The sequence below is a fragment of the Bos mutus genome, chromosome 22, assembly GCF_027580195.1.
Source record: "Bos mutus isolate GX-2022 chromosome 22, NWIPB_WYAK_1.1, whole genome shotgun sequence".
Classification (NCBI taxonomy): domain Eukaryota; kingdom Metazoa; phylum Chordata; class Mammalia; order Artiodactyla; family Bovidae; genus Bos; species Bos mutus.
This window is the reverse complement of record NC_091638.1, coordinates 58,263,333-58,404,954: the sequence shown is the minus strand read 5'-3', so window position 1 is coordinate 58,404,954 and position 141,622 is coordinate 58,263,333. Positions and strand designations below refer to the sequence as shown.

At 55.0% G+C, this 141,622-nt stretch overlaps 1 protein-coding gene, 1 long non-coding RNA gene and 1 other non-coding gene across 3 annotated transcripts; 2 read left to right on the top strand and 1 right to left on the bottom strand.

Annotated features, from left to right (window-relative positions):
• Positions 1-36,522: 36,522 nt before the first annotated feature.
• On the top strand, positions 36,523-39,264 carry LOC138984736 (uncharacterized). The gene is made up of 3 exons (XR_011462020.1): positions 36,523-36,864; positions 38,330-38,445; positions 38,962-39,264. It is a non-coding gene; the product is annotated as an uncharacterized lncRNA (long non-coding RNA).
• A 14,526-nt stretch (positions 39,265-53,790) lies between these two features.
• WNT7A (Wnt family member 7A) lies at positions 53,791-119,384 on the bottom strand. The gene is made up of 4 exons (XM_005898797.2): positions 119,056-119,384; positions 114,206-114,432; positions 97,515-97,786; positions 53,791-56,140 (listed from the first exon to the last, which is right to left on the bottom strand). Exons 1-4 carry the CDS (start codon positions 119,124-119,126, stop codon positions 55,661-55,663), a joined length of 1,050 nt encoding a protein of 349 aa, XP_005898859.2. The 5' UTR covers positions 119,127-119,384; the 3' UTR covers positions 53,791-55,660.
• Positions 119,385-126,170: 6,786 nt separating this feature from the next.
• Positions 126,171-126,242, top strand: TRNAC-ACA (transfer RNA cysteine (anticodon ACA)). The gene has a single exon. It is a non-coding gene; the product is annotated as a tRNA-Cys (tRNA).
• Positions 126,243-141,622: the final 15,380 nt, after the last annotated feature.

Sequence of the window (141,622 nt, the reverse complement as noted above, 5' to 3'; positions counted from 1 at the left end):
TCTCCTGCACCCTGTCCGGGAGAAGAATCCATCTTATCGGTAATTGTAGGGTTGGCGGTTTCTGAATGTCTCTTTCCGCTAGGCCGGGCCTTTCCCGGGGGGGCGCTGGCAGGGCTTTCTGAGTGAGCACTTGCCTGGGCTGGGGTGCAGGAAGGTGGCGGGGAGGGGGCAAGTCCAGAGGAGCCAGCCCGAGAGCTGAAGCGAGGAGCCCGAGAGCTGAAGCGAGGAGCCGGAGGCCGCCACCTGCGTCCTAGCCCCGGCCTCCCCGTGCCCACCCTCCCCCAACCCAGCCTCCACCAGCAGCCAGCAGGCCGCTGCCACTGGGCGTCACAGCCCTGCTGTGCTCTCGTTGTCCCTGGCTCCCGTCCTCACTGGAGGCAGCTGCAGAGCCCTGGGTGGTCTGCAGGCTGGCTTCATCCGGCCCAGCCCTCCCCGTCCCCAGCTGTCTCTGCCCAGGCCGGCTGGGCTGCCCCCTGGGCTCGTGCACACGTGATCTTGCCTCAGGGTCTTTGCACCTGCCATTCCCTCTGCCCACAATGCTTGCCTCCAGAGGCTCCCTCCCTGGCCTCCTGCGGGTCCTGGCTTGGATGCTCCTGTCTCAGGAGCATCTGCTCCCGGGCCTCCAGCAGCTCCTGATTGGTATTCTTTCACCGTCTCCATCTCTCCTCACTCTCCGTTTCCCCCACGAGCCTCTCAGCTCCGGGCAGCCAGGGGTTTTGTCTGGCTGGCTCACTGCTGTGGTCCAAGCGGCTGAAACAATGCCTGTGAGACGGCAGCTGCCCAGTAAGTGGCTCACAGCTGACTGGGCTTGCGTGTCCTCTGCCTCACGTGAAGCTCCTTTCCACAGTGGATCTCACACAGCCGCTGGGGTCTGTACATCCCACTTTGGAACAGAATATGCCATGAATGTGTGATGCCACGTACAAGGGAATGAGTGAATGCCCACGAACCACAGCCTTCAAGAGTCGAGGCTCTGGGGTCAGATTGGTTGCCTTCTCCACTTACTAGCTGTGTGTCCTTGGGCAAGTTGCTTAACCTGTCTGAGCCGTAGTTGTCTAATCTATAAAATGGAGACAGAAGTAGTCTTGGCTTTGCGGGGCTATGGTGAGGACTAAGTGAGACCTGTCTGTATAAAGTGCTTAGAACAGGGCCTGGCTCACTGTTACTTTTGGGAAAATAACTCTTCCTGTAAATAAGATTGAAAAGGCGGTCAGGGCGAGGAAGTCAAAGACTGAGGGCCCTGGAGAGAAAGCTTGTCATCACGTCACCTCTGCTCTCGGTCTACACTGACATGAGCTGGAGTTGAAAGCCCTCTTTGCAGCCAGCGTGGGAGGGGAGAGGGTGCAGACTAGGGGAGACCCAACCCCATTTGTAACTCGTGTGTGGCTGGATCCGGCTCCCATTGGCACAGTGGGGTGGATAGCAGGGTGCCACGGCTGAGGCACTCAGTGGGGAGAATGTACTGGGCTGGAGGGAGATGCACTGGGCTCGGGGAGTGGTCTTTGGCCAAGGATGTTGCTGTCAGGGTCATAACTCATTTACCCTCTGTCCAAACCGGCAGCCTCGGTTCCTGGCTTCAGCCCATGTGTGGACAGACGTGTCCTTGAGTCTCCTGAATTGGCAAGTGGGTTCTTGACCGCTAGTGCCACCAAAATAGTTATGTATAACTGCTATGATACATTAATTGCTGTTCTTAAGGCAGCAGAATTGCCCCCTCCTCTGTCTTCAGTCCCCTCTAAGAGTGTAACATGCTGTGTGTGGGTGCCGTTCCCCACTAACCATTTCATCTTCTTTTTCATTAAGGATATGGCTGTGTCCCTAACAGCTGAAGCTGAAAAAATAATAGAGCAGATTCTTTTTCTTGTTGTTTTTTAATTAATTTATTTTAATTGGAGGCTAATTTCTTTACAATATTGTGGTGGGTTTTGCCACACATTGACATGAATCAGCCATGGGCGCACATGTGTCCCCCACTCCTGAACCCCCCTCCCACCACCCTCCCCATCCCATCCCCCTGGGTTGTCCCAGAGCACCAGCTTTGAGTGCCCTGCTTCATGCATCAATTTGCGCTGGGCATCTATTTCACGTATGTAATATACATGTTTCAAATCATCCCACCCTCGCCTTCTCCCACAGAGTCCAAAAAGTCTATTCTTTACATCTGTGTCTCTTTTACAGCAGATTCTTAAAACACAGACACTTTTTCAACGCAAACAGCATTTAAACATATTCACATTAAAATCTTTTTCTTTAGTTAGTTTAAAAGACAGCGGTGCTAGGGCTTCCCTGTGGTCCCAGGATGAAAGCGCCATGATTCCCGTGCGGGTGAGGGCTGCATCCTCGGCTGGGGAGCTGAGATCTGATATGCTGCACGTCCAGCAACGCTCTGTGGCTCACACGGTGTTGTTAAAAAGCAGTTTAAAAGCCCTCTGCTGAGCATTTAATGAAAACAGATTGACTGAAGGAAGGGTAGCAATGACGCCTTTTGCATTAACAATAATATTTGGAGGCTAGGTAGAGAAAATATCAAAAGAGAGTGTGGACGTTTAAAACTGCTTTTTATCCGGCCTTTCTCTTTTTACTACATCTTGTGTGTATTAGAAGATGTATTCGAGATACTCAGCTTCAGTCATACTTCAAATGCCCAAAGCACTGAGGCATCTTTTGACATCCGCAGAGTCATCAGTTGACACGGATAGGAGGAAGTCTTAGATGTTTAGGTTTTGATTGGCTAGAGTCTCTCAGCTGAGGAATCTGGTCTTGTGAAGCTTTTTATAGTCCTCCCTGGCGTGTTATAAATAATGTTTCGTTAGATAAAAGGGCATCTTACTGTGGGTACCGTGATGGCAATTGTTCATGTTCAAATAGGAGCACACTTAAAAACTGGCACATCTACGTCAGTGTCATTAGAACATGCTAAGCAGACTCCAGGGTGGTTGTGAAGTTTCTCCATGTGAATTTTTAAATGTTTCATGCAAAGCAGTCATTACCTTTGTAATTATCCCGAGAGTTCATTTGAAAATTTTCTTGTGCTTTCAAAACCTAATACAATTGGAATACAATTGTAAATCGAATACTTGGCCCTTGAAATCTTGTTCTGATGACTGCATTTACAAAATCAAGCACTCAGTGAAAAAAATGCCTTGAAAACCTAACCTGAGACCAGGGATTTGGCGTCTGAGCTTTTCCCCTGGTGAATGCATGGAATTAGATGATGCAAGACATTTCTGTGGGCACTTTATCTTGAAGGGTGTTTGCTGGTTTCTATAGAGAAAGAGCTACATTTAATACCAGATAAGATTCAGTGTGATCTCAGCTACCCCAGCTGATCATCAGAGGGCCTAATTTCAAAGAACAACACGGGAAGGATGTCCAGGGAGAATCATTTCATGATTATTTCTGCTACTGCATTTTTTGTTGCTTGTGGACTGGTGGCCATTTATGAAAGATACTGGGAGTCAGAACAGATCTCCACCACCGACTGGAAGAATTATCAGGGTGTGTGATTAACCAGGATTAAATTGAGCCTTTAGCAATGGAGGAACCAACAGATACCACCTCAGTTATGACCTTTTATTAAACCCGAACATCTTTGGGCCCTTTTAAAGTGTCTTGAACATTTAAAAATAGAAATAAATTCTGGCCTTAAAGACTTATAAAAAAACCCCACCAAATTCCTGTGACATCATCAAGCTTATCAAAATTTGACCAAGGGAATTTGGGATGTGGGAAACACAGATTTTAAAAGCTGATTTCCACATCTTTGCGATCCCATGGACTGTAGCCCGCCAGGCTCCTCTGTCCATGGGATTCTCCAGGCAAGAATACTGGCGTGGGTTGCCATTCCCTTCTCCATGGGATCTTCCCAACCCAGGGATTGAACTTGGGTCTCCTTCATTGCAGTCGAATTCTTTACCATCTGAGCCACCAGGGAAGCTCGTGTCTTAGAAGGGCAACACTAGCGTTCTTTCGGCGGCCACAACTTCACCAAGCCTTGTCCATCCCTTTAGCAAAACGTCTGTCGGCTGTCAACATCCGTGGATCATTATGTCATTTCAGTTTTTTAAAAAGGGTTCTAAAACCTTTAGTCCTTCAACACACTGGAGAAAATATGCGTCCTAATTCTTTGCATCTTGAGGAAGTATAGGAAGGTTCTTCTCTTCCTGGATGATCTTCGGAGGAGCTGGAAGCCTGGACTGAGAAGGATGAACTTGACTGGGGGAGCATCCATCGTCATCACCTGCACAGCATGGTCCTGACACTTCACACCCCCGGAGACGCTGGGCGCGGGAGGCCACAGACCCCACTTCGAGAAGCAGCTCTTCACAGCTCCGGTCTGGTTTCCCTTTGCTGCTGGGCGTGCCACTGACAGCATGATTCATCACCTTGTGGGTCACTGGAATGAGAGGCGCACAGACGTCTGTGGAATGTCACCGGCGGTGTTTTCATGGAGGCTCATCACTAATGTGGTATCGCCGGCACCAGATTTCAGTGAAACCCCAGGCATCCCACTCTTGATCGCTGCGGTTCTTAACACATCTGGGTATCTGATAAGGCAGGTCCTCAACCCTCTTCTTCAGGCGTGTCCTGGCCCTTCTTGGGTTCCACGTAATGGGTGTGTGTGCTGTTTGTTCCTTATTTAAATCGATAAATAGTTCACATACAATAAACTCATCATCCTAAAGTGATCAATTCAGGGGCTTTTTTGTTTGTTTTTAGTCTATTCACAGGGTTATTCTCTCATCACCTCTATCTACTTCCAGAATGTACTCAACCTCCAGGTAAACCCTGAGCCCTTTAGCAGTCGCTTCTCATTGCCCCTCCCCCCAGGAAGCCACAAATCCACTTTCTGACCCTATGGATTTGCCTGTCCGGGATCGTTGATCCAAAAGGAATCGCATGGTATGTGGCCTTCATGTCTGACCTCTTTCACTGAGCCTGAAGTTTTCCAGGTTCATTCCTGTGATACCAGGTGCCAAGACTTTGTTCCCTGTTTATGGCTGAATAATGTTCCGTTGTATGGGTAGACAGCGTCTTGTGTATCCATTAATCAGTATGGGTGTTTGGGCTGTCCCCACCATCTGACTGCCGTGAAGAGTGCTGTTATATACATCCACGTGCAAGCTTTTGTGTGCTTCATATGTTTTCCATATATACGCAGGAGTGAAGTTGCTGGGACATATGATGACTTCTGTTTAATTTTGTGAGGCCCCTCCAAACTGCCCACCACAGCAGCGACACCCTGTACCTTCCCACTAGCAGTGCCTCAGGCCTTCAGTTTCTCATCCTCGCCAGCACTCCTGAGTGTCTGTCGTTTCTTTATGAGAACTGGCCCAGTGCGTGTGAAGTGGAATCTTCTTGTGGCTTTGGTTGACTTTGCCTCGTGACTAAGGATGCTGGACACCCTCTCACGTGGGGTGACCCTCTGTACCTCTTCTTTGGAGTGGGTTCAGTGCACTTGTGTCTGGATGTTGAACAAACCTCTCCGCAGCACCGCTTACCCCTTCTCTGCCGAGTCCGTCTTCCCCTGTGAGTTCGTGCCTCTCTGGCGGTCTGCCCCGCCCTGGTGCCGTCCACCCTGGCCCCAACCATGGCAGGTGTCAGTCTGTACGTCACTGCCCCAGCCACAGCGATTGGATCCTGGGTTATCACATGACTGAGTCCTGGCCAATCAGAAATGACCAGACTCGTCTGTGCCTTCTCTTGCCCTCAAGGACCTAAAGCTGGAAGAGGGGTGTTGACGCCTCTGCACCCCTCTCTTCACCCCAACAGGCGACCTGCCTGGGCAAACAGCCTGTGCATGGGTGACCCCACGGAGGAGGTGAGAGAAACGGGCACTTGACCCCTGTAGTAAGCTTCACCTGGAAGCCGATCTACTCTTTGCCTTTTCAGTTAGTGAGGAAAAAAGCCCTATTTGTGCTTAAGACAGCCTGGGATCGGTGCCTGAAAGGATCCTAAACCATCGTCACGCCAAGCCTGTGTGACACGCAAATTCACACGTATTTCTACTTCTGCGTTTAAAAAGAATAGACTCTGCAGATATGAAATACGGTGCAGCCAGTGCTGAAATCACAAGATAACTTGGCCTCCGATGGGCTTGTGAACGCCTTTCTCCACACCTCGCTTCTGAAAACCTCTGGGCTGCCTGCTGCTTAAACACCCTCCACACATCCTGAGCCGCAACCAAGCTGTCTCATGCCAACACTGCCACCCTGTGGCCGAGCAGTGTCACAGCCGGTGTCTTCCTTCACCCTTTTGCTGCGAGGAGTTCCGCCACCCCTCCCCCTTGTATCTGCTTTTATTAAAGATCTGCTGCTACTGCTGCTAAGTCGCTTCAGTCGTGTCCGACTCTGTGCGACCCCATAGACGGCAGCTCACCAGGCTTCCCCGTCCCTGGGCAAGAACACTGGAGTGGGTTGCCATTTCCTTCTCCAATGCAGGAAAGTGAAAAGTGAAAGTGAAGGCGCTCAGTCGTGTCCGACTCTTCGCGACCCCATGGACTGCAGCCTACCAGGCTCCTCCATCCATGGGATTTTCCAGGCGGGAGTCCTGGAGTGGGTGCCACTGCCTTCTCCAGTCAACTTGGCTCAATTCAAGCAGCCCCTTCCTGTGCTTCTCCTTGTCCAGTCACTTCTGGAAATCACGCTCTGGAAACCTGTGACCTTTCCTTCCGTTTCTCTATCCCGTTATGTACTTCTCACCGCAGACACGGTCTGCTCCCCCTCCTGAAGGATCAAGGGGCCTTGAAAATGCTAGTGGTACTGGCAGTGCTGTGGTTTGTTTTAGGAGCTCACCACCCCCCGCCCCCCAGCAAGCCCCAAGCCCCTCCCACACCTGTTCCCTAGACAGGAAGCGCCTGTGTCCTCCTGCCCTCGCTCTCAGAAGGTCTGACACAGAGGAGACCCCAGCAGGGTCTGTCGAGGGAACACCCTGCAAGGCTCTGCCTGAGGTCTGTACTGAGCCTCCCTCTGGGCCAAGGCCCCGTGGCTTAGAGCTGAGACCCACGGCCTTCCCCACCCCACTCACGAATGGCTGCAGTGGCTCCTCTTCTCTTCTGAAATCAGATTCATAGGTAGCATTACCTACGTGCAACCCATAATCTAAGCAACTCAATACAATGCCCCAGTTGTAATATGAAAGGAGAATTACTTGTCACAGAATGACGCGTGTGCCATGACCTGAATGCTCAGGCAGGACTGTATATACCAGGAGAGAGGGTCAAGCTCTCAAGGGATTGTGCCTACTTATTATTATTATTATTTGGATGCGTCAGGGCTTCGTTGCTGCACGCAGGTGTTCTCTGGTTGTGCCCAGCCAGGGCTCCTCTTGCTCACAGCGTGCAGGCTTCTCATCACTGTGGCTTCCCTTGTTGCGGAGCACAGGCCGTAGGGGGCAGGCTCAGTACCGGTGGTGCACGGGCTTAGTTGCCTCGCGGCATGTGGCATCTTAGTGCCCAGGCCAGGGATCGAACATGTGCCCCCTGCACTGGCAAGCAGATTCTTCACCACCGGGCCACTAGGGAAGTCCCCTTGTTTAAAAAAAAATTTTTTTTTTAAATTTATGGCATGTGGGATCTTAGTTCCCGGACCGGGGATTGAACCTGTGTCCCCTGCAGTGGAAGCACTTAACCACTGGGACGCCATGGAAGTCCTTGATGTTACAATGAATGCGTTTGGGTCTGAGAGAAATAAGACTCTTTATAACTGAAAAACGTCAGGGCTAAAACATACATTTCTGCACACGGGCAGAGTGTACTGTGTATACAGCAGCTGCGGGTACAGACTCAGCCAGGTGCGGTTTACGGTGACCGGGGCTGCAGGTGGTGTTATGAAACGGTGAACAACTCTTGGCAAAGTCCGGGCAGACAGAAAGCATTGCCTTCCTTGGTTTACACAGTGTTTCCACCCCTGGCAAGTTCATGTGTATTTAAAAAAGTATAAAATAACCTTGCAAAATATAATAAACCCGCCGTGTGTTTAAATGCAAAATAGAGTGGGATTCTAGACTCTAGAGATCACAAACGGGGTGCCGACAGGCCTGCCTGGCGGGACGGCCCTGCGTGTTGAGATGTCCAGCTTCTGGGATCCTGTCTGCTGGGTGGGAGTAGCCCCGCCCTCCCAGCTACCGGAACGAACATAAACACCCGTAAAAGTCCACATGCCCCTGGGGGATAAAACTCCCTTTGAGAAATCCAAGTTTAGAAAGGAGTCTGGCAGCTGCAGGGGCCAGGCTTGTCTCTGCAGCCTTGGATAAACGGTTCCCTGAACCTCAGTTTTCTCCTCTATTAAATGGGGCTTTTTGCTGTGAGGCAAGGTGGTGCATTCATGCGTGGCAGGCTGCTCTCCCTTCCTCCCCTGCTGTCTTCAGCCAGACCTCAAAGCCCTTACTCTTCCTCCCATTCGAAGAAGCTGGGCTGCCAGCCCTCCTAGCCCTGTGTGCTTCCAGAAGCTTCCGTGGGCTGGCCTTGCGTTGCATCTGTGATCACTCACGTTCCTAAAGCCTCTGCCCTCCAGAAGCCTGACCCTCTCTAGGCCTCTGATTCCTTCACACACTTGTTGCTAGGCTTGCTGTGGGCCTGGGAACACCCGGGGAGGGTGTGAAAGGAGCACAGACTGGGTCGCGGATCTAAGGTGCAGCAGAGAGGGCTTCCTGGAGGAGGGGGTATCTGGGCAAAGCTCAGCAGGTGGGGAGACTTTGGACATGGAGCTCTGAGGACAAGAGCATGGTGAGTAGAGTGGGTTGGGGTCAGCGTCTAGGGGCTGGGATGTGGGAGGTGGTCAGATAGTCACTCTGTTTGTCGGGCCGAGTTCAGGTCCTCTGTGCACTGCCTTGCACACAGCATCTCCGCTCTTAGGTCTCCCGGCCTCCAGCATGCTCCTCCGATCCTTTTGCTGAGAGAAATCTTCTCCAGATTTACTGTTAACCTTGTCCAGCCCTGCTCAGACCCTCCGTGGCTTCCAGCTCCCACAGGACATTCAGGTCTTGACGAGTTGGACTGACCTCTATGCTTGCTCACACCGTCTGGCTTATTAATTTCTTCACTCAGTACATACTGAGCGTGTGCTGTGTACCAGATCCTGCTCTGAGAGCGCTCAGTCGTGTCTGATTCTTTGTGATCCCGTGGACTGTAGCCCACTAGGCTGCTATGTCCGTGGGATTTCCCAGGCAAGGATACTGGAGTGGGTTACCATTTCCTACTCCAGGGGACCATCCCAACTCAGGGATGAAACCCATGTCTCTTGCGTCTCCTGCATTTCAGGCACATTCTTTACCATCTGAGCCACCAGGGAAGCCCAGTTCTGCCCTAGAGGCCAGGCAATTAGTAAAACCAGAGAGGTTCCTGGCCTCATGGGGTTGACAATTTGATGAGGAAACAGACAATAAAGAAAAGACAAAAATGTTAAGATGACAGAGTTAACAGCAGGTTGGGCTTGCCAGGTGGCTCAGTGGTAAAGAATCCGCCTGCCAATGCGGGAGAGGCAGGAGACGCAGGCTCGATCTCTGGGTTGGGAAGATCCCCTGGAGTAGAAGATCCACGGCAACCCACTCCAGGATTCTTGCCTGGAAAATCCCATGGAAGGAGGAGCCTGGTGGGCTACAGTCCCTGGGATCGCTGTGAGTCGGACACGGCTGAAGTGACTTAGCAGCAGCAGCTGAGGATGAATTCTGATCGGACTTGGTTGATCTTCACTGCCCCACTTCCTTTGGCCAGGGGTTCGTTTGGGGATGGGCACGAGTTTATTTTGGCTGATAGTTTTTACAGGAAATTCTGTCAGGGACTTCTGGGAACAATTTTCCTAGAGAGAGATGTGCACAGAGCAAGCCTTTTAGCCATAGCGTCCTGTCATTTTTGAGTGAGCTGCTATCATGAGGGGATGTGACACGAGGGCTGTGGCAGCCGTCTTGTGGCCATGAGGGGAGGTGGCACAGCATGCAAAGAATCACAGAGTGGCAACATAGAAAACCTGGTTACTTCAGTGGCATCACTGAGCCCCTGGACAAGAGCAGGATCCTTACTTTGGGATTTCTTGTGTGGTCAAAAGTGATGTCTCAGGCAACACTTTTTTATCTCTGTGTTACTGGTTGTAGAGTCTTGAGTTACGACTTCCCTAGGGCCTCAGGCAGGTGGAACAGGCTGAGTGGCTGGAGCCCTAGGCTGGCAGCTTCTGACTTCAGCAGCGCTGTCTGTTCCCCAGCAGCTGAACACACCTCTGCACACCCCGGAGGGATGGGGCAAAGGCTGGGAAGCCTTTCTTGAGGTCCGATGAGTCCAGTCCAACTGTTGACAACCAAGCCCATCTCAGGAATCACCCTCTGTTCCAGTCGTTTGGAATTACTCACAGTTCCCCAGACACCCAGGCCCTGTCTAGCTCCATGCTTTTGTACTTGCTGTTCTCTCTGCCTGAATGCCCTTTCTGGCAGACTCCTACTCACCCTTCGAAACCCAGTTTGAGATGAAACGTCGCCTGTGGTGTGAAACGTCTCCAAGCTGCGCTTCAGTGTCCCTTCTGTGCTCCCTCCGCCCCGTCAGTCCCTCCCCTTGCTGGGTGGTCTCTCCTGCCGTGGACTGGGCCTAAGTCCACGGACTCCGTTTCTTTTATACATATGGCCCCGGTTCCTAATTCAAGGACTGGAGGCCTCCACCGAGAAGCTAATGGTTTTTGTTGGCGAGAGAGTGTTCTCAGCTGGCAGAGCGAGGGCAGAGGGTAGCAGCACCTGGGCTGTTCCGAGGTGACTCTGCGCGAAGGCGGCCGGGACGGCCTGCGGCTCTCGGGGCAGGTAGAGGCCTGCCCGCTCCCAGCCCGCCCGCCTCCCTCTAATCTCTGCTCTTCTCTGCGTCTCACTGGGCAGCCTCCCAGGGGCCGGTTCCTCCCTCGCCCTCCCTTAGGCCTCTCTGCCGTCTCTGGGATTCTGGGAACACCCACCCCACACCCCGTCCTTCGCGTGTGCTTGGACATCAGAGCGGGGGACCAGTGATGGTCCTCCCCACTTTGGGGAAAATTAATTAGGCTGGATTCCGCGAACCACTTTGAAGGGAAAAAAAAAAAATAATGCCCGCGGTAGTCGCTTATCGAAACAGTTATTACCTGGAGGCTTGCCTCTCCCCTGTGCTGGGGCAGGCTGTGTCCCCATTCCACTGCATACCTGTTTTTCTAGAAAATCCAACCTCTGAAAGCCAGGCGCTTAGGTGTGCAGAGCGAGGGAGGTGAGTTCGGGTTCCCTCTGGGCGGGGCCCCGGCCACTGAGAACCGGTTCCCAGTTGCCCCAGGGATGCTGGGCTTCAGAGAGGAGGTAGGGCTTCCAGGCCAGTGACCCGGCCGGGCCTCTGCCTCTCAGCACAGCATGGGAGGCGCTTCTGGGTCCCTCAGAACTGGGGCATGACAGGTCCTAAGAGCTCAGAGCGCCCGCCTCTGCTGACTGTCAGGACTGGGCACATGGGGTCCCCACCACCCCCAGGGAGAGGCTGGGTAGGGATCTGGGCTTGCTTCCCCAGGGACCACCCAGCCCGCTGGCCCGCTATGGGGCTCCAGCTCAGAGCCGCAGAGCCAGCTGGCGGCTGCCAGGATGCCGGCTTCGGTTGGAAAGGCCGTGCAGGGCCACAGGCAGGCAGCGCGGTGGACCCTTGGGCGGCCGGAGTTGACCCCCTGAGATGCCTGGCACGTTCCCCTGTCCTGAGCTGGGAGCAGAGGCTCGGAGGGGTCCAGCCCCTGGTTAACGGACCCCCAGCTGGGCGAGGGGAGGGGCTGGCCGCCGGGCAGGCAGGTGAGGCTTGGCAGAGGGAAGCTCTCTGAGCTTTTATGGGGCTTCAGAAGTTTGGCATGGTGCAGCTCAAGGTGGGCAACGCTTCCTTCTCGGGGTGGGGGGAGGACCCCTCCCTGTCTTGGGTCCTGGCGTACCTGCCGGGCAACAGGTGGGCCTCAGAAGCAGCTCATTGATGGCTCCAGGTGGGTGATGTGGGGACCCCCCACTGAGGCCTGCAGGGAGGGACCTCCGGCTCCAGATGAAAGGCCAGAGGTGCCCCCTGTCTCCCCAGCTCCCCACCTGGAGCCCGGGAACCCAGAGCCTTCTGGGAAACCGAAGTGCTTCCCTTTCAGTCTCTGTCCCGCCTGCTGCGTCCTGCCAGCCTTGGAAAGGGCGTCCCAGCTGGGCATGCAGGCACTGCAGGGCCCCGATAGGAGGGAGCTGTTGGTGGGTGTGCTCCCTCGCCTCTCTGAACCTCAGTGTCCCCGTCTATAAAATGGGGGCGAGAACGAACGGCCCCCCACCCCAGCACCCCGAGAGGGTCTCAGAGGAGAATAAACGAGGTGAGGCAAGGCTGAACCCGGGGCTTCCTGGCACTGGCCCAGCTCGCGCAGATGCTGAGGATGGAGAGAGGGAGCCTGGGGACACTGTGTCCTGAAGGTGGGTGGCAGGACAGGCCTTGCTGGTGTCTGCCGGCCGACAGACCCTGAGCCCATGCTTGCCCCCCGAGGAACCCTTGAAAGCGAGCGTCGAGGGAGACTGAAGTCCGGGAGGACACTGGCAATGGGGTGATGGCAGGGACCAGGTATCTCGAGGGCTCGCTGTGTGCCGGCCCCCCGTCTCAAATGCTTTACGTGTCCTGACTCATCGAAGGCCTGCCCGCCCCGTCCAGGAGGCTGGTGTTTTATGGCCGTTCTCAACCCAGGGGTGAGGACCTGAAGCCCAGGGAGGTGGGGTCACGGCCTGTGGACATCGCACGCAGCCACAGAGCACAGCCCGAGGGTCTGAGCCGGCCAAGCTCCGCAGCCACCACTTCTAAGCCCAGGGTCACGCTGCCGTCCAGAGCAGGCACGCTTGGGATCTTCACACCGCACAGAAGCGTGGGATCAACATTGCAAAGCGGGAGAAAGGAACCTGGGAGATGCCCGCTGCCCTTCCCAGACTCAGCCTTCTGCTCACACGCCATCCATGGTTGCCCGGGGCCTGCGGGACCCTATGTGTGCCTCACCCTCCGCTCCATTCACCTGCCCACCCCGCCTGGTCCAGCCTGACCCTCCCGACCCCCTTGCTCCCTGGCACTGTGCCCAGCCCCTCTCCCCTTTTCCCCATGCCCAGCTCAAGGCCACCTTGACTCCCGAGTCACCAATACCACCACCCCCGCTCAGCTGGGGAGTTTCCGGTCCTGCCAGTGAGACACAGTGCTGCGGGAGGCTGACACCTGCTGGGTTTAACAGTGTGACCGTCCAGTAGATGCTGAAGGGTCGTAGAAAGCCTAGAGAATGGGAAAGCAGAGGCAGCGAAAGGTCTTAGCCGGCTCCCTCCCCGGGAGGTAGGTGCTGTTATTATACACAGGCTCTGCGTGGTTTCAGAGCATTTCCTTCAACTTCCACAGAAAGTGGGTAGCCCCACCTTTTCATTTATTTCAGATCTACCCCAGAGGGTCAGTAAGTCCCCCATTAAGCCTAAGCCACTGTCATGGGGTTCACGATAGGTCCTGTCCTCCAAAGCAGTGGACCCCCAAGAAGCTGCCGTCTTGGGTTGCAGAGGTGGGCGAGAAAGAGGGTCTTCACTGGATTCTGGTCAGAAGGGTCAGGGGCTGTGGTCACCCCATAAAGTGAGGGGTGTGTGTGTGTGTGTGTGGATAGCGCTCAGTCACGTCTGACTCTTTGCAACCCCTTGGACTGTAGCCCGTCAGGTTCTTCTGTCCATGGGATTCTCCAGGCAAGAACACTGGAGTTGGTTGCCATTTCCTTCTCCAGGGATCTTCCCAACCCAGGGATTAAACCCACGTCTCTTGCATCTCCTGCATTGGCAGGCGATTCTGTACTGGCACATCAGTTGTGCAAAAAGTGAGGTTTGTGGGTCACTAAGTAACCCCGGCAGCCCAGAGGCCTGGCTCCTCGGAGGCCAGCGCCTCTGCCCGCACCCCATGGGCTGCAGCACCGCTGCTCAGAGCGGGCGTTCCTGCTGGCGAAAGAGAGAGGGAAGAAGCGCCGTGTGCAGAGGCAGGAGGATGGAGCAGACCAGGGAGGGTGGGGCCTCGCCCACCGTCCAGGCTGGAGCCTCGGAGGCTGGGCTGTCCCTCCAGGTCGGAGCCAGGAGAGCCTAGGGCCCAGAGAAATGGCTCCCTGGTGGCCCCCCAGCCAGCACCGTGGAGGAAATGAAAGCTACCAAGTCAGAAGGACTGCCGGGCAGCCTGGCTTCAGAGCCATTCCTCACCAGCAGCAATTCCAAGAATGCGCAGCCAGAGGAGAAGGGAGGGGGCTGGGGGAGGGGGTACGGGGTGGGGGTGTCCCGCCTTTCCCCGGGGAAGCTGAGGACCCAGAGCCTCAGCATCTGGAGAAGACTCTGACCCGCAGAGTAGTGGGGGACGCTGGCTTGTAGGGGATGCCCACTGCCTGCCGGGTGCTGCCGTGACCCCACAGTCACACCGCTGGGGCCCAGCAGGGCCAGGACTCACACCCATGCTCACACGCTGATGGGGAGTGCTCTGCGGGAACCCCTGTGGGCAGGCCTGCTGTCTGTTCAGCTCCCTGCGTGGCTCAGAGGCACCACAAAGGCCCTCAGAGGGGTCACTCCAGCCTCCCGCTCACTCTCTGTAGCTGCAAACACGTGCTGCCTCAGGGCCTTTGCACTTGCTGACCCCGCTGCCTGGGATTGATATTCAGTCACTCAGTCGTGTCTGATTCTTTGTGACCCCATGGACTGCAGCACGCCAGGCCTCCCTGTCCATTACCAACTCCCAGAGCTCGCTCACACTCACGTCCATCGAGTCGGTGATGCCATCCAACTGCCTCATCTTCTGTCGTCCCCTTCTCCTGCCTGGGAGGCTCCTGCTCTATTGCCCGCTTGGCTCACTCCGTCTTTCTCCGGAAAAGCCAGTGACTTGGGCTGGAGGCAGGGGCCAGGGGGACACACGGGTGGACGTGGCCTTGTCCCCACCCTTGAGAGGAGTCTCGAGAATTCCAGTGAAGTGAGGCAGGGGCCAAGGGTGGGCAGAGAGGAGCCGTGGGGTTCCAGAGGTGAGCACGGCCTCGGCCTGGCTCAAGCAGAGGGTTCCTGGGGGAAGTGATGTTTCCTCCTGGCCAGGAGGCTGACTGGGGCCTGAAGGCAGCTGAGCGAAGGCGTGGAGGGAGCCTGGTTGTCAGGGGCCCGGGGGCCCTCGAGGACATCCAGCCTGTTCCAGGGCTCTGTGGCTGTGGAGGCTGCTGCACCGGCTCTGCTTGGAGCCCGACCAGAGGGCATGGCATCCCCGCTGAGAGGGAGCCCGGAAGTCAGCCAGCCAGCGGTTCATCTCGGTACCGGACAAAAGCTTTGTCCTGTCACAGCTGACTCATACCCCTCCAGGGTGGCCCGAAGCTGGGAAAACCGTCTCCTCTCCTCTCTTCTCCTCAGGTATTTTAGGGGGATCTTAGCAGGAGGGGAGAACGCTGAGCTGAGTTGCAACTTCCTAGTGTCTTGGTTTTTGAAGAACCGTTCCAGCCCTGGTGTGTTCAGATGTCTTAGAGCAGCCTTTGTCTCTACCAACCTGGGGCTTATCTTGGGGCTTTTGTCATTGGGTTTATGTTTTAAGAGCATGCCCGTCAATTTCTTTGCTGACTGACCTCCAGCACGAATCTCTTGAAGAAGGTGCGGCGTTATGGGCCAGGATGTCCCAGACGGTGCTTCTCAGGGCGTTTTATCCGGCGTGTTCCGGGGGCCGGGTCACCATCCACCTCTGCTCTGATGTTGCTCAGTTGTGTCCGACTCTCTGTGACCCCATGGACTGTAGCCCGCCCATCTCCCCTGTCCGTGGGGTCTCCCAGGCAGGAACACTGGAGGGGGTTGCCCTTTCCTCCTCCAGGGGAATCTTCCCGACCCGGGGATCGAAGCTGGGTCTCCTGTGTTGGCTTCTTTACCGCTGAGCCACCGGGGAAGCCCCCACTGGGCTGCTGTGCTTCCCTGTCAGCCGTGGCGCACGGATGTGCCCAAAGACGGCCCTGCATCAGGTGCCTCCCTGTGGTTCTGCTGTCTGCACCCCGGAAACCTCTGTTTTAGGGATTCCAGGCTGCTTTCCCATGCAGTCCAGTGACAGGGACCATTCAGACCATGAAGGGTCCGGTGGGAGAAGACGGGCGTTTCCCGGGGCAGGAGGGTGTATCAGACAGCAGCCCCATAGACCCCAGCTGTGCCAGGTTTGAGTGCAGCTGCCTCAGGGCCTGGGGAGGCAGGCTGGGGTCTCCGAGGACTCACTCGGGTCTCTTTCATCCCCCTGCCCCTGAGCCCCTGCCAGCTGCCGTCCAGGAAGCCAGGCCAGTTCTGGGCCTGGAGTGAGGGGACGGTAGCCTGGCGGGGCTGCCAGAGACGCTCCATCTCTCGGGGATGTGGAAGGGTGTGCCGTGGAGAATGGGCACAGCTGTGGAGGTGGTGGGGGAGACTGAGGCGCCCTTTCCCTGCCTGGTGGGGCGATGGGGACTCGGGGGAGTGCCTCGGAGGTGAAGGGAAGCCAGTTCCCAGGAGACAGCTTCAGGCCTGTGTGCCCTGACATCCCAGGTGAGTGATGCTCCTGCAAGATGCCCACATGCAGAGGCTGCAGGTCAGGCATCAGGGAGCCCGCCTCTGGGTACCACGTCTGAAGCTCGCGTTCATCTTCCTCTCCAGCTTCACTGTGGCTCCAACATACCAGGCACCCCAGACACATTATCAGTTCTGCGGTTGCTGTTCAACTATCCGCTCCAGCCAGACAGGGTTTGGGGTATCTGTTTGTTTATCTAATACATTCACTGCCATCACTTCCACCGCTCATGCGCCTAGAAGGTGCTCAGCAAAGACGGACGGAATGAACTCGTGCCGTCCGCTTCGAGTAAGCCTGTGGGAAGCCATGTCTGTCCCTGGGGAGACAGGAGACACAGGCATCAGTGACGGCCATCTGGGACATGGCAGAGCCTCTGACCGAAGCCAGCCCAGGGTTCAGAAGAGCCCAGAGGTCACTTGGTCTGCTGGCTGGCAGGGGCCAGGGCAGTGGAGTCGGGGGAGGAGCACAGCGTGGAAATCTGACATTAATACCGCAGGACCTAATTCATGAAAACATCTAATTACAGGGTGCTGCGTTTAATTGTAATTTTGGTAATGACCTGCAACTGCATACAAATTATAGGGTAATCAACTCAAAACGTGCTTACAGCTGCCGTAAATGCCGTTTAATCTAATGGGGAGTGCCCCGGCCAGGGTCTGCGGGGCACGGACCAGGGCACGGTGCTGGGAACGTCCTCCGTCTGGCTTGTGATGTCCCCGCCAGGGGGGCAAATAGCGTGGAGCTGGACTGTGAAGGCCAACTACCCTGCACCCCCAGCCCCCGGCCATGAAGGGGGACTTGCACACAGGCTCCAATTTAAACTGCAACAGGAGAGGCTGAGGTCAAACCCAGACTGAGCCGGAAGAGATTGGAAGGTGAGCAGGAAGGTCGACCTGCTGGCTGGTCTCGGCAGGTGGGAGCCCCGAGACAAGGGCTTGGCTGTGCCGGCCGCCTTCATACCTGCAGGATAGACCAGTTAGAGGATGGAGTGCCTGCGGGTGTGTTTTTATTTGGGCTGCTTCCCAGGTGGCATTAGTGGTAAAGAACCCGCCTGCCAATGCAGGCAGATGTAAGAGACGCGGGTTCAATACCTGGGTGGGGAAGATCCCCTGGAGGAGGGCATGGTAACCCTCTCCAGTATTCTTGCCTGGAGAATCCCATGGACAGAGGAGCCTGGCGGGGTACAGTCCACGGGGTCGCAAAGAGTCAGATGACTGAGGTGACTTTGCATGCACAGCGCTCTGAAGGGGCAGAGCTGCGCGTCCTGGACCGGGCACCCACGCTCTCGTAAGCGCATCCCCCCTCGGCTCCTGTGGTCGCCCTGCAGTGCCCTGCCTCTCACGCTCACGTGCACCATTACCGTCGATCTCGGCGGTACTGACTTGCCTGCACGTGTCCAGAGGCAGTGCCCCTGCTGAGAGGGAGGTGGGCTTCGGGGCCGGACACCCAAGGACTGAACTCTGCCCGCTGCCCCTTGCCGGCTGAGCGGCCTCGGGCAAGCGGTTATGTGCGTGCGTAAAACGCTCAGCTTGCAGGCTCAGGCAACATGTTCTCCAGCTGCAAGGATGGCCTAGCGTTGCGGTAAGAGTGTGGGCTCTGCAGCCAGCCACCTGGCTTCCCATCCCAGCCCTGGCACCCGTGAGCTTCGTAAACTTGCCTCCCCTTGGACAACCCTTGTTTCTCTGTCTGTAAAAGTGGGGATGGTTGTAAGGACTGCTGCCTAGCTCAGAGAGTCTGTGGAATGAATTCATGAATAGGAAGGGCTTCGATAAAAAGAAATGTCAGCTGTGAGTCTGCGCTGCGTGCTGGGAGTGAGCTGTGGGTAAAGCAGGGGACAGGCTAGCCCGTGTTCCTGCACAGGTGCACAAATCTCTCTCCTGGATAACTTTCCCTTGCTGATCTGCCTGGCGAACTCTTATTCATCCTTCGAAACCCAGCTGGTTTCCCCCTCTTCAGTCCAGTGCTGGCTGCTCTCCTCCTTCTCAGAGGCATCATCCATCGGGTGCCGCCTGTTCCGGTGGCATCACGTTTGCGAGGCCATTGGCTTGTTTCTGTCTCCGAGTGGGAGTGTTTGGGGGCACATTGGTGGCTGGCATCGTAACCGCAGTGGGCACGGCCGCTCAGAAGAACTTCCTAAATGTTGGTTGAACTGATCTGATTGAATTAGCGAGCAAGGAGAGGGGGGGACTCAGGGGACCCTATGCCAAGGTAGATGTTTTTGGATGTTTTGTTTAAAAAACGAAACATTCATAAGGGGAAATATATATATGTGTGTATATATATATAAAGCAGTAAATAATTACATCGAGTAAAAGTAACATTTTCCTTGTCAACCTCTTGATTCCTCTAGAGGCAGCCACTGTTGAGTCTCTGGTTCTCCACTGCACACGTTTTCTGTGCTTCTGCACACAATATGTATTTCTCTCTACACATGGACCCTCGAGACACACTTTTCTGCATCTCCTCTTTTAATCTGCTAGTGAAAATCCTGCCGCTGTGGAGTTCACAGACCACCCCACTGGTTTTCGTGGAACGTGGTGTTCCGAGGTCCGGGTACCTTGTGCTCTATTAAGCCTTCCCCCACCCTCCCCCCACCCCCCGCCGTGTGCAGACAATGGGCAGTTTCTGGTTTTCCCGCCCCTGGGCCAGGCTGCAAGAGCAAGTCTGTACGACCCCCAGCCTGTGTGTCTGCTGCAGCGGTGAGGTCCCTCGACCGGCCGGGCCTGCCCCGCACTGCTGGGCCTTTCCCTTGCTTTCAGTCCTTCGTTCTTTCCGTGGCTCTTTGCTCGGTTGTGCTGCTCTGCTTTAGAGGGTCTAGAAGCCTTACCTATCCCATGGCTCCTGCCCCGCTTCAGGGCTCTGATGGGAAACGCCGTCGAGGGTGAGAAGAGGGACAGATGGGCTTGTCCCTGAAACTTCCACCCCGATCAGCGCCAGCCAGCTGGGGCAACACCGCCCTGTCTAGTTTTAGATGGGTTTCTTTTCCTGCAGATGTGGAGTTTCTCAGCTGCGGAACCATGTCTAAAGGCCCTTCTCTCTCCATGTTCTAGATCCAGGGACCCTGAGGTCCAGGCAGGGGGGCTTGGAGGGCAAGGCCCTGCCTGGAGCAGGGTGTGGGGGGTGGGATGTTTGGGGACAGCAGTTGACACTCCCTTTCCCCAGGGTGGGGGGCCCCCCATCGGGGGCCTGGAGCCCTGTCCCTCAGCCTAATCCCGTTTTCTGCCCAGCTGAACAGCGGAGAAGGCTTAGTTCTCGTCCCATTTTAATGCAAAGGAGGCTGCCAGGCCTGGCTTGTTCTGAGCCCGGTGACAGTGGCCGTGAATGGGGACCCCAGTAACCGGGGCAGAAGTGTGACAGGGCCCTCCATCATGGCATTGTCCGACAGCTGGGACGTTACGGCTGCTCCCAGAGCCTCCGGGGGCGGGCCGGGGGCCTCCGCCGGGTATGCTAAGCAGACAGGGGCCACCCGGCCTGGCCCGGTCAGTGCTTCCATTGTGTCCGGAGCTTGGACCTGAACAATTCAGACGGCCCCCCAGCTGCTGCCCCCCTTCCGCCCTCCTCCTGACACGAGGCCTGGACGTGCGGGTGTGGGTAGAGGGGCTCCCAGACTGCTGCCCTTGGAGCGGCCACTGCGGCTGCTGGGAGCCAGGGCAGGCACCCCTCTCTGGGGCTCGGCAGCAGCACTCGCCCCCAAGAGGAGCGTTTCCGAGTGCTCGCTGGGAGCACCTGCCAGGCAGGCCCTGCCCTGAGCCCCACGGTGACTCCAGGTCTGGTGACCTGGGCCGGACCCGGCACTCCCTCCAGCTTGTGACGGTCACACTGCAGACCAAGTCACCAGGCCTCGGGGGGCCCAGGAGGCGTGGTGGGGGACTGCAGGGGGCAAGGAGGGCAGCGCTGTCCGGCAAAAACGAGGTGCAGGCCAGGCGTCTCATGATGTGTGTGACTTCCACGCAGTCACAGTAAAAGAAAGGAAAGGGAAACAGGTGAAATGAATTTCAGGAGTACAGTTCATGGGACTTGCCCGAAATCTCACCTCAGCACATAACCTCTATTGGAAATACTATTAACGAGACATTGTGTTTATGAAACACACTGGGCCTTTGAAATCTGGTGAGTGTCAGACCCCTGCACCGCACGTCTCAGTCCTCTTGTATCTGCCGAGAGTCCACATGTGGCTGTTGTGCTGGGTGGCTCAGCTCCGCAGGGTGACCCCGGGCAGCCGCAGCTCCTGTCCCGCCCCTCTGGGGGGCTGGGTGGGGGCGCCGGGGTAGTGCAGGTCGGGGTGGGCTAGATGGGGTATCTCCCAAGCCCGGCAGCAGTCCGTTTGCTGGATCTGCCTTCACTGCACCCATTTCACAGATGTGGAAACAGAGGCCCATTCACACAGAGACGCGGAGGGAGGGCGCAGCTGAGCCACTCTCTGACCTGCCCCTCGTCGACATTGAGCTAGGAGAGTCCTCCCCACTCCAGTCTGTTCAAACATCTGCGAAGCTCCTTCACTTACAAAGTGAAAATGCTGTTACTGCCCCCGGAGTGGGGGAAGCTGGGATGAGGGGCAGCTGGGTGGGGCGGCCTCTGGTACATGTGTGCTGACCAGCTGTAGGGAAGTCACTGCCCTCCTCATACAGCGTCTGGCGGGCACGTCCAGGGTCTCTGCACCCACAGCAGGAAGGCGGACACTTGCAAGCTTTGAAGGGCGGTTCCCAGGCCAAGGGTGGGAGGGCAGAGGGGGTGGGTGTGGACACAGCGCCCCTCTCCTTCCCCCTCACCAGACCCCATTGATCACAGGAGGCTCCCATCCTCAGAACCACAGGCTCGCCTGCTCAGCCAGTGCATTTGCGACTGGACACCTTCCAGGGCCGGAGCGGGCACAGCTGGTACCAACCGCAGACTGAGTTATGCAGCCACCAGACACAGGGCGGAGGGGGCGAGCCTGGAGGAGGTGATGGGGGCTGGGACACGCAGGTGTGGGATGCCCCCACCCTCTGCCTCCCTGCCCCTCTTCTCCCCGACGCCCCAGCATCTGAGCCTCCCCCAGCCCCCGAGCCTCCCCCCAGCCCCCATCCGCCACCACTTAGATGGGCCAAGCAGCTCCATTAGGCGGAACTGGAGACTGAGGCCCGGAGGAGGGAAGGGGCTTGTCCAGGGTCACAGAATAAGTGACCTCTAGAGTCTGGGACCCTTTCTCCTGGTCCAGAGGTACCTGGGGACCCTCCTAGCAGCCTGAGTCACACGCTGTCGCCCACGTGCTCCAGCACTTGGGAGGGTCAGCCTCAAAGCTCTCAAATCTGCCCTCTTCCTGGCCTTGGATCTGCTCTGCCTGCCGGAGGCTGCGGGGCACATTGCTTCACCTTTACGTTCTCCATGATGCTAACCCAGTCGCTTCCCGCTGAGTCTGTTTCCTCATCTGTAACGTGGAGAGTGAATTTCACAGCTGGTTTCTGGAGAAGGAAATGGCAACCCCCACTCCAGTGTTCTTGCCTGGGAAATCCAACGGACAGAGGAGCCTGGTGGGCTACAGTCCATGGAGTTGCAAGAGTTGGACACGACTTAGCAGCTAAACCAGCACGGAGCAGTTGGGGGCCACGTGAGAAAGACCATTATAGCCTCAGCCCTCAGGACACACTTGTCTGACCCTCGACCCTGGGCATCCTAGGTCCTGGCCTGAGCGGGAAGAACTGGGGAACAGTGAGGGGTTCCACACTAGCCTCGTCCAGGGAGACCTTCAAGGACAGGACACGCAGGCATGGGTGAGATCACCTGGACACAGACGTGGAGAGAGCAGGGAGGATGGGCTCAAAGCTGGACCGACTTGAACTCGGGTCCCATTAATCAAGGTCTATACCTAGAAGAAGGGAGGTGAAGTTGTGCTTAGGCTGCCCAGCCCCTCCTGGCTCCTGTGCCTGGAGCTGGGTGAGAGGAGCCAACCAGGTTTGGGAGGTGACTGCACACACCACTCAGTGAGTGAGGCTGGGGAGATGCCCAGCTCCGTCTGAGTCTCTGCCGGCTGCCCCCGGTAGGGGAGGAGGTGGGGCTGTGCGCCCAGAGGGCCAGGCGGGGCCCCGGTGGCCAGAGCACAGAGTCGGGCTCCCGCTTGGCTTGGGGGAGCATGTCCTCCCAGGCAGGCTCGGCAGAATGGGGCGGGCTGACGCGTAGAGGGGGAAGCGCCACATTCAAGGAGCCTCACGTGGAGGCTGATAGATGCAAAAGTGGGCTCTGGTGTTGAGTGGGGGGCGGGACTCCGGGGTCCACAGGGCCCCTCCTGCTCAGAGACGCAGGCCTCCAGCGGGGAACAATGTTCCCAGGGAGCAGTGGGAACCACCGCTGATTACAAATTGCTCTGTGATTTTTCTCCCGTTACCAGGGCGACAGCAGGCTGAGCATCTTAAGCAGCAGTGGGATGCAGCCGGATCTTTTAAAGCCGTAGATGGTTCCCCTTCAGGCTCCACACATCCTTGCTCCACCCCCCACCCTCCCTTCCCCTTGCAGCTCCAGTTCTCCTTAACACTGTTCTGTCCCTTCCTTCCTCTTTCCTTCCCCCTCTCTTTCCCTCCCACCAACGCTGCGCTCACACGAGGGGTCGTACCTGCTCCGCTCTCACCTTCACACGCTGAGCCTCGACCCTGCTCCCCTCTCACCTTTACACGCTGAGCCTCCTCCCTGCGGTTCAGGGCTTCTTGCTCCCAGATCCTCTGGGCCTCAGTTTCTGCATCTGTAGAATGGGAAGGGTGCGTGCCTGGGTCATGCCCACCCCATCTTCACAGGGTCACATCCACTCACCCTGCAATTCCCGGGCCAGTGCCCCCTCCTGCAGGAACTCTCTGGAGGGCTCCAGGCTGCAGCAAAACCCTCCTTGACTCATTCATGTTCACACGTGGGTTCTTTAACCTGTGCCGTTTTGTGCAGTACCCACGGGCCCACGTGTGGCTACTGAGTCCTTCACATGTGGCCGGACTGTGTTTTAAGACAATGTTGGGGATATATTGGGTTAAACAACATATATTATTAGAGTGCTCGCATTGCCTTCTTTTCACTTTTAGAAAATTTTAAGCCAGCTGAGTGGTTTGCATTGTGTTTCTGCTGCAAATGGCGTTAACACGGGTAACCACGGAGCAATGGCAATGGTGGCAGCTGCTGTGGACGGAGGTGGGGCTCGTTTCATGCGGACGGAACCCCGTGACGCCGTGTCCATACTGTCGGTCTGATCACCAGGGAGAAGGAGGCGCGGAGGAGGAAGTTGCTGGCCGACGGCCCCCTGCTGGGAGGCTGTGCTAGGACCCCGTCTTGGTGAGCGTGGGGCGGGGTGTGTGTCCTTAAAACAAAGCTCACAGATGCGGGGCTTTAAGGCAGAGAGCGGGTGGCTTCAGAGCCGATGGGGCTGAGCGGGTGCTGCAGGGTGTTCAGGTCGGTAGCAAGGTCAGTGACCGCGTCCGGGGCGTCCGGGCGTGGGAAGTGCTGAGATGGTCCTCCTGGAGCCTGGAGCCCCTCGCCCGCCTCATCGCCCCAACCTCTGGCATCATCACCTTGTCCGAGTGGGCCTAACAGCCGGGTCCCACCTGCTGCCGTGTCCTGAGCCCACACGTGTGCGGCCTCGTAGCGGCTTCTGTGACTCCCTCATCTGTGAGCTTGGTATATTCAGGCGTGTGTGTCTAGCACACATGCACCTGTGGACGGGAGCCCGGCAGGCGCCTCTGTCCATGGATGTGTGTGTGTGTCTGTGTGTGTATGGCTTCCCAGGTAGCTCAGTGGAATTGTCCAGGCCAGAACATGGGAGTGGGTTGCCATTTCCTCCTGCAGTGACTCTTCCTGACCCAGGGATCGAACCCGCGTATCCTGTAGCTTCTGCATTGGCAGGCAGATTCTTTACCCCTGAGCCACCTGGGAAGCCATAGTACACACGCACGTACTGTATCCAGTGTGTGCACACATGCACACGCGTGTACATGTGAGCACACAGCACCTGCACGTGTACACACATCTGTGTGCTTCACACAGTGGCACATAGAGACGTATACACACGTACGCATCTATGTATGTGAACTGGTGTGGTCAGGCATCTTCAGTTTGTAAAAACTGTTAGAAAATGCCAGTTGGATGCCAGGGTGAGGCGGCTTCCAACCGGGAAGCGGGGAGCACTTTCTGTAGCCTCCAGGGCATACGTGGATCACTGTGTGCCCAGCAGGCGTCTAGCACGGTGCCTGCAGCCCCCGGGGCAGGACGACACGTTCCGTAAATGGATGAACGTGCTTGCGAGACAGGGGCCCTGCACCCAGGACTCTGCATCATCTCTGTGGCCAGCGCCTGGCCTGAGCGCCGGACCCGGCTCCTGGCAGCGTGCTCGTGGGCAGGCACGTGTGTGCGGGCAGGTCGTGCGCCCCTTGGACCCCCGGCTTGGCCGTCGCTCGCTCTGTGCAGACAGCTGGGCTGGCCCTTCTACATTGGCCCCTGCAGACCGCCTGGCGGCCCTGCTCCAGGCCCGGGGGGCTGACCCTGGGGCGGCTCCCACAGCCTCCCAGCCGCTGGGCGGAGGGTGAGTGGGGCTCCCTGCCCCTCCCGCAGGCTGGCAGCAGGGCAGGGGGGCACTGAGTCCACCAGGGCCTGTGGCTCCTGCCTGGCCACCCGCTGCTCCCCCGGGCACTGGTTCCAGCTTTTCCGAGCCTCAGGCCTCAGAGGGAACGTCTCCCCGCCTGCACCCCCATATCTTCCTGGCTTCTCTGGCCGGCGCCTCTGAAACGGTGTGAATCACCCACCCACAGGCTGCCCGTTCCCCGCCAGGACCCCGTCCGACACACCAGGCAAGTCCTCCTGCATAGCTAAGTCTCGGTTTCTGTGAAATGGGCGTGCTCACAGGCACCACACCCTGCTGAACAGGTTAAGGCAGAGAATCCCAGTGGCATAGCCAGCCCATCGCCCGCTCCTGGCAGACGGCTCTTGTTTAACTGGGCTGCAGGGAGCAGGCGGAGAGGGCTCCGCCACGGTCAACAGCTTTGACTCTGGAGCTGGACGGTCTGGACTGCGATCACATCTTGGCCGTGTGGCAGCTGTGTGACCTTGGGCCAGTGGCTCAGCCTCTCTGAGCCTCGCCTGTAAATCGGGAGTGGTAGTTACTAGAGCACCTCACACATGAGGACTCTGCACGCTCACCAGCTGGGCTGTCCCTGCCCTTCCCGAGTGGCCACGGATGCCCCCGTGTGCGGGGGAGAAGCTGAGCGCCCGTGGTCTGCAGGGAGCAGCAGGCACCCCCCACCCCCAGCATTTGCAGAGTGGAAGCTGAGACCCCAGCACACAGGGCCTCGTCTGCCTCTCCGGTCACCCACCTCAACTTCCTCTGCCATGTGGCTGGCGGGTGGACGTGGCCAAGCGCTCCTGGAGGCTGCATGTGGGTCCTCTCTTCTCGGACGGAGGGGTGTCAGGTCCTGGGGCTCTGTGGCCTCAGGGTATGCGCCCTTCCTTCTGGGGTGTGTGGGGGGTCACTCCATCTGCCCTTGGGGACACACAGGGCCTTCCACCAGGCCAGCAGCATCACGGCCCCTCTCAGGGCAGGCACCCCCCACCCCACCCAACCCCGGCCGTGTAACCAGAGCTGCAGCGCGGGGAGCCTGGCCCGGGCCGGATCACACAGGTATCAGCTCACCGCCTGGGTCCCGTTTCCCTTCACACGAGGACAGCTAACAATGGCCGACAGTCCCCACGGGGGGCCCGGCTCCCCGCCTAGGGAGAGGCCCCGGTGAGCTATCGGGCCACACGATCTCGCCCCTCAGAGAGGCTGCCCTCCCCTGCCGACAGGGTGCACAAACAGGGCCTTCAGCAGCTGCCAGCGCCCGGGGAGCGGCCGGAACCGGCCCCCCGTGCCAGCCAGGCCGCGCGGCTGCCTCTTCCCCTCCGTGTGAACCTGCCCCCCTACACCTGGGCCTGGGTTTCACCCCATGAAAGCTCTTTGTTCCCGGGCCTGGACGAAACTGGGCCCTGCCGGGCGAGGGGCTGCCCCGCCTCCACCCACAGAGCCCGCTGCCCCCCGAGGGCCCTCAGACCCCGGCGGGCTGAGGCAGCATGTCCAGGAGGCAGGCAGGGTCGGGGGTGGGGGTACTGCTGGGCGAGGGGGGCGAGGCTGCTGTCGCCTCAGGTGGCCTTAATTTTGTCTCTTTCCTGCCCCACTGGACGCCGGACTCCTTTGCTCTAGAAGTTTCTCTGCAGCGGCGCACGGGAGGCCAGGACTCATGGTCCAGGAGGACAGGCCCAGGCCTTCCTGGGGAACCCAGGAGCCTTTCTGACCCCTGTGGAGCCCTCTCGACTCTTCACCTGTGGGTCCAAGCTGATGGCGGCCGCTGGCCCGGTTGCTGCAGGCTGTGGTTCTCCGCAGCACAAGCTGGCGGTGGTGACCTCAGGCCGGGCAGAACTGTAGCCAGGTGTGAGGGGTCCCCACGGGGACATGCAGAGGCCAGGCTCCCCTGAGACCTTCCCAGCCACACCTTTCAGGGGCTAACCCTGAAGACGCCCGGTTGCAGGCTGAGACTCGGGGTTCTTTTTTTTTCAGTATTTGTTTGTCTGCACAGGTCTTCATTGTGGCACGTGGGGTCTTGGGCCTTGGCTGCGTTATCTTCTACGTTGCGGCACGTGAACTCTTAGTGCCGGCATGCGGAATCTAGTTCCCTGAGTGGGGATTGAACCAGGCCCCCCCACCACGTGGGGAGCATGGAATCTTGGCCACTGAGCCACTAGGGAAGTCTGGGACTTGGGGCTCTTGAGGGAATTCAGCCCACGCAGTGGCCTGTCCCCCCCAAAAAAACAGGCTGTAGGTCTGGGTGGGCCAGGTGCTGGGCGAGCCGGACCGTCCATGAAGTAGCCGCTTGCCCTGTGTGGCGACTCACATTTGAGAAAGATGAAATAGTGTCTCCTCCATCGCACTGGCCGCGTCTCACGCGCTCCTGGCCAGGCGTGGCCGTGGCTGCCACACTGCTCCACGTGGAATTGTCTCTGGGCGGCGCGGCCGTCGAGCCCGAGCACAGTGGACTAACACACACTTGCTGGGCACCTGCCGTGTGCCAGGCCCCACCCTGACTGTCTGCAAACCGGCGGGTCGGAGGCGCCCTCTGAGCCTCGCTGCTCACTCTCCCCACGTGCGTGTGTGCGGCATGCACACTGCTGGCGCCAGAGAGAGCAGGGTCCCGGCCAAGCTCACAGCACACGGCAGAGGCACGTGGGGTAACACAGCCCTGAGGGTGATGGTCCCCAAGGGAGGTGCAGGCCGGGTGCTGGGAGCTGGTGTGGAGGAGCCCCCAGCCCTGAACTGGGGCAAGGGATGCTTCTGTTTCTCCACCCCGAAATGTGCAGGCTGGGCTGAGAGTGAGTGCCAGGGTTTCCGGTCTGAGGTGAGCACCCACGACTCCCACCACCAGTGTTCTGTGGACCCAAGATGTGCTCCGTGCATCCAGGGACGGGGCGGCCACTACCTCCTCTTTAGCAAGACGCAGCCCAGCCTGTTCATGGCTGTGGCAGGCGGGATAATGGCCCCCCAAATCACCTGTGTCCTGGTACCTGGAGCCTGAGTGTGTTAACCTCGAGTGGCAGAAGGGCTTTGAATATGTGGATAAATCTAGGGTCTTGAGATGGGGGATGAGCCTCAGTTGCACAGATGGCCCTGATGTGATCATCGTGGCTTCATGAGGAAGGCAGGGGGTGAGGGACTCTGAAGACGGAGGAAGGGGCCAGGAGCCGAGGAGTGCAGGTGGCCGCCAGAAGCTGAGAAAGGTGAAGGCGTGGGTCTTCCTCTCAGAGGCCCCAGAAGTGACCAACCCAGGCGGCACCTGCCTCCAGCCCAGGGAAAGTGACTGCAGACTTCTAACCTCCAGACCTGGAAGTGGGTAAGTCTGCACTCAGTTTGTGGTCATTTGTTACAGCAGCAAGAGGAGTCGAATACACTGCATAGTGGTCAGCATCACGGGTTTCAGCACTTGGTCAGTGTCACGGGTTTCAGCGCTTGGTCAGCATCACGGGTTTCAGCGCCTGACGGAAACAGCTGTGAGTCCCAGCTGCTACCATTTCTAAGTGCGCAATCTCGGGCAAACGGCTCCATTTCTCTGTGCCTCAGTTTACCTTAGCTGGAAAATGGGTCTCATAATGATGCCCACCTAATAGGGTTCAGTGCAAGCAGGTTATTCAGAAAATGCTCCCTGTTGGCATCATCGTCAGAATCTCTTGAAAGGCAGTGTGTGGTTTGTGACGGTGTGGTATCCAGAACAGGACCCTCTGGGCTGTAGAAGTACTTTGTCTTGCCTCAATGAGTTTATCCATAGAATTGCAGTAGTGACGGGATACTGTGAAGATTAAACGAAATGCTCTGCATATCTCACTAGCATAGTGCCCGGCCTCTGGTAAGCATTTTGTCGTTCAGTCTCCAAGCCATGTCCGGCTCTTTGCAACCCCACGGGCTGCAGCACGCCAGACTCCTCTGTCTTCCACCGTCTCCCGGAGTTCTCTCAAACTGATGTCCATTGAGTCGGTGAAACGATCCCCTTCATGGATCACAGCCTTGTCGTGGTGAAGGGGCCATGTAACTCAATGAAGCTAGGAGCCATGCCATGCAGGGCCACCCAAGACGGACGGGTCATAGTGAGGAGTTCTGACACAACGTGGTCTACTGCAGGAGAGTGACCACCCACTCCAGTATCCTTGACTGGAGAAGCCCATGAACCGTAGGAAAAGGCAAACAGATATGACACTGGAAGATGAAGCCCCCACCCCCACCCCAGCCCAGGTCGGCAGGTGTTCAGTGGTAAGCATTTAACCAATGCTAATTATTACTATGGGTTTCCCTTATAGCTCAGTTGGTAAAGAATCTGCCTGCAATGCAGGAGACTCAGGTTCGATTCCTGGGTCAGGAAGATCCCCTGGAAAAGGAAATAATAATAATTATTATTGATGTCATTGGATACCCAGCCCCAGTGCCCCATCCTGGGAGCCCCAAAGGCCTGGCTGAGCATGTAGCCAGGAAGACTGCCCGCGGTGCCCAGCCTGGGGGGCAGGCAGGTCAGGGCCGCGCTGGCTGGCTGGGCCTAGCTCTCTGCATCTCCGATTGCTCTGCACCCACGCCCCTCAAGCTGTCCAAACACAGGCCGGGTGCCCCAAGAGGACCCCCAAGCAGCAGCCCTGAAAAAGGCTGGCGCCCGCAGCGTGCCCTTATTTGCTCTCTCACAGCCCCCGGAGCCCCCTTCCCTCTGCGTGTTTGCTGAGCTTCCCGGCAGCTGTCGGCTGTGCAGGGCTAGCCACCCGGTGGATCAGGGCCCCGGAGCTCAGTCCTCGACCTTAGCTCCCAGACTCACCTCTTGTCCCCCTGGCTGTCAAGAGTCATTGAGGAGCGGCCCAAGCCAGCATTGCTGAGCACCCCTGTGAGCCTGGCCCCCTTCGCCACGGCCCACGGAGGTTGGTTCCTCAAACCTTCCCGGGGACACTTTGAGCTGGTACCTTCTTTCCCCATCGACCAGTCAGGAAACCAAGGCACGGAGCCGCCAGGTAGAGCCCCAAGTTCTCACCACTCCTGGGGGTTAGGTCTGATCTCCAGGAACCTCGGCTGCTCTGTGTGGTCCCCTCTGAAGCTGTCACGTAGAATCAGGGGCTCAGAATCACGTGATGGAGCATTTTAAAGCAGAGTTGGATATAGGAAACCGAAGACAGAAATTCTCAATGGCACTATGAGATCTTAGAGGGAAATCAGAGATCCTTTACTGTCAGGCTCCTTATGTCTCACTGCCAAGAGCCCCTGAATGTCCCGGGGTCCCCCACCTGTTCAGTCCTTCCTAGGAGGCTGGGAAAGACTGAAGGCAAACAGAGAAGGGGGTGGCAGAGCCTGAGACAGTTGGGTGGCATCACTAATGCAATGGACGTGAGTTTGAGCAAGCTCCGGGAGTTGGTGGTGGACAGGGAAGCCCGGCGTGCTGCAGTCCATGGGGTCCCAGAGTCAGACACGACTGAGCCACTGAACAGCAACAGACACGGGTGCACCTCCTTGCCCGGGCCCAGCATGGGGCTCTCTCGCTCCCCTAGCCCGCACATCCTCCGCGAAGCCCCCTTCCCACTTGTCTGCATAAATTAGCACCCCCGCCTCAGAGCATCTGGTGACAACCAGTGCCGTGATTCTGCAAGGCCTGCGGTTTTCCTGTTGATTTCACGGCCATCCCAGGGCGGGGGGCGGAGGAGCATCAACCCCAGGAGGGGGGCGGAGGAGCATCAACCCCAGGCGGCGGCAGCTCTAGTTCCCCAGCAGACAGCCCCCTCCCCACCTTCCCACCATGGCTGTGAAGGGACCTCACGCAGGTCTCATCTTGGGAGGGGAGTGGCTTAAAAGTCCCTTGACTTCCTCCAACAAAGGGAAGCTCACTTCCTCAGGGGCTCTCCAGGGCTGAGCCAGAGTCATCCTGGGGGAAGACCACCCCGCTTCAGTGGTCCCATCAGAATGTAAAACCCACTACTGTTTGACCCAGAACCCCCACTTTTAGGGGGCAGGAAAGCTATGACCAACCTAGACAGTGTGTTAGAAATGCAGAGATATCACTTTGCCGGCAAAAGTCCATCTGGTCAAAGCTGTGTTTTTTCCAGTAGTCACGTGCCGGAATGTGAGAGTTGGACCATAAAGAAGGCTGAGCACCAAAGAACGTATGCTTTGGAACTCTGGTGCTGGAGAAGACTCTAGAGAGTCCCTTGGACTGTAAGGAGATCACTTCTTTTCACAGAGGCTGCCCCCTGCTTCTTGCAACCGAGGCCAACTCCTTGCTTTTCCTGAGTCTGCAGAAGCCTCGTGGTGGGGCAGGCAGGGGCAGCCTCTGTGGGCAGGAACTGGCCCAGAGGGAGCGACAGGCCGAGTCCTCAGGGTGGGGGTGAGCGTGGCAGGTGAAACCAGCCTGGAAGCCCCAGCTTGGGCAGGCTGCAGGCCGGTCAGGAGAGGTGGGCTGCAGCAGAAACCCGGTCCTGGGGCCCCTCTGGCCACGGTAAGGAGTTTGAATTTATTCCAGTTTGATAATAAACCATCACAGTGGCTGAAGGAAGGAGCCAGAGGAGCAGGCAGGGGTGAGAACGCAGTGCGGCCCGTCCCAGCAGGGAGAGCCAAGTGCAGCCAACCACCCGAGTCCAGGCACCCCGCGAACGTGGGGCCCCTGCCTGCTTCCTAAGGAGACGATGCCTTGGAGCAGGGAGGTTGGTCAGGCCGGGGTCTCGGGAGGGTTTTCTCAGGTGGTAGCCACAGTAGAAATAGAGCCATGGGTGTAAGCAAACCATTCACAGCAGAGACGGAAAAGGCCCAGATGGGCAAACTCACTGGTGACCAGGGAAGCCCAGGTCTCGCCTGCATCTAGTAGACTGGGGCCGGTGGGGCTGGGCAGTGCCAGGTGAGGATGTGGGCGTGAGGGCCCCCTGGTGCCCTGCGTGGGAACAGTAGCTGGTGGGGCCGCCTCCGGGGCTCAGCAATTCTGCTCCTGGAACTGGTCCCCAGACTTGCTCACAGGTCCCTGTGAAGCCCCCGTCCTACAGTGCTCTCTGGGGCAGTGAGCTCACAGATGCGTGCACTTGACCTCATGATTGCACTGCAGAAAGAATCTCTCTTGTTATGCCCATTGTACTGCCGAGAAGACTGAGGCTCAGCAGGTCGGATCCCTGGTGCCCAAGGCACTGAGTGTCCGGAGCTAAGGTCTGACCCTGAGGCAGCTGTTGTGTGTCTTCAGTTCCTGACCCAGTTCCCATCACAGGGGCGGCTTCTGCTTGGATGGTGGCTGAGAAACCGGCAGGAGGTGGGCGTTCAGGCTGCACTCTGTCCGTCATCAGGAGAAGGGGGCGGCAGAGGATGAGATGGTTGGGTGGCATCACTGACACAATGGACGTGAGTTTGAGCAAGCTCCGGGAGTTGGTGGTGGACAGGGAAGCCTGGCGTGTTGCAGTCCATGGGGTCACAAAGAGTCGGCCATGACTGAACGAGGGAACAGGATCCTGGCATGAGTCCGGGCTCTGCCACTCAGCAGCTGTACGACTTCAGACCGGCCGCCCCTTTGCTCAGCATCCTCCAGCTTCCCATCTATGAGATGGGCACAGGGCACCCACCTCAGAGGCCTTAGTGAGGTTTCCTGGGCCAACCCCTGACACAACTCTTTCTTCTCTTCCTCCCCACTCCCCAGGCACATGGGAGAACTCTCCCATCACCACTGAAAATTCAGTAAGGAAGGCTTCTCAGAGGGGCGGGACTCATGGAAACTGGTTTGCAGAAGCTGAATCCAGGCCTTCACCCCAGCCGCCATCCCTCCGTTAGGCAGATAGCCCAGCAGGGCTGCTGGGCTCTACCTGAGCAGTGCTGCCTATCGGGGGCCAGGGGCCCTGGGTGCTCTGGATGGAAGAGCCAAGGTAGGGGAAAGGCAGACGCCCCAGGGGGGTGTGGACAAGCCTGCACCCGGGCCTGGGGGCATGTCGAGGGGTTCATAGCAACCAGGAGCCCAGCCCTTTTCTGAGCACCAGAGCCGCACCCACCTGACTGCCTGGGCAAAGACCCTTGAACTTGGCACCCTAGCTCAGCCTGGGCCCAAACCGAGCAGAGAGGCCAGGCGCTGAGCCGCCAGCCTTCCTCAGGGTCAAGCTGGCCGCTGGGCTGGGGTGGCTGGAACCTTCCAACTCTCAGAGGCAGGGACCAGGAACCAGTGGGGCCCAGCTCACAGCCTGCCTACCACCCGGGGCTCCCCGGGCAAGTGTCCCACCCATCTGTGCCGCCAGCAGGGCAGCAGCGGTGCCTGGTCACCGGATTGCTGCGACCGTGCAGTGAGCCAGTCGGGGCATTAGACACACAACGCGGATAAGCCCCTGGCATTGTTATTCCTGCAGATCCTCCGGGGAGCATGAGGGCCATGGAATCCCATTCGTCAGGACCGTCAAGTCAGGAGAGCCCAAGTTTTGCTGCAGTAACAAAAGCCCCAAATCCCCAGTGGCTTTAGTGCAACAAAAGTTTCCTTTTCACCCATTCAACATGCCCCAAATGGGCTAGCTGTGGCTTTGCTGTGTGCCGTCGAGTCAGGCTGACGGGGCAGCCAGCATCGGGAATGCTGCCAGTCGCTGTGGCAGAGAGAAGGAAGCAGGGGCTGCTGCCAGCTCCCAGGGTGTCTGCCTGGACACGAGACGCATGACTTCCCCTGCAAACTGGCCAGTGCGGGTCACACGGCCAGCCGCAAGGCAGGAGCATGGCCCTGGACGCACCTGAGGGGTGGAGAAACAGCTTATGTGTGAGCAGTGCCAGTGACCACCTGCCTGCCCACCCGACCTCCTTTATTATTGTTCAGTGGCTCAGTTGTGTCCAACTCTTTGCAATCCCATGGACTGCAGCACACCAGGCTCCTCTGTCCTCCACTATCTCCTGGAGTTTGTTCAAACTCATGTCCATTGAATCAGTGATGCCATCCAACCATCTCATCCTCTGTCGTCCCCTTCTCCTCCTGCCCTCAATCTTTCCCAGCACCAGGGTCTTTTCCAGTGAGTCAGTTCTTTGCATCAGGTGGCCAAAGTATTGGAGCTTCAGCTTCATCATCAGTCCTTCCAATGAATATTCAGGACTGATTTCCTTTAGGATGGACTGATTGGATCTCCTTGCAGTCCAAGGGACTCTCGAGAGTCTTCTCCAACACCACAGTTCAAAAGCATCCATTCTTCAGTGCTCAGCCTTCTTTATAGTCCAACTCTCACATCTGTACATGACTACTGGAAAAACCATGGCTTTGACTAGATGGACCTTTGTTGGCAAGGGACTGTTGGCTGTAGGACTGGAGTCTTTATAAAAAGAGGAAATATGGACACAGACATGCGTTGAGGGCAGACAGTGTGGAGAGGGTCATATACAAGCTGAGGAGAGAGGCCTGAGCAGACAGTCTGCCACGGCCACAGAAGGAACCTGCCTGCTGATGCCCTGATTTGGGATTTCCAGCCTCCAGAACTGAGAGGTGATAAATCTCTGTTATTTAAGCCACCGAGCCTATGGTACTCATACCAAGGCTGATAAGAGTCCTGTCTCATATGGAGAGAAGTACATTAGAGGTGTGCACAGTGCTTAGAAAAGGGCCTCACTCCATCATTGATGAGGCAGCTGAGGCCCGGGGAGGCTAAGCAACTTGCCCTGGGTCACACAGCTCCGGGGTGCCTGATCTCCTGGTGACCCTGCTGAGCTCCAGTGTGAAGTCCCCTTCCGAGGGCGCTTTGCTGGGTTCCTGCCAGCCTGGGCCTTCTTTGCCCGTAGCTGGGGCTCAACCACGCCAATTGATCATCCTTTCAGAGGTCAAGGGAAAAAAACAGAACAGCAGAGAAGGGGGCCAGGCTGGCGGAGGTAGGCTCTTACTCAAGGAAGTAATTATGTATTAAGTGGAAAAGTCCACCGGTGTGTTTAGTGATTCAGCATCGCCGAGTCCCTGAGGGATGTGCAGCCCTGGCTGCCTTCCACTGGCAGGCAATGTGTCAGCATGCCCACCAGCAGTCGCCTCTCTGCCGCCATCCAGGTGTGCTGGCGGGTAGGGGCCAGAGGCAGGTGGACTGAAGGTCGCTCCAGGCAGAAGACCTTCCCCTGGGGAGAGGGCCTGGCGTTTCAGGATGCAGCGGCCTGGCACCTAATCAAGTACTAAATCACAGGCCCTGAGAGCTAAGCCTCAGTTTCCTTGTCTGTAAAATGGGTATCTCTCTGAAGAGGAAGCTCCAGGACCTGTGGCCTTTCAAGAACCTGTTGCCGGCTGGCCCCTCCCCAGCCACGCCCCATGGGAGGTCAGAGAGGATCAGGGCGAGGCTGCAGAACACACAGTCCTTCCCGGGGCACCCAGGGTGGGGGTAGGGGGTGCATTTTGCAACAGCTCTGGGACGATCCTGCCAAGTAGCCCTGACCAGCTTTGCGGGGGGCGGGGGCGGAGCCAGGGCTGGTGTGTGGGGTGGGTAAGTGGATGCTATGGACTGAATTTTAGGGGAAAGTTTACTAGAATGAAAAGCACCCGCGATCACTACAACTCTGCTCCCAACACCCCTCCATCTTAGCCCTGGGGAGGGGGACCATAAAGCACATCAGAGAGGGGAAGGGGTTGGCCTCAGGGTGCACAGCCAGAAAGCGGCCAGGCCACGCTGTCCGGCGGGGACCCTGAGCACCCAGAGCAGGCCTGGCACAGCTAGAGTCACCAGATTTAGCAAATAAGCATGTAGGACACCAGTTAAATCTGAATTTCAGACAAACGATGAATTAATATAAGTATGTCCCGTGTAATGCTGGGTACACGCTTGTACTAAATGTTTTGCTTATCTGAAATTGAGAGTTACCTGGGCACTTCGTATCTTATTTGGGACAGGGAGAGGTGGGAGATGGTGGGGTTTCGACTTGGGGTCTCTCAGGCCAGAAACTCTGTGTTTCAGTCCTGACTACCACTCACTGGTCCCACAACCCTGTTGGGTTACTCACAGCTCAGCCTGGGTTTCCTCCTCGGCCTTGACATTACCGCCCGCATAAGGCTGGTGTGAGGATTCCCTGAGATGACCTTGTAAAGCCTTCAGCTGGGGGCTGGGCGCAGAAAGGACTCAATACGCACTCCCTGTGTGTGTCCTCCACTGAGTCTGGGTGCACAGAGGAGCTGTAATCAATCATTAGCCACGTGTCTCAGGCAGCAGGTCTCAGACACTGGGGGTCTCAGGGCCCCTTAGCGTTTAAAAAATCATTGCAGGCCCAGAGCTGTTGTGTATGTGTGTATCGACATTTGCAGCGATGGAAATTAAAGCTGAGAAAAAACAGAGGTCTTTATGCATTCGTTGCTTCATGACAACGAACTCACTGTACTCACAGGAATAATGCACTTTTTTTTAATGAAAAATAGCTCTGTCTTAAAACCAGCAAAGCAGCCCAGAGTGGCCTTGTGTTTCACTTTGCAGCTCTCTTGAGCGAGGTTAACACAAGGCCAGCTGGGTTCTCACACCTGCCAGGGCTTTGAAGCTCTCGCGAGATCACGCCTCACGTAGCCTCTGGAAAACTCCGTGGAACGCCTGCCTGCGAGAAAGTGAGAGTGAAAAATGCAAATCTCTTACTATCATCAAGAAAGTAGTTTTGATCGTTTGTTCTCTGGATCCCCTGAGAGGTTCTGGGACCTCGCTTTGAGAATCCCTGTCTAGGACTCCTTTTGGGAAGATGCCCCCTGCCCCGCCGACCCCTGAGCCTCACCTGGCCGCGATGGCGGTGGGGCTGCCCCAGGCCTGGGCGTCGAGGTGGTGGTCCGGGCGCTGCCCACTCCGCGGCGGGCCTTCCCAGCTGCTGTCGGCGCTGAAGGCAACGGGGTGTCCCGCTGGTATCTGCATCCATCCCCCCATCTCTCCAGGTAAGAGGGGCGAGCTGTGGTTGGAGGCCTGCGTCCTGGGCTGAGAGCCGGGGCTTGGTGGGGGGGAGGCGGGGTCACTGCCCTGTGGGAACAGGGCTCGGGCCTCGGAGGTGGTCTCTTTACACACATAGAGACACACGCACACACCGTGCACACACTCGCTGGGGGCCTGCACAGGGCGGGTTCCGGGACCGCGGGTGAACGGTGAGGTCTGATGTGGCCTCCCAGGGGATGCTGGCTGCCTGGTCCGTGTCTGGCCTCTGGGTGGGGGGCCTCCCGTGGGGTCTGTCTGGGTCTGGCCTGGGCGGGTGCGCATGTGCCCTCGCCGTGTGGGTGTCTGGTCTGCCCCTTGGGGTGAGCCCCTCCGGTGTGTGCAGTCCCCCTGGGTGTCTGGCTCCTCCCGCGTGTGGCCGCGGGTCTGTGCGTGCCTGCCCACGAGCACGTGTGTGACACTTCCTTTGCGTCAGAGGCGGCCATCCTGGGGGCGGAGCCGGGGGTGACTGCAGGCTCTCCCCTTGTCTCCAGCACGTTCTTCTGGGGCCAGGAGCGTCGTCGTGGCGACCAGCGGCCACCTTGTCAATGGAGCAGATGGGCCTGTGACCACGTCCAGGGGCTCCAGCTGTCCCTGCCACCCCCCTGAGCAGCCCCCAGGGGAGGCCACCTCTGTCCCCCAGGCCTGGGCCCCAGAAGCCCACCTGAGCCCGCTGCCCCCCAGCCTCGGCCCGGGTAGGGGCCTGGCACGTCTGGGAGTGGATGTGCATCTTCACTCACTCTTTGTTATTGTTGTTTTTATTTTTATTAAAAATGTTTTTTTTCTTGAGACAGAGTTGGTAGACAGTATTATGTAAGTTTCACGTGTACAACATCATGGCTCACGGTGCACAGTTTTTATAGAATACGGGCGGCACTCCCTGCGCTGTGCACGGTGCCTCTGTGGCTCCTTTATTTTATACGCAGCCCCTGTCCTGCCCTCCCCACTCCCCTCTCCCCGCGAGTAGCCGGTGGCTTGTGCTCTGTGCGGGCGAGTCTGTTTCCTTTTGTTATACTCGCTAGCTGTCCTTTTTAGATTCCAGGTATAACTGATATCACACACTATTTGTCTCTGACTCATTTCACTTAGGGTGATGCCCTCCAAGTCCGTCCATGTGGCTCCAAATGACAAACTTTCATTCCTTTTCACGGTTGAGCAGTATTCCTGTGTGTGTGTGTGTGCGTGTGTGTGTGTGCGCGTGCGTGTGCACACATATGTACCATATCTTCTTTATCCGTTCATCTGTTCATGGACGCTTAGGTTGCTCCGTATCTTGGCAACTGTAAATAGTGTTGCTATGAACATTGGGGTGCATGTATCTTTTTTCAATTACTGTTTTCATTTTTGTTAGATGTACACCCAGAAGTGGAGTTGCTAGGTCATATGGTAGTTCTGTTTTTTAGTTTTTTGAGAAACCACCGTATTATTTTGCAGTGTCTGCACCAATTTACATTCTCGCCGAGAGTATACAAGGACTCCGTTTTCCTGCATCCTCACCAACATTTGCTATTTGCAGTCTTTTGGATGATAGCCATTCTGACAGATATGAGGTGATGGCTCATTATGGTTTGAATTTGCATTTCTCTGGTGATTAATGATGTTGAGCATCTTTTCGTGTGCCTGATGGCCATCTGTATATTTTCTTTGGAAAAATGTCTATTCAGGTCTTCTGCCTGTTTTTTGTTTTTTGTTTTTTAATTAGATCAGTTTTTTTGTCTATTTCCAGTATAAGCTGTTTATATACTTTGGATATTAACCCCTTATCAGTCATATTTGCAAATATTTTCTCCCATTCAGTAGATTGTATTTTCATGTTGCTGATGGTTTTCTTTGCCATACAAAAGTTTTTACATTTAATTAGGTCCCATTTGATTCCTTGTTTGTTTTTTGCTTTGGAGACAGATCCAAAAAAAAAGTGTTGCTACCATTTATATCAAACAGTGTTCTGCCTATGTTTTCTTCTAGGAGTTTTATGTGTTTTGGTCTTATATTTAAGCCTTTTAATCCATTTTGAGTTTATTTTTGTATATGGTATGAAAAAATGTGCTCATTTCCTTCTTTTACAGGTAGCTGTCCAGTTTTCCCAGCACCGCTTATTGAAGAGACTGTGTTTCCTCTGTTGTGTGTTCTTGCCCCCTTTGTTGTGGGATAATTGGCCGTAAGTGTGTGGGTTTATTTCCGGGCTGTGTGTTCTGTCGTGTTGATCTGTGCATCTGTTTCTCTGCCAGTCCCAGACAGCGTTGATTACTGTAGCTTTGCAGTATAGTCAGAAGTCAAGAAGCGTGATTCCTCCTGCTCTGTTCTTCTTTCTCAGATTGTTTTGGCCACTTGGGGTCTTCTGCGTTTCTATACAAATATTAAAATTATTTGTCCTCATTCTGTGAAACGTGCCCTTGGTGTTTTGATAGGGATTGCGTTGGATCTGTAGATTGCCTTGAGCAGTGTGGTCACTGTAACAGTCTCTGAATATTTTAAATCCTTTACTTTTATTGGAGGAGAGTCAACTTACAATGTTGTGTTAATGTCAAGTGCACAGCGAATTGATTCTGTTACACATATACGTCTATCTGGGCTTCCTCGGTGGCCGAGCAGTAAAAAGAACCTGCCTGCAATTCAGGAGACTTGCAGGAGAGGCAGGCTTGATCCCTGGGTGGGAAAGATCCCCTGGAGAAGAGAATGGCAACCCGCTCCAGTAGTCTTGGCCTGGAGAACCCCACAGCGCCTGGTGGGCTACAGTCCGTGGAGTCGCAGAGTCGGACTCAACTGAGCAACTGAGCAACACCTCCAAATACATGTCTTCACTATTTTTACGGCTCTTTTCACGTCTCGGCTATCACAGAATGCTGAGGCGCGTTCCTGGCTGGTTTCTCTCTCGTGTGTGGGGTGTGTGCATGTAAATGCCAAGTACCGGGTTTATCCCTCGCCACGCGCTTCCCCTTGGCGAACCGTAAGTTTGTCTTCTATGTCTTTTAGTCCGTCTCTGTTTTATAAACAAGTTCATTGGTATCTCATTTTTAAAAATTATATTCCACATATGAGTGATATCATGTGATGCTTTAACAACATTAATTCCTCCAGCCCAACATGCGCTGTCTTTTCGTCTGTGTCTCCAGTTTCTTCATCAGACTCTCACAGTCTTCTGAGCACCGGCCTTTTGCCTCCGTCGGTAGGCCGATCACCAGGTGCTTTAACCTTTTTGATGCAGTGGTAAATGGGATTGTTTCCTTAAATTCTTCCTACAGTTTGTTGTTAGTGTATAGAAATACAACAGATTCCTGTATATTAATTTTGTATCCTGCAGCTTTACTGAATTCATTGATTAGCTCTAGTAGCTTTCTGGTGGTGTCTTTAGGATTTTTCTATGTATAGTATCATGTTATCTGCAAACAGTGAACATTTTACTCCTTTTCCAGCTTGAAATTCTTTCATTTTTCTTCTCTGAATGCCATGGCTAGGACCCCTAGAACTATGCTGAATAAAAATGGTGAGAGTGGATGGGCATGCTTGTCTTGTCCTGATCTCAGAGGAGACGCCTTTGGGTTTTCAACACCAAGAATGCTGTTTGCTGTGGATTTGTCATATATGGTGCTTATCATGTTGAGGTATGTTCCCTCTATACCCACTTTCTGAAGGGTTTTTTTAAATCATGAACGGATGTTGAACTTTGTCACAAGCTTTTTCTGCATCTAGTCAGATGATCACGTGATTTCAGTTCTTCAATTTGTCAGTGCGATGTGTCACACTGATTGATTTATGGATCCTGAAAAAGCCTTGCGTCCCTGGGATAAATCCTGCTTGATCATGGTGTCTGGCCCTTTGTTGTTGGATTCAGTCTGCCACTCTTTTGTTGAGGGTTTTTGCGTCTATGTTCATCAGTGACGTTGGCCTGTAATTTTCTTTTTGCGAGATCTTTGTCTGGTTTGGGTGTCAGGGTACTGCTGGCTTCCTAAAATAAGTTTGGAAGTGTTCCTACCTCTGTGATTTTTTTTTTTTTTTAATAGTTTGAGAAGGATAGGTGTTCACTCTTCTCTAAGTGTTTGGCAGAATTCACCTCTGCAGCCATCTAGTCCTGGACTTTGGTTTTTTTGGGAGTTTTAAAATTACCGATTCAATTTCATTACTGGTAATTTGTATGTTTATATGTTCTATTTCTTCCTGACTCAGTCTTGGGAGATTGTACACTTTTAGGAATTTGTCCACTTCTCCTAGGTTGTCCATTTTATCATCGTTCTTTCTTGGTTAACAGATATTAACCCTCAGCTATGTGCTGGGCACTGGAGACCCAGTGGCCATAAAGACAGACAAAGCCCTACCCTCGGGAAAGTTAACAGCATGTTAATTAAACCTCGTGCTTCCTCAGTCCGTATGATGCACTAGGCCCTGTGTGTTGCAATTTACATGCATTAGTTCATTCAATCACTGCGATAATTCTGTCACCGCTCCCATTTTATAAATAGAGACAGGCAGGCACAGAGAAGTTATGTCGCTTGCCCTAAACTGCACAGCAGTAAATGGCAGAGGCAGGCTTGAACTCAGGGTGTCTGCTCCAGCATCCCTGCTTTTAACCACCACTATCCTGCACAGCCTCTAGGAAGTGAGAAGTAACGTTTCAGATAGCGGTACACGCCATAAGGAGACAGAAACGGAGGAGGGGTGCTGAAGCCAGGGTGGTTGGTGCTGTGTCCTTGAAGTGTTGGCATTTGAACTGAGTCTTATGAACCCGAAAGAGCCAGCCCCGCAGAAGCCAGAGGGACAAGCATGTGCAAAGGCCCAGAGGCAGAGCAGAGCACGGCATGCTGGGAATGGATTCACCTGGCTGCAGCTGGGAGGCTGGCTTGACGGAGCCTGGGTGGAGGCAGAGAGGCCTGGGAGGAGGCTGTGACTTCCTCGGGGGAGAGACGATGGCAGGTCAGTGAAGAGGGCGGGCAGACAGAGGGGGGGGCCCAGGGAAGCAGGGCCAGAGCATGGTGACCTGTCAGAGGTGGCTAGAGGAAGTTCATGGCACTCTGTGCCTGGCATGGGCGTCCCGACCTGAATCCACTGTCTTCCTTGAGCCTCTGTGGAGCCAGTGGAGGCTCGGGACCCCGTGTGTGGCTGCCGTGGGACAGCCTCGGCCAGAGCCCTTGTCCCTCCTCCTGGTGGGGGGCTTTGAAGCTGTCACTTCTCATTCCCCTGAGACTGTCCTCCCTTGAACCTGGGGATGGGCGACCTCCTAGGGGCTCAGGGAACATGTTGCAGTCTCTTCTGAAGCTGCAGGGCTCGGCTGCAACTCAGGTGGAGAAAAGGACTCCCTGACCCGGGTCTCGCTGAGCGAGTCCCTTGAGTTTGGGGGCAGGGAGTCTGCAAGGATTGGGGTCCCTGGGCCTTCTGCTGGGCACAGCACATCCCTGTGAGGCCTCAGGAAGGCCCAGTTCCCAGCCCGGGGAACTTTGAGCTGGTTTTAAACATAATTGCAGAAGACACGTGAGTGTGTGCACACACACGTGTGCTCACGTATGTACATCTGGACGACATGCGAACTTGATCCTCCCCACCCGCATGCGGATGACTCTGCCGCCTCTGGGGTGCCCTGTGTCGGGAAAGGGCTCCCCCAGGAGGCACGAGTCGTGGCCTTGACGGTCCCTCTGCTGTGCGTGTGGTCTGGGGTAGAGGCCCGCACCTCCCTGGACCTCAGCTTCTCTGTCTTGAAAACAGGAGGTTTGGTGCACACCCTAGGCTGGGTGCTGCGTGCACAAACGCCACGCTCAGCGTGCAGTCAGACTTTGCGCCCTCCTCGCGGTGCTTGTCAACATACAGAAAGAGGAGGAGGCTTTACCCTGAAAACCTGAATACTCAGCCCTTCTTGAAAAACCACACGGTCTGGCCACAGGGCGGCCTACATCCCCACGCGGCCGCCGTGGGCCCGTGCTGAGCTGCTCACCTCCCGCAGTTTTGTTACACACGGACCTTCAACACCAAAGTCCTGGACTTCCTAATTCTTGACTTGGCCTCTTAGGATTTTCACCTATTTAGTCTGTTTTGTTGAAAAGCCACTTTAGAAATAAACCAAAGAGGGAAAAAAATACCTTTGCCCAACACAGAGCCAAATGCTTATTATCGTATGCCGTGTTTGAGGAACCTCATGCTTGTGAGGAGAATGGCAGTAATAGTAGAAGTAGTGGGTTTTTTCAATTTTCACCGGAGTATAGCTGCTTGGCAAGGTCGTGTTGGTTTCTGCTGTTCAGCAAAGTGAATCAGCCATACGTGTATGTGTACCCCGTTTTGGATTTCCTTCCCATTTCGGCCCCCACGGGGCGCTGAGTAGAGTTCTCTGTGCCACACGGTACTTCTCCTAGTGACCTGTTTTATAAGTAGCAGTGCGCATGCGCCAATCCCAGCCTCCACCCCTCCCCCCCCCCCACCGCCCCTTCCTCCCTTGGTGTCCGTGTTTGCTCTCTAGCTCCGTGTCTCTATTTCTGCTTTGCGTGTATGTTCATCTGTACCACTTTTGGAGATGTCATACATATATACGTGTGTGTGTTAATATATGGTATTTCTTTTTCTTTCTGACTTACTTCACTGTGTATGACAGTCTCTAAGTCGATGTATGTCTCTGAAAGTTAACCAGTTTCATTCCTTTTTATGGCTGAGTAATATCCCATTGTGTTAGGTGCCACATCTTCGTTATCCATTCATCTGCTGATGGACATTTAGGTTTCTTCCATGTCCCGGCTATTGTAAAGAGTGCTGCATGAACATTGGGCTACGTGTGTCTTTTTGAATTACGGTTTTCTCAGGGTGTAACCATCGGAGAAGGCACTGGCACCCCACTCCAGGACTCTTGCCTGGAAAATCCCATGGACGGAGGAGCCTGGTGGGCTGCAGTCCCTGGGGTCGCGAAGAGTCAGACACAACTGAGCGACTTCACTTTCACTTTTTCACTTTCATGCATTGGAGAAGGAAATGGCAACCCACTCCAGTGTTCTTGCCTGGAGAATCCCAGGGACGGCGGAGCCTGGTGGGCTGCCGTTTATGGGGTCGCACAGAGTCGGACACGACTGAAGCGACTTAGCAGCAGTGGGATTTCTAAATCAATGGTAGCTTTATTTTTATTTTTTTCTGGAACCTCCACACTGTTGCCTATAGTGGCTATATCAGTTTACATTTCCACCAGCAGTGAAAGAGGGTTCCCTTTTTCTCCAGTAAATCCTCTCCAGCATTTATTGGTCATAAATGTTTGGACGATGGCGTGAGGTGATACCTCATTGTAGTTTGATTTGCACGTCTCTAATAACGAGCATTGTTGAGCATCTTTTCATGTATTTGTTGGCCATCTCCGTGTTTTCTTTAGAGAAATGTCTGTTTAGGTCTTCTGCCCAATTTTTGATTGTGTTTTTTGTTTCTTTGATATTGAGCTGCATGAGCTGTTTGTACATTTTGGAGATTCAGTTCAGTTCAGTCGCTCAGCCATGTCCGAATCTCCGCAACCCTATGAACCGCAGCACGCCAGGTCTCTCTATCTGTCACCAACTCCCAGAGATTAATCTCTGTCAGTTGCTTCATTTGAAAATATTTCCTCGCATTCTGATGGTTGTCTTTTCATTGCTTTTTTAATATAAAATATATTAACTATCTATTGTCTTTTAAAAAATAATTTTATTTAGTTACTTTTGGCTGTGCTGGGTCTTCATCACTGCACATGGGCCTTTTCTAGTTGCAGCGAGCAGGAGCTAGGCTCTAGTGGTGATGCACGGACTTCTCGTTGGGGTGGCTCTGTGAAGCACGGCTCTAGGGCGCACAGGCTTCTAGCTGCGGCTCGCAGGCTCTAGCGCCGCGGGCTTAGTCGTCGTGGCACGTGGGCGTAGTTGCTCTGTGCCATGTGGGATTTTCCCAGACCAGGGAGCGAACCGGCGTCCCCTGTGTTGCAAGGCAGACTCTTAAACCACTGGACCACCAGGGAAGCCCCATTGTCTTTTACAATGTTGTGTTCATTTCCGCTGTACAAAGTCATGAATCAGCTACATGAATACATATGTCCCCTCCCTTGTGAGCCTCCCTCCCACCCCCTCATCTCACCCCTCTAGGTCATCATAGAGCACTGAGATGAACTCCCTGTGTCACACAGCAGTTTCCCACTCAGTTCAGTCGTGTCCAACTCTTTGTGACCCCATGGACTGCAGCACGCCAGGCTTCCCTGTCCATCACCAACTCTCCCGGAGCTTACTCAAACTCATGTCCATTGAGTCAGTGATGCCATCCAACTGTCTCATCCTCTGTCGTCCTCTTCTCCTCCCGTCTTCAGTTTTTCCCAGCATCAGGGTCTTTTCAAATGAGTCAGCTCTTCACATCAGGTGGCCAAAGTATTGGAGTTTCAGCTTTAGTGTCAGTCCTTCCAATGAACACCCAGGACTGATTTCCATTAGGATGGACTGGTTGGATCTCCTTGCAGTCCAAGGGACTCTCAAGAGTCTTCTCCAACACCACAGTTCAAAAGCATCAATTCTTCAGTGCTCAGCTTTGTTTATAGTGCAAAGTCTCACATTCATACATGACTACTGAAAAAACCATAGCTTTGACTAGATGGACCTTTGTTGGCAAAGTAATGTCTCTGCTTTTTAATATGCTGTCTAGGTTGGTCGTAGCTTTTCTTCCAAGGAACAAGCGTCTTTTAATTTCATGGCTGCCGTCACCATCTGCAGTGATTTTGGAGCCCAAGGAAATAAAATCTGTCACTGCTTCCACTTCTCCCCCTTCTGTTTGCCATGAAGTGATGGGACTGGATGCCATGATCTTAGTTTTCTGAATGTTGAGTTCAGAGTGTGAACTCAAAAAGCCAGCTTTTTCACTCTCCTCTTTCACTTTCATCAAGAGGCTCTTTAGTTCTTCTTCACTTTCTGCCGTAAGGGTGGTGTCATTGCATATCTGAGGTTATTGATATTTCTCTCAGCAATCTTGATTCCAGCTTGTACTTTATCCCCCCTGGCATTTCTCATGATGTACTCTGCGTGTAAGTTTAATAAGCAGGGTGACAGTATACAGCCTTGACGTACTTCTTTCCTAGTCTGCTGGCAATGCAAGAGGCCTGGGTTTGATCCCTGGGTCAGGAAGATCCCCTGGAGGAGGAAACGGCAATCCCTCATAGTGCATTCACGCACAGGCACACTGCAGTGTGGTGTAGAACACCAAGTGCTTTCCCACCAGCTGGTTCCCCACCGGCTATCTATTGTACACGTGTTAGTGTGTGGGCCTAGAAAGACGGTGCTGCTGAACCTATTTGCAGGGCAGGAATAGACACAGATGTGGACGATGGACTTGAGGACCAGCGGGGAAGGAGAGGGTGGCATGAATCGAGAGACTGGCACTGGCACGCACGCACTGACGTGTGTGAGACAGGCGGCTAGTGAGACGCTGTTGCACGCACAGGGCGTTCATCCCAGCGCTCCACGATGACCACGAATGACCCAGTTTGTGCCTTCCTCTGGCTGCGTATATGCTCCACTGTGTGTGCACCACCTCTTCTTTGCCCGTTCATCTGTTGATGGACATCCAGGCTGCTTCCGTGTCCTGGCTGCTGTAACTGGCGCTGCAGGGAGCCTTGGGCTACACGTGTCTTCCTCAGGGTATGTGCCTAGGAGTGGGATTGCTGGCTCATGCGGCGGTTTTATTTTTAGTTTTCTCAGGAACCTCCCTACTGTTCTCCGCACTGCTTGTATCACTTTACATTTCCACCAGCAGTGAAAGACGGTGCTCTTTTTCTCCAGTAAATCCTCTCCAGCTTGTACTGTTTGTAGATTTTCAGATGATGGCCGTTCTGACCAGTGTGAGGTAATATGCCTCACTGTGGTTTTGATTTGTGTTTCTCTGATAATTAGGGGTGTTGAGCGTCTTTTCATACAGCCATCTGCAGTCTTCTTTAGAGAAGAAGTTTAGGCCTTCCGCCCATTTTTCGACTGGGTTGTTGGTTTTGTTTTTGATATTGAGCCGCATGAACTGTTTGTATATTTTGGAGATTAATTCCTGTCTGTTGCTTCGTTTGCAATATTTTCTCCTGTTCAGAGGAGAATATGATCTTCCATCTTTACAGCTTTCTCTGCTGTGAAATAGCTTTTAAGTCCCATTTGTTTATTTTGTTTTTATTTTAATTACTGTAGGAGGTGGGTCAGGAAGGCTTTCCTGTGATTTATGTCAAAAAGTGTTCTGCCTATGTTTTCCTCTAAGTCTTATAGTGAACAGTCTTACATTTAGGTCTTTAATCCATTTTCGTGTATGGTGTTAGTAGGTTCTTATTTCAGTCTTTGACATGTAGCTGTCCAGTTTTCCCAGCACCACTTACTGAAGAGACTATCTTTTGTCCATTGTATATTCCAGCCTCCTTTGTCAGATGAGGTGATTAGACGTATGTGGGTTTATCTCTGGGCTTTCTGTCCTGTTGGATTGACCTGTGTGTGAGTTTCTATGTCAGTACCAGACACTTTTGATGACTGTAGCTTTGTAGTATTGTCTGAAGTCAGGGAGCCTGACTCCTCCAGCTCTGTTTTTCTCTCTCAAGATCACTTTGACTATTTGGCATCTTTTGTGTTTCCATACAAAGTTTAAGTTTTTTTAATCTAATTCTGTGAAAAATGCCATTAGTAATTTGATAGGGATTACAATGAATCTATAGATTGCTTTGGGTAGTATGGTCATTTTCACAATATTGATTCTTCCAATCCAGCAACATGGTATTTCTTGCCATCTGTTTGCATCTTCATCAGTATCTTATAGTTTTCCGAGTATAGGTCTTTTGCCTCCTTAGGTAGGTTTATTCCTAGGTATTTTTTTTTTTTGCAATAGTAAATGGAATTGTTTCCTTAATTCCTGTTTCTGATCTTTCATTGTTAGTATATAGGAAAGCAAGAGATTTCTGTGCATTAATTCTGTATCCTGCGACTTTACCAGATTCATTGATTACATTGGTAGTTTTCTGGTGGCATTTTTAGAGTTTTCTATGTAAAGTATTATGTCGTCTGCAAACAGTGAGTCTTCTTTTCCAATTTGGATTTCCTTTATTTCTTTTTCTTCTCTGATTGCCATGGCTGGACTTCCAAAGTGATAGTGAATAATAGCGGTGAGAGTGGACATCCTTGTCTTGTTCCTGATCTTAGAGGAAATGCTTTCAGTTTTTCACCATTGAGAATGATGTTTGCTGTGAGTTTGTTGTATTTGGCCTTTATTATGTTGAGGTACAGGAAACAGGGATCAAGATCATCCCCAAGAAAAAGAAATGCAAAAAAAGCAAAATGGCTATCTGAGGAGGCCTTAAAAATAGATGTGAAAAGAGGAGAAGTGAAAGCAAAAAAGAAAAGGAAAGATATACCCATCTGAATGCAGAGTTCCAAAGATTAACAAAAAGAGATAAGAAAGCTTTCCTCAGTGATCAGTGCAAAGAAATAGAGGAAAAATCAATAGAATGGGAAAGACTAGAGATCTCTTCAAGAAAATTAGAGCTACCAAGGGAACATTTCATGCAAAGATGGGTTCAATAAAGGACAGAAATGGTATGGACCTAACAGAAGCAGAAGATATTAAGAAGAGAAAATACACAGAAGAGCTGTACAAAAAATATCTTCATGACTCAGATAATCATGATGGTGTAATCACTCACCTAGAGCCAGACATCCTGGAAGGTGAAATCAAGTGGGCCTTAGGAAGCATCACTACGAACAAAGCTAGTGGAGGTGATCAAATTCCAGTTGAGCTATTCCAAATTCTGAAAGATGATGCTGTGAAAGCGCTGCACTCAATATGCCAGCAAATGTGGAAAACTCAGCCATGGCCACAGGACTGGAAAAGGTCAGTTTTCATTCCAATCCCAAAGAACAGCAATGCCAAAGAATGCTCAAACTACTGCACAATTGCATTCATCTCACATGCTAGTAAAGTAATGCTCAAAATTCTCCAAGCCAGGCTTCAGCAATATGTGAACTGTGAACTTCCAGATGTTCAAGCTGGTTTTAGAAAAGGCAGAGGAACCAGAGATCAAATGTGAACATCTGATGGATCATGGAAAAAGCAAGAGAGTTCCAGAAAAACATCTATTTGTGCTTTATTGACTTTGCCAAAGCCTTTGACTGTGTGGATCACAATAAACTGTCGAAAATTCTGAAAGAGAGAGGAATACCAGACCACTTGACCTGCCTCTTGAGAAATCTGTATGCAGGTCAGAAAGCAACAGTTAGAACTGGACATGGAACAACAGACTGGTTCCAAATAGGAAAAGGAGTTTGTCAAGGCTGTATATTGTCACCCTGGTTATTTAACTTATATGCAGAGTACATCATGAGAAACGCTGGGCTGGATGAAGCACAAGCTGGAATCAAGATTGCCGGGAGAAATATCAGTAACCTCAGATATGCAGATGACACCACCCTTATGGCAGAAAGTGAAGAGGAACTAAAAAGCCTCTTGATGAAAGTGAAAGAGGAGAGTGAAAAAGTTGGCTTAAAGCTCAACATTCAGAAAACGAAGATCATGGCATCCGGTCCCATCACTTCATGGGAAATAGATGGGGAAACAGTGGAAACAGGGTCAGACTTTATTTTTGGGGCTCCAAAATCACTGCAGATGGTGATTGCAGCCATGAAATTAAAAGACGCTTACTCCTTGGAAGGAAAGTTATGACCATCCTAGATAGCATATTAAAAAGCAGAAACATTACTTTGCCAACAAAGCTCTGTCTAGTCAAGGCTATGGTTTTTCCTGTGGTCATGTATGGATGTGAGAGTTGGACTGTGAAGAAAGCTGAGCACCGAAGAATTGATGCTTTTGAGCTGTGGTGTTGGAGAAGACTCTTGAGAGTCCCTTGGACTGCAAGGAGATCCAACCAGTCCACCCTAAAGGAGATCAGTCCTGGGTGTTCATTGGAAGGACTGATGTTGAAGCTGAAACTCCAATACTTTGGCCACCTGATGTGAAGAGCTGACTCATTTGAAAAGACCCTGATGCCGGGAAAGATTGAGGGCAAGAGGAGAAGGGGATGACAGAGGATGAGATGGTTGGATGGCATCACCGACTCGATGGAGATGAGTTTGGGTAGGCTCTGGGAGTTGGTAATGGACAGGGAGGCCTGGGGTGCTGCAGTTCAAGGGGTTGCAAAGAGTCGGACACAACTGAGCGACTGAACTGAACTCAACTGAGTATTGCTCCTCCAGGTTTCCTTTAATTTCCTTTTGTATGGAATATCTTTTTTCAGTCCCTCACTTTCAGTCTCTGCGTGTCCCTAGGTCTAAAGTGGGCATCTTGTATGGGTCTTATTTTTATGTCCATTCAGCCAGTCCATGTATTTTGGTTGGAGCATTTAATCCATTTTCATTTAAGGTAATTATTGGTATGTATGTTCCTATTACTATTTTCTTAATTGTTTTGGGTTTGCTTTCGTAGGTCTTTTCCTTCACTTGTGTTTCCCACTTGGAGAAGTTCCTTTGGAATTTGTTGTAAAGCTAGTTTGGTGGTGCTGAATTTTTTTTAGCTTTTGCTTGTCTGTAAAGCTTTTGATTTCTCCATCAGATCTAAATGATATCCTTGCTGGGTAGAGTAATCTTGGTTTGTAGGTTTCTCCCTTTCATCAATTTAAATATATCTGGCCACTCCCTTCTGGCCTGCAGAGTTTCTGGTGAAGAAATCAGCTGATAAACTTTTGGGGATTCCCTTGTATACTATCTGTTGCTTTTCCCTTGCTGCTTTTAATACTTTTTGCTTTGAATTTACTTTTTGCTAGTTTGATTAATATGTGACTTGGCGAGTTTCTCCCTGGGTTTGTCCTGTGTGGGACTCTCTATGCCTCCCAGACTTGGGCGACTGCAGTGGGCCCGTGCTGAGTGACTCATTTCCCTCAGTTTTGTTACACCAGGGCCCTGGCATCTGAGCATTCAACACCATAGTCCTGGATTTTCTAAGTTTTGATTCAGCTTCTTACGATTTTGGCCTTTTTAGAGTCTGTTTTATTGAAAAGCCACTTTAGAAATAAGCTCAAGAGGGAAAAAATACCTTTGCCCAACACAGAGCCAAATATTTATTGCTCTACACTGTATTTGAAGAATCTCACCCTTATGGGGAGAATAATAGTAACAGCAATAATTAATAATACTAATATTTAGCATTGACCCATTGCTCTGCTGCTGAAAGGGCCATGCACTTGTTACTGGGAGGGAGGACCTTCACAACAGCCCTGTGAAGTAGGGATTATTCCCCACTTTTCAGGTGAAGAAGCTGGGGCTCAGAGCACAGCTGAGCTGGGCATCTTGGAGAGAAGGCAGGCCACAGGCTTGGGAATTAACATTATTCTACGGTGCCAGAACTGTGGTGTTGGAGAAGATTCTTGAGAGTCCCTTGGACTGCAAGGAGATCCAACCAGTCCATCCTAATGGAGATCAGTCCTGACTGTTCACTGGAAGGACTGATGCTGAAGCTGAAACTCCAATACTTTGGCCACCTGATGTGAAGAGCTGACTCATTTGAAAAGACCCTGATGCTGGGAAAGACTGAAGGCAGGAGAAGAAGGGGAAGACAGAGGATGAGATGGTTGGATGGCATCACCAACTCAATGGCCATGAGTTTGAGTAAACTCCAGGAGTTGGTGATGGACATGGAGGCCTGGCGTGCTGCAGTCCATGGGTCTCAAAAAGTGGGACACGACTGAACTAAACTGAACTGAAGGTGCCACATGAAGGCTGGCATTCTTCTTAAAGGCCTGGTTGCCCTCATGCCAGGCCCGTTCCTTACCTGGAGAGATGGAAGTCGTGGGGTGACTTCTGGTATCATGTTATGTGATTAACATTAAGTGGTCTGGGGAGTGTGGTCAGAGCCTCCCCTTTGTCAGGTGCTGTGAGACAGGAGCAGGACCGCAGGACTGGGGAGCCTCTACTCATGGTAGATGCTGGAGGTTTTCCAAGGTGGGGATAAAACTGTGACCTGGGGTGGGGTGCAAGAAACGTCCATATGTTTCCTCTCCCTAATCCCATCTGTCCACCCACCTATCCACCCATTCACTCATCTGTCCACTTACCCTCCCACCCATCAGCTCATTCATCCACCCACACCCATTCACCCAACCATCTACCCATCCATCCGTCCATCTACACATCCATCTACCAACCCACCCTCTTACCCCTTCATCCATATCCAACCATCTATCTATCCACTTACCCACCCACTTACCCACCCATCCATTAACATCCATCTGTCCATCCAATTGGGCTTCCCAGGTGGCTTAGTGGTAAAGAATCCACCAGCCAAGCAGGAGGCATGGGTTCAATCCCTTGGTCCAGAAGATTCCCTGAAGAAGGAAATGGCAACCCACTCCAGGATTCTTGGCTGGAAAATTCCATGCACAGAGGAACCTGACAGGCCTATCCATCTATCCATATACCCATCTACTCACTCATCCATCCATTCATCTTTCTACCCACCCACCCACCCAGTCACTTATCCATCCACCTACTAATCCATTCATTCATCTATCCAGCCACTTACCTAATCATCCACTATCCATCCACTTATCCATCTACCATCTACTCACTCATCCATCCACCCATCTGTCTTCCCATGCACCCCCACCCACTTACCCACCTACCCATTATCCATCTACCTATTCATCTACCCACTCATCCATCCATCTAGCCATCCACTGACTCACCCACCTACCCACCCATCATCCATCCATCCATCAACTCACTCATCCATCCATCCAGCTATCCATCTACCCATCCACCTACCCACCATCCTTTATCCATCCATCCACTTATCCACCCACCCACTTACCCACTTATCTATTATTTATCCATCTATCCATTCATCCATCTACTCACTCATCCATCCATTCATCCATTTACCCATCCACCAACCCACTCACTTACCCACCCATTATCTGTCCACTCATCCACTTATCCATCCTACTAGCCAATAATACATCCATCTATCTACCCACTCACTTACCTATCCATCCATTATCTATCCACTTACCCATCTTCCATCCACTCACTCATCCGTCCATCTACCTATCCATTCATCCACCTATCCATCCACCCATCCCTCTCCCATCGAGTGACCCACCCATGTACCCACCTATCCATTATCCATGCATCCACCTACCTGTCCACTCACTCATCCATGTACCCATCCACCTACCCACCCACCTTTTATCCATCTATCCATCCACCCATCTACTCACTCATCCATCCATCCATCTACCTACCCACTTACCTATCCACCCATTATCCATCCATCTTTCTATCCACCCATCCACTCACTCATTCATCTATTCACCTATCCATCTAGTGACCGACTCACCCACCTACCCATTATTCACCCATCTATACATCCACCTATCCACTCACTCATCCACCCCCTACCCACTTACCCACCCATCCATTACCATCCACTTATTCATCCACCCACTCACCCATCCATCTACCCATTCACTGACCCACCCACCCATCTATTATCCATTTATCCTTCCACTTACCCATCTGTCCACCCATCTATTCATCCATCCATCTCTTCATTCACTGATCCATCCACCTACCCACTGACCTCCCACCTATCCATCCACCTAGCTATCCATCTACCCATCTACTTATCCACTCATCCATTATCCATCCATCTTTCTATCCACCCATCCATTCACCTATCCATCTAGTGACCCACTCACCCCCCTATCCATTACTCACCCATCTATACATCCAACTATCCACTCACTCATCCACCTCCTACCCACTTACCCACCCATCCATTACCATCTACTTATTCATCCACCCACTCACCCATCCATCTTTCTATCCACCCATCCACTCATTCATCTGTCCATCCACTCATCCCTTTGCGTGCCTGCACATCCAGACACCCATGTAAAGAAGACAAAAAAGGTCCAAGGGAAGAAGTCAAGCAACTGTCCAGTCATTTTATTTGTCCATGCTGTGATCCAGCCCCACTGCTAGCATCGGGGAGTCTGACACAGCCTAGAGGCACCGAGGGGCTCCCAGTGTGTGGGGCCAGGGGGCTGTTGTCTCAGAGGTATCAGTTTCATCAGTGTCTGTGGGCACAGAGTTCAGAGGTGCCATCTCTTCTTGGTGGCTCAACACAATCGCCAAAGATCCCAGCAACCTGCATCACACCACAAGCCCTCACCCGCAAGCAGACACCCCCAGGACCAGAAGAGCAACAGGCACACAGCACCCTGAATCTCCCAGGCACGTGGAGAGAGATACACAGATAGCCATGTACATGCAGGAGCACACAAGACGTACACGTTGGCACCCGGAAGGTGCTTGAGGGGGCGTCACACGACAGTGCTAAGCATCCCTAAAGTGTGTGTGTATGTGTGTCTCACACACATACACACACACACAGGGAAATGCAAACACACGCATTAGAACACCCACACCCTCCTGGAGGAGAGACTTCCAGGTTGAGAGGCGCTGGACACCGGTGGACCCAGTGCAGAGGCCTCATCCACACCTTTCTGTGCCCTGGGACTGTGCCATCCAGGAAGCCCTGCTGCTCGAGGGAGCCCCTCGCCCAGCTCTGCTGCCCCGTAACTGAGAGTGCCCAGCAGCGGCAGGGCATCCTGAGGAGGAGCGGGCTCCCTTGGTGACTTCTGCCAAGCGGTTATGACGTGTCCCTGTGACAGTCACGTGGGGCCCGGGACACGAGCCTGTGCTCCACACGGCTCCGCTCAAGGTCGCCACTCGGGGGCCCTGCTCCAAAGGCCGGGGTCAGGGCCCTGCCTCCTTCTCGGGGAAGCTGACGACACCACGGCCCAGGCGTCTGGGGCTGCTCCTACCCACTTGGCCAACAGGGCTGGAGAGCCAGCCGTGTAAGTCAGGGTGTCCGTGAGGCCTAGCCCCTCCTTACCCCAAAGGGAGTACCGGGATTAAGAAGCAGCACAGGCTGTGGAATGATACAGGCGGACTCAATATAAATAAAATATTCATATAAAAATAGTCTCTTACAAAATATTCTCTCTTATCCAGTGGCTCACTTTCTAGAAGGTGGGAACTGCTGGGGGGTTTAGCATTACCTTTCCCCTCTCTCTCTCTCTCTGTTCCAAACTGGACTTTTCTAATGGGGAGATTTGAGCTGGGGAGGACTACAGGCTGGGAACCGTATTCTAGAAAACGTCTCCCAATTCCAGACCAGCTTAAATCTCTGGAGAATTAGCAGCAAACAGCAAAAAAAATGTGTGTGTGTGTGTGTATCTATATACGTAGAAAGGATGTCTGCCCTTGCGCTTGAACATCTAGTGCGGCAAGGGGGTCTTCGCGAAATCAGCTAGGAAAAAGATCCGCCTGAAGAATCACTACGCACAGTTCTACTCCACTCCTCGTCCTAGCAGCAGAACATCCCACAGGGAAAGCCAGCGGTCCACGTTGATTGCAGAAAACGGATCCCGAGGAGGTGGAAGGGTTCTTGTTTAATTAAATAAATTATTATTATTTAATATCAGAATAAATTGTTAAATATTGCTATTACTGTTGAGGCCCCCGGGGTCTGGTGTTTCAGGCTCCGCTCCGGCAGAAGGCGGTGTCTGGGTGGGGCGTGGATGACGTCTTGGGGCCCGGGAGGGGTCCCCCGCCCCCCTCCCCACCGTCAGGGTCCCCCCGCCCCGCCCCCCGTGCCAGCAGACAAGACAAGCTCAGCAGCGCTGTGGAGATTGGGGCGGGAAGCTGTGGAGGTTGCGGCCGGGCCGCGGGAGCGCGCAGGCCCTCCGCCGCCCCGCCCTGCGCGTGGCCCGGGCCCGCCGCCCGCCGCTCACTTGCACGTGTAGACCTCGGTGCGCTCGCTGCACGTGTTACACTTGACGTAGCAGCACCAGTGGAACTTGCAGTTGCACTGCCACACGCGGGCGTACTGGTGGGTGTTGTAGCCGCGGCCGCAGCACATGAGGTCGCAGCCGCTGGCCTGGGGCGCCGTCTTGTTGCAGGCGCGGCCCTGCGTGCCCACGCTGCCCGTCGCCGGGTCCTCCTCGCAGTAGCTGGGCGACTTCTCGATGTACACCAGCTCAGTGTCCATGGGCTTGCGGTAGGACAGCGGCTTCTTGATCTTGAGGAAGGCGGGCCGCTTGTTGCGGCTGGCGCGCACGGGCTCCACGTGGACCGCCTCGTTGTACTTGTCCTTGAGCACGTAGCCCAGCTCGCGGAACTGCGGCAGCGTGGTCCAGCAGGTCTTCGTGGTGCAGGAGCCCGACACGCCGTGGCACTTGCACTCCAGCTTCATGTTTTCCTCCAGGATCTGTGGGGGCGGTGGGGAGAGCACAGCTTGTCACAGCAGGGCCGCGGGGCGCCCCGGGGCCACCCCCCACCCGCCCTGCTGCCCCGCCTGGCGGGTTTGGCCTGTGCTTTTCTTTCCGGGAGGCTGCCCTGCTGGCTCAGCTGGTAAAGAATCTGCCTGCAATGTGGGAGACCTGGGTGCGATCCTGGGGTTGGGAAGATCCCCTGGAGAAGGGCAAGGGTATGCACTCCAGTATTCTGGCCTGGAAAATCCCATGGACTGTATAGTCCATGCAGTCGCAAAGAGGCGAACACGACTGAGCCACTTCCACTTTCGCTTACTATCTTTCTGGTGCCGGAAGCTCAAACCTGGATGCAAAGCCTCCCCAGGACTCACCTGCTCTCCCTGCTCCCAACCCCGAGGGGGCCTCATGCTGCTGCTTAGATCCACGCAGGCCCGTCTTAACCACACGTGGGTTCTCTCAGGGCTGCGCCGGCTTAAAATCACTTCAGAACCAACGTTTGAAAGCCAGGAGGAGACTTTCAAAGGCAGGCTGCGAGGTGTTCTGCCAGGCCAACAGAACAGGTACCCGGCAACTCCGGAGTGATGCTCGAAATTATTCATAACCAGAGCAGCTGGGCGCTGACCTGCTGGCGTGGGAGCTGGCCACAGAGGCCAGCACGGCGGTCCAGCGGCGTCTGGCTCACCTCGGCCAGCTCGGCCACCCGGGCAGTGATACACGGAGCTGTGCCAGCCTCCGCCTCCCTCCCGGGCTGGCAGCCCTCGGCTCGCCCCCGTTCTTACTGTTCCCTGGAGCCGTAAGGACTGGTTTAAGTCCCAGATCTAACATGAGCCTGCTGAGCGCCCTCAGGCAGCTTGCTTGTTTCCCCATGTGCAGAACCAGGGCGACGGCTGTACTTCATTATAACCCTCCAGTGAGATGCTGGTCAGAAAGGAGAGAGGGCGGACTTCTGAGACACACAGGAAGCTCAGCTACCTAAGACACAACGTGGCACGGAAGAAGCCGGGCACAAAAGAGGACCTACTACGTGACGGCAGTGACAGAAGGTTCCAGGAAAGGCACAGCTGACGACTGGGCTCCGTGCCGTCTTTATTTTCAGAAATGGGCCGAGATGGCCCATGGCCTGGATTTTGCTGGCCCCGCTGTGGACACGTCTGAGCGACTCTCTGCGACCCCATGGACTGCAGCGCAGCAGGCCTCCCTGTCCTTCCCCATCTCCCGGAGTTTGTTCAAACTCACGTCCGTCGAGTCGGTGATGCCATCCCACAGTCTCATCCTCCGTCACCTCCTTCCCCTCCTGACCTCAATCTTTCCCAGCGTCAGGGCCTCTTCCAATGAGGCAGCTCTTGGAATAGCCCAACAATTAAAGAAGACAACGTTTACCAAACCCCCCACAGGACAGGATATTTATATTGCTATCTAGGTTGAGTTTTTTTTTTTTTCCAGTTTTTGTCTCCTTCCCTCCCTCCTTTCTTTCTGTTGTAAATTGATTTAAACTCTGTGCATGAAGAGGCATCTTTGGGGTCACAGTGTCTCCTCCTTCCAGGCCATCTTCAGCCTGATGTCATCCTAACAGGCCCTCGCTGCTGTGCGCCAGGCACGGGATGGGCACGTGCTGGTGGGCGCCGTTTCTGGGTCACTGCGTGTGAGCGTGTGAGCGGTCCTTCATCCACACTGCCCGGCTGCCTTTGCCTGTGACAGCGACAGGCTGAGTGCGGGAGGGAGGGAGTGGCCTGGGCACACTCTGGGTCCATGCCTTTATGTTGTTATTTCGCTGCTAAGTTGTATCCGACGCTTTGCAACCCCATAGACCGCAGCCCGACAGGCTCCTCTGACCATGCGATTCTCCAGGCAAGAAGACTGGAGTGGGTCGCCATTCCCTTCTCCAGGGCATCTTCCCGACCCAGGGGTCAAACTGCGTCTCCTGCACTGGCAGGTGGACTCCTTACCACCAAGCCACCAGGGCAGCCCGTGCACTGGCGTCTTATTTAACTCTGGGGTTAGTAGGATTCCATTTAACGAGGCAAAAACCAAGGCTCGGCTGACTCCCAGAGCGGGTCTGTGAGGTGTTCGGAGGCCAGAGTCTTGTTGTCGAGGGGTGCGAGTCAAGTGCTTGGTGGCTGAATACTTGCTGTGTGATCTTGGGGTTGTCAATCCCCCTCTCTGAGCCTCAGCTGCCTTCAGTGAACATGGAGTGACGGGAGCATCTTCTCTGACAAAAGTTAAGGGGGCCGGGATAGAACCTGATGTTCCAAAAGTAGCCATTAGTTCTGCCTCTGGGCTGGGCCTGTGTGGGTGCTGGGGACACAGAGGTGACCAGGTCAGATCCCTGTCTCCAAGGACAGGCCTGTGTGCAGGGTCCGCTTGGCCCCAGACGCTCCGAGTCCAAGAGGTGATTGGTCACGATACTCAACAGGAAGGAAACCCACAGTGTCTGTACTTAAACACGCCAGCGAGGCCAGGGCACCAGAGTGTCCTGGGACTCAGCTGAACGCCTGCTTCCAGGACACCTGTTGTGTGATCCCCACATGGTGCAGCTGGTGGGGGGAGCAGCCCCCCAAGTCACGCAGATGTCCCTTGTGGTCATCAGTGAGCAGACAGTCCCCAGGTGTCACCTTTCCGTGTTGGCCTAAAAAGCAGGTGTCGTGTGTGTTGGGGGCAGAGTTCAGCAGGCGTTTCTGGGGCCTGATGCCCTGGCTGGTGGATCTTAGAGCATCAGAGCCTCCCATACGGATGCCTGGGGTGAGGGGCATTCAGAACAGGTTCTGACACTGAGCAGGGGTGAGGACGCGGAGCACCTGGCTTGGAAGTGGTTCCCTCCGAGGCGCTTGCCCTGCATATCACATGCCCGGAAACAGGTTCAGGGATGTTCCTGCCAGCAGCGTTTGTGACGGCTTTGTGGGCACGATCTGATGTCCATCCATGGTAAGACGGATAAACGGAGGTGAGTGGGCTCAACGGGGCCCTCGAGGACAGGGACCTTGAACAGCCAGAGCAGCAGAGGTCAACCTCGGAACACAGTGGGGAGGGAAGGGGGCAGCCATGGGAGCGCTGCGCGGAATGACTGCGTGCGTATCACGTCCAAAGGCGGCAGAATGGACTGGAGAGAAAGGAGAGTCACAGGTATACCGAGACAGGGTATCCCTGGGGTGGAAGGCGAGGCACGGCTGGCTAGGGTCACCCAGGGGCTCCTGGGGTCCTGGCAGCGTTCTGTTCCTTGATATGGGCGCTTTCTCTTTATTCCTTTAAATCCTCGTAGACGATCTGAGAGCTCTTTTTGTACGTGAGCTGCGCTTGCAATTTATAAAAATGCAACGGGCGCAGGAGCCCACAAGCACAGGGAGAGAGAATGCACGTCAGTAGCTCCGGGAAAACACGGATCAGCACCGCGGTGAGACAGCACGCACCACCCACCGGGGTGCGCGAGAGGAAAGAGAGGGCCGCCGTTGCAGCAGGATGTGGAGAAGTGTGGCCTCGTGTGCTGCTGGGGGGATGTGAGCAGGCGAGCCCCCAGAGACAGGCTGGCAGCTCCTCCGTGTTAAACACACGGCTACCGAATGACCCGGGACCGTGCTCCCCACCCCTCATCTCACAGGCTGAAATCCTAGCCCCCAAAGGGAGGGTAGTGGGGATCCTTTGGGAGGGTCGTCAGTCACAAATGAAGCCCTCATGAATGCTCTTGGTGCCTCGTGAAGGAAGCTCCAGAGAGCCCCTTCCAGCCCAGGAGGACTGAGAGAAGGTCCCGGCTGAGAGCCAGGAAGCGGGTCCTCACCAGGGCACAAGCCGCACCTTGGGCCCCCTGCTCCCAGAACTGGGAGAAGCACGTTGCTGTTGTTTTGCTCCCGTGCCGCCCAGTCTGGGGCGCTCTTCTGGAGCTGCTCAGGCACCCCGAGACACCCAGCAATTCTCCCTAGGTGTTGGGTTGGCCACAGAGGTCATTTCAGTTTTTCTGTAAGATGTTAGAGCAAGGATAACGAGAAATCTGTTCATCACCTGTGCACACCTGGGTCCATGCTTTTATAGGTGGTGTCTTACTTCATGATTCCACTTAACAAGGCAAAAGCTAAGGGTCAGCTACCTCCTAGAGCTGGTCTGTGCGGTGTTCGGAGGCCAGGGTCTTATTGCCGAGGGGTGTGAGTCAAGTGGTTGGTGGCTGCTTATTTGCTGTGTGACCTTGGGATTGTCACTCCCACTCTGAGCCTCAGCTGCCTTCAGTAAACATGGAGTGAAGACAATTCAATCTTTTGTGGCAAAAGTTGCAGGGGGGTGTGGCTGGGAGAGAATCAGATGTTCCAAAAGTCGCCATTAGTTCTATCTCTGGGCTGGGCCTTTGTGGGTGCTGGGGCCAGAGAGGTGACCAGATCAGATCCCCATCTCCAGGGATGGGCCCGTGTCCAGGGTCCTGTTGACCCCAGATGCTCAGCCTTCAGGAGGAGGTAACCCGGCGAGTCAATATACTTAACAGAAGGGAAGCCTGCACACACACATCCATGTAAAAAATGGATTAAACAACGTTTACAGCAACACCCTTTACAACAGCCCCAAAGTGGAAACGACCCAGACGAGCACCGACGGGTGGAGAGAGAAAACGTGGGCCGCCCGCACGCAGAGTATCACCCATGAAAAGGGATGGGGTGCCAACCCTGCCACAGAGCACCCTGATTACGCGGCGCTGTGACCGAAGCCAGACCCACAGGACCAGCTCCGGTCTCATCGCATTTACCGGCGACATCCGGGAGAGGCAGCGCTGTGCAGACAGGAGGCAGGCCCGAGAAGTGGGGGGCGAGTGCTGGAGGGTGCAGGGCTCTTCTGCAGGTAAGCTGACTGTGGGTGGCTGTGCACACGTGTGACGATATCAAACAGTGCTGAACTGCGCCCTTTGGGTGAGGGCCACGCACGGTGTGTGCAGTAGACTGTAACTAAGTTGGCTTTAAAAAGAAACAAGTTCTTGGCCGGTTGTGAGGAAGCACTGGGTGACACCGAGTGTGTCCCTGGTGGCGGCCCCCCAGGCGGCGAGCCCCAGCGCCAGGGCCAGACGCCCGGGCGGCCGCCTCCAGCTCACCGCCTCCCTCCTCCTCCGGGGCCACCATGACCTGCGGCCCTGGCAGCACTTGCATGGGCCCCTGATCGCATGACACCCAGCCCGTTAATTAACCCTGCAGACTCTGCATTTTGAGAGCTCGGTGATCACATTAAGTCCGCATTAAGCTGGGCGGAATCACAGCCGCGCTGGCCAGGACTGGTCACTCGGACGGGCACCGAGCCCTCTCCCCCAGGCAAGGGGGTGCGAGCAGAGGAAATGCATGTGGGACAAAGCCAGGCTTGGCTGCCAGCATCCGAGCTGCCCGGGGCGGGGGGCCTTCCGGGGCCCTCCCACTTGGGGCCTGGGCTGCAGTTCTGGGTCAGGCAGTCACGGGTCCGTGCACCTTCCCCGTGGCCTGGCCCGTGGCCGGTGCACTCAGGAGATGTCCAGAGAGAAATCAGCAACAAGTGCCTTCACACCCTGGCACAGCTGGTACCCCAGGCTCAAGCACCCATCCCGAGCTTCCAGGGTCCTAGGGGCCCTGCATCGCCGATGGAGGGAAGGTCAGGGGCCCCGGGGAGGGGCAGTGGGGGCCTGGAGCCGCCTGAGTGGACCACTGTCAGTATTTCTGCCCATGGCTGCACTTCTGGGTCCTTCCTGGCTTAACGACCGGGCCCATGAGACTGCCCGGGCGATGCCACATTGGCATTCTTGATGCAGAGACCTCTCGAGATGGAAGGAAAGGCCACCGAGAAAGCAGATTGCAAGGCCCTCTGAGTTCTGCTCCTGCCCCTCACCCCACCTGTCACCGCCGGTCAGGCAGGGCAGGGACTGGCCTTCATGGAAGTGGCTCCAGGTGAGGACCGGGGACTCACCTGGTGAGTAACGTTGAGCCACAGAACCTGCGCCCATGCAAAGAGCCCGTGGGGAAGCAGGGCGCAGGCACCTGCCTCAAATAAGAGAATAAGCCAGACGAAGATGGTGGAGCTGGGTCAAGGGTGCGGAGTGTGGGGGTGGGAGGCAGGCAGCCGCGTGACACCGCCGGGCGGGACATCCTCTCTGAAGGAGGGGATGCTCCAGCAGAAGCAGAGGCCCAGGGCAGGCCGGGGTGGGGCAGCACAGGCCCCTTATGGGACGGACACTGGGGCCAGCGGCCGGAGGGCAGAGGGCCCGAGGCTTCCGCTGAACAGGGCCAGGGCTGCGCGGAGCCCAGGAGGGGGCCTCCCACAGGCTCTGCTGACCATGCTCAGGAGCAGTGGCTTGGTTTTTCTGTTTTTAGTGGCATATGATGTGTATTCCTGGTGTACAGCATCGTCCATCAGCCATAAGTATACCAGGTGATGTGGGTGAACCTGGAGCCTGTCGCAGAGTGAAGTCAGTCAGAAAAACACACGTTTACACACACATGTGGAACCTAGAAAAACGGCGATGAAGCCCTACGGCAGGGCAGGAACAGACATGCAGCTGGAAAGGACGGACTCGTGCACACAGTGGGGCAGGGGTGGGGTGGGACGAGCTGCGAGAGCAGCACTGACGTGTACACACGGCCGTGTGCAAAGCAGGTGCCGTGCAGCACGGAAGCTCAGCTCGGTGCCCTGCGGTGACCCAGAGGGCTGGCATGCAGGGTGGATGGGAGGGAGGGGGAGAAGCGCCAAGAAGCTCCACATTCGCTGGGCAAGTGTGGAGAAAGCACAGAGGCCCCAGTGCATCCTTCGCCCGTTTTGCCTGCGCCTAACACCTCCGCTCAGCATAACGTACACTTATCAGCACGGTAAATTAACGAACGAGCTAAGGGCGTCCCTGGCGGCTCAGCTGGTGAAGAATCCGCCTGCACTGCGGGAGACCTGGGTTCGATCCCTGGGTTGGGAAGATCCCCTGGAGAAGGGAACGGCTACCCACTCCAGTGTTCTGGCCTGGAGAATTCCATGGACTGTATGTCTTGGGGGTCACAAAGAGTCAGACACGACCGAGCCACTCTCTTCTTCTAATATCCGCTTATTCAGTGAAGTCCGTACTTCATTCGGATCCCCTGGGTTGGGACCTTCTGTCCCCTTCCTGTTCCAGGAGTCCATCCAGGCCACCCCATGACCTTCAGTCTGCCTGTCTCCCTGGGCTGCGAGACGGGGTCTTATTGTGTGAGGACAGGACAGCCAGTGGTGGCCAGGAGCAGGATTTATGATTGTTTAAAGTCCGCTCATTGGCTGTAACAAAGGTACCACTCACTCCAGTCCCGGGAGACGGTGTATGTGAGACTCCAGGGGCATCTGGGAAAACTCTGCACCTTCTGCTCAATTGCACTGTGGACCTAATACTTGTCTGAAACATGGTCTTTAAAAACCCCCAGGCGAGAGGCTGTACTCAGGGAGAGTCGCTGGAGTCCAGACGTGGTTGATTCTGCTGCTGACGGGGCCTCCCTGGACCTGGGTTTCCCCATTTCAAAGTCAAGGGTTTGAAGTAAATGATTCCCAAGGCTGCTTCTGACTCTAAGAATCCCGACCTCGTACCAATACTGCTCTTCAACCCAAAGCGTTTTCCGGGGTCTGACACCCACTGAGAGATGGGCACGTCCATCCCATTTCACAGGTGAGGAAACAGGCTCAGAGAAGGAAAGGGACTCAAGACCACAGTGCAGGCTGCATCTCCTCCATACATCTGTCCGGAGCACTCCCCACCCTCCGCCTCCCCCACCCCACCCCCAGGAAACTGGCCCAGAAGGCTGCACCCCTGAGCTGGCTCTCACTCCTAGGGGCGAGTGGTCTGGCTCCGAGCACAGCTGCCTCGGGATGAATGCAGAGGCTCTGGCCAGTGGAGGCCCCGGAGGGAGCCCCGGGGGCAGAGCCAAGTCCTGATTCTCATTCCTCCCGCTCCTCCCCACCGGCTCCACGGGGTGGCCATCCCCCTCACCAAGGTCACAGGTCACAGCTCCCATGTGCTCTGCGCGCCCACTGGGCTCCAGCAGCCCGACCCCCTGGCCCATCCGGCCTGAGGAGTAACGGCCCCCCTGCTGCCAGCCCCAGGGAGCTGCACCCTCCCTCGGGGCTCCCTTGCCTGTGTCCTCTATTCTGTTCGCCTCTCTTGCCTGCAGTGTAATGCACAAGCCACAGAGTCCACCCTCCTGAACGTGTGCGCGTCAGCAGCTTTAGTACATGTCGTGTGCAGCTGTCACCGCTAAGTGCAGAGCGCTTCATCACCCGAGAGAAAGCCCATGCTGCGCAGCAGCAGTCAGTCCAATTTCTCCCCCTCTCGGGCCCTGGCAACTGCTCATCTGCTTTCTCTCTTTATAGATTTTTTTTTGCCTGTTCCGGACATTTTGCATAAACGGGCTCATACAGTGTGTGGCCTTTTGTGTGTCCGGTTCCCTGCACTCAGCACAAAGCTTTCAGAGTTCACCCCATTGCCACAGCGGTCAGCACCCCATTCCTTTTCACGGCTGAATAATACTCCCTGTGGGGCCGTGTGGCACTCCATCCGCCCAGCCACCAGCCGTTGGCCTCAGGCTCTCTGGTTAAAACCGTCCTGGGTTTCCGAGTCGGAGCGTGTCGGCCACCCGGCCCTGACCCAGTGCTACACCCTGGTTCCTCGCAGCAGGCCCGGGCATGAGCTGCCCCTCAACTCCCAGCCCACGCGCTCTCCCCTCCCTCCACCTCTGGGCTCTGCACCTGCCGGCCCTTATCTGGAAGGCCAATCTTTACTGCCTTTACAGAGGCTCGACCCAACAATTCCACCACAGAATATGTACCCTCCGGGGTAGGCGCATGCATGTGTAAAATGACAGCCTCAGAGAGGCGTTATCTGAGATATCAAAAGGCCGAAACGCTCTCGGGATCCACCAATGGGACCGGTTCTGCGAATCACGGGGCATCGATAAACTGGAATGTCCTGAACTGCCAGAGGACGAGGCTGCCCTGTGCTTCCCAGTGAGATGCACCAGTGGAGAGAGCAGGGGTGTGCAAAGCATGCGGAGCACGCGTTGTTTGCGCGAGATAGACTGTGTGTGTGTGTGCTTGAGAGCACAGAGTGCGCGCCCCGAGCAGCAGGAGACGCTGGGAGGAGGGGCTGCCTCCGGAGAGGATACCTGGTACCTTCCTTGCCATAGGATTGTTCTTGGCGCCATCTGAATATTCTACCAGTTCGGAAAAGCGTAACCTCCTCCACAGAGCCTTCCCTGATTGCCAGGGCAGTCACGGACTCCCCCATGGTTTCCACCCCTGTCCTGGGCTGTTGGGTAATTTTCACTTTGTCCCCCTGCTGACTGTGTGCCAGTTATTAATAGCCTCTGGCGTCAGGCCAGCAGCTCCCTGCGGTGGACATGGAGCCATGCCACCCAGACCCCCTGCCTGTAGCGGTGTGCTGGTAAACCGGCTCCCAAGAGAAGAAAAAGCCCAGTGTGGGATAATTGCTCCCACCATGGCCAATTTGAAGCTCCCAGTGGTTTAGCAATCAGCTTGCATATCTCCAGTATTTAATACGGGGTCTTGTGAGTGCCAGGAGCCAGCTGCAGCACACCACAGGACCAGGCAGCCTCCAGCTGTGAGACCCTGCAGCATCCGTCCCAGCCCCACGTACCTGCCGCCTTCCCCACAGCCGGGGACAGAGAAAGCTGGGGGTCCCACGGTCTGGCCGCTCTGACGGGCGGTACCTGCTCTGGCACTCCCACCGAGGCGCTGCAGGCACACTCATGCCCCACCCTGTTCCTCCCCACCCTCCCTGTGTGTGCGCACTCACTTATGTCTGACTTTTCGTGACCCCATGGACTGTAGCCCGCCAGGCCCCTCTGTCTGTGGGATTCTCCAGGCAAGGATACTGGAATGGGTTGCCATTTCCTCCTCCAAGGGATCTTCCCAACCCAGGGATCAAACCTGCGTCTCCTGCATTGGCAGGCAGATTCTTTACTACTGAGCCACCTGGGACCCCCCTTCACTGATTCCTCATGAACAGCTTGGACCGAACTCCATCTCAGCCTCTGCTCCTGGGGCTACGAGAATGAGGAGACCCCCCCACTAGGCTGTGACACTCCTGGGGGCGCTGGGGCCAGGACACGGCCCTCCACCCCCAGCCTCGGGCAGAGAACCTGGCACGGAGTAGGTGTCGACCAGCCGCGGAGGAAGAGGAGGATTCACTGTGCGTCTGCTCCCGTATGCATTCCTCAGTCCTCACTCGTCGTGCACCGAGCACCTGCTCACCTCTGCCGCGGAGGCCCCGGGGGTTCCCTGAGACAGACACGGGCCGTCCTGCCTTCTCTGAGCCTGAGGACCCAGACGGAGCAGCCCTGGAATTAATACCGCCCCCAGATCGAAGTCGGAGAGTGCTGTGAAGGAGGGAGACAGACAGCAAACGAAACTTGACCCGGGAGGAGCTGCCCTGCGCAGCAAGGACCAGAAACCAGGCAGGACACGCGAGAACCCGCCCAACTCAAGACGACACAGAGGAGAAGATAAAAAATAAAAAGAGGAGGAGAGACAGTCCCCTCAGTGAACGGTTCCGGGAGGACAGCAACATGGAAAAAATGAACACAGAACACCCTCTAACACCACGCACAAAAGTAAGCCTAAAATGGATTAAAGATCTAAATGACAGACTGGATACTATAAAAGCCTTAGAGGAAAACAGAAGTAGAACACTCTTTGACATAAATTGCAGCCATATCTTTCTGGATCCATCTCCTAGAGTAACAGAAAGAAAACCAATGAGACCAAGTTAAACTCAAAAGCTCTTGCACAGCAAAGGAAATCATGAACAAAATGAAAAGACACAGGGAAATGCAAATTAAAACTACAAGGAGGTCTTATTACCTCACATGGGTCAGAATGGCCATCATCCAAGAAATCTACAGGAATTCCTGGAGAGGGTGTGGAGAAGAGAGAACCCTCCCACACTGTGGGTAGGAACGGGAGTGCGTCCACTGTGGAGAACCGTGTGGAGGCTCCTTGACAAACTAAAAATAGAATTTGCCATATGACCCAGCAGTCCCGCTGCTGGGCGTATGGCCGGAGAAAACCATAAACCCAAGAGACCAGGCATCCCAATCTTCACTGCAGCTCTACTTACCATGGGCAGGGCATGGAGGCAACCTAAGTATCCATCAACAAAGGAATGGATAAAGAAGATGTGGCACGTATGCACAATGGAATATTACTCAGCCATAAAAAGGGACAAAATCGTGCTGTTTGCAAAGACATGGATGGACCTAGGACTGTCGTACAGAGTGAAGAAAAACTCGTATACTGTCATCTATAGGCAGAAGGTAGAAAGGTGGTTCGCATGAACTTATTTGCAAAGCAGAGATAAAGACACAGATGTAGAACAAATGAATGGATACCAAGCGGATAAGATGGGGAGGGGTGAACTGGGAGATTGGAGCTGACGAATACGCACCACTGTGGGTAACGCAGATGACTGACTCGACCTGCTGTGCAGCACAGGGGCGTCTACTCCGTGCCCTGTGGTGACCTAAACGGGAAGGAGGTCCAGAGCAGGAAGGATGTGTGTATGCGTGGAACGGATTCCCCTTGGTGTACAGTAGAAATTAACACAACACTGGAAAGCAACCATAGCCAATGAAATTAAAAAACAAAACAAAACAAAAGGACAACCCACAGAATGGGACAAAATACTTGCAAACAATGCAACTGACAAGGGATCCATTTCCAGAATTTACTAACAGCTCAGGGGCTTCAATATTAAATAAAACAACCACCAGTCCCATCCAAAACTGGGCAGAGGAACCTAAATAGACCTTTCTCCAAGGAAAACACACAGATGGCCAAGAGGCACATGAAAAGATGCGCAGCACGGATGATTATTAAGAGAAATGCCAATCAAAACTACAGTGTGATATCACCTCACACCAGTCAGAATGACCATGATCAAAAAGTCTACAGACAATAAATGCTGGAGAGGGTGTGGACAGAAGGGAACCCTCCCACACTGCTGGTGGGAATGTAAATTGGTACATCCACTATGGAAAAAATATGGGGGTTCCTTGAGCTACTCAAAATAGAACTACCCTATGATGCAGCGTCCCACTACTGGGAGTATATCTGGAGAAAACCGTAATTCCAGAAGACACGCACCCCAGTGTCCATGGCAGCACTAAACGCAGCCAGGACACGGAACCAGCCGAGACGTCCACCAACAGTTGAATGGATAAAAAACATGGGGTACATATACACAATGGAATACTTCAGTCGCTCAGTCGTGTCCGACTCTGCGACCCCATGAATCGCAGCACGCCAGGCCTCCCTGTCCATCACCAACTCCCGGAGTTCACTCAGACTCATGTCCATCGAGTCGGTGATGCCATCCAGCCGTCTCCTCCTCTGTCGTCCCCTTCTCCTCCCACCCTCAATCTTTCCCAGCAACAAAGTCTTTTCAAATGAGTCAGCTTTCTCCATCAGGTGGCCAAAGGATTGGAGTTTCACCTTCAACATCAGTCCTTCCAGTGAATATCCAGGACTGATTCCCTTTAGGAATACTACTCGGCCATAAAAAATGAAATCACGCTATTTGCAGCAACGTGGATGCACCTGGAGATTATCATACTAAGTGAAGACCGACCGAGAAAGACAGGCACATACGACGCTGCTTATATGTGGAATCTACAAAGTGACACAAACGAGCTTATTCACAAAACAGAAACAGAAAGGACGGACGGATACCGACGAGGAAGGGGCGGGGAGGGGCGGGCTGGGCGCCCGGGGCGGACACGGATACGCTGCTGTATTTAAAGCAGATAACCAGCAAGGCCCTACTGTATAGCTCGGGGAACTCTGCTCGATATTCTGTAATAACCCAAATGGGGAAAGAGTCTGAAAAAAGAATGAATGTATGTATAACTGGGTCGCTCTTCTGTACACCTGAAACTAACAACAACATTGTTAACCGGCTGTACTCCAATACAAAATAAATTTTAAAAGAAAATTCAAGCTTGGAACAATATTAAAAAGTTTCTGTGGCACCTGAGAGAATGTAAAAAATGTAAAGGAAAAGAAACTAAAATCTTCTCTAAATACGTGTGTTAGTTGCTCAGACATACCGAGTCTCTGCGACCCCGTGGACGGTAGCCCGCCAGGCTCCTCTGTCTGCGGGATTCTCCAGGCAAGAATACTGGAGTGGGTTGCCATGCTCTCCTCCAGAAGATCTTCCCGACCCAGGGATGGAACCCAGGACGCCCCCCACTGCAGGTGGATTCTTTCTTTACCACCGGAGCCACACGAGAAGCCCTGACATTAAAAAAATAAAACTATCAAGGACCGCCCTGTACAGAGCAGGGAACTCTGCTCACGATTCTGTAATAAGTGGGAAAAGAATTTGAAACATAGAAACATGTGTATGTTTAGGTGAGTCATTCTGCTATATACCTGAAACTAACCCAACACTGTGAAGCAACAATATTTCGATAAAAAGTTTAAAAAAGTCGAACTTAGGGGAGATGGAGGAATGGCAGTTAAAGCCAGGGAACAGCACATGCCAAGGCCCGGAGGTGGGCGGCATGCGGATAACCCCCCAGGAGGAGCGGGAGGAGACAGGGCTGCACGCGCAGGGCAGGGGCGCTCCTGATGACCTGAGGGCCCAGGGGTTCTGGGAAGGGGCCTTCTTGCAGTGACGGATGAGGTCTGGCTGACCCCCTGAGAGACGACTCCAGAGAGGGTGGAAATGAGGTCAGAGAGGCAGAGTGGAGGGCGGGGAGGCCGTCCCCATCACCCAGGCCGGAGACGCTGGAGGCCCCGATGGAGGCAGTGGCAGTGGGGGGAAAGGGAGGTGACACCCAGTGGGGAAGGGTGTGGGGCCCCGGGGTGACTCACGGGCCTCTGATGGACATGGAGGCCGTGCAGAGACCAGGGGCCAGGCCAGGAGCCAGCCTCAGGGAAGGGCACATGTCGAGGGCATGATGGGGACATTTCAGGCTCAGTGAGTGGTCAGGAAGGGGGGGCCTCTCCGGGAGCAGAAATCTGAAATCTGGCCCCGCTCAGCTTGAGCAACCACAGCAGACGATCCCGGTCAGGATGCAGTCACTTCCAAAGACTCAAAACGTGGATGAAAACAGCTAGGACACCCACCTCTATCATTTTTTTGGTATTAAAAAAAAGATTACAAAAGCACAGGAAACGAGAGACTGAGAAAGATGACCACCAGCTAACTATGAAGTAAGAGGCTGCTGAAAGGCAACCATCCGAAGCCATATTAACAGAGGTCAAACGTTCATAACATAGGAGGAGACAGTCTGGCCATGTGACTTTCAGAACTGGGCTATGCCGCCACCGATGGACAGACCCAGAGAGCACGCGTACACGAGGGCGCTGCAGAGCCCAGGCTGACAGAGCTGGAACTGCCCCCCGCCCTCCCGCCAAGAGAAGGCAGATTCTGGGGTCCTGGGCACCACCCACTACACTCTGCTGGCCTGTCCTGGGGTGGGCTGAATGGGAGGGGCTGTGTGTCCAGGGATCAGAACCAGTACCCCAGCTGCAGGGGAGTCACGGGCAGCAGATCCCAGCTCCGTGCAAAGCCAGGCGACCCCAGCACGCTGGCCAGCACTGGAGGGGCCACGAGACGTGGGGACTTCTTGTCCTGGGAGGTGTGGGGGGCGGCAGCTGGGGTCTGCAGGGGGCATTCCTGAACCAGGTGGGGCGGGGCCGCTTTTAACCTGCTCCTCTGTCCCCCAGCCCGGCAACCAAACCTGTCTGGAGTAGTAGGAAGGATTTTCTGCACCGCTGGAGGGAGAAAAATCAATCTCTCCCTGACAGGTCCCCCAGGAAGTGCCAACAATGTACCAGGTGCTGCCCAGAGCCCGGAATTACCAGGGCGGGGCTCCCAGGCCTGGGAGGGGCCTCAGGAGAAACTCGCTCCAGAAAAAATTCCTGATTCATGACACCCAACAGATACTATCGGGGCTGGCCTCCTGGGCCACCCCAGACTTTGGGGCTGCCTGGATGATCTGGGGGTGGACTTCCTGGAGGAGGAAGTGGTCCTCTGGGGAGGGAGGGCAGGCAGTGACCGAGGGCCTCTGTCACCCCCCATAGCACTGTGAGAGGCAGCTGAGTGCTGAGACCAAAAGCTCTTGGCCAGTGTTGAGCTCCACTGCCCTCCCTCCAAATTGCAGCCCTCACCCAGCGAAATACGCAGCCCAGGATGATTTCCCCACCTTGCGGTGACCGGCCCTCCTCCAGGAATGCACCTCCATTCATCCCCGCACGGCCCTGCCCAGCCCAGCCCTCCTGGGGCCTCTGCAAATGCTACCTCCTCCTCCTCCTCCTCCTCGGAGCGCCCTGCCCCTGCCCCACCCAGCCCAGGAGGACTCCTCCAGCACGGACCTCTCCCACGCCTGACACCCTTCTCTTTGTGCCCCTGTTTACCACCAACCCGCGTGGCCTCCAAGCTCTGCAAACGTGGATTCCGCGGTGAGGCTTTCTCCAGCCATGGAAACTAAAGGGGCCCCAGCCAGCCCTCACTGCCACTTGCCACCAGTCAACTCTCCAGTTCCCACTGGTCACCGCCAAGTCCGGGCTGGTGACTCAGGCAGGCTGGGACCAATCAGAGGGAGTCCTCGGGGTTCGGTGACAGACCGAGAAATATCGACCGCTTTAGACGACCACCAGCTCACTATGAACTAAGAGGCTGCTGAAAGGCAACCATCTGAAGCCGTATTAACAGTCGTGTAACATTCGTAATACAGGAGGAGACGGCCTGGCCGTGTGACTTTCAGAACAAGAACCGTAATTTCCCACCAGAGGAGCAGGAGGGGCTACAGAGGGCAGAGCCACAGACGGGCATCTCACAGCCACGTGGTCTAACCAGGAAGGCAGAGCTGAGAAGTGGAGAGAGGAGGAGGAGTGTGTGGACGTGCTTCCTGGGAGTATCATTTGTGCCCTGGATCACGCTGGTCCTGAACCCACTACCCCGGGACCAGTTGCTTCCATGAACTAGTGACTTCCCTTTTGTTTTTCAGCTGGCTTGACTTGGGTTTCTGTCCTTGTGGCCTGAAATGCTGAGCCTGGCTGAGAGGTCCTTTTGCCTGTACAGAGCGATGCTTCACGTAAACCCCACAGCCAGTCCCTAGTTGGTGGGTTTGAAGTCACAGCAGGAAGCAGAGCTGACAGCCTTGAACATCTCCAGCTTCAGTCCATCTGAGCCCCGCCTCCCCTGTTGGCCCACCTGGTGGCTCTGCAGGGAGAGCTCAGTTCTGGACTGTCTGTACCCCAGCTGGTGAGCAGTGACCCAGGCAGTCAGACTCAGTCTTAGCACAGCAGTACGGTGTGACAAGAGCAGCCTGAAGCAGGGCAGCAGGCACCAGAGCAAGGCAGCCCAAGAACCTGCTTCAAATCCCACCTCCGGCCACCACACGATGGTGGTGACAGAAATGGCCACAGGACACAGGGCACACTGCCTGCCTGTCCAGCCCCCTGACCACAGCGGGGAAAACACTGGACCCCAGCTGATAAAGAGAGACCCGAGAACACAACTTCCATGTTTTTTCTTTGGATGCTGTGGTGTGAAAGCGTGATTGCAGGAGCTTAGGCAGCCACCTTGTGACCCAAAGGCAACAGAACCAGAGGCCAACAAGGTGACAAGGGCAGACGGAAGGATGGAAACAGCTTGGGCCTCTCAGAGTCTGCAGAGCCTCTGAAAGAAACTATATCCAGACTTTCATTTTGCAGGAAAAAGCCAACTCCTGTCATCGAAGCCACACCTAATAAGGTATGCTGGTACTTGGCACCTTGCACCTTCAGAGATCTGCTCCTTCTCGTCAAGCAGGAGCAAGTCTTTCCTCAGAGGAAAAGGTAGAGATTGAGGAGAGAAGGGCAGGGCTTCCCTGGTGGCCTGTTGGCTAAGATGCTGAGCTCCCAATGCAGGGGGCCCTGGGTTCGATCCCTTGTGGGGGAAGTAGATCCCACAGGCGGCAACCAAGTGTTCACACGCCACAGCTAAAGATCCCTCACTCCACAGGGAAGATCAGAGATCCCGAGTGCAGCCAAATAAATATTTTTTAAAAAAACCTTTTCGAGTTTTCTTTGTTCTGCACAATGAATGCTGGGGTGAGCTGGCACAGGGTGGGGGGCAGGGTCGTGGGGTGGAGGGAGCAGGCAGGCCCAAGTCCTGGTTCTGCCCCTACGTTGCTGTGTGGCTGCTGGCAAGTCCCTTTCCTATTCTGGGCCCCGGTCTCCTCTGCCTCTAGGACGAAGGCCCCAGAGGGGACTTCCCAAGAGAGAAGACAGGGACACAGGGACGAGACGGGCACATTCTCCCAGGTGTCGCTGGGGCAGGAGGCAAGCTCTGGCTGGTGCAGGAGCAGAGACAGAAGTGAGGGGGTGACCATCCCCCCCGGGGTGGGGGGCACTGTGAGTGCCCACCGCGGCCCGGCCCCTCCCTCCCGCCTCCTCCCACACCCAGGCACCTCTCCTGTTGGAACCCCACGCCCAGCTGCTGCCGCCTGCCCGGGTGCACCCCCACGATCGCCGCCTCCTCCCCGCACGCCGTCTGCTCTGGCCTCTGCCTCATCCTTGCCCATCATCCGTGTGGACGCTGCCCTGGCCCCTGCCGCATCCTTGCCCATCATCCGTGTGGACACTGCCCTGGCCCCTGCCGCATTCTTGCCCATCATCCGTGTGGACACTGCCCTGGCCCCTGCCGAATCCTTGCCCATCATCCGTGTGGACACTGCCCTGGCCCCTGCCGCATCCTTGCCCATCATCCGTGTGGACACTGTGCCTCCTCCCATGCTCAGACCCCAGCCACTCCCTTCCAGCAGGAGACCTGGCTTCGGAACCTTCTCCAAGCTCCCCCAAGGCAGCCGACCACCTGGGAGAGGCCGCACCAGTTGAGGGGAGCAGAGAGCAGGGGGCAGAGCTGCTGGGTGCGGAGGCCTCCTCTCCCAGGGCCGGGCTGGACCAAGGGAGGGGACGTGGGCACGGGGATGGTCCCCGGGCCCCAGCTGCCCGTCTCCAGGCAGCGTGTGACCCACACGGCCTGCTGCAGGGAGGCCAGCACGGGCCCCTCCGCCTCTGCGCGTGATCCAAGGTGTCCCTCGCTGTGTGTGTTAGGGCCACGCCCTGTGCCGGGCACCCCGTGCCTACTTCCTAGGGAGCCCGACAAGGTGGGGCCCCCGCTGGAGTCAAGGCAGAGGGCCTGTGTGTGCCGGGCACCTCTGTGCCCCCTTCTCCATCCCCCAAGGGCAACCTGTGTAGGCTGCACCCACAGACGCCCTGTGCCCAGCCTCCAGCCAGGCCCAGTCGGGGGAGCCCCGGTCGCCGGCCCGGGTGCTGAGGCGCCTTGATGCCGCCCGCGCCTGTAAGTAGCCCCTTCATTCAATTCCCCTGTGTTTCCCCAACTGTGCCGTCCACCAGGCCCCACCCCAAAGACAGAACAGGCTTCGGTTCTGTCTCTGTGTTCGAGGGGACACGGCCCGTGGTGGCTGCATCAGGACCAGTGACCCACAGCGAGGTGCCGGGTCCAAGGAGCCCTCAGAAGGGCAGCCGTGTTGCCAGGCGCTTAGGCACGAAGTCCCTGCGTCGCCCGAGGGTGAGCGTAGGGACGACTGCCCACATCCGGGCCCCATGCCCACTCCATGACAAGCTGCCCGGGGTCACAACTTCCCGTCTGCACACCCCTTCCTCCCGCCGGACTGTGAGCACCTCCCTGGAGGGCAGGCACCACCGTGCCCGACTCCAGTCCAAGCCGCTGACAGCATCGGCTGGTGTCCTGAGCGCGCAACAGACAGCGACTTGCTGAAGCTGCCCAGTGACCCCACCAGGCACATTCATCCTCATCACCCCCACTCTCCAGGGGAGGAAGCAGAGGCGCCAGGGCCATCATAGGTGGGCAGCGCTGGGCTGGTGTGAACCCGGACTGTCGGGCTGTAGGATACAGCTGAACAGAAGGAAGGAAGACATGCGTGCCGGGTCGGCCTTGTCCCCCTGGGCCATAGTCACAGGGCTGGACAGTGCAGTGATGCCACGGCACCCACCCAGGCCCTCCTCCAGGACTGAGCACTCACCAACCAGCTGCGCAGGGTGTCAGCCTGTGAGGCCCACAGCCTCCTGGAATCATCCTCCGGGAAGACCCCCTGGAGGAGAGCATGGCCACCCACTCCAGTATTCGTGCCTGGAGAATCCCCTAGACAGATGAGCCTGGGGGCTGTGGTCCATGCGGTTGCGAAGAGTCCAAGACGACTGATGGGACTCAGCACATGAAGGAGCCCCCGCACCGAGCTCGCGGGCCCTCGTCAGGGCGGCCGTGGCCAGTGCCTGGTTGATGCTGGGTCCCTTGCCTCCCTCTGGGGATGATGCTAAAGGGACGTTTGGAGCCCAGAGCCACTCCCAGGACCCACTGGAGTCTCTGTAGACATGGCATCCTCGCCTGGCTTCTCTCCCGCTTCCCGGGAAATGCACGGCGGGTGAGTGTCCACGTCGGGGACCCTTTCCGAGGACCCTGATCTAGGGTACCGTGGAACCCGTGGGCAGGACGCCACCCCCCAGACACAGGAGGTGCCACAGGTATGAGCGCCGCCCTGGGAGGGGGCTGCCAGCACCCCCATCCCCTGCCCCCCGCCCCCCAACTCCCACTCCTTTCTCCACTGCCCCTCCTCCCCACACGTCGATCCATCATGAGCAGAAAAGCTTCACTTCACTCAGCTGCAGCTGTGTTCCTCTGGGCGACTCAGATGAAAGGGGGGGAAAGACAGCTTTTTTTTTTTTTGGTAAACACGTGGAGTATTTTCTCCTTGGTCACATTCTTTGAGTCACTCTGGATGCGCTGACTCCAAGCAAGGATTCCTGCCTGCCTCCGGTGGGGATGGCTGGGGAGGCCGCGTTCCACAAAGCAGAGCTGCTGGAATGCGGCTGGGTCGGCCTGGGGAGGGGCGCGGACTCTGGCCAGGGCCTCAGAACGAGCAGCGTCAGTCCTGTCCCCGAGGGAGACGCTCCCGGGTCTGGACTGGGACCTGCTGAAGTGATGTTGGCCGGGTGACGGCCGCTCAGACGCCACCCCTGGCTCCCTGTCGTCCTGGAGCTGAAGCCTGGGGCCTGGGGCCTGCCAGCCTCTGCCCACGGAGGGGTCTGGGAGGAGCTGCTTCTCGGGGACAGACGGCCCTCACTGCAGACTCGTCTCTTTCTTGACTTGTCTCTCACACATTCAGAGCACGCGTGTCACCACCTCCTGTGCAAGCTCGGTGCCCTGGGGCGTGGACTGTGGCCCCAAGTAAGGCAGTCAGGTACCCCCCACTATAGGGTACGGGGCAAGGAGGCTGATGGGAGTGAGCGGAGCCACAGAAACATGTTCCTCCCGACTTCTGACATCACTGGATTGGCCTTGGCATTCATTCATTCATTCACCCATCATTCAGTCGCTGAGTTGTTGTCCAACTCTGCGAACCCATGGATGGCACCCTGCCAGGCTCCTCTGTCCGTGGGATTTTCCAGGCAAGAAGGCTGGAATGCGTTGCCATGCTCTCCTTCAGGGGATCTTCCTGACCCAGGGATGGAACCCGTGTCTCCTGCATTGCAGGCAGATTCTTTACCGCTGAGCCACCAGGGAGGCCCATCCATTCGCTCACTCACTCGCTAATTTCAACTTTCTAGCACGTGTTCTTGAATTTCTGCCCCAGGCAGGCCTGAGGTCGGTGACCGGGCGGCAGAAAGAGGCCAGGCCTCGCTCACCAGAAGCTGACGTCCTGGGTGGGGAGGCGGCCGTGCCCCCGACTGTCATACGGGCACGAGGCTGATGCTGCCCTCCCCTGCTGTCAGCTCTGAAGAGGAGTGCCTGCTGTGCTCACGGACCCCCAGCAGCGGCCCCGGCCCCCCAACAGCCCGACTGGAAAGTGCTTGCAAGACAACGGGAGCAGCTGAGTCAGGTGGGCTGTCGTGCAGTATGGAGGGGCTGTTCTGGCTGCTCTAGGTTTGGGGGGGTTGGGGAGGACCCTGGAACAATGACAACGGCTGCTGGCCAAGCGCTGGCTCCGTGGGTTCCCCGTCCCCCTCTTCCACCCCCGCGGTCGCTGCCGCCTCTTTTGCCTCATCCACACCTCCTCTCTTCACTCTGATCGCCCTAGGTTCCTTGTGGCTCCTCCCACACCCCTGGCATGCTCCTGCCTCAGGGCCTTTGCACGGCCCGCTCTCTCCACGGCTCCCGCCCCCGCTTCTTGGGGCCTTAGGCTCAGATCTCACCTTTGCCAGGACTCTCCCTGACCCCTGCCCTGGTTCGTCTTGAGCCCCGCGGACATTAGTATCTGACATAGCACACATTGCTGTCCTCGGCTTCTCTTGTTTACCACGGGAACGCCACCTGCCCAAGGGCAGGGACTCAGTCTGCCCGCTCCTGCCATGGCCCCGGCACCCAGACTGGCATCCAGAGCAGGCCCGGTGCTCAGTAACTGAGGGTATGGCTGAGAGCAGGCCCGGCTGGAGTGGGGGTGGGTGAAGAAATGACCCCTGAGCTGACACGGGACGAGGAGCGCCAGGCTGGGCGCAGAGGAGGAAAGGGTAGGCCAGGTGGAGAGAACAGCACGGGCGAAGGCCTGCATGGAAGGGAGCCAGGGAGCCCCAAAGTGGGGAGGGAGCCGGTGGCCTAGCTGTACGGCCGCCCACCTCCTGTGGGACGGGGACTTGGCATTGCAGCGGCTCCCTGCGGCCACCAAGTGGAGGACAGACCTGATCAGATGTGGGGAGGAGGAGGACATGGCTCAGCCAGGGGCAACTGTAGAGGGAAGCCAGGAAGCAGAGATGCTGGAGAACCGCTCGCCTCCCTCCAGGGGCAGCCCCCACAGACCGAGCCTGTGTCCACGGCACCTGCTGGGCTGCTGTCCCCAGCCAGCCCCGCAAAGAGGCAGGGCCAGAGCACCCAGGGCACAGGTCCTGCCTGCGTTCATCCAGACCCTCCTTCTGGTCTTGACCCAGAGACCTGGGCTCTTTCAGGGATGGCTCCGAAGAGGATGGACTTCAAGGACGTGTGGTACCTGGACACAAGGATGGTGCAACACTCAGACCAGAGACGAGTGTCCTCACAAAACCTACCCACGCGTGTTCACGACAGCACTGCTCCAGCAGCCAGAAGGTAACACAACCCAAACGGCAGCATCGGATGGACAGATAAACAAGACGTGGCCTGGACCACAGGGGGAGTGTCACGCAGCCCTAAAAAGGGACGGGGTGGAGACCTCCCTCGTGGTCCCGAGGCTGAGACTCTGAGCTCCCAGTGCAGGGGGCCTGGGTTCGATCCCTGGGCAGGGCACTAGACTCCACATGCCGCAACTAAAAGGCCCCGCACGCCACAGTGAAGATCGAAAAGCCACGTGCCGCCCCTAAAATCTGGCGCGGCCAAGGAATTTAAGAACGGTTTTCTAAAGGGGCAAAGTGCCAACACCGGCTACATCAGGGATGGACCTTGACAACATGATGCTCCGTGACAGAAGCCAGACCCCTAAGGTCATACACTGTAATGACTCCATCTGCACAAAAGGGCCTAGATAGGGGAATCCGTAGGAGAAGACAATGGCACCCCACTCCAGCACTCTCGCCTGGAAAATCCCATGGACGGAGGAGGCTGGTAGGCTGCAGTCCATGGGGTCGCGAAGAGTCGGACACAACTGAGCAACTTCACTTTCACTTTTCACTTTCATGCATTGGAGAAGGAAATGGCAACCCACTCCAGTGTTCTTGCCTGGAGAGTCCCAGGGACGGGGGAGCCTGGTGGGCTACCGTCTATAGGGTTGCACAGAGTCGGACACGACTGAAGCAACTTAGCAGCAGGGGAATCCATAGAGACAGGAAGCAGACTGCTGGCTGCCTGGGGCTGGGGGATGGGGAGCGGGGAGCTACCACGGACAGGCGTGGGGGTTCCTTTCGAGGCAGTAAAGAGTTCTAGAATGGACTGTGATGACGGCTGTGTGGCTCCGGGAAGCCCTCTGTGCATTTCGTGCCAGGCCGCTCTGAACCACTCCAACCCTCGGGGCTTCGGCACCTGCGCTCCCCTCTGCCTGCAGCACCCCTCCTCGGTTCCTCGTCTGTCCTGTTCAGGAGGCATCCAGAGGGGGCCAAGGTGCTCAGCAAGCATTTTCAGAGTGAATGAATGAGTGAGTGAGTGAATGAATGCATGAGTGAATGAATGAGTGAATGAAGAAATGAGTGAGTGAATGAATGAGTGAATGAAGAAATGAGTGAGTGAATGAATGAGTGAATGAAGAAATGAGTGAGTGAATGAATGAGTGAATGAAGAAATTAGTGAGTGAATGAATGAGTGAATGAAGGAATGAGTGAGTGAATGAAGAAATGAGTGAGTGAATGACTGACTGAAGAAATAAGTGAATGAATGAGTGAATGAGTGAGTGAATGAATGCATGAGTGAATGAAGAAATGAGTGAATGAATGAAGAAATGAATGAGTGAAGAAATGAGTGAGTGAATGAGTGAATGAAAGAAGAAACGAGTGAGGAATGAATGAGTGAACGAATGAATGAGTACGTGAATGAGTGAATGAAAGAATTAATGCATGAGTGAATGAATGAGTGAGTGAATGAACAAAGGCGGCCTGGCTCAGGAGCCCGGATGGCCTTTTCCTTCATGGTGGGGTCTAATAGACAGGCCCCTGACTTAGTCCGCAGAAGACCACGCTGAAGCCCCAGGGAGCAGCTTTGGGACCGAGGACAGAGGAGCGGACTCCCCAGAGTACTGGGACAGGGCCCAGGCCCTGCTGCCTGGCACCCTCTGTGCCCTTGGCCACCCCCAGATGAAGGGCCTGGACCCTGTGAGGTCCTGCCCCGGGTGGCCAGGCACGGCTGAAGCCCTGTGAGCGCCCCCGTCCCACAGTGGAAGCGCCCTCTGTGTTGGTGTCCAGGCAGGCGGGCGGGCCCGGCCTGCAGCCCCTGCTGCCGGCAGCCAGCCCAGGGGCCACGGTGCGGGGATACCTCCCCTGAGATCGCCTCTTTCCTGTCCCCGCAGGAGGCAGGTTTTTTCCAGGCTGACAAGAGGGAAAAACACCCCGGGTTATCTCTGTCCCAGGGCAGTTTCCAGCAGCAGTGGCAGGAGGGGGGGCTCTCCCCCTGCCAGGGGCCGGGCGTGGTGCAGGGAGAGCCAGCTCCTTACTGCTCTGCAGCGCCGGGTGACCAGGCACGACTGAAGCCCCTGAACGCCCCCGCCCCAGAGCAGAAGCTCCCTTTGTGCTGGTGTCCAGGAGGGCTGTCAGCGCAAGTGGGCGGCCCTGTGTGCCTGCAGGAGCTAGGGAGGACCAGGAGGTCCATTGAAACCGTGTCACACCAAGCCCCTGGTGCTTTTACAGCAGAGAGGAGAGGCATCAGTGTCCTGACTTGGAGCTCCAGCTCTGCCGCATCCTGGCCGAGTGATCGGGGGACAACATTTAAAGTCCCTGAGCTTGGTTCAACAAGAAGGAACAACAGCAGAGACCACAGCTGGGGTAGGGCCCCGAGGGGCCTGCTCGCAGCGGGGAGCTGGAGGAGGGGACCTCTGCACGTGGGCAGGACTGTTTATTCCCTGCAGAGGATGCCAGCCAGCCTGGGAATGCAGGCAGTGATGCTGGGTTCTTCCCAGTTGGCCTGGGGGCAACTCCCAACTAAGAGTCTGTGGGATGGAGTGAATGTCCAAGAGGGAGTGAGCGCCCTGTCACCAGAGGTATTCAAGTCGGACTGAGAGGACTCAAGACGGACTGTGCCGTCCAAGAGAGGAGCCCCCTGCCACACAAGCATCTGAACTGGGGCTAGTCTGAACAGAGGCGTGCTCTAAGTGTAAAGTGATGGCCAGATTTCAAAGACTCACTGTCGGAGGGGGGCAGGAAGAAAAGGTGAGTCAACCCTCCCCGTGTTTTCATATTGCACACGTGCTCAGTCACTTCAGTCGTGTCTGACTCTGTGCAACCCTCTGGACTGTAGCCTGCCAGGCTCCTCTGTCCATGGCATTCTCCAGGCAAGCTTACTGGAGTGGGTTGCCATTTCCTCCTCCAGGACATCTTCCCGACCCAGCGATTGATCCTGCGTCGTCTCTTATGTCTCCTGCATTCATTGGCAGGCGAGTTCTTTACTCCTAACGCCACCTGGGCAGCCCACTTTCATATTGGTTGCGTATTAAATAAATGACAATATTTGGGGCATATTAAAAATATTATTATTAAGTTTATGTTAATATTATGTTAATAATATTATTAAGTTTAATGTCATCTTCTCTTACCTTTTTGACGGGGCTACTAGAAAATTGAAATTACGTATGTGGTTCATATTAGTTTCTCTTGGACAGCACTGGTCAGAATTCCTGAGCTGTACCTTCACACACCCCTCAGGTGACGTGTGTGCGAATGAAAATCTGAGACGCCCTGCGGGCGCCTTGACCTAGGGTCTGGGGGACTTGGCTTTGGGGGACTGAGAACGAACAGCCTGAAGTCCAGCCGTGTTCCGTGGGATACTAAATAATTGATCTCTCGGCCCCTGAGTCACACGCTTGGTCTGTAGTGTCCTTTCTGCCAGCTGGCTCTCACCAAGAACAAACACAAACTTTCAAGAGAAAGGGGTAGTTAAGCGGGGACTGGGCTCTCCTTGAAACGAGCCATGCGCTCTCCCAAATCTACCATGCACTGGCATCCTGTAACTTGCTGAAAAAGTCACTCAATCATGTCCGACTCTTTGTGACCCCATGGAGTATACAGTCCATGCAATTCTCCAGGTCAGGATACTGGAGTGGGTAGCCTTTCCCTTCTCCAGAGGATCTTCCCAACCTGGGGATCGAACTCAGGTCTCCTGCATTGCAGGTGGATTCTTTACCAGCTGAATCACAAGAGAAGCCCAAGAATACTGGAGTGGGTAGCCTATTCCTTCTCCAGGAATCTTCCCGACCCAGGAATTAAACCAGGGTCTCCTGCATTGCAGGTGGATTCTTTACCAGCTGAGCTATCAGGGAAGCCATGTAACTTGGTAAAGGCTGGGAAATAATCTCAGAAAACAACTGAAAAATGGATCTGCGTGTTTAAAAAAATAAATAAATAAAACACGTAACCAACTCTCCCTAAATTCCTCCTCCTTTTTCTCTCTGAAAACTTGGCCCTGAGGTGTTCAACGGCACTAAATATAGAACTGGTGAGCAAGTGAATCACTCGAGGTGCCGGGGCGCAGGGCTGTTTCACGGTGGAGCTGTAAACCATGGAGAGCTGGGCGCTGGAATCAAAATGCTGACGGGCCTCCAGGCTGGAGGAGGAGCAGGGCTGGGACCTGTCAGGGGAGCATGCAGGGCAGGGCCTCTCTACACGCCAAGCAGCCCAGGTTCAGAGTCTTGCCCTTGGTTTTCCGAGACAGAAGCTGTGCCACACACACTCCTTCCAGAGTCCAGGAGGTGATCTGCCCATCGCCCCCACCCCAGACCCCAAACACACCGCCTGGGAGCTCACCTCCTGTCTCTCTCAGTCAGTGAGCAACACTGGCCTCTTGGCCTCAAGCTCTTACACTTGCCGTTCCTTCTGTCTGGGATGCTGTTCCCCGCGCGGCTCGCTTCCTGACCTCCCGTTCAGCAGAGGCCTCCCCTGACTCCCTAATAGAAAATGCCCCCCCACCTCCGGTCATCTCTGCCCTCTCACCCTGCTCTCCCTTCTCATCACAGCACTCATTACATTGACAGTAGAGTCTATATATATGTGATTATTTGTTTATCCCCTGCTTTCCCTCTGGAATGTCAGCTCCATAAAGGCAAGTACCATTTAATCCCAGAGCTTAACACAGTACCAGACACAGAAATACGTGCTTGATAAACATTTGTTGAAAGAGTGAATGCATGGATTTCCATCTCTTTCTTTCAGCTGGTCTTGTGATCTCACTGAGATAATGTCCAACTTGCCAGCGGTGAGCTCAGCTTTTCATGCGCCCTTTCAACACAGCCTCCTTCCAAATATCCATCCATCCATCCATCCATCCATCCATCCAACTGTCTATCCATATAACTCTTCATCCAAACACCCTTCCAAACACTTCCTATCTATCTTTCCTCCCCTGGTGGCTCAGTGGTAAAGAACCCGCCTGCAGTGCAGGAGACCCCGGTTCAATCCCTGGGCAGGAAGATCCCCTGGAGAAGGAAATGGCAACCCACTCCAGCATTCTTGCCTGGAGAGTCCCATGGACAGAGGGGCCTGGTGGGCTACACGGGGTGGCAGAGTCAGACACGACTGAGTGACTAAACCACAAGCACCACCTACCCTTCCAAACATCTATCCATCTGTCCACGTATCCATTCATCTAACCATTTCCTAATATCTACCCATCTAATCATAAACATAGAACTGGGGAGCCAGTGAACCACGCCAGGGTGCCATGATTATTTTTCATCCATGTCTATATCCATGCCATGTCTATATTATTCATCCATCTAACCAACCATTCAACCATCCACCTAACCATCTTTTAATATCTGTCCATCTAATCACACATCCGTCCATCCATCTAACCATTCATCTGACCATCCTTCCAACTACAACCTATCATCTATTTATCCATCCAACTATCCACATATAGAATTGATGCTTTTGAACTGCTGTGTTGGAGAAGACTCTTGAGACTCCCTTGGACTGCAATGAGATCCAACCAGTCCATCCTAAAGGAGAGCAGTCCTGAGTATTCATTGGAATCATTGATGTTGAAGCTGAAACTCCAATACTTGGCCACCTGATGTGAAGAACTGACTCACTGGAAAAGACCCTGATGCTGGGAAAGATTGAGGGCAGGAGGAGAAGGGGACGACAGAGGACGAGATGGTTGGATGGCATCACCGACTCAATGGACATGAGTTTGAGTTGGTAAGTTTGAGTTTGAGCTCTGGGAGTTGGTGATGGACAGGGAGGCGTGGCGTGCTGCAGTCCATGGGGTTGCTCGCAAAGGGCCAGACACAACTGAGCGACTGACCTGAACTGATCCACATAATCGACCTGCCCAACTGCTCAGTCTCCCGCCCACACAAACCAGTTCCCAGACACTGGGACCTCCTACTGCCAGGACCCACAGTCTCCACCCTCCTTCACTGAGTTCAGCTCGTGCTGCCATGATTCCACGTGGCAATCACTCTTTCCCTCTGCTGTTAGAACATCAGCACCTCGGAAGCACAGGCTGTGCCTTCCCTCTGCTCTCCAGCGCCTGACAGAGGGCTGGCATGTAGGAGATGCCAGTGAACGTTTGCTGAATAAGCAGATTTTTCTTTTCCCTGTATTTATTTGTTTTGCACTTCATACTCGACTGTGAGCTCCCTGATGGCCAAGGCCATTTTCTAGTCATCTGCTGCTAAAATCTCACATCTGACGCAAACAGGTGTGTTACCCGTGCTGAGTGAATGAGTCAGTGAATGCGCAGGAGAGAAGAGCTGTGGCAAGAGTAGATTCTGGAGCCATACTGCCTGGAGGCAGATCCTGGCTCTCTATTTTTTTTTTTAGCGTACGACCTTGGGTGAGTTAATGAACCTCTCTGTGTCTCGGTGTCCTCATTTGTAAAAGGGAGATCACAGTACTTCCTTCCTCAGTCAGAAGGAGAGAGACAAACACCGCATGACATCACCTATATGTCCGATCTAAAATAGGGCACGCGTGAACCGGTCCACGAAACGGAGACGGACTCGTAGACGGAGGACAGCCGTGGCTGCTAAGGGTCGGAGGAGGGAAGGGTTGGGAGTTTGGGATTAACAGACACAGGCTGTTACATACAGGATGGAGAGACAAAAAAGGCCCTACTGTGTAACCCGGGGAACTATGTCAATGTCTCAAACCACAGTGGAAAAGAATACGAAAAAGACTACGTGTATATGCAAGCTAATGACTCTGCTATGCAGCTGAAATTAACACAGCATTGTAAATCAGCTACAGTGTTTTTAAAAATAGTGCTTCACTAGGCTCTCATGAGATTTTTATGACTTAATATACATCAAGTACTTAAAGCAGAGCCTGGAGTAAGATAAGGGTGGGCTTCCCAGGTGGCGCTAGTGGTAAAGAACCCACCTGCCAATGCAGAGATACAGGAGACGAGGGTTTGATCCCTGGGCTGGGAAGATCCCCTGGAGGAGGGCATGGCAATCCGCTCCAGGATTCTTGCCCGGAGACTCCCATGGACAGAGGAACCTGGCGGGCTACAGTCCATAGGGTCTCCAAGAGGCGGACACGACTGAAGTGACTTAGGAGACACAAGCACTCACACAGGCAGAACAGAGCGAGCAAAGGGAAGGAGGAGATGAGGTCAGAGGGTCCCCGGGGTCTGGGTCGTGAACAGCCTCACTGGCGTTTGTGAAGACTTCAGCTTCTGCTCTGAGCGAGTTGGGGGCTGATGTAAGGCTGGGAGTGGAGAGTGGATAAGGTAACTTACATTTGAAGGGCTCCCCTGGTGGTCCAGTCGTTTAAGAGTGCACCTTGCAACACCAGGGACCTTGGTTCAATCCCTGGTTCAAGAAGACTGCATGTGCCACGGAGCAACCAAACCTGTGCACCACAGCTGCTCAGCGCTCCCTCCAGAGCCCGTGAGCCCCAAGGACGGGGTCCCGCATGCGCCGGGAGCCCACGCTCTGCAGCAAGAGACGCCACGGCAGTGAGAAGCCTGCGCACCCCAACTGGAGAGTGGCCCCCGCTCTCTGCAACTAGAGGAAGGCCACACGCAGCAATGGAGACCCAGCACAGCCCCAAATAAATCAATAAATATTTTTAAAAAACACCTTCCATTTGAAGAGGCTGCCGGGCACGCTGGCAGCAGGGAGACGCGTTAGGAGGTGGCTGCTGTACTATGCCAGGGAGGAGGGGATGAGGTGTGGACAGCGAACGCCACGCACGAAGGCAGAACCCGACGTGCTGGATGTAGGGAGTGGCAGGGGTCGGGACCGAGCCCAGGTCTGGGGCCCGGATGGTGGGGAGGACGGGGCTACTCCCCCCGAGTGGGTGGGCGGGTGGAGGCAGGGGCGTGTCTGTGGGAGAAGCAGCCACAGTGAGGGCTGGGCTGGGTGGGCTCCGGGCCAGCAGACCCCCTGGAGCGGGGTAGGGGCAGCTGAGGCTCGAGTCTGGACAGACGTCTGGACAGGAGAGTGGACTCCACAGACAGCTCTGCAGCTCCAGGATTGTGGCGGAGCCTGGGTACCTCTGGGCGGGCTGGGAAGGGCCGGGGCAGAGCTCTCTCCTGGGGGAGCTGCTCTGACACCCCCAAGAGGCCCAGGGGGACCTCACCTGTCGCAGAGCAGGGAGGGCCCACACAGCGGGCTCTGCCCCTAGCGACCCCCTCTCCTCTGTCCAGTGAAGTGACCAATCTCCACGAGTTCCCGCACACCTCCTCCCCAAGTCCTCAGCGGGCCACACAAATGGTCCATGGGACACACGGAGCTTCAGAGCTGCTGCTGCTGCTGCTGCTAAGTCACTTCAGTCGTGTCCGACTCTGCGACCCCATAGACGGCAGCCCCACCAGGCTCCTCCGTCCCTGGGATTCTCCAGACAAGAACACTGGAGTGGGTTGCCATTTCCTTCTCCAGGGGATCTACCCGACCCAGGGATCCAACCAGGGTCTCCTGCACTGCAGGGGGATTCTTTACTGCCTGAGCCACCAGGCGGCTTTGCAAATTATAAAGTGTTTTACAAACGTTGTTAGAATCATTATTATTTCAAACTACTACCAATCCTTCCAGGTCTAAAATACACACACAGACACACACACACAGACTCACACAGATACACACACACACAAACACACTAAGAAGAGACCCAGAGAGGCCGGGCAGAGTGTGGGCTGCACAGGCAGGTGGCTGAGAGGGAAGCTTGCTTCCACGTCTTCTGCCTGGGCAACCTCAGTCCACCCCTTAACCACCTGTGCCTCCAACTCTCCCCATCTGTAAAATGGGAGGACAGCACCTCCCCTGGGGGGCCGGGGGCTCATTTATGGAGACCAGTGGTACTAGGCCAACACACAGGGTGAGACAGACCCTGCGAGGGGCGCGCTGAGCAGGGGAGGCTGGGTGGGCCCTGTCCACCCCCAGCGGGCGCTGCCTGGCCCGCCCCCTCCCCGCAATGTCCCGGGGTGGCCCTGAGGTCAGGTGAGCCCCCGACCTGCAGCAGCCCTCGAGCCGGGGCTTCGGCTGCCTGTCTGCGAAATGGAGCTCATGAGGACCGCCCCACCTCCGCCCAAGGTGGTCAGGCCGGTGAAATGGACGTCCTCGTGTAGACAGCACAGGACCCGCGTCGCGAAGGTGCGCTGCAGGGGGGTGCTTGAAGAAGCCCTTTGTCAGCCCAGGGGTCCTTTTGGGGGACACGACAGCACCTTGATCGCTCCTCAAGGGACACACAAGTGTCAGAATCAGGGCAAGCGACACTGCTGCGCGGGTGCCAAGCCCTCCACCGCACCCCCACTCCGCTCCCCCTCCCCGGCCTGGGCAGATTTGATAACACCCTGAGTCCCACTCCCCCTGCAGAGCACAAAGGTGGCAACTGGCCCTGGTGGGCGCCTTTTGACTTGGTCTCGCCGCGCTGAAACTGAGCCCCGTCTGCTGCGCCCCGCCTGGGGGGCCTCACGGGGCCTCGCCAGGCCGCCCCCTCCCACCTTGGCCAGTTTCAAATGCGTGTCCCCCCCACCCCGCCCCCGGAGGGCCCGCAGCCGCTCTGGGGACGCCTTCCAAGGGAACCGCCACCCACAGCCCCTCTGCAAGGCCCTGTCCTGGGCTGGCTGGGGCCCAGAGAGGCAGCACGATTGCGCCCCTCACTGCCAGACCTTTCCGTGTCCCCCGAGAAGTGACACAGAGGTATGAGCCCAGTGCCCACCACCCCAAGCCAGCCTGTCCATTGGGCCTTCCTGCCCGAGTCACAAGCCACGTGGCTGCCTAGCCCTGGAAATGCAGACTGAGGGCCATGCTTTGTCTTACTCATTGGCAATGAATTCAAACTTTAGCAGCCACGCGGAGCCCGTGGCGGCCATGCAGGACAGCAGGGCTAGGAGCACTTTCAATGCCTTTGCTCTTCCAACCCTCATAATACGAAGCGATCGTCACCCTTTTGCAGAGGGAGACGCTGTGGCACAGAGAGGCGTATTAAGACGCCCAAGGTCACACAGCCGAGAAACAGGAAAGCTGGGCACCATCTCCAGAGCCCAGTCCCCACAGCAGGCCAAGCCAGCCTCAGCCCAGCCCCTCAGCTCCACAGCTGTGCGCAGGAAGGCAGGGGACAGGCCCTTGCAACCCCCGAGCCCTCCAGGACCCCTTCTGGACAGCGGGCATCACACTGAGGTCGCCCCACCTTGCAGAGTGCACCCACTGGGCGCTGGCCTCCAGGATGGGCTCTGGGAGGTGCTGAGGTGGTTCTCATGCCTGCCCAGAGAGACGAGAGGAGTTGGCAGGGGGACAGGATGGGGGTCCCTGGCCAGCTTCCCTAGGCTGAGCCATCCCAGAGGTCCCACGATGGCAGGAGGTGTGCCGAGTCCCAGCATGGGCCTGGGTACCCCTGGCACCTCCTCGTCCTGCACCCCCAGGATGGCCCAGGCCCCTCTCCTGCTGGCGACGGACAATGGGCACAACTTCCTCTCCACATGGCCCAGGACAGTCCTCTCCCAGGACGAAGGCAAGGCTGCCCCAGCACTGCAGCGGCCAGGACAGGAGAGGACAGGAGGTGCCCAAATAACCTACGAGCCCCAAACCTCAGATACTGGGGCCTTCTGGGGGGTGGGGGCCCCAGAGCATCTGAGGTGCCCCAAACAGGGTGCTGGAGAATCTCAGGATAACGTCTTGGAACCACGGGACGGAAGAAATGGGGAGAAACGTGTCTAGGTCCAAGAGGTCCTGGGGCAGGAGAAGCTGTGAGAGGTTAAAAGCCGGATCCAGAGCCAAGGCAGCGCCTGCCTGCTATGTGGCCTGGGTTGTGTCTTGACCTCTCTGGGCCCCCGTTTCCCCATTTGTAAGATGGAGACGACAACGGAGAATGGCAGCCTCACAGGACCGTGGGGATGAAGTTGGCGAGAATTCAGAACCCGGCCCCCACCTTCTCCCAGCAACCAGGCACCTGCCTTCTGGCTCATCCCATCATCAGAGCTGCAACCGGCAGCCTCCCAGCCTCCTCTGCCTGGTCCTGCCGCCTGCCTCCCCACGCCCCCACCCCGGGCCCCTCGCTAACCGGGGGACAGTGACAGCCTCCCCAAGGTCACCCGCCTCAGGCTGAGGTCCTAAGCTCCTCCCAAGACCTCTGGGCCTGCCTCTGCCTACCCGGACTGGGCTGGGAGGGGGGGTCTCAGCAACCCAGGGCTAAGCGGGGTGCTGAAGACCAGGCCCCGTGGAGCTGGGGTCCCGGAGACATCTCCCTTCTCCGGGGAAGGGCTGGGGCTGCCCCCGCCCCCCATCACCTCCCTGCCCCTCCCACTGCTATCGCCACGGCAACATCACCCACCGGACCTGGCTGTGCCCTGCCCTTGCTGTGTCACCACGGAGAACTGGAAAAAAGCCCTCAGGCCTCCCGGGCATCCTCCCCCCGGGCCCCTGCGGGCTCCGTTCCAGCCCCTCCTCGTGGCTTCCGCTCTGGACCTGCCTGACTCCTTCCTCTGGGCCTGCACGTCCCGGCCTGGCCATGCCTGCGGGCTGTCCCCGGGGCCTCCCAGCCCCACGGCAGCACCCCGTCCAGCCCACCCCCTGCTTCGGCCGGTCACGGGGTGGGGAGGGGTCGAAACAGCAAGCGGGTGCTGAGCTGGGCCGGGGTGCACGTCCTGCCCCCACGCCCGCTGCCTGTGGCCTCGGCACGGTCTCTGTGATGGGTCTCTCATTTATTAAATGGCACAGTTCTCAGCGCCGTCTGGAGACCAGGACAGTAGAGGCTGGGGACCAGAGGAGGGGCTTCGGTTTTTGAGTTTTACTTCGGAACAGATACGTTATAAAAATATTTAAAGCTATGTGTGTATGTTAAGTCGCTCAGTCGTGTCTGACTCTCTGCGACCCCATGGACTGTAACCCGCCAGGCTCCTCTGTCCATGGGATTTCCCAGGCAAGAAACCTGGAGAGGGTAGTCATTCCCTTCTCCAGGTGGTCTTCCCAACCCAGGGATCGAACCTGGGTCTCCTGCAAGGCAGATTCTTCACCATCTGAGCCCACCAAGGAAGGCCCCCCCCCACAAAAGGCAGATGCAAATGTAAAACTACAAAGCTTTTAGAGGAAAAAAACGGTAAAATTTTCGGGACCGAGAGCTCAGCAGAGAGTTCTCCGCACAAAAGCACTATTCGTAAAAGGGAAAACTGATAAATTAGACCTTATTAAAATTAAAAACATCTGCTCTGCAAAAGAATCTACGAAAAGGAGGAAAGGAGAAGCATAAACCAGAGCAGGGGGCACCGCAAACCGTGCGTCTGACAGACTAGCATCCAGAACACACAAGCAATTCTCAAAACTCAGCAGCAAGAAACACAGTCAAATCAGAAATGGGCATGAGGCACGAAGAGACATTCCCGGGGAGAGCATGCTCATCTGGCAAATACACACGTGGAAAGACGGTCCGCGTCACTAGCGACGAGGGAAACAGTCGTTGAGACCACAGTGAGGACCTGCACCCACCTCTCAAACGGCAAAACTGAAAGCCAGTGACAACTCCCAGTGCTGGAGAGGATGCAGTCAAACACGCTCCCTGGCACAGCGCCGGCGGCCACCTAAGACCATGCAGCCGCTCTGTGAGAGTGTAGCCCTTCCTCACAAGGCTCAACACACAGCCACGGCACCGACCCCAGAGACCTGGAACCATGTGTTCACACCGAAACCTGTCCACCAGCGTTCACAGCCGCCTCGTGTGCCACAGCCCCTGCCCGGAAACTACCCAGACAGCCCTGAACGGGGGAAGGGCTCCATACCATGAAACCACACTCTGTCATAGAAAGGAACAAACTCTCCATCGACGCAACGAGTTGAATGAATCATGAGGCGATTATGCTGAGCGAAAAAAGCCGATGCCAACTGGTTACCTACTGTGTGATTCCACTTATATAACAACCTTGAAATGATAAAATGTGGAAATGGACAAGAGATTAGTGGCTGCCAAAGGCTAGGAAGGCCATAAAGAAGTCTGAGCGCCGAAGAATTGATGCTTTTGAACTGTGGTGTTGGAGAAGACTCTTGAGAGTCCCTTGGACTGCAAGGAGATCCAACCAGTCCATTCTGAAGGAGATCAGTCCTGGGTGTTCATTGGAAGGACTGATGCTGAAGCTCTAATCCTCTGGTCACCTGATGCGAAGAGCTGACTCACTGTAAAAGACCCTGATGCTGACAAAGATTGAAGGTGGGAGGAGAAGAGGGAGACAGAGGATGAGATGGCTGGATGGCATCATCGACTCCACAGACATGAGCTTGAGCAAACTCTGGAAGACAGCGGAGGACAGGGAGGCTGGTGTGCTGCAGTCCACTTAGGTAAAGACAGAGGCATGACTGAACAACAAGGGCTGAGGAGGGTACAAGGAAGGAGGGAAGCAGCTCCGGCTGCCAAAGGGAAGCACAGGAATCCTCACCACGGAACGTTCTGTGTCCTGACCGTGCCGAGCCACACCCGGCTGGGATGCCGTGTTAATTTTACAAGCTGCCGGGGAACACCAAGCAACGGGCATGCAGGAGCCTTCTGAATTCTTATAACCGCACGGGGGTTGACATCTCAACATAAACATTTTAACGTAAAAATGCAAGAAATCCATTGAAGTTTTACTGTGAGATACGCAATGAATACATGTTTGCTCTAAATATGCCCCACACAACACTGGAGACACATTCGTACTAAAAAACCCTTCAGTATCTTGAACTGGACTGGGAGGCCTGTTCTTTATCTGGCAGCCCTAGGCCTGGGAAATCCCCCCAGGTGAGAGGCGATGCCTGGCACGTCACTCGTCAGTTCACACACGCTGCCTGAGCACTTACTGTGTGCCAGGCCCCGTTCTAGGCACGGAGGAAACAGCTGCAAACTCAGGCCGCCCAGCCCTTGCGGTGCTGATGATGTAGTGGGAGGAGACGGAGGACAGACGCATTAAGTGTGTGCTTCATCACTCAGTCGTGTCTGACTCTTTGCACACCTCTGGACCATAGCCCGCCAGGCTCCTCTGTCCAGAGGATTTTTCAGGCAAGAATACTGGCGTGGGTTGCCATTTCCTCCTCCAGGGGATCTTCCTGACCCAGGGGATCAAACCCACGTCTCCTGTGTCTCCTGCATTGCAGGCAGATTCTTCACCCGCTGAGCCATTCAGGGAAGCCCCGAGCAGAGACATAAAGAGATGTGTGAATAAGATGACTTCACATGGCGGTAAATGTGACAAAGGAAATAAAGCAGGACAGTGAACAGAGCTGAGGTGGACAGACGGGTGGAAAGTCAGGGAGGGACTCCCAGGGAAGGGGACCTCTGAGCAGAGACCAGCAGGAATTAGCTACGCAGACGTTTGAAGGAAGGGCATTCCAGACCAGGGAAACAGCACGTGCCAAGGCCCTGAGGCAGGAACACAAGCTCAGTGGCCTCCCAGAGCATACGGCCAGGGACACGGCCGGTGTCCAGTCGGTCCTAAGCACCTTGCACTCCTCCCATCCCCTCACGTCAGAACTAGAAGACCCTCTGACACTCAGGGTCCCGCCATGGAGGACATGGAAGCCCTGGAGGGTCGGGGTTTGCCTACAGCAACCCTTGGTCCACCTCCCTCAAGCTGCAGCTGGAAGCCGTCACATCTGGAAAGGGAAGAACCCACAGGGGCACCAGACCTGGAGCCGGGAAGGACACGGAGGCCCTCGGAGGCCTCCCCAGAGCTCAGCCTGGGCGGCCGGCCAGCTCTGGGGCAGGCGGGACCTGGCTGGGCTCAGGCCCTCAGCGTGCCACCTGACCACTCCATCCGATCAAATATGCAAGTGGCCCTCAGGACAGCAGAGGGGAGCATAGCTAAGCAGCCTTATCTGGGCCCCGCCCCAGCCACCCAAGGCCAGCGCCCTGCCGTCCCCTGGCTCCCGGGCCTTAGGGCAGGGTGGGAAGCCCGCTCCTGGGAGCACCCAGACCAGACGGGGCAGGGCAGGAAGGGACAAGACCGGCACCCTCGGCGGGCAGGGGCTGGGCAGGGACTGGGAGGTGACTCCCATTCGGGTGGAATTCCATCTCCCTGAGCTCACCTTCCTTGGAGCAAGCGGCACATTCCAGCGGGGCCAGCCCCATCCCAGCTGGGCCCCCATCCCCAGGGCTGCCTCCACGGGGCTCAGGCACCGTGCGCCCAGGAAGGGCCTCCAGAGCTCCTCTGCACACATGGCGCTTAATGTCCAGCGAGGGCTCGGAGGCAAGCCCAGCCCGGTGCAGGAGCGTCATGGAGGCACAGAGACTGACCCCCAGGCCCCCAGCAGAAAGCCGGCTCCAAGCGCAGCGATCAGGGACCATCCACAAGGCCCACCTCCCTGTCTTCCGCGGCCCCATACGTTCCTGCCCCAGTGCCTGTTTCCCCAGGGCTGAGCCCGGCTCTGGGCCTTCCCAGTACAATCTTCAGGCTAGCCTGTCCTGCTAATACCCCAGGGCGTCGGCTCTCACCTCCCATTGGTGGCTTCCAGAAGTGGCTCCAACCAGAACCTCCCTCCAGGCACGCGTGGTCCCTGGGCTTCCCCACCTGCTGCTCGTGGGGCCCCCCACTCCCAAGCCCAAGTGCACCCTTATAACCATCACCCCTCATGTCCAGTCTCCACCCGCCCCAGGGCCTGACTGCAGGGAGGTGGGCTCCCACCCATCCACCCCAGATGCAACCCGAGCTGGGTTCCCGCCCATTCTGGCCCCTAAATGGCAGTGCCCCCTGCCCACCCGTGGGCTTTGCCGGGCTGGGGCACCCGCTGCCATCCCACCCCCTGCACTCTGCTTCCCACCTGGTCCCAGAGACCTGCCCCCGGCACCCCTCCTGCAAAGCCTCTGCAAGAACCGCCAGCCCAAGGGGGATGCTTTCTCCTGGGCCTACACTTGACCCCAGCCCCCTTTGCGGCCCCATCACCCGCGGGCCCCTCTCCCACGTATATGCAGTCTGCCCCAAGGGCCCATGCTTTTGTAGGACTTCATGCCCCTGTAGAGCTTTCCTGGCGGCTCGGATGGTAAAGAATCTGCCTGTAACTCAGGAGACCCAGGTTCAATACCTGGGTTGGGAAGATCCCCTGGAGGAGGGCATGGCAACCCACTCCAGTATTCTTGCCTGGAGAATTCCACGGACAGAAGAGCCTGGGGGGCTACAGTCCATGAGGTCACAAAGAGCTGGACACGACTGAGCGACCAACACGATGCTTTTACAGCGGCCGTGACTTCTCCCCGAACTCCCTCCCTCCCGCCTGCCTTTTCCACGTGGAGGACTCCTAGGTATCCTTCAAAGCCCTGCTCAAGGGTCCCTCCTTTTTGCCCTAGAGGTGTCTGGACTTGTCCAAGAAGAAACTGCTCCCACCTCTGAGCCCCTATGAGCCTCCTGAACAGCTGCGTGTCTCCTGTACGCTCAGTCCCGAATTATCATTTTTGCTCCTCTACCCACCTCTCTCACTAGACTGAGCACCTTGAGGGCAAAAGGAGTGGTGAGCTCATCCCCTCACACAGCCCCAAAGGTGGGAAAGAGATGACGCAAAGCCGCAAAGATCCCAACACCGTCCAGGGATTCCAACCCACCGCTTTGGACGCCTCGCTCCCTCCCAAAGACCTTGATTTCAAACCTAAAGTGTGAGAGTGTAACATTAACATTCTACAGCCCCAACCTCAACAGTCTGCGATGTCAACCCCAAAATACGGTGACCCTAAAATTCCAAAATATGTGTCCTGGTGCTGGGAAAACTTGAAGGCAAGAGAAGGGACGACAGAAGATGAGATGGTTGGATGGCATCACCAACTCAATGGACATGGGTTTGAGTAAGCTCCAGGAGATGGTGAAGGACAGGGAAGCCTGGCGTGCTGCAGTCCATGGGGTCACAGAGTATTGGGCACAACTTGGCGACTGAACAACAAAATTCCAACAGCGACTCTGACTGGAACATCACATCTCCAAAGGCTCTGCTGGCTCTGTCTTCTCGCCTGACCCCTCTGATTCAACACTGCTGACCACACGATTGCTCGGGACAGCTGGTCATGGCTGCAGGGGTGCCCACTGCCCCCCCAGCGCAGCCCCTCGGACACATCTGCAGGTGAAAGCCTGGCTCGGCGCCCCCCCGGAGCAAACTGGAGACAGGGTGGTCCCTGCGTGTTATTCGTCATCAGTCAGCTGGGTCGGGGGTGCCCCTGCAGCCCCAGGGCCACCCCTCGTGGGGTCTGCCACCACCCCGCCCCCCGCCCCCCTTTCTCTCTCGCGGCTGCCAGCAAGCCCAGAGCCCCGTGGTCAGGTTGAGTCTTGTCTCCTCTCAGCAGGGGGAGGGAGCCGGCGATAAACACATCTGCACATCTGCGCCTCCTTCCAAGACGCCCAGCAGGACTTCCAGCTCACCAAGACCTCCAGCCCCATTGCACCTGAGGCCCACGGAAGCCTGGGGTGGGCAGAGTTTCTGGTGCGGGGTCCCATGCCTACAGGCTGCAGGGTCCCGGGCATCCCCCAACTGCGCCCCCGCCAAGCCCCAGAGCAAACGGAGGCTCATCACCCGTGTGACAGATGAGGACACTGAGGCCCCCAAAGGGGTGGGCCCAGGCTGAGCCTCGGCTGCCTGGGGCTAGGCCCTGCTCCTGGCCGCTGGGATCTGGGTCCGGTCACTTGGGGTGCCTCGGTTCTGGGGGTGAGGAGCCAGGCAGGGAGACCCCCTTCCTGCTGTGCTCCGACCGAGTGGTGTGGCCACTGCCCCGGGTAGCTGAAGGCTAGTCAGGACCCGCTCCGGGCCTCTGCTTGCACCCCCAAACCACAGAGCAGCTGCGCTGGGGGTGGATCAGTGTGCGCTGGGGAGCCCCAGATTCAGCCTCTTTGCTCTGGAAAATACAGCGTCTGGCTGAATGGCCATCCAGGAGGCCACCCTCAAGTGTCCTCTCAAACCAGAGTGGAGCTGTCCACCCCCAGGGACGGGAGCTTCCAGGTTAGGAGGGAGCCCGTGACCTCAGCCCTAAGGAGTGCTCCGACCGTAGCAAGCGGGTGGGACAGACTTCCCTGGGCAGGCACTCCCGGCACAGGGCTGGACCGGCAGGGCCTTTAGTCCAACCCCCCGTCCCACCATCATCACCTGCCCGGTGATTCACCATGGCCAGCCGGGAGGCTCTGACACAGCGGGAGGGACAGACGGCCGCTGGTGCCTCTTCCTTGTCCGCCTGCAGGGAGCCCGGCTCCCCTCTGAGACGGGCAGGCCACCCCCAACATCGGTACCAGACAGCTCCCTCCCACGCCACACGTACGCACCGTCTGCGGTCACACCCAGCCTGTGCTGAGGGCCAGCCGTGCGCCAGGCCCTGGGAAGGGCTCCCCTGCCCCCTCCCCGTCTCCCCTTGCCCTGGACCGAGGACACTCCCGCCAGCCCTGCTTACTTCCCAGGAGGAGGAGAGCGGCAAGAGCCATGATCAGAACCCAGGCGGCCCGCTTCCAGCCCACGCTGTGCAGAGGGCCAGCCCGCCAGCCAGACTCCAGGCTTCACATTCTGGCTTTAACCCTGAATAGCACGTCAGTCAACCCCTCTGTGCCTCAATTTCTCAATCTGCAAAATGGGGTAACAGTGCTCCCGTTCACAAGGATGCCGTGAGGACGAAGGGAGAAGACCGCTGGCCCCCAGACACGCTCGAGCAAAGCAAGGAGCCCTGGCAGCCAAACAGGCAGCGCCAGGCCCCGTTGCCAGGACACGTGTTTGAGCCCCTGGAGTAACCTTCTTTCTCTTTTCCCTCTTGCACATTTTTCAAGAGTCACTGGTGACGACCAGTTTTAAAAACAAACAGCGAAAAAATGAAGTGCTTGTGCATGAAAATCTGGGTCTAAAGCCAGAGGCGGCAGCCACTCTGGGACAACCCGGACCGTCTTCCAAGCTGAGCCCAGACTCTTGGAGGGCGTGAGGAGATAGTGAAAAGGGGGTGGTCCCCTCCATCCTTTTCAGCTCCAGATCTTGGTTAATCTGACCAAGGACGTGTTAGCAGCCCTGGCATGCACCCCAGGGGGATGACTTTTACTGAACTCATCTCAACTCCCGAGGCCCCCCTCAGCCCACAGTCTGAGTTTTTACAGCTGATTTTGTGGATCCCAGGACTAGAGTTCATATCCACACCTCATCCCATCTTGCTGGGTTACAATGTTCTAACAGGGACACAATTACTCAGCCTTGTGGGTAACTGACCAGCGTCATACCACACAGGACCCCCGACCAGCAGCGAATGGACCACAGACTCCAGGCGAACCAGGCAAGGGCAGAGCCCCGTGCCCCATCGCCAGACCCCCAACCCCAGCCGTTAAAGAAGAAGCCGTCTCGTGGCACCTGCGCCAGGCACCCCCCGGCCACCTACCTTCCGGCCTGCCTCATTATTGTGTAAGTTCATGAGAGTCCGGGCGTTCTGTTTGATCTCCCGGGCATCCACAAAGACCTTGGCGAAGCCGATGCCGTAGCGGATGTCGGCAGAGCAGCCACCCCACTTCCAGCCCTCGTCCCGGTGGTACTGGCCCTGCTTCTCCTTGTCGCAGCCGCAGTCGCTCAGGTTGCCCTGGGTGCAGGCCGCCGTGATGGCGTGGGCCACGCCCGCGGCGATGATGGCGTAGGTGAAGGCGGCCTCCCGGCTCCCTGCGGGGACAAGAGCGGAAACACTGGGCTCAGGTCCGGGCATCTGGGGTGAGGAGGCAGGCTGAGCTCCGCTGGGTCCACCAAGACCAGCCCAGTGCCCGTCCCTGGCCCCCAGAGCCCCCCCATCACGTGCACCCCAGTTCAATCCCCAGTCACTGAATGCCCTGGGGAGTGGACGGGGGCAGCGCAGGAGAGGGGCACCTGGTTGCCTGGCCCCTGTGACGTCAGAGGAGGGGCCCTCCAGCATACCGATTACCACCCACGCTCCACACTGACGTGGCTGCGCTCACGGCGTGCACACACACACACACGAGGCCCTGGCGACCGTCAAGCAGCACGCCGAACACCCGCAGCGTGCAAAGGCTCTGGAGCCACAGGCCTGGGCCGAAACCACAGAACATCAGCCTCTCCTCTGGTACTTTCAGCCGCTGCCACCCTCCCCTGGGTCTCGGCCTCCCCCATAAAGTGGGGACCCCAGGGAATAGGAGATCAGAGTTTTTCACCGGTGTCTGATGGTGGCGAACACCTGCTATGAAACTGGGTCAAGCCTACGAACGTGAACGGAGAGTGACGGCTCTTTGCCACTTTGAGCCTTCAGGTAACTAATGAAAGGACCTTTTGCAAAATGCGGTGTGCAAATGTATCCTTACGCTTCAATATATATTTTATTGTTATTTTTTGAACAATAATGTTTAAATAGAACTACTTAATAACTCTTCCCAATATAATAAAAGCAAAATTTTCAGTCAAAAGATAAGTAAGGATTAAAAAGAGAGAGAGATGAGAGTCTGTCCGCAGCTCTGGGCGCCCACCTGGCCCGTGGCGCCTGCCTGAACAGCAGCTCCTGTGCTCGGGGTCTTGCTCCTGCTGCACCCAGGTCACCTGCGGTCCAGAGGTCCAGCCCACGAGACTGTGAGCACGTGCAGACAAGGCTGGGACCTGCATCCTCAGCCTCCGTCTGACACAGATATCAGAGCTGGGGGAGGGGAGAGGGACCGCCCGCAGGGACGGGAGGGCAGACCGGCATCGGGAAGCGGGGTCCTGGGGACCCCGCTCAAAGTGGCATCGAGTCCTCACTCTCCGTTCACTCTCACAGGCTTGAATCAATTGCGCAGCATGTGGGCTCCACCTTCAGACACTGTTCTAAACTCTGACCTCTTGCTCCCTGGGGTCCCCATGAGAAAGGCGCTGTGGTGGGGTCCCCACCTTACAGCGGGAAGGCCGAGACCCAGCGCTGAGGGGTCGCTTCCCCATACGCTTTCCCAGCTACGTGGAGACGGGGCCTGGCCGGGAGGGCGGCTGCAGGCCCCGTGGAAGGAGGTACATGGGCCCAGCAGGAGGGTGCTGGGGTGGTCAGCGGGGCACAAGGGTCCTGCATAGCTGGGGGGCAGGAGACAGAACCCAGCGGGGAGTCACTTGGGCTGGTGACACAGCCTTCCGGCCCCTCTGGGTCTGAGAGCAGCACCGTCTGACCAGGAAGGACAGGATCCCAGGCCCCGCGTGTGGTGTGGGCACTCAGAGCCAGGATGGGTGGGGGTCAGGGAAGCCCCTGGAGGAAGAGGCTCTGCGGGCAGAGAAGCATTTCAGGGTCTGGGAGGGGGGTGACGGTGGCTGAAGCGGGGGCCGGGGAGGCGGAGGAGGCAGCGACCCCCAAGATGCTTCAAGCCCCGGGTCACTGTCACCTGACTCAGGCAGGCCTTTTCTCACACCCCCCGCCCTTCACTGCACAGCCCCCCCACCCAGGCTGCCAGGACATGAGCACCCTGCCCCCCAGCCACCTTCCCCCGCCGGCCCCTGCTCCACCAACCCTGCAGACACATAGGCCTGTCCACCTGCCAGACCCACTGCTTCACTGTGCTACGGCCAGACCCTGGCATTCTACGACAGCTCTGCTCACACAGGGGCTCCAGAGCGCAAACACCCAAGTCCAAACCCCAGCTCGGCCATGCAGTGACTGCAACGCAGACAAGTTCCTCCTCGTCCTGAGGCTCAAGCTCTAGCTCACACTACCGAACACCAGACCCACAAGGAAACGACCCACGGGAGCAGACAGACGACAGCGAAGTCAGAGCCGCACAGACAGCAGAGAATCGCCAGGTGGAGGGAACACAGAGAGTGAGATGGGGAGGAGAGCCCCGTTCCGCCACTTTCTGGCTGTGTGGCCTCAGCCAGGTCACCTAAGTGCTCTGTACTCCAGTGCCTGCACTACAAAGTAGGAGACCGACCACCCACTTTGTTAGGGAGGTTGAGAGGACTTGGCAGAGTTAACAGAGAATTTAGCAAAGAGCCTGGCATGAGAAAGAAAGTGTGTGTGAGTTGCGTTTGACTCTTTGAGACCCATGGACTGCAGCCCACCAGGTTCCTCTGCAAGAATACTGCAGTGCGTTCCCATTTCCTTCTCCAGAGGGTCTTCCCAACCCAGGGTTCAAACCCAGCTCTCCTGCATTGCAGGTAAGACCCTTTACCATCTGCGCCACCAGGGAAGCCCTGCGTGAGAAACTGACCCCGGGTATCAAATTGATTACTATTCCTACTGATGATGGTAGTTAACAGTCCCTTAGGAGAAGGCTGTGAGGTAAGAAGGAGTCTTCATTTGTTGAAGAAACCGGGGCTGAGAGAAAAGTCTGGCTCGTTCAGGCCACCCAACTGGTAGGGCGGCAGTGCTGAGCTGTGCAGACCAGGTACTGTCCCTGGTGATCAGATGACCGCAGAGTGCGGAGGCCCGGCTGGTGGCCTCGGCAGGTGAGCGGACACTGTGTCTCCTTTATTCGCCCCAGAGCAGAGCAGCAACTTGAGGAGGGGTGGGGCCCTGGCCTGCCACTTGAGACCTGCCCTGCTCCCCAGGCTCATCCCTGGGGCGGGGTAGGGCTGGGGACAGGGGCGGGGCTCTCCCACTCAGTGGGCGGGGCTGGGACAGGGGCGGGGCTCTCCCACTCAGTGGGCGGGGCTGGGACAGGGGCGGGGCTCTCCCACCCAGGGTCCCGGGCCTCTGAGGCCCCTGTGTAACACGTGGCCACCCAGACGTTCGGGGAGGACACCTACCCAGACCCAACAGCGATGCTGATGGCTTCTATTCCCACCGGGATCCCCCCAGCCTATCCCAAATGGGTGGGAGAAGGGCAGCTACCCCTGCACACACACAGCTCCCCTGAGTTCAAGGTCACTCTCTGACCAGGGTGAAGTCTATCATGGGTCATGGCCTCCCCTCTCCCCCACGCCCCCAAGCTGGCCCTCACGTCTGCACCCACAGCCCCTGGGAAACAAAGGGACCATTACTCTTAGCTTCCGAGCTCCCGGGACCCAGGGACCGGCTGCTCAGGTCCAGATGCGGAAGGGCCGCTGCTGACTCCTGCTATTGACCTTGACCTAGACCTGCTATTGACCTTGACCTAGTGTGAGACTAGGACTGCCCAGCCCCACTACTTCCCCTTCCTCACTGACCACCAGGGAAGCTCCCCTGGGCAGGGGGCTGGCTGTGCAACTCTTGTCAAGCCTGTTCACCTGTCGAGGCCTCTATTGCTCCCTCTGTGAAATGGGTGTAAGAGCATCTGTGAGTCATGGGCCGGGAGGAGGCCGACTCACTGCGCCCGGCACGGAGTAACTGTCCTGTAAACAGTTGATACCGCTGCTGTGACTGTTATTAAAGATCTTTCTTAAGAGAATATACGTATTTGGCTGTGCTGGCTTTCAGCTGAAGCATGCGGAAACTTTAGCTGTGGCATGCAAACTCTTAGTTGCGGTGGGCTCTTAGTTCTCTGACCAGGGATCGAACCCGGGCCTCCTGCATTGGGAGGGCAGGGTCTTAGCCACTGGTCCACCAGGGCTGAAGGACACGGCTGCCTCATGCAGAGGCCGGTGTGTGGGAATGACCCAGCATCCGGCTGCCCGGCCAGACTCGGGGTTCCTGGCCTGTTTGGCTCCAACTGTTGACAGCCCCCATGACAGTGCGTGAGGGAGGGCTGAATGAATGAGCAACTCCACCCTGCCAGAAGCTGGGTGACCCTGGGCACATCACTGAGCCTCTCTGAACCTCCATTTCTGTATCTGTGAGTCTCACCCACCTGGCCCGTGGCCGGCGCATGAATAAGCGGGGGCGAGAATTATGATAATTGTAACAGATGGAATCCCAGGCCTCCTGGGAAGAACGGAGAGAAACTTCCATGCCTCTGCGTTCTCCATCGCCCTCCTGCCGTGTCAGACTCGTCTGCTGGCTGTTGCTCATGCCGCACCGACCACTCCCGCTGGCTCTGAGCCTCACCCCTTGCAAGGCAGTGCCGTGTCGTGTCCCGAGGGCCTGCTGCAGAGCGGGTGCTCAGTACGTCATCTGTTTAGTGAATGAATGAAGGCAGGCTCCCAACAGGAGCCAAAAGCCGAGGGCGCTTCGTTGAGCACTTATTACTGGCTCGGCGCTTTGGGGAAGAGCTCTGCTCAGCTGTGGGCGAGGAACCCAGCTGATCAGGGTCCAGAGAGGCTCTGACCTGGCAGGTGCAGGGCAGGGATGGGCTGCGCCTGTTTGGCACGACCTCACCGTCGCCCCACTCAGGGCATCGGCACAGAGTCAGCCCGAGGCCTGGGGTTTGGGGGCTTTTGGGGATGCAGGGAGAGGCTAGAAGAGAAGGGACCTTGGTGAAGCAACTGCTCTGTTCCAGACCCACACTTGAGGCTGTTTCCCAATGGCCCTGCGGGTGGCCACCATTCTCCACAACGTTACTAAGGAGGAGGAGACCGAGGCTCTGAGAAGCAAACCAGCCCGGACTGGGATTCCGGGCCCCAGTCAGTCGGCAGGGTCCTTCCTCAGTCCCGGCTCCCTCCTCCCTTCCTGGCTCCTCACTGCGTGGGAAAGCCCACACTTAAGAGAGGTTCCTTTGGCATAAGGCATCGACCCCAATCAACATGCCTTTATTTCTGCCATTCAATGGTTATTGGTTAAAACATCAATAAATCACTTATAAGACCCATTCAGATGGGACGGGCTGCTGAGAACAGAGCTGACGGCAGAAAGAAGGTAGACAAGGGTCCCAAAATCTTAAACCCTCAGACTCTCTGCGAGAGGCCACCTTACACGCCGCCCGCCCACGCCCGCCACCCGCCCAGGCGAACAGCAGTTCCTGACTGGGTCTGTGGGAAATGGGGGCTCGGGGAGCGGAGCTCGGGAGCACAGCCAGGATGCCAACCCGGAGGTCACGGGTCGCCTCGAAGGACTCCCCCGACCCCGACCACATGCGTGCTCCCGGGACCCCCCTCTCCCGGCCTGGGGAAGGCCCTCCGGTGGGGCGGTTTCCCGAAGCTGTGTACGTGAGTCTCCCTGGACACACGTACACACGTGTCCCCGGGGGCCTGCTTTACTGCTGCAGGAACGGGACGAGGTGGTGACCCACTGGCACCCGCTTCATCAGAGGAAAAGCAAAGTCGTGAAACGCTTCCTGTGCACCAGGCTCTTTCCTAAACGCTCAGTGCAGGTCGACTCGCCTCATTCTGGCATCCCCTGAGGTGTGTGGTGTCATTATCTCCATTTTACAGACGTGAACACTGAGGCCCAGAGAGGTGGTGTGCTCTGACAAGGACCCAAACCCGGCCAGCCTGGCCCCAGAGTCTGACCCTCTCTCCTGCCTTGATGTCAGGACACCCACTCCAGTCCCTGGCCAGGCTCTTTCCGGATTCTTCCTCATGGGGCCAGTGGGCTTGGCCATCGCTGACCATCCCCTCCAGGGTCAGACTCGGCCCCCTCTCGCCTTGACCACCCCGTGTCCCTCCGGTCCCTGAGCGGAGGAAGAGCCTCCATCCGCCCTGCCTCTCCTTGGCCCCCGACCAAGCCAAGTGCCCTGTTCCTTCACTCCACAGCTATTTCCTGAGCACCTCCTGGGTGGGGGTTACTACGCTGGGGGCTGAGGAACCTGAGGGAGGGATCTGGGCGAAGCCTTGCCTTCTGGGGGGACAGACAGCAAGATCGCATCGCTCAGGCAGCCCAGGGCCCTGCAGAGTGTAGGACAGGGAGATGACAGGGGCAGGGAGCTCTGGGGTGGGGCTTCTGCACAGGGAGAGAGGGCTCCCGGCCACCAGGGTCAGGCAGCCCTGCCCTGGCATGGGCAGCGGTGGGAGCAGGCATGGGAGGAGATCCTGCCAGCCCCACCGCCTGGCCTGGGCAGAGGGCCCTCTGTCTTCAGAACCAGAGAAAAGTACCCAGCACCACAGACATAAAGCCCAAGGTTCCTCCTGGACCCAGAGCTTCACAGAGGCTGGGAGACTTGCCCAGGGTCACCAGTGAGTCAGCGAGACCTGAGGGTTAGGAGCAGGGTCTCCTGGCTACCAGCAGGAGTCCTGCCCTCACAGCTGCCTCTGGATCCTCCACTAGGCCACCTGCACCTGCAGGTAATTTTCCAGCCAGAAGCCCAGGTGGCCTCAGCTCTGAACTTGTCTATGATGGAGCCTCTTCGTCCCTCCTACCTGCTCCCTACTCAGCGGGGGTGACCCTCAGCAAGGACTCCGGCTCCCCAGCCTCAGCTTCCCTGCCTAGGAAGTGGGAACCGCCCGGAGGACATGACCCAGCTGCTCTGAAGATGAAACGAAACCTCTGTGTTCAGAGAAGCCCAGTTCCCTGGGAGGTTCTTCGTAAAGACTGGAGTTATCAGGGAGATGAACCCGGGGAGCCCGGCTGACGCCCTCCCCGCATTCCAGCTCCGTAATGATCCCGGCGGGGACAGAGGAAATGAACTGGTGTCCGAGCCTGCCCGAAAGATTCCATTCCACCGCCCTGCGCAGCCGCTGCAAATGGTTTGCACCGGAATATTATCTGGGTGTATTTACGGTATCTTACTGGAAACCACAAAGTGCACTGTATTTTTTTTTCTCTTTTGCTATTTAAAGCTGATGGGTCAGAGAGTGAGCAATCTGCAGTGACACCGGCCGAAATATATGATGATTTGGAAAACATACAGATGGAAAAAGGTGGCCTCTGCCAGCCCCGTGGCGTGGCACTCACAGCCCTCTCTGGGCTCAGGATGCCACACCTGGCTGTCTCCAAGCCGAGGAACTGGGGTAGCCCTGGATGAACGGGAGAGTGGGGGCTTCAGGGGCTCGCGTCTTGGCTGAGCCTGGCTGATGGGACAGGCCCACAGAGCTGATCTCCAGTCCCCAGCGTCCGCCCTTCTCTCCTGCCTCCACTGCAACCAAGCATCTCCACCCAGTGAGCAAGGCTGGAGCGCACTGCTGCCGCTCGTCAAGGGTCAACAACAAACCTGCAGAAGATTGTTCAAACACCTGAGGTTCTTTTAAAATACTCGTACAGTGCAGTACATTGGCCCATAGGTGTATCAGAATCTAATTCAAAATAGCCATACAATTGACTGACACTCACTCAGATGGTAAAGAATCTGTCTGCAATGCAGGAATTCCCGGGTTGGGAAGATCCCCTGGAGAAGGAATTGGTAACCCACTCCAGTATTCTTGCCTGGAGAATCCCATGGACAGGAGAGCCTGGCGGGCTACAGTCCATGGGGTCGCACAGAGTTGGATATGACAGAGCAGTTAACACACACATGCGTACTGTATCTTCCTGTGGTTTAATTACAAATACATTTACAAAAAAAGAAGAAAGGCTCAAGGCATTCCTTCCTTCCTCTAAGCCTTTCTGCCTTCAGTCTGCAAATACCCTTCCTCTCCCACTGACCTGGTGACAGGCCATGTTACCCAGTGGTCTCAGAGCAGGGCCTGGGGCAGGGGAGTGCCAATCCAGCTGGGTTGACATCCCAGCTCCACTTCCTGGGGGTGGGGCCTGGGGTGAGTTGTCTGACCTCTCAAGGCCTCAGTTTCCTCCTCTGTGAAATGGGAATAATAAAGCACCTGCCTCCTAAGGATGTTAGGAAGATGAAACAAGCCAAGGCACCAGCCACCAAATCAAGAGCAGGCCTGGAAGGGGTGGGTAAGCAGCGGCTCTTCCTAGGAGGGTTTGTGGTCACCGTCTCCCTCAAGGCGCAGCTCAGGGTCCCCTCCGAGGGGCCTTCCTGACATCCTCTCTGTGGCTTGTGGCTCAGCACCTTCACCATCCTTATTCGGTGTTGAATTCAAAGACCAGTTCAACACAGAGGACCCAGGCTACTCATCTGCGACGCCTCGGCAGTTGAATGAATGAACGTGCGTGTGAAGGCGTGCGAGAGTGTGAGAGTGTGTCTGTCGACCAGAGGAAAGCTGGCAAGAGAACGTTTTAACAAAAGAGTCATCTCAAAGAATAGTGTCAAGAGAGCTAAAACCCAGGATGAACTGAGGCTTGCAAAAAAAAAAAAAAATGCACACAAGACAAAAAGTCCTTTGTTAGCTGCGTTCTAAACAAGAATAGGGAAAGAATAGGTCTTTTGCTCTGGCAAGATGGCGTATTGTTAAGAAATGGCAGAGAGAAAGTGGAACTGGCCCGCCCCTTGCTTCTGTGTATCTCTCTGGGAAGGTCTTCAGATCACCCCTCCAATCTGTCATCCGCTCACCAGACATGGGCTCCATCCACCCGCCCAGCCCGAGATGGGGGAAAGACGGAGCCATTGTGCAAGGCATGCGGATTCCCAAATCGGCCACCGCGGGGAGAGGGGCGAGCTGCTCTAGACCACTTGAGAGGAGAAGCAGTGAAATGGGGTGGGAGCAGAAGCCCAGAAACGCATCCATGTAGCCTTGCTTGTAGGCAGAGGAGGGTGGCCCCCAGCGCCTGAGTCCTAGGTCACCGGTGCCCTTCCCTGGAAAAATTCCGCAGGGGCGTACCAAACAGGAGGTCGTGAGTATTTGAAAAAGAATGCAGCCGTCCCCAGGAGCGCATGTCAGGAAATCACCGTTTCTCTGTTGACGATAATGCTGGACTCCTAGCAGATTTCTATATGTGCTAAGAATCTGATCATTCCCATATCCTGCCTCTTCCCCAGACACAAAGGAGAGAGGGTCTTCAGAGAGCTCTCCCCACCCCCATCCCCTGGCAGACCCTGTGGGAAGGATCCCTCCCCACCCCTGTCTCCAGCCCCTTTCTGCCCCCACCGGCCCCCAGCATCCCGCCAGTGCCCAGGTCACTCTGCCGGGGCCACACCTGCAGGCCGCCTGTGACTGCCCCTCCCTACCACGCCCTTCCTCTCCTGGGTGGCGGCGGCCCACTCTAGGTGACCCTGCGGGCAGCCTTCCACGCTCCAGCCCGGTGCCATCCGCCTGGCACCCAGCCCTCTTCTAGCAGACTCCCAGGGCACACTTCAGCCCCGACTTCGCTGTCTGTCCCCAGCAGATGGTGGGCACCCCAAGGGCAGACCCGGTGGCTGATTCATCAGCTGCTTATCACACGGAAGACTCCAGTAAATATCTGTGGGGCCAATGAATGAATGAGGGGTGGACACATGGGGCGGGGGAGTCCCACGGGCACTTAAGTCCCATGAATTCAACCAAAGGCACCTAAAGCAGAAGTGAAGGTTACATACTGCACGGATGGGGCTGTAACCTGGTGTAAGAGTGTGGAGAGTCCTTGGGAAACTAAAAACAGGGACTTCCTGGTGGTCCAGCAGCTAAGACCCAGTGCTCCCAAGACAGAGGGCCTGGGTTCCATCCCTGGTCGGGGAACCAGATCCAAGGGGTGCAACTAAGTGTTCACACGCCACAGCTAGAGACCCTGCATCGTGCCGCAAGTGAGGCCCGGCACAACCAGATACACAGACGAACGTGTTTTTAAAAAATTAAAAATAGGACTAGCATATAGCAATTCTACTTCTGGGTATGTAGCCAAAGAAAATGAAAGTGGTAACTCAAAAATATTTGCACCCTCAAGCTCATCACAGCATTATTTACACTAGCCAAGACACGCAAGTATCCTGAGGATCTACTGACAGACGAATGGATAGGGAAGTGACACATACGTACATAGAGGCGTGTGCGTGTACACGAAAAGAAGTGAAGGTGTTTGTCACTTAGTCGTGTCCGACTCTTTTGCGACCCTATGGACCTAGCCCACCAGGCTCCTCTGTCCATGGAATTCAGGAAAGAATACTGGAGTGGGTTGCCATTCTCTTCTCTATGGGATCTTCCAACCCAGGGATCAAACCTGAGTCTCCTGCACTGCAGGCAGATTCTTTACTATCTGAGCCACCAGGGAAGCCCATATATATACATATATAAATACACACACACACACACACACGTGTATACGTACAACAGAATATTACTCAGCCACAAAAAAAAAGAAAGAACTCCTGCCATCTGCAACATTCTGGATGGACTGTGAGAAAGACAAATACTATATGATCTCACTTTATGTGGAATCTTAAAAAATATGAAAAAAATACTGCGTGAATCCTTTGCACACAGCACATCTTCACTCTATCTGCTGTACGTATGTTACAGGCGCACAGGAATGGTTTCCTGTACGTGTATAGAGAAGCAGGGATTCCGAATGTTGTGGCTGATTTAAGGCTTTGGAGAGTGACGCTGGCTGGACCTCACAGTCCACGTCCACATCAGACACTGGGACGTGGCCCTGCTGTGCCCTCGGGGAAGGACGCTGGACTTGGGGGCGGGTGACACACTTTCAGTGGTTCCTGGGCAGTCCGAAAGCCGTGGGACGGGCATGGCCCATCTGTGAGGGTCCCCAGAGCACCGTTTCCTGGGGTGGGTGCCTTGGAAGAGCAGTTCCAGCAGACTGTCAATGAGCCCGAGGTCTGGGGAGACGGGACCCCCAGGGAAGCCTATTCAAGGTGCTCTCTTGTCTGCAGGACTTCTCAGAGCCTCTAATGCAGGGAGTACAGCATGCTGAGGTCCCAAACTGATCATCCGGGGAGCCCTCCTTTTCACCCCAGAGCGGCAGGTGGGGGTGGGGAGGGCTAGAGACCTGTGTTCCCCAGAACAGACAGAGTAACAGGTCCTCTTGAGTCGCGCCTTGGTGGGGGAGCGGTTTCCCCGAGGCAGTGACCTAGACAACACTCATTCTACCTGAAGCAATGCAAACGTGGGAAGAGAGCTAACAGAAAGCTGGGCTAAGACAGGTCAGAATGACCGCAGGCAGGACTGAACCATCAGGGTTGCATTTCGGGTCAGAAACAGAAAGCATTCGCTCAAAGAGGACGGAGCACGTCCCCCGTGTGCGGTGCGCCCAGACCTGGGCCGGAAGACGACCAAGACCCTGGAGGGCTCAGAGCGGCTGGGCGTGGAGGGCAGAGTGGGGCGGGCCTGCCCGGGAAGCAAGCTTGTCTCCATGTGTTTCCTGAGCACCTACTGTGCGCCGGGCCCTGGGGTCACACAGAGACGACGGTTGACAGGCCCATGCTCCATGGACTTCCCCACGGCCGCGGACTGATGTCAGACACACACAGCCTTCCCAAAGCACGCAGTCACTTCTGAAAGCGGTAAGTGCTGTAAAGACAACAGGACGGAGTGACCTGTGGGGCGGCTGTCACGGCCAGGTGGTCAAAGAAGGCCTCCTGGAGGAGGTGGCATCCAGGGGGAGGCCTGCACGACGCTGGGCTATGCAAGGTCCCCACCATCGCTCAGCAGCTTGGCCCTGCGGCCCTTCTGCTCTGACCCCTGTTCCAGAAGGAACTGGGGTGGGGGGTCTGCACCATCCCTCGGGGCTGCACGAGCAAGCAAATAGAGAACGTGCCCTGGAGCAGCAAGTGACGTGAAGAAAACCACGGAAGGGGAGGGGCAACGAGGGACGGGCAGTCTACGCTGCGCAGCAGGCCCTGGTGAGCGGCGGGCACGTGAGCCGAGGGTGGAAGAAGCAGAGGGCATCCAGGTTGGGGACCCGCCTCGGGGCAAAGGCTCCGAGGTGGGAAGGACTTGTCACGCGTGAGGGTGGGGGGGGAGATGGGGTCGGGATGCAGGTTACGGAGGTCAGCAAAGGACCGGGGGACGGTTAGCATCTTGTTCTCAGAGCAACAGGGAGGGTTTTACAAAGGGAAACGCCATGGTCCAAGCAACCAAGAGGACAGGCTTTGCTGGGGGCCGTGTGGTTGGCGGGGTTGGGGGGCAGTGTATTAGGGACTGATGGAGTTGGGCGACAGCTCTCTGAAGATGGAGATTCCAACCAGGAGGTGATGATGGAGCTGGGGAGAAGTGGACAGACTGGGCGATGTGCTTCGTAGAATCAAAATGAGGAGCTCAGGTTAGAAACGGGAACGACAGCCTCTCCCCTTTCTATTCCACATCTACTTGTCCTGGAAAAACCAGGAATAAAGTCCAGAGCACCTCCAGTTCCTTGAGTTTGTCTTCATAGCAGAGAGGCACGGGGGCCTCCTGGAAGGGTGAAGGGATGCCCCCGATGGCCCACATCCTCTGGGTGCCAGGGCCTTACGTCCTGGGGGTGCTGCTGCCTGCCTCCTGGCAAGGTGGGCCACGGGAGGTGGACACGGGCGCTCACTTGGATGGCCCACGGCCCACTGCTACCACCAGCCTGTTGGATACATGGCGGCCTCGGGAGTCGTATGTCTGTTAGGACCACATGAACAAGAACTTCTGCAGCCACAGGAAACTCGGCACCCATCTCAATCTCAACACAAAACCTCCGTGTGACATGGTCAGCCTCCACCTGGTGCTGAGCTGAGATGCAGGTGCGAGAGACCAACGCGGTGATGGGTGAGGAAGGGCCCCCCACCCCCAATCAAGGCTCAATAAGATGAAAGATGGGGGTGAAGCCCCATGTGACCCACCCTCCTTGGGGCCCTGCCCAGGGACTGGGATGCAGCTCTCACCCTCTACCCATGGCACGACGCGACCGCGTACAACCTGATGGAAAATGGGCAACAAGAATGAATGGGCAACTCACCCAAGACTAAACCTGCTCGGCCAGCAAATTCGGGAAGAGATTGCAACCCCTTGACTTCAAGGACATGCAAATCAGGGTGAGAAAGCATTTCACATTGCCCCGCAGGCAGCGAGGAAGACCTCTGGGCGATCCCTAGTGCTGGAGCGGGTGCAGGTCAGCAATGCGGGCTGGGGCAGCGGAAAGTGTGCAGTCACTGGGGCAAGCAGCTCTGTCCTCACCCGCCGCCACCAGCAATTCTGCGGCTCACTACAGACGCCAGAGACACAGACGGGGGCCCAGGGACATGCGCACAGGGAGGCCTGCAGGGGCCCTGTTAGTAACAACCCAGATGGCCCTCAGCCAGTGTGTGGGCACACAGATGGGATCTACTCACCATGGCTGATATGATTCAACCACGGCCACAAGGGGGACTTCCCCGGTGGCCCAGCAGTTAAGAATCCGCCTTGCAATGCAGGGGACGCAGGTTCGAACCCTGGTGGCGGGAACTAAGATCCCACATGCCACGGAGCAGCTAAGCCTGCGCACCACAGCTACTGAGCCCTAGCACTCTGCAGCCTGAGCACCACAAGTAGAAGGTCACGTATGGCAACGAAAGATCCCGATGCTGCACCTGAGACCCGACACAGCCAAATAAAAAATATGTTTTTAAAAAAAGAGCTACAAGGAACGACACATACCAGCTCTGTTAGCGGCGATGGGAAAAAAAGTAAATTCCAAAAGACCGCATGTTACGTGATGCCTTTCCTCTGTAAAATTAAACACAACTCAAAACAATGTGCTTCAGGGGGATCTATCAGTAGGATAAATCAGACATCAAGATTCAGGAGAGACAAAGTGTGGCTTGGGAGGCGGAGACAGAAGTTGCCTGAGAAATGCTCACAAGGGTTCTCCTTGTCATCTTGGTGGATTCTAGGGGGAGTTCATCGTTCTACTTCAGCAGAGGAAAAGCCTGGAGTGGGGGCTGAATGCTTTCCTGGGTCCCCCGGGGCCACACTGTTGATAAGCCTGATGAGGGGTCACAGAATGCCTGGTGTGTAAGGCCCTTGATAGCTGGCCTATGGTCTCACCTGAGGCTCCTGATCCCTGAGGCCGCAGACCCCCGCTGCCCCTCCCCTTAGCAATCACACGCCCATGTCTTTTCCCTGCGGTTCCCTCCGCCTGGGATCCCATTCACTGGCCAGTGAAATTCCTCCCACCCTTCAGGACCCAGAGCAAAGCCATCTCTACTGTCCAGTCTGCTCTTTCCACCTGGGCATCTCACCTCTGAGCACCCAGCTCTCCTCATATGCTTTTCCCTAAAGTGCAGACCATCCTGCTGTCTGGTTGCTTGTTAAGGGCTCAGCTGTGTCCCTCAAACTTCATACATTCAGCCCTAACCCCCAGGGCCTCAGAACGTGTCTGTATTTGGAGGCACAGCCTGTAAAGAGGGGGTTAAGTTACAATGAGGCCACTAGGCTAAGCCATCTTCCAACCTGACTGGTGTCCTTAGAAGAGGAGATTAGGGCAGAGACATCAGGGCACCTGCAGACCAAGTGAGCACACAGGAAGATGGAGACCATCTACACACCAAGCATGGGGCAGGCCTCAGAAGAAGCTGACCCTGCCTGGGCCCTGATCACAGACCCCATCCCCAGGACTGTGCGTGGGAGCTGCCCAGCCTGCGGCCCTTGGCTTGTATGGCCGCCCGAGCTGCCCCCCTCCCGGGAAAATGGTCGGAGTGCGGCTCCCAGGCCCATACAACATAAGCCCTGTTGTCCACGGTCCCTGTGATGGTTTGGGATGGATGGACACTCCCGAGTCAGGCCCCAGATTCGATCAGATTGAGTCCCAGGTCCCTCGCAGGCCTGTCACTCTAAAACTGCAATCCCAGGGGTATTCCTGGAGCCTCTGTTTGCTTAAAACCCCCGAGGCCACCTCTCCTACTGGAGCCTCCTCTGCAAGAATGCTCCTTGCCCCAGGCCTCTGCTCCTGCTGGGAATATACTGGTAGTATAAATGAGAAGTGCAGACTGGTGGTATCCGCCCCGCCCCCTGCCTCAGCCTGCAGCAGACCCCTCAATTTTGCAGCTCTGGGCAGCTGAGGAGCTTCATCCCGGGACTCCCTATGCTGGAGGCCCACTATTACATGGATGCCACCATGCCTGGCACTATCACCACGCCACCAACAGGCAGCTATTCCAAGACTGCCAGTGAGACTGGGGTCAGCCCAGCCCCAGGAGGCCGTGCCACTCGCTGTTGCGGACCTTGGGCAAGTCCCCCTGAGCTTCAGTTTCCCCATACGTAACACCTCACTTGTTAACAAAGATCCAGCTAAAATGCCAGAGCCCGGGCGTGGGTCCCAGAAACAGGGGGTAGGGGCGTGGGCAGGAAAAGGTGAGAAAAGCATGAGAGACCACGAGCGAGGGCTCAGAAGACGGCGGGAGAGGAGACAAGGTGCAAGGGATGCACGGTACCTCGGTGTCGCGTGCTCGGGGAACAAGGTGAGGCTGGGTGGGCGGGAGGATGAGAAGGTGAGAACAGATGAGGACCGGGGGTGCGGTAGATGGATAAGCAGGTGGGATTTCATCCCAAGGCTGGGAGAGCCTCCCAAGGAGGCTAATCGGGAGACGACAGATTCCAGTTTCCATTTACAAGGGACATGAGGTCTTCAGGGCGGCCAGGGACAGGTAGGGGGCTCGGGGTGCCCGGGGAGCCCCAAGGTGCTCCCGAAGGCTGGGGTGAGGACACGGGGCAGTGGGCAGATCCAGTTGGATCTTTCCGACATGAACTCAATTTGCTGCTGTCAGGGCCGCGGGAGATGGAGAACCCAGGGATGCCCCTGGAGCAGTCAAGAGAGCTGGGGTGAACCACAGCGGCTCAGGGACCCCAAGCTGACCTCACTTCCAAAGAAGCGCCCCACTTCTCAGCTCAGCAGTGGGCTTGCAGGGTTCCCGGCCCCACCAGGTCCAGACGCACACAAGCGAGAAAACACACAACGCGGCCTTCCCCACCCAGCGCGGGCCTCCCGGCCACCAACACCCCTCCGATGCCCTTTCCACCAGGCTTCCCTCATGATCGCCTTGGAGACCGGATGCGCGGCCTGGCACCGTGTGTGTGGCTGTGCGTGTTTTACCGCACAAGGCACCGTTCCCGTAAGACAGGGGCTGGAGACCCGAATGCCCACAGAGGCCAGGTGGCCCGTATCAGGGCAGCGGGTGGACATGTAGGGGCGGGCCCTGTGGCGTGACTGGGCTGCCCAGGCTCCATTGACAGGGTGCGGTGTTCTCAGCTGCAGCCCATCATTAGCTCAGCGGACACAGGTATAAGGTATCAGTAGCTCTTCCGAGTTTTGCAAAAGCAGCCGGAAGTTCATGTTTTTGGTGAAACGGATAACTTGAAAATTTGAGCATCAGCTTGCAGACTAGCACCAGCGCTGTATCAGCCAGTTCGCCTCTGGGCCCCTGGTCTGCAGCTCCGCCGTGAACAGATGGTGGCGTGGATGCAAACCAGAGAGCTGACCCCCTCACCGGACCTGAATTCTGCACCTGCGGGATCCCACAGCTGGGGTGTTCCACCCTGGGGCAGGGGAAGGAGATCCTGGAGCAGTCCCGAGGCCTCCTGGTCTCCCCATGGCCTGTCAGACCCCACTCGGGGCGCCCAGGTAGCACATACCCACTTTGAGCTCCTTGCCGAAGACAGTGCGCTCCCCCAGTGCCGAGCAGTTCCAGCGGCCGTTGCGGAATTGAAACTGACACTCGTCCAGGCCCATTTGCGAGCCTTCTCCTATGACGATGATGGCGTCTGGCCGGCTCTGGCAGATCGCCCGCTGTCTGGGAGCCAGGCCTGGGATCTTGTTACAGATGATGCTTGCGCCCAGAGCTACCACCGAGGAGAAGCCACTGGAGCAGGGGACACAGAGAGACGGAGCATTAGGCCAGCAAGGTGGACGGGCAGGGCACAGCCTGCAGACCCTGCCTGGGTGTCCAGCTCTGCCTCCCCCGACCGCTCCCATCACAGGCCTCTCAGCTTCTGACACTGCACGCCCAGCCCACGTTCACACGTTTGTCATTCCCAGCACTTGTGTATATTCAATATTAGGCGTAATTCCCTTTTTAGACACAAAGAAAGATGACGCCGGCAACAAACATACTGCCACACGAACTCAGCCAGCTGCCTTTGCATCTTTGGGAGGATTCAATTGAGACGAAGTTTAGAATCATGCAAAATGGAACTGATAACTGTTTAGGGATCATCTCTGTTTCATCTTGGATGAAACTGCAAAGGTAACCCCTCAGTTTCACAAAGCAGTTGCCTCTAATAGGGCAGCAGGTGCACAGATATTAAAGAAAAAACACTTAGACGTGTTATAGATGTATCATGGATGTACGCATTTCATTATAAACACATCTTTAAAAAGCAACTCTAAAGAGAAAACAAAAAAGACAGAAAAATAAACAAGAAAAAAACAGAAAAAAATTTTTAATGTGAAAAAATAGAAAAAATAAAGCAAAATTAAAAAGCAATTGTAAATAAAAGTTGCAGTCTTTCCTTCCTGTAGGTGCATGGAGTATGTGGATCCCACTCCAAACATGAGTGGCCTAGAGCACGCTCACGACCTTGGCAGTGAGGTTCCTGTCTTGCTCACTCACTCGCTGCACGGGTCCATACCAGACACCTGTCAGGGCACCAGGCTCAGACAGGCGAGGCCCTGCCCTCGAGGGGTCACCAAAGGCCACAATGCATGCACCAGATAAACACAACAGGCCATTCAGCGATGCCCACTACTGAGAAAATAATGAAGATGCTGTGATAGCAAGTAGGGGTGGGCTTGGGAGGGGAGGGGAGGAGAGGAGAGGGGAGGGGAAGAGCGGGGAGGGGAGGGGAGGGGAGGGGAGGGGCCGCTTCAGCTGGAGTGGTCAAGGAGGGCCTCCCGGAGGAGGTGACAGTGCGGTGGAGCCTTGAAGGGTTGGGAACCAGCCGTGGGAAGGACTGAGGTAGAGTATTCCAGGGGGGCGGGGGAGGGGGTGTGGCGGGAACAGAAGATGCAAAGTCCTGGGAGGGGGACAAGCTTGGGATCGCCAAGGAACAGAAAGAAGCTACAAAAGCCAGCTGGGAACCAGGGCTCAGGGAAGGGCAGAGCCCAGAGAGAGGTGATGGCTGGCGGCAGGAATTTTCTCCATGTGTGCCGAGGCACGGGAGGGCTGGAAGCCAGTCACTGGCAGGGTCCCCACCTCCAGCCCCGGGCGGGAGAGCACTGCGGGACAGGACGAGGCAGGGAGCGTGGGCAGGCCAGAGGTGGCCATGGCTTGGCCTTGGTGGAAGTGGTGCGGGGTGGCTGCAGATGAAGTGACCCAGCGTTGTGGAGGGCTCGGGCAAGGACACAGGAAAAGAGAGGCGACCGTGTGAGTTGCAGGTGTCTGGCTTGAGTGTGGGGCCACTTCCTAGCATCAAGGTAACCCCAGAGAGGCTCCGATGCCAGCGCTGACCATGGAGCCAGCCCTCTCCTTACACAAAGATGGCCCACGTGTCTGGAGCTCCCGTTGTGTGTAATCCTTGAAAAGTCATCGAGCATCCTCTGAACGAGAAGACCTCAGTCGGGTTGTAGTAATGAGCTCCTGTTGACACGGCCAAGGTCAGTGGCCCCACCGACCAAGTGCCTCATCCTTCCTGCCCATCCTGGGCTGTGGGAAGTCGATCTGGGATTGGGATTCACCAAGGGGAGGGGCCCCTGCTGCTCTCTAAGTGTGTAACAGACCACCCTTGCCCTCTTTCCCACCACACCTGCCACACACCAGCCCTCCTCCTCCTGCCTCGGGTCCTTGATCCTCGCCGGTCCCTCTCCCGGGAAGCTCTCGCCCCCCGAGCTTCACGTGCTTGGCCTCTTGCCATCAGCCATGTGACCTTGAGGGTCCCCTCCCTGACCATCCCGCCTAAGGGAACCTGTCTTCCCACTCCATCCCTCCTAACTTTCCATCCCAATCACGAGCCTCAGAAACGTCACTCAGGCTGCGTGCCTGCCACACAGAGGCACCCCCGACCTCGGACGCATCCGTGAGCTTTGCAGGGTGCCTACTATACGCAAAGGCAGCACGGCCGTGCCGCCACACACACTGGGCCACGAGGCCTCTCTGAACAGCCCTCCTGGGCAGGGACCGTCATGTCCATTTCACGTGTCCCCTCTGCACAGCTGAAAGCCGAGGCTCACAGAGGGTGAGACCTGGAGACTGACAAGTGCTCTCGGTCATTCGTCTCAGCCTCTAAAACATGGAGCTAGAAGGGTGTGCACTATTTGAGGAAGAGACAGCATAAGAAGAATAAGTCAAGCAGAGATGCTCTGGCCACAAGACGGGAGATGCCTCTGAACACCTAGCTGACCACCAGGAAACCCCCTCCACCGGCAGAGAGTGAAATTATACATTTGGGGGAAAAATAAAATTCAGAGGCACAAACAGTCTCAAAGCTAAGCGCTCAGGCCTAGGGTGACACCAAAGCTTCCTTCACCTAGAAGCTGTGCGACCTTGGGCAAGTTACATCTCCTCTCTGCGCTTAGGTCTCCCCATTGCTAAAATGAGGGTATTAACTAGGCCTCCTCTCAAAGGGCGGCTGAAAAATTAAACGTGGGAAGTGCTCCCAAGGAGTCAGGCACACAGGGAGCACTCAATAAATGAGCTGCTATAGTAGTTACTGTTATTGGGTCTGATTGTTCCAAAAGGCTGGTGCCTGAGTCACCGGAACTATCCAGATAAGAATACACAGGTGCCTTGCCATCCATCGGAACCAGAAGGCCTCTTGGGAGAGAGCTGTGAAACTTCACCCTTCATGCCCATTTTACAGATGGATAAGCCGAGGTGCAGAAGGCAGCAGGGCCTGGCCGCAAACCACCCTGCCACTCCCCGCCTGACCTGGCCCTCTCTCCCCACCCCAAAGGGCGGCCGCAGGACGGAAGGGGGGCGCTCTAGTGCTCCCTCCCTCCGTCCCTCTGGGCGGCTGGATCCCTGCGGGGACCGTGAGGTCTCGGCGCCGGCGGCGGGAGGTCGGGCGGGTGGGGCGGCCAGGGGAGGTTATTTTCTGTTGTTTTCCCTCTCTCTCTCGGCTCCCGGGTCCCTCCACCCCGTTTCTAATTAAAAAGGAGATAAAGCCGCACGCGGCCAGCGCCAATCAGCCCCACCGGCTTCCTGGATGCGCGCGGGGCGGTGGGGCGCGGGCCAAGATGAAGATTAAAGCAGGGGGGAGAAAAAAAAGCAAAGCCACCCAGACGCGGGCGAATCAATAACACTTAAAACAGCCGCAGGCAGGCAGCGCGCGAGCCCCGCAGCCGCCTCCCGGCCCGCGGTCACGGCTGGCAGCCGCCTGGTCCGCTTCGTGCGCACCTGCTGGCCGCCGCGGCCGGTCAACTTGCGAGATCGCCGGAGCCGCGGGGCGGGGAGGCGGGGGAAGCGAGTGACAAAACACAAAGGGTCCATCACACACACACACACACACACACATACACACCTCGCCGCAGACCCTGCAGTCCGCTCCCTCCCCAAGCGGAGCTGGGGGCGCCGCTCGTGTGAAACCTGCCAAGGTGGCCCCGGCGCGTCGGAACCCCCCATCCATCCCTGGAGCCCCTGCCCCCACGCTTCACGCGCACTATCTCCGAAGTACAAAGGGTGACTGGCCCTGCAAACGCAGCTCCAAGACGCGTCCCGGGCCGCCCCCTCCCACCTTCCAGCCCGAGCGGCCCCCCCCCCCCGGCCCACCTACTAGAAACGCCAGGGTGAGGTGGGGAGGGCCGCTCGGCGGACGCGCCGGCCGCCTCGGGTGCCCAGCTTTAGGGGGCGGGCTGCCCCGCCTCTCGCCAGCGCTGGCTCGCGAGCTTGCGTCCCTGGGTGTCTCGGGCCATCTCCAGCTCTACCCTTGTGTGCGTCTGCTCGGGTGGCTGGCGCTGTCCCCTCGGCCCGGGGGTCTGAGGGTCCCTAGAAACGCGTGGTGCCCAGGCTTCTGTGCTTTGGCCCAGCGAACGTCCCTCCCTGCGGGTACCTGTTCCCTGCTCTCAGACCCGCCCCGCCTGCCACCCGGGGACTGCCCTGCTCTAGGAGCGGCTGTGCCCGCCCCTCTGTGGACACTTTCTCTCGGGCTCTGGGGGGCTGAGCTCCCTGGGAGCTGCTGTGGTCCTGGCTGGTGGTCCCATGCCCCGGTCCGAGTGTCCCTGGGAGGCGCTGACCCTTTGCAGCGGGGGACCCTCTTCAGAGTCCTCCGCACTGGAGCGTCCAAGCTGGGTTGTCCTTAGCTTGGGGTGGGGGGGGCTTCCTCCCTCGGGCATTCCCAGGACGGCAGTGTCTCTGGGGCTGTGCGCGCCCCTAGGGCTCGCGCCTGCGGGGGCCCTCTGTGCGCCCACAGCTCCCGCACCTCACCCCCTCAGCCTATCTGCGGAGCCAAGGAAGTTGGCGGCCGGCGGCGGCTCGCGGGCAGCTCAACCCCTCCCCGAGACACGCCAACTTTGCCGGGACGCGCGTGCAGGGGGTGCGAGCGGCCCTTACCCGATCCGGAGGTAGACCATGCCCAGGCTGAGAAAGAGGTGGCCCAGGCAGCGCCGCGCTTTCCGGTTCATAGTCCCCGCTGGCCGCCGGGGCCGCGGGCCGGGCCGGGCTGATCCCGCGGGCCGGCCTTGGCGGGGCAATCCACATAGCCCGCCCTGGAGGCGCGGGCCGAGGCTTCCCGAGGCCGTCTGTCGTGCGCCCGTCCGCGCGCTCGGCGCCTGAGCCTCGCCGGGAGCGCGGGAGCCACCGAGCCCCGGGGAGGAGGGAGGAGCGAGCGCGGCGCGGGGCGACGCCGGGCTGCGCGCAAGCGGCCGGGGCGAGTGTGCGAGGCGCGGGGCGTGCGGGGGCGCTGCAGCCGCCCGCCCCCGCCCCTCCCACCGTCCCCCGCCCCCTCCCCGCCCGCCTCCCCGGAGCGCCCGCCCCGCGCCCCCGCGCCCGCGGGACAGGGCCTCCTGCTCCGAGCGCGCTCGCGCTTGCCCCACGCGCTCCCGCGGCGCCCCCTCTCGGCTCCGGGGCGCCCAGCCGGGTGGGGGGCAATGGGAGTCCTCACGAGCCGCCACTCCGGCTCCAACTCGCCAACTGCGGGGCGAACGGACGCGCAGGGACAGCCCTCCGGTTGGGGGGGAATCGGAGCTAAGCCGAGAACCCTCGCTCGCGCCCGGGCCTGCCTCCCCGTCCCTCTGAGTGCTCGGAGCTGGGGGCGGGGGGGAGGGGTCGTGGAGAGCTCACCCCCCGTCTCCCCAGCTTTGGGGGAGGGCGCCCCCTTTAGCAGGGCTAGTGGCGGAGGAGGATGACTTGGCTCAGCGTATTCCTCCTCACCCCCGTCTATTCGAGGCGGGGCGGCAGGTGGGTGCCCAGGTGAGACAGCCTCCGCTGGAATCCCGCTCCTGGAGGACAGTCGGAGTCGGGCGGAGGCCTGGACTCCCCGCTCGCAGCCCAGACGCGGGGCGGCCGAGCCGCCTGAGGGCTCCGGGTGCAGCCGGCGGCTCAGCGCGCGCTCGCGGCGACACCTGGCGGGCGGTGCAGGTAGGCCTGGCTCGCTCGCGGGGACAGCGTCCGAGCTGGCCAGAGGTCCTGACCCCTTCCCGTGATACACAGCCCAGTCCAGTGAGCTAGGGGCTTTGGGACTCAGATTGCAACGAAAGAAATCGAGGCTCAGGGCAGCGAAGGTGTTTTCCCAAAGACACCAGCTGGAGGAGTGGCCGAGCTAGATTGCAAACAAGGCGTGCGTGACTCTAGGGAACAGCTCCCAGCTCCCCAGGGTTATCACTTCTGAATGGCTTTGCTAAATCACACAAGGTCAATGAAAACCACTATTCTAGCGTCCATTCCCGTTGCACAAATGTCTGTGCCATGCCCCAGGATGGGCGCCGTGGATATTTTAAGGAATAAGTACAACATCCTTCTCTCCGAGCTGATGGGGGAGGCAGACCCGAAGTAAACAAGTGCATAATTGGAGACGTCAGAGGGGCAGGTGCAGATGATAAGACAGAGTGATGGGGAGAGACAGCACTGGGGCTGGAGCGTTGATTTTAGACATGAGACTTGAAGGGCAGGGATGAAAGGCCCAGCAGAGCAGGAAGGCAGGACAGGCTCACAGGTGGGCAGGAGCCCAGGAGGGGATGAGGGCTGTGCTGCAGAGAGACGGAAGGCCAGCGAGGCCGGAGCGGGGAGATGGCATGCGGACCCCGTGGAGCCCCATGGCAGGCGAGCAGCTATCCTCCGCCTGTTTCTCCCAGCCCTGAGCAGCCGGCCTGCAGAAGGCCCCTCAAATGTGCTCTTTCTTCTCTACACGCACCATCAGTCTTAGTCCAATGACACACTCAGGTCACAAATATTAGGGAACATTCAGAACCAGGGACTGGTTCACGACCAGGACGTTGGGGCAGGTGGATCAAATAAATCATTCAGTGTCTGCCGTCCAGAGGCAAGTAGTTTGAGGGCCAGTTTAACCGTCACATAGGTAGAACGTGCTGCATGCCGGGTGCTGTCATCAAGAACATCAGCAGATTAACTCAGTCCTCTCACGATACGATGAGATCGGTGTTACTCTTCTTGCTAATATGAACGGAGTGCTGGAGGGAATGGGGTGGGGAGGGCTGCAGAGGTGAGGCCCAAGAGGAGGCCTGGGGATAAATTCAGGGTACAAGCTCTGGGAGATGGTGAGGGACAGGGAAGCCTGGGGTGCCTCAGTGGGGTTTGAACGAGTCAGAACAGCTCAGCGACTGCACAACAAGGAAAGTGAATAAGTATGGGCCTTCTCCGAAAGACAAGTGGGGTGTGACAGGCTCTGGTTTGTGCTTCAGAAGGCACATGGCGGCTATTATGGGACCAGTAGAGGGAGGCAGGACATGAGGTGGGAGGTTGTTGGGAGAGAGGGCTCAGGTTGGTGAAGACTCAAGGAGACCAGTGGATGCAGACAGTCTGAAGGCAGGGAGATGGGGTGAAGAGGCCCCAAAACAGGCTTCTGCCCTAGGAGGCAGGGTGGTTGATGAGGACAACACGGAGCCGGGCAGGAGAAGCTGGTCTGAGGCCCATGAACTTGGTTTTGGAGGTACCGAGTTTGATGTGCCTGTAGGTCACTGATTGGACAGGTGAATGTGTGTGCCGGGAGAGAGAGTGTGGGCTTCCGAGGGTGACTGAGGTCTCCGCAGCCAGCAGTTGGTTAAGCCAAGGCAGGGATGGGATACTGCCTTGGGAGGCAGAGAGGCTGAAAGTGTGAAAGTGTTAGTCCAACCCTTTGCCATCTGGTGGACTGTAGCCCGAACAGGCTCCTCTGTCCATGGGATTCTCCAGGCAAGAATACTGGAGTGGGTTGCCATGCCCTGCTCCAGGGTCCCCAACCCAGCGATTGAACTCGGGTCTCCTGCGTTGCAGGCAGATTCCTTACCATCTGAGCCACAGGGGAAGCTGAGTATGATGGAAGAAAGGCTGAGTATGATGGAGAGAACCAGCTAGGGGCAGGAGCAGCAGGAGCGGCTTGGGAGTCACTGAGAGAGCCAGGAAGGAGCAAGGAGCCTGCAGGGTCAGACCCTGCCAGGGAGGCGAGGGCATTTGGCATTTAGAGACCCCCTCTTGAGCCAACTGCAGCGCCCCTGGGGCAGGGCTGGGGCAGGGGGCTTTGGCGCCCCCTGCTGGAGTCAGAGAGAGGCTGCTTGATTCCCAAGGGTTGCAGTAATGGGTCCTAACACCCCTGGTGGAGTGGTTGCCAGACCAACTCTTAAGTGTGGGCTCTTAGAACAGGTCAAAGCCTGGCTCCACGTTTGTCTCTGTGACCTTGGGGCGGGTCCTCACAGCTCTCCTTGGCACTCCTGTAAACTGGGGGTGGTAACAGGTTCTACCTCTGAGCATCGTGAGGTTTGAGACACTCACATAAAGGGCTCAGAAGGCGGCCTGGAGCACAGAAAGGGCCGTGCACGCATTTGGGATGTTAAATCAATGGGGGTGGCCACAGATGTCACTCGGCGACACCACTGATCAGGAAAGGACATTGTGTGTAAGACAGTCTCTGCCTTCATTTGTGCTTACGAGAAAAATGTGAGCAACGCAAACCAAGGTGAAGCTTTCATCACTAAAGTATTTGGAGGGCATGGAGATTCCCAAGAGCCAGGCTCCCAGTGACCTGCTGCCTGGGGCAGCCTGTGGTGAAAGTCAGGGCCTTTCCAGCACGAGCAACACAGAGCCGTGGGGCATGGGGCAGGGAGCTCATGTGGGAGCCCGGAGAGTGACATTCTCCTCGGTCGCTACTCTGCCTGGCTCCGAGGAAGTCACTGCATGTCTCCTCCTCTGTAAACTGGGGTGAGGATGATAACGCTACCTCACGAATTATATGCAATCATGTATGTGAGCATTTAGCAGAGCGTCTGGTAGATACCATGCACTCAGCATGTGATAGCCATTTGATGCTGATGAAGATGATTTCCGTGATAATATTGTATATTGGGATCCAGCCCTTTAGGACCTTCAGGAATCTTAAAGGTCATCTAGATCAGTGTTTTTCAAACTTCCAGGTGCAACAGAATGACTTGGTTACAAAAAAAAAAAAAAAAGTGCCCAGGTCCTCGCCTGGATTTCCTGGTGGAGGTGGGCATCGCTTCTCTGCTTATAACCAGCTCCCAAGGTACCGGCCAAGTCTGGCTTCACTGGAGTCCAGGCCTCACGCAGAGCCCAGCCCCCTTTGGACCTGTCTTGGCTGAGTGGCGGCCACTGTGCCCAGAGCGCTCACGAATGACAAATTACACCACTGCTGCTGCTGCTGAGTCGCATCGGTCGTGTCCGACTCTGTGCGACCCCAGAGACGGCAGCCACCAGGCTCCCCCGTCCCTGGGATTCTCCAGGCAAGAACACTGGAGTGGGTTGCCATTTCCTTCTCCAACGCATGAAAGTGAAAAGTGAAAGTGAAGTCGCTCAGTCGTGTCTGACTCTTAGCGACCCCATGGACTGCAGCCCACCAGGCTCCACCATCCCTGGGATTCTCCAGGCAAGAGTACTGGAGTGGGGTGCCATTGCCTTCTCCGACAAATTACATTACACACTCACAAATTACATTACAAGGCCAATGTACACTAACTGTAGTGTGTGGGAGGGGATGGGGAGCTTGGAGCTCACTTCGATTCAGGTAGGGGAAGAGCAGGTCTCCACCGTTTCTGGGCCTTGATGTCTCCAGCTCAGACACGGCTGGCTGCCCTATATGTGCATCTCCCCCAAAGGAACTTCTGCAGACACTTAGTTTTCCAGAGACAAGCTCAAGGGTCCAAGAGTGAGAATTTTAAAATTGTCTTATTTCAGTGCAACTCGAATAGAACATCCACAGATCTTGGACGACTGGGCATGACAGCTTTCTGACTGAAGGCCACCCTCCACTGACTGCCCTGCTTGAGTTTATCTCTGTGTTGACTGCCATTGACTATATTTAATCTGTAACTTGCTGACTTTAGAAGAGCCTATACTTAGTTTTATGATAGTATATACTAAACAATGTAATACAGGCAGACCTCTGAGTTATCGTGGGTTTGGTTCCAGACCACCAATGATCCAGACAGTAATGCAAATATCTCAATAAAGCAAGTCACAAGAATTTCTTGGTTTCCCAGTGCATATAAAGCTATGTTTATACTTTACTATACAATAGTCCGTTACGTGTGCAATAGCATTATGTCCAAAAAAAGTACACACTTTAAAAATACTCTGTTGCTAAAAAACGCTAACCATCATATGACCCTTCAGTGAGCTGTGGCCTTTTTGCAACAGTAACGTAATGCCCACCCATCAGAGATCACCTTAACAAATAGAATAACGTTGAAAAAGTTGAAATATTTCGAGAATTACCAGAATGTAGCACAGAGACCCAAAGCGAGCAAATGCCATTGGAAAATGGGCGTTGATAGATTTACTGAACACAGGGTTGCCACAAACCTTCAATTTGTAAAAAATAAAAATAAAAAAATCTTTGAACCACTACAGTGAGGCATGCCTGTAACAAAAATTGGTCAAGTGAACATTTGGTGGAGGGGAGGAACACACAGACAGCCTCCTCAAGCTCAAGAAGCACTGTCCATGATTGTTTCCGAGGACTGTCATGGTTTGTGAGCCCATAGGTGGAGCCTCACATGGGATTTTCCACTGACCTTGGGGTTAAAGTCATTACAAGGCCATTGTACACTAACTATAGTGTGTGGGAGGGGATGGGGAGCTTGGAGCTTGGTGGTACCGGAATCCTGTTTGTCACTTCTGGACTCCATCCTTCCCGTCTGTACACTGAGCAGCTTGGGCAAGTCTAGTGCATCTTCCAGAGGCACGTATAGGACCGGACGCCTGTTTGCCATGAGGAGTCTGCAGCCAGTGGTTTTATCTGTGAGACTTCACGTCCAGGCCAGAGTACCAGGAACACGAGGAGCTGGTGGCAACAGATGAAGAGGCCAAGTCCCCCTTCAGAGCCCATTTCTGCCCGTGTGACCTTGAACGAGCGACTCATCCCCAAGACTCTGTTTTCTCCTCTTCCTGCCACAGGCGCTCATCCTTCTGCCGTAAGGTCCCTGAGAAGCCCCTTTTGGAAAGCACCTGGAGCTATTCTTAAACACACATCTGAGTGCTCCAGCCGCACGGGCCTCAAGGACTGCTGGCAGCTCACGTGGGCTTCTGGTCACCTTGGGAGCAAGGTGCTTATCACAATTCCGCCCCCAAGGTCTTCCTCAGGATAATCTGTCCCTGGTGATTCATCTCATGGGCTGGGTCCTTCCTCTTGGGCCTGAAATATCTCCCTCCCTCCACCATTCCTGGGTCAGGCCTGTGACCCCCCCACACACCATGTGACTTCCTCCGGGGACTGGCCGTGGGCCCCTGCCCGCCAGCCAGTCCTCCAGTCCCTGGCTGGGGACCCATTTTGGGCCTGACATATTAGGCAGGGCTCAGTCGGGGCGGAGGAAACCCGCAGCGTGTTGTGCTGGGGAAAAAGTGCATTCCTATGTCTGGCCCCCACCCTGGTCCAGCCGCGCCTCTGCCTTCAGAGGGCTGGGCTTCCGCCGCACATCCTGGCCCAGCCTGGCCCTTTATCACCCGGCTGCCACGTGGTACCCTACCCCTCGGGCACACACATCTCCAGGGCGGCTTCCGGCCTGGCTGGGGCAGAGGGCTTGGCCAGTGTGGAAGCTTCCCCCCAAGTTTGTGGAAGCGATCTTTTTCTGGAGCCAAGGACAGCTCTTTGGAGAAGGTCAGGAGATGGGCACACACCTCCCAGCTCCACGGAGAACTTGCTCTGTGACTTTAGGCAAGCGAGTCTACCTCTCCGATCTTAGCTTCCCCAATTTTAAATAGAAAATACCATCTCCAGTTGCTGTGAGACTAAAGAAGGTAATACAGGTACACTGATGCCCAGGTTCTACCTCCAAGCAGTAAATCAGCATTTCTGAGGGGTAGGTCCCAGGCACTGAACACAGTGAAGGATGGAAAAAATGGTGAATTGCCAAAGCTTTAAAGCAGACCAACATGGGTTTGAATTCTGGCTCTGTTATATAATGACGGTGCCTTGAATAGATCATTAGCCTCTTAGAAACTCCGTTGACTTGTCCATCAGATGGGAAAATAGTACTCACTTCCCAGTGAAGTCATCAAGGACTTCCCTGGTGGCTCAGATGGTAAAGCATCTGCCTACAATGCGGGAGACCCAGGTTCGATCCCTGGGTTGGGAAGATCCTCTGGAGAAGGAAATGGCAACCCACTCCAGTGCTCTTGCCTGGAAAATTCCATGGACGGAGGAGCATTGTAGGCTACAGTTCATGCGGTCGCAAAGAGTCGGACAGGACTAAGCGACTTCACTTTCTTTCCCAGTGCTGGTAGGAGAGTTAAAGGGAGTGATTCCTACCAGCTGCTTGGCACTTAGGAAGCACTCAAGTGACCCTGTGAGGATGGACCCTTATCCAGTCACCACTAAACATCCAACAAGTCTGTGCCTGACCCACAGCTGGCACTTCAAACATCTGTGAGTAAATGATGAGGCTGTTGTGACTATAGATTAAAAGGTGATGAAGAAACACAAGTTACCATTGAAGATGAAGCTTCTGTCTTTTGACTTAAAAAGCTACATTTCCCAGCATTGTCCGCAGAACTCTGTTCTGGCCAGGGAGACTCAGGTGCAAGTCTCCAGGCTCCTGGTCCCTTGGGTTCCCCCTTCTTTGCTGACCTCTGGCCACCATCTTGAGAAAGGTGGCAGACTGGAAAACAAGAAGGATCCGGGGACGTGGTCGAGCTGCCATTGCAGCTCAGGCTGCCCAACTCTGGGCTTTATTATTTTCCCCCAAGTGAAAGAAACTTGGCGTAGACCCCTGGTTGGGAACTTTTGTTTCTACGATAGGAAAGGGGATGCGCTGAAATTCCTCATTGTCCTGCTCTCTGTCCACAGCTCTCAGCCTCCAGGTAAATCTAGGACAAGACTAGCAGCCTGTGTCACTCATTCCCTCCTCAGACCTCTGGGGCTGGGTTAGAGGCACCATAGGGAATCTGCCCAGCTCTGAAACTGAGCCCTGGGGCAGAATTAGCTATATGTCTTGTCCAGCCCCCTCTGGCCTCCCCAGAAGGTTCAAGGAGAGAGAGTGACTCTCCCCTTCCCCAGATGCCAACCTCGTACCAAAAGCTCCTGTCTCCTGGGTAGTCTTTGGAGTCAGGAAAATCTAACTCGGAATCTTGACTCCTCCACTGATCTGCCATAGGCAACGTGTCTTTGAACAAAGCTCGAGGTTCACATTCATCAGTCGAGGCTGTGCCCACCAAGAGATAAAACTAAGCATGTATATCAGAGGGGGAAAAGCCAAGGTAATAGGGCTGGAGGTGAGTAATGCTCCCAATAAACCCAGAACTGAAATTAAATATCCAAGGGAAGGGAGGCAGCAGAGTAAATGTAATATCAAAGGCCTTGGAATTATGAAAACAATAGCCCAACAGCAGAATGTTGGGTGTGGGCATGAAGAAAATGTGAGGAACTTACTTTTTTCATGCTCTGTATTAGGGAAAAGGGCTTCCCTGGTGGCTCAGAGGGTAAAGCATCTGCCTGCAATGCGGGAGACCTGGGTTCGATCCCCGGGTCAGAAAGATCCCCTGGAGAAGGAAATGGTAACCCATTCCAGTACTTTTGCCTGGAAAATGCCATGGACAGAGGAGCCTGGTAGAGTACAGTCAATGGGATCACAAAAAGTCGTACATGACTGAGCAACTTCACTTTCATAGTAGGGAAAAATTGAGCCAAGAGCAAAACGTGTAACTTAAAGAGAATCAGTGACCCCCAACTTCTCAATGTTCTTCATAATCTTGGCGGGGGGAGTCTTGTAGGAAATATCTGTTATGGTAGCAAACAATCAAATTAGCAACTGCTTTTATTTCATTTAAATTCTCTTTGTTAAATTCAATAAGCTTCATATATTTTAAACTTTAGCAAATAGTGTGATCCCCTTCACAGAATTCTTTCTGATTCCTTTTGCCCTCCCTCCCTTCCATCCAATCTCCCCCCAGTTTTTTCTCCTTCTTGCCTCCTGCCATATATAGGCCTACAAAGATATCTGTGATGATGTTGCTAATATTAATGTTGGACATTTGGGGTACTAGAATTTGCTATGATTACCCCTACCCCCACCCCCAATTTTCGCAGCATTTTGCTATCTAGCTTGAATTCTTTAGAAAGGCATTTAGCAATTTTATGAAGATAAAATCATTTCCCCCCAAAATTAACAGCACTTAGTTCATAGGGTTTGTGAGCATTGAATAAGATGACCAGGAAAGCACCTGGTGTAGCGTGGTCCCCAGATCCCTGCCTTGTCATATCATGTCCTGTCCCTGCCTCTCCCACGTGGAAGCCCCATTCTTCTCCCTTTGGCAAACGTCTATTCATCCTTCAAAGCCGACTCCAATGTGAAGAATTTCCTGACACATATGTCCCATTAATCAGATCCTCTACTCTGGACACAGTCCAAGCAGTGACAGCTCAGCGTCCCAGGGTTAATGTTCAGAGGTCTTGGGTACTGACTTCTACTGTTTTTTTGTCTTCAGGCCTCCCTTAATTCCCCAACCTTTCAGTATATCCTTTCAAACAATTATTTTCATTTAAATTCCTAAATCCAGTTTCTGCAGCTTGCAATTCAAGTACCCACCTGTTGCCCTGCCTCCCCAGCTTTGAGTTACAGGCTAGGAAAGGTTTGTGGATGAAACTCAGTGGAGGCTATGGGCTATCCTTCCCTCCACCCAACCTTCTGAAGGACACGGAATGGGACTGAGACGTGTGCAGCCTCATTCTTCCAGGTCCTGGGCAGGGGCGCCCACAGAGTTCGTGCTTGTAAAGGAACTGGTCCTTTAATGAGGAAACCGGGCGACTTACTGGAAGACACACAGCTCTGGACGGACAGGCAGCGGGCCGGGTCTCCGTGCACGTCTCCGCACTCAGGGCCCGGGCTCTGGGGGTCCCGTCCCCGGCTCTCCCCTGCGTCCACCCTCCGTCTAGCTCACAGAGCGACACGCGCTCCCCGGCTCCTCAGCCCCGCCGCGAGCCCCGGGACCACGGGGCTATCAGCAGCTCCAGTCCGCAGATGCAGAGACCGAGACTCGGCGGGGACGGGTCGGCCCCAAGGTCCTCCGGTTGCGATGTGGGGGCCTGGACGCGAGCCGAGGCCGCGACGGTCCGAAACCCAGGGGCTGCCCCTCAGCCCGCGTGGCCTCTGCGGGGTGGTGTACGACCGGCTCTCTCAGAGCGGCCCGGCCGCTGACGGGTGGACAGGGGCAGGGGGCTCCTCGGGTGACCGAAGAAGGCGACGAGGCTGCGGGTGGAGACGGCTGTGCGGGACACAAGCCGAAGGGAGGCCAAATAGGGCCGAGCTGGACCCAGCAAGGACCGTAGCGCCCAGCCAGGGAAGCGCGCGAATCGCGATTGTTCCACGGGTCGACAGCGGCAGAGCAGGTGGGCCGAGCGGAGCCGAGCGGGGCTGAGGAGAGCCGAGCGGAGCCGAGCAGGTGGACAGAACCTGTCGGGTAGAGCCGAGCGGAGCCGAGCGGAGCCGAGCGGAGCCGAGCGGAGCCGAGTGCGGCCGAGCGGGGCTGAGGAGAGCCGAGCGGAGCCGAGCAGGTGGACAGAGCCTGTCGGGTAGAGCCGAGCGGAGCCGAGCGGAGCCGAGTGCGGCCGAGCGGGGCTGAGGAGAGCCGAGCGGAGCCGAGCAGGTGGACAGAGCCTGTCGGGTAGAGCCGGGCGGAGACGAGAGGAGCCGAGCGGGGCTGAGGAGAGCCGAGCGGAGCCGAGCAGGTGGACAGAGCCTGTCGGGTAGAGCCGAGCGAGGCCGAGCGGAGCCGAGCGGGGCTGAGGAGAGCCGAGCGGAGCCGAGCAGCTGGCCAGAGCCTGTCGGGTAGAGCCGAGCGGAGCCGAGTGGAGCCGAGTGGGGCCGAGCGGGGCTGAGGAGAGCCGAGCGGAGCCGAGCGGGCCGAGCGGGGCTGAGGAGAGCCGAGCGGAGCCGAGCAGGCGGACAGAGCCTGTCGGGTAGAGCCGAGCGGAGCCGAGAGGAGCCGAGCGGGACTGAGGAGAGCCGAGTGGAGCCGAGCAGGTGGAGAGAGCCTGTCGGGTAGAGCCGAACGGAGCCGAGAGCAGCCGAGCGGGGCCGAGGAGAGCCGAGCGGAGCCGAGCAGGTGGACAGAGCCTGTCGGGTAGAGCCGAGCGAGGCCGAGAGGAGCCGAACGGGGCTGAGGAGAGCCGAGTGGAGCCGAGCAGGTGGACAGAGCCGGTCGGGTAGAGCCGGTCGGGGCCGAGCGGGGCCGAGCGGAGCTGAGAAGAGCGGAGCGGAGCCGAGCGGGGCCGAGCGGGGCCGAGCTAGTCCCCGGGAGGCGAGCGGGTGACCGCAAGGGTGACTGAGTGGGTCACGCCTAGTGGAGGCGGTGGCGGGACTTGATAGGGGTGAAGCTGCTCTGGAAGTCCTGCGATCCTTCGCGTTTAGACCCCACCTTTTCAGGCTAAACAGGGGAAGCGGGGCGCTTCGTTCGCTAGGCCCCTGAGGTAACGTCAGAGGAGTCTTTTCCTGTGGCGGCTTCGGTTTCCCGGTTTGCACAGCTCGGGCTGTGGATGGTGGAGACCTTGTGCCCTGTCTGCCGGGACTGGGTATCACTTCTCTGGGTTGGGGCCCTCGGGTCCGGTTAACCTGGGAGGGGTCCTGGGGGACAGGTCTCAGGCTGAAATTGCCCGTCAGGTTGTTCGGAGAAGCGCGTCCCCGCCTCGTCGTCTGGTGGACGTGTCCCCGGTCCGGGGCGGGGGTGGGACGGACAAACGACCCCAGCCGAGCCTGGGCTGCGCCGGCGTTTGGACCTGATGTGGGAGGCGCTCCCTGGGCTCCGGGCGGTGAAGGAGTCCGGAGTCGGAGGACGGCCTTGGCCCGGGCGGGGGCGACCTCACCCGTGAGATGGGTGGACACGCCCTCCTGTCGGAATGTTCAGAAAGAGGCTTGGGGGATGCTCGGGGTAAGGACTTCGGCAGTATTATCCTGTGGTCTGTATGTGGTAAGATGTCACCCCTTTTAATTCCTAATAAAAAGTGTTACGTGCCAGGCACTGTTTAAGCCGGGGTGGGATGGGGGGCATAGACATGAACATATAACCGAGTAATTCCTGCTTGTATTCTGGTAAGAGGCAGCTATTCCTGTGATCTGGCCCCAAAATTCAGGCAGAAACACAGCTTGGACCAGCTGTCCACGTGTCATCTGATCCCTTCTCACAGTCCGTGCCTGTATTCCTAGGATGGTTTATTCTAAAACATACATTTGATCGTGTCACTTAGGTGCTAAGAGCCCTTCGGTGCCAATGAGATAAAGGCTTCCCTCAGAGCTGGCTCTGCTTGCCTTTTCAGGCGCATCTCCTTTCCCTCCCCAGATTTTCAGGAACGCTTGGCTACATCCCTATGCTCTTTGCATTTTTTTTCACCCGCTTTCTTGTTTAGAATATTTAGACGTGCTCGGCTCGGTGTTGACACGAGATGGCGCCAAAACTGTGCGCAAGGCTTTTTCTGCTGCTGCTGTTGCTGCTAAGTCGCTTCAGTCGTGTCCGACTCTCTGCGACCCCATAGACGGCAGCCCACCAGGCTCCCCGATCCCTGGGATTCTCCAGGCAAGAACACTGGAATGGGTTGCCATTTCCTTCTCCTAAGGCTTTCTCTAGCGCCCACTGAACATGGGAACTGGCTCGGTTGTTGGGCCTTTTAGAAAGCCACTTAAAACTTGTTTTATTAGCAGTTTGTATCTTTTTAGCACACCTCTCAATGAATTTTATGTATCTAATTAATTTTCCAAATATGAACCTAAATGGGCTTCCCAGATGGCGCTAGTGGTAAAGAACCTGCTTGCTGATGCAGAAGACTTAGGAGATGCGGGTTCGATTCCTGGGTCAGGACGATCCCCTGGAGGAGGAAATGGCAACCCACTCCAGTATTCTTGCTTGGAGAATCCCATGGACAGAGAAGCCTGGAGGGCTACAGTCCATGAGGTCACAAAGAGTCAGACACGAATGAATGGACGTACTGTTCATGCACACCTAGGCTTGAACACATATTAGTTTATTCTCTCACAGTTCAGCAAATAAACCTGAAGCTGAAAAACAGGTGTAGTTGAGGTTAGTTCCTCGTGTCCCATGCCTCTTTCCCAGCCTTCCGGATCACCAGTAAACTTCAGCATCCTTCCTTGTGCTGTTCTTCCTTCATGCGTCTGTGTGTCCTCTTGCTTCTTATAAGGAAACCAGTCAGTGGAGTTAGGACCCACCCTGGTCTAGTATGACCTTGTCTTAAATAATTGTAGCTTCAAAGACTTCATTTCCAAATAGGACAACCTTTTGAAGTTCTGGGTGAATTTTGGAGGTTGCTGTTTAACCAATTATAAAACTTCTAAATTTGAAGGGGACACCATTCAATCCATTAAACTCTTAGGAATGTAGTAAATGTGGGAAATCCTTCAGCTATAGCTCAACTCTTTTCCAGCAGTTGTAAGAACTCCGTTGGGTGCAGACAGTGTAGGAAAGTCTTCAACTCTAAATGATCCTCGTTAGGAATTGGAGAATTCATCCTAGAGAGCACTCATCTATAACTGCAATTAATGGGGAAAAACTTTTCAAAATAACTTCTCTTTTATTCAATAAGAAAAATTCATAGTGTATATAAATCTTCTGAATGTAATCAATATTTAAAAGCTTTCAGATGCCTCATTAACCACAGAAACTGCACACTGGACAGAAATCCCAAGAGTATAATGTCAGCAAAACTTTAGCAGGAAAGTGGAGCCCATTTACCTCAAAGATTTCAAACTTATTAATATATTTTTATGTTTATACTGAGGTAAAATTGGCATATAATGTTATATTACTTTCAGGTGTACAACATAATGATCTGTTATCAGTATGTATTGCAAAATAAGTTTAGGTAACATCCATTACCATACATAGTTACAAATTCTTTGTTTTCTTGTGATAAGGACTTTTAAGATCTACTGTCTTAATGCAAATCAAAACCACAATGAGGTACCATTTCACGCCAGTCAGAATGGCTGCGATCCAAAAGTCTACAAGCAATAAACACTGGAGAGGGTGTGGAGAAAAGGGAACCCTCTTACACTGTTGGTGGGAATGCAAACTAGTACAGCCACTATGGAGAACAGTGTGGAGATTTCTTAAAAAACTGGAAATAGAACTGCCATATGACCCAGCAATCCCACTGCTGGGCATACACACCGAGGAAACCAGAATTGAAAGAGACATGTGTACCCCAATGTTCATTGCAGCACTGTTTATAATAGCCAGGACATGGAAGCAACCTAGATGTCCATCAGCAGACGAATGGATAAGAAACCTGTGGTACATATACACAATGGAATATTACATGGCCATTAAAAAGAATACATTTGAATCAATTCTAATGAAGTGGATGAAACTGGAGCCTATTATACAGAGTGAAGTAAACCAGAAAGAAAAACACCAATACAGTATACTAATGCATAATGCTTTATTGACTATGCCAAAGCCTTTGACTGTGTGGATCACAATAAACTGTGGAAAATTCTGAAAGAGATAGGAATACCAGACTACCTGACCTGCCTCTTGAGAAATCTGTATGCAGGTCAGGAAGCAACAGTTAGAACTGGACATGGAACAACAGACTGGTTCCAAATAGGGAAAGGAGTACATCAAGGCTGTATATTGTCACCCTGCTTATTTAACTTATATGCAGAGTATATCATGAGAAACACTGGACTGGAAGAAACACAAGCTGGGATCAAGATTGCTGGGAGAAATATCAATAACCTCAGATATGCAGATGACACCACCCTTATGGCAGAAAGTGAAGAGGAACTCAAAAGCCTCTTGATGAAAGTGAAAGCGGAGAGTGAAAAAGTTGGCTTAAAGCTCAACATTCAGAAAACGAAGATCATGGCATCTGGTCCCATCACTTTATGGGAAATAGATGGGGAAACAGTGGAAACAGTGTCAGACTTTTGGGGGGGGGCTCCAAAATCACTGCAGATGGTGACTGCAGCCATGAAATTAAAAGACGCTTACTCCTTGGAAGGAAAGTTATGACCAACCTAGATAGCATATTCAAAAGCAGAGACGTTACTTTGCCAACAAAGGTCCGTCTAGTCAAGGCTATGGTTTTTCCAGTGGTCATGTATCGATGTGAAAGTTGGACTGTAAAGAAGGCTGAGCGCCAAAGAATTGATGCTTTTGAACTGTGGTGTTGGAGAAGACTCTTGAGAGTCCCTTGGACTGCAAGGAGATCCAACCAGTCCATTCTGAAGGAGATCAGCCCTGAGATTTCTTTGGAAGGAATGATGCTAAAGCTGAAACTCCAGTACTTTGGCCACCTCATGCGAAGAGTTGACTCATTGGAAAAGACTCTGATGCTGGGAGGGATTGGGAGCAGGAGGAGAAGGGGACGACAGAGGATGAGATGGCTGGATGGCATCACTGACTTGATGGACGTGAGTCTGAGTGAACTCTGGGAGTTGGTGATGGACAGGGAGGCCTGGCGTGCTGCGATTCATGGGGTCGCAAAGAGTCGAACACGACTGAGTGACTGAACTGAACTGAATGCGTGTATATGGAATTTAGAAAGATGGTAACGATAACCCTGTATGCAAGAGAGCAAAAGAGACACAGATGTATAGAACAGTCTTTTGGACTCTGTGGGAAAGGCTGAGGGTGGGATGATTTGGGAGAATGGCACTGAAACATGTATATTATCATATGTGAAATGAGTCTCCAGTCCAGGTTCGATGCATGATATAGGGTGCTCGGGGCTTGTGCACTGGGATGACCCAGAGGGATGGGATGGGGAGGCAGGTGGGAGGGGGAGTTCAGGATGGGGAACACATGTACACCCATGGCGGATTTATGTCAATGTATGGCAAAAACCAATACAATATTGTAAAGTAAAATAAATAAAACTGAAAAAAAAACAAAAAGAAAAAAAAGACTTACTGTCTTAACAGCAGTCAAATTGCAATATAGCATTATTAACTATAGTCACCATGCTCTACATTATATCCCCAGGACTTATTTGTTTTATAACTGGAAGTTTATGCCCTTTGACCCCCTACACCCACTTTGTCCCCCAACCCTCACTTCTAGTAATCACGTCTGTTCTCTGTAGAGAGCTGAGGTGTTGGGGTTTTTTTTGTTTCTTTCATTTTTCTTTTTTGGTTCCACATATAAGTGAAACTACACAGCATTTGTACAATCCTTCTCTGACTTATTTTACTTAGCATAACGCCATCAATGTCCATCTATGGCACAAAGACTAGATTTCATTCCTTATTATGACTGGATAATATTTCATTGTATATATTTCATATATATATCACATTTTAAAAATCTATTCATCCATAGATGGATACAGGTTTTTTCCCCATATCTTGGCTATTGTAAATAATGCTGCAGTGGACATGGACGTACAGATATCTTTTAAAATTACTGTTTTTTGTTTTCTTTGAGTGAATACCCAGAAGTGGAATTGCTGGATCATATGGTAGTTCTGTTTTTAATTTTTTGAGGGACCTCCTTACTGTTTTCCATAATGGCTGAATTTTTTTTTACCACTTGAGCCACCTGGGAAGCCACACTACCCTTACTAATGTACGAAATTCATCAGAATGTGTGCAAGCCCCTAAGTTCCTTATCATGCAAGAACTCATGCATGTGAGTACAAAATAGGTGAGATACATTTAAGTGGAAAAACCAGTCTGGGAAAATCATCTGGAAATGAAACCTCTTTGTTCATCACTAAATTTCTGTTGTGTACAAACCTAATTATTTTATTAATTTGGAAAATGTGAAACTCATATAAACATATTCAAAAGTTGGTATTGTTTGATACCAAACTAAAGATAAAAACTTATAAGACCATAAGCCTTCAGGATAAAGTTTATAATTTTTTCCATGTTAAATAATTCGGGTAACAGTGTAAAAATTCCATATATTTGAATGGAATAGGAATATACTAGGATATAACTTCAGTTATATTTTTCAGTTATAACTGGAAGTTATAACTTTCAGTATCTTACTTCACTTTTAAACAACAAATTAAAAAATATGTATTTTTATGAGGGTCATGTACCACATATCAAACTAGAATTGTTACATATTTTAAGAAGTAACATTATTTTATGTATCACTGCTGCTGCTGCTGCTAAGTCGCTTCAGTCGTGTCCAACTCTGTGCGATCCCATAGATGGCAGCCCACCAGGCTCCCCCATCCTTGGGATTCTCTAGGCAAGAGTACTGGAGTGGGGTGCCATTTCCTTCTCCAATGCGTGAAAGTGAAAAGTGAAAGTGAAGTCGCTCAGCCATGTTGGACTCTTAACAGACCCCATGGACTGCAGCCTACCGGGCTCCTCCACCTATGGGATTCTCCAGGCAAGAGTACTGGAGTGGGGTGCCATTTCCAGAATTCTCCATATGTATCATTAAGACTTTTTTAAAAAAATTTCCCAATCAAGCTGTGTCAGTTCAATGTTTGTAAGATCCAACATGAATCAGAGATGTTGAGATGTGGGTCATAAGTGAGTTGTAGAGCCGCTCATCTACATGGCAATTCAGTAATATTTCCTTACGTATAGAGAGAAAGAGCATTGAATTTGAACCCTAAACAAAATGAAGTCTTTCTCATTCTACCAAAAATCTGAAATAATGCTGAAATATGAATTGGACTTCTTTCTGTAATTTTGTGCTTTTCATTAAATCCAATTTTGAAGTCTGATCTTCTGATGTAACAAATGTCTAATATTTTCAGCATCTGTGTGGTGAAGGTTTGGCATCCATTGATCCTGTTTATCCCTTAAAATTGGTCACATTATCCTGATTCTTTGTATAGTGAATAACTTTAAATTGTATTTGGACATTTTGAATGTTGTATTATGTTTCAGCCCTGTTCTCTCCCTTTTGAGATCTTTTGCTGTGGAAGGCCGTTAGCCTGGTGTGGTTCAGCCTGTGTGTCTAGATCCGCTTCCGTGTGTTGGACCCACGAGCTCTTCTTGTGGGTGTAAGCTGGGTGTGTTCGGGGTTAGGCTGAGACACCTGCAGGCGCACACGTGGAATTAGGACCCCTCTGTAGGTTTTCCCCTCTGGAATTCCCTCCCACACTCTCTGGCCCTCAAAGGCATCTCTTCTGGATCCTCCATCCAGATGGCTACAGTTCCTATTACTACTGCCAGGCCAATTCATGGGTGAAAAAAAAATCCATGAGAGAGAAGAAATAGGAACCTTATTTTTTTTATGTATTTTTAAAGTCTTTAGACCTCTGCTCATGTTTAAATTCCCATACTTGCTTCTTTAATGTTTTTATGCTTATGTTACATACTTGATCGTTACAGGATCTGTATTTTTAGAGATACATAGTTCTTTCCTCTTTAATTTCAACAGATACTTGATTTTTCAGTGTATGGAAAATTTAGGGGTTTTTTGCTCATATATAGCTCATCTTCTTCTGGAGAATGTTTTATGATTGAATTGTTATTTGCTTCTTTCTTGCTCTGGAGGACTAACAACTAGAGAATATATATTCTTTATCGCATATGTTTGTTAATCTGAAGTCAAAACTAACATGAAGGAAATTCATAATCTCATAATTCTAGAAATTAAATGAAAAAGTAAACTGAAGTGAAAATGCAGTGGAAATGTTTCAATTGTGCTATAGTGAGACCCATTGCTCTTGCTGATTGCACATAAAATCTTTGGACAAAGTATAAAAGACAACTCTGAAGATCTCTGAAAAGTAAACAAAAGTGGGCCAGTTATGGAAGGAGCATTTTGGAGATGAACACTGCATGAGGGTGAGTTTCCCGTTTCTTTTCTCAGAAACCGTGTTGTTTTGACAAAGAGCAAACAGGAGGAGGGGCCTCTGAGAGTCGGAAGGAAATTGTGATTCCTGCTGCAGTGAGAATGAGCCTTGAGGACATTGTGCTGAGTGACATAAGAACAAATACTGAGTGATTCCACTTACATGAGGACCTAGAATAGTGAGTGTCATAGAGACAGGAAGCACTGATAGGATGGTGGGTGCCAGGAGTTGGGGAAGTGGCTGGGAAGTTGTGTGTAATGGGGACAGAGCTTCAGTTATTCAAAGTGCAGAGAGTTCTTTCAATGGGTGGTGTGTATGCTTGCACAGCCTCTATACTATACTATACATTTAAACATGGTGAACATGTTACATTTTTTGTTTTGTGTATTTTATCCCAGTTTTTAAAAAGTAAATGCATTGACCCTATGTTTATTTTACCTGACATTAAAGAGAAACTCCTCCTGCTCACTCTCTATGTGGTGTATGTCTCACTCTGTATTAAAGTGTTCCTATCTTAGGATACAGCTAATATGGACTTCCAAAAATCATTCTCCATCTTTGCATTTATTTGGATGCTTTAGATGATTTTAACATTTTGGGATCTATCATGTTTTATGTTTTTTCTATTTTTCTCCTCTGTTTATTTTTCTCTCGCCTTTGCTTTCTTTTGAATTATTTGAATAATATATGCCTTTAATTTTTATTTTTTTGGGTGCACTGTGTGCATGTGGCATCTTAGTTCCCTGACCAGGAACCAAACCTCTGCCCCCCGCATGGAAAGCACAGAGTGCTAACCACTGGATCGCCAGGGAAGTCCCTATTTGAATAATATTAATATTCTGTTAACAAATGACATTTTGGCAATATGTCTTTGAACATTTTTATTTGCTGTAGCCCAGGGCATTACAATATGCATTTTTAATATTTCCAGTCAGTTTAGAATTAACATAGTTGCACTTCGTGTAATTTCTCAGACCCTCAGTACCCTATAGGTTTATCACAGCACCATCGCTGTTACATTTATTACATATAATGAAACTCCCACTAGTCCATGTTACACATTTTGCTTTAAACTGTTCTGTGTATTTGAATGAAAATCTGAGAAGAGATAAAAATAATCTTTCCTAGGCACCCAGCTGTTTACCATTTCTGGGCTCTCCTTTAATTTCTGAGGTACCGTGTTTCCCTTAGGCATGAAGTTGTTCAGCCTTCCTCCAGGAGCCAATTGGTTGGCAAATCCTCTCAGTTGTACTTTGAGAATTAATTCATTTTACTGTTTTTCCTGAAATATATTGTTTCTGGGTATAAAACAGGGTTTTTGGTCTTCTTTTTTTCCCTTCTGGCTCTTAAAAATATCTTCCACTGTCTTTTGATGTCTGTTATTGCTGAGGAGAAATCTATGGTCATATGAATCATTGTTTCCCAATATGTATCTATGATTTTTATCTTTAGTTTAATCATGATCTGCCCAGGGATGGTTTTCTTTTAATTTTTCCTGTTTGAAGTTTGCTGAAATCCACGTTTGTAATCACATTTGGGTAGTTTTATGACGATCATCTATTTATTTTTTAAAATATAGTAAGTTATTTATTATGTTTACTCTTTACATTTTGGAAGTCTTCCAATATCTTTTCTTTTCTTTCGGTTTTATTGAAATATAATCAACACACAGCACTGTAAAAATTTAAGGTGTACAGCAAATGATTTCAGTTATATACATCATGAAATGATGACCACAGTAAATTTAGTGAACATCCGTCATTTCATACAGTACAAAGTTAAAGAAATGGAAAAAACGTTTCCCTTGTGATGGGAACTCTTCTTACTCTCTTAACAACTTTCCTATGTAACATGCAGAAGCTGCATCTCAGGTACTTCCCTGTCTTATAATTGAAATGTTGTACCTTTTAAGCACCATCACCCCGTTCACACTTCCTCTCCCCCCACTCTCCTCTGGGCACCACAGAGCTCCTCTCCTGTCCATGAGTCTGCTTGTTCAGTCCTGAAGTGCAGTTGGCCCGCAGCACTGTGTTAGTTCCAGACGCGCAGCACAAGGACTTGATATTCCCATACGTTTCAAAAGGATCACCACAGAAATCTCGTTACCATCTGTCAACATTCCAAGATGTCACGTAATTATTGACTATAATCCCTACACTGTGCATTTCATCCCTATGACTCATTTATTTTGTAACTGCAAGCTTGTACCTCTTATTTCCCTCACTACCTTGTACCTCTCTTTTCCCCCACCTCTTCCCCTCTGGCAAGCACCTGTTTGTTCCCTGTGTCTATGACTCTGCTTCTGTTTTGTTAGGTTTGTTCATCTGTTTTGTTTTTTAGGTTCCACGTATAACTAAAATCATACAGTATTTGATTTTCTCTGTCTGATTTATTTCACCTATACCCTCTTGGTACAACCATGCCTTGTAAATGGCAAGATTTCCGCTATTGTGTATATATAAACCACATGGACACTTAGGTTACTTCCATATCTTGGTTATCATAAAAATAACTGCACTGAACATAAAGTGCATATGTCTTTTCTAATTAGTCTTTGTGTCTTCTTTGGATAAATGTCTCAGAGTAGAATTGCTGGGTCCTATGGCAGTTGTCTTTTTAGTTTTTTGAGGAACCTGCATACTGTTTTCCGCAGTGGCTACAGCAGTTTACGTTCCCACCATGAGGGTTCCCTTTTCTACACATCGTCACCAACACTTGTTTTTTGTGTTTTTCACAATAGCCAGGTGTGAGATGATATCTTATGGTTTTGATCTGCTTTTGTCTGACAATGAGGATGTTGAGCATCTTTCATTGTGCCTGTTGGCCATCTGTATGTCTTCTTTGGGGAAATGTCTATTCAGTTCCTCTGCCCACTTTTTAACTGGGTTGTTTATTTTTTGATGTTGAGTTGTATGAGTTCTTTGTATATTTTGGGTATTAACCTCTTATCTGATATGGCACTGGCAAATATTTCATCCTATTCAATAAACGGTCTTTTTGCACAGGGTATTTTTAGTTTGTAGTCCTCTTTGTTTACTTTTGCTTTAGTTTCCCTTAACTGAGGAGAAATATAATTTTTTTTTTCTGCTAAGGCCAATATCAAAGAGTATACTGCTTGTGTTTTCTTCTAGAAGTTTTGCGATTTCAGGTTTTATATTTAAGTCTATAATCCATTTTGAGTTTACTTTTGTATATGTTGTGAGAAAATGTCCCAGTTTCATTCTTTTACATGTAGCTGTCCAGTTTCCCCAGCACCATTTATTGAAGAGACTGTCTTTTCCCCATTGAGTATTCTTGCCTCCTTGTCCTAGGCTAATTGACTATAGGTGTATGGGTTTATTTCTGAGCTCTCTACGATCTGTATGTCTGTTTTTCTACCTGTACCAGGCAGTTTTGATTACTACAGCTTTGTAGTATAGTCTGAAGTCAGGGGGCATGATATCTCCAGCTTTCTTATTTTCCCCAAGTTTGCTTTGGCTATGTAGGGTCTTTTGTGGTTCAGTATACATTAAAATCCTAAAGGCTTACTTGTTTTAATTCTTCAAAAAATATCATGAGTATTTTGATAAGAATGGTATTAAATCTGTAGATTCTTTTGGGTAGTATGGACATTTTAACAATATTATTCCTTCCAATTTGTTAAGACAGAATATCTCTCCACTTCTTTGTATCATCTTCAGTTTCCTTCATCAGTGTTTTACAGTTGCCAAAGTATATGTGTTTCACCTCCTTAGTTAAGTT

What these genes read in the sequence shown, in the direction of transcription:
- WNT7A (XM_005898797.2), bottom strand. Translation starts at nt 119,126, where the DNA reads ATGAACCGGAAAGCGCGGCGCTGCCTGGGCCACCTCTTTCTCAGCCTG. An exon ending in ATGGTCTACCTCCGGATCGG is followed by an intron (nt 114,433 to 119,055) that starts GTAAGGGCCGCT and finishes CCCCTGCTCCAG; the next exon opens with TGGCTTCTCCTCGGTGGTAG. An exon ending in CGGCAAGGAGCTCAAAGTGG is followed by an intron (nt 97,787 to 114,205) that starts GTATGTGCTACC and finishes TTGTCCCCGCAG; the next exon opens with GGAGCCGGGAGGCCGCCTTC.